This window comes from Vigna angularis, chromosome 1, assembly GCF_016808095.1.
Source record: "Vigna angularis cultivar LongXiaoDou No.4 chromosome 1, ASM1680809v1, whole genome shotgun sequence".
In the NCBI taxonomy this organism is placed as follows: domain Eukaryota; kingdom Viridiplantae; phylum Streptophyta; class Magnoliopsida; order Fabales; family Fabaceae; genus Vigna; species Vigna angularis.
The window spans coordinates 11,092,841-11,215,312 of NC_068970.1; the positions used below are offsets into that span (position 1 = coordinate 11,092,841).

General features: G+C 30.7%; 9 protein-coding genes, 1 long non-coding RNA gene and 1 pseudogene across 16 annotated transcripts; 5 read left to right on the forward strand and 6 right to left on the reverse strand.

Annotated features, from left to right (window-relative positions):
• Positions 1–22,971: 22,971 nt before the first annotated feature.
• LOC108329561 (WRKY transcription factor WRKY51-like) lies at positions 22,972–23,771 on the forward strand (annotated as a pseudogene).
• A 5,814-nt stretch (positions 23,772–29,585) lies between these two features.
• Positions 29,586–31,931, reverse strand: LOC108341709 (uncharacterized). Of its 2 annotated transcripts, none has more exons than XR_001833312.2 (3): positions 31,877–31,931; positions 31,546–31,634; positions 29,586–29,948 (listed from the first exon to the last, which is right to left on the reverse strand). It is a non-coding gene; the product is annotated as an uncharacterized LOC108341709 (long non-coding RNA). The 2 variants fall into 2 exon arrangements; XR_008246448.1 differs by having other exon boundaries at positions 31,546–31,689.
• Positions 31,932–51,527: 19,596 nt separating this feature from the next.
• LOC108345536 (pyrophosphate-energized vacuolar membrane proton pump) lies at positions 51,528–56,182 on the forward strand. Its single transcript, XM_017584126.2, has 8 exons — positions 51,528–51,982; positions 53,075–53,649; positions 53,740–54,119; positions 54,246–54,332; positions 54,425–54,755; positions 54,860–55,270; positions 55,383–55,442; positions 55,700–56,182. Exons 1-8 carry the CDS (start codon positions 51,733–51,735, stop codon positions 55,904–55,906), a joined length of 2,301 nt encoding a protein of 766 aa, XP_017439615.1. The 5' UTR covers positions 51,528–51,732; the 3' UTR covers positions 55,907–56,182.
• Positions 56,183–59,358: 3,176 nt separating this feature from the next.
• On the reverse strand, positions 59,359–61,471 carry LOC108329552 (codeine O-demethylase). Its single transcript, XM_017563814.2, has 4 exons — positions 61,062–61,471; positions 60,428–60,675; positions 59,926–60,253; positions 59,359–59,754 (listed from the first exon to the last, which is right to left on the reverse strand). The coding sequence occupies exons 1-4, from the start codon at positions 61,254–61,256 to the stop codon at positions 59,503–59,505; spliced, it is 1,023 nt and encodes a 340-aa protein (XP_017419303.2). The 5' UTR covers positions 61,257–61,471; the 3' UTR covers positions 59,359–59,502.
• A 431-nt stretch (positions 61,472–61,902) lies between these two features.
• LOC108321165 (probable anion transporter 6, chloroplastic) lies at positions 61,903–73,789 on the forward strand. Of its 3 annotated transcripts, none has more exons than XR_008246449.1 (15): positions 61,904–62,483; positions 62,681–62,826; positions 65,241–65,340; positions 65,594–65,646; positions 66,054–66,128; positions 66,215–66,295; positions 66,430–66,491; positions 68,069–68,130; positions 68,828–68,943; positions 70,060–70,096; positions 70,861–70,956; positions 71,784–71,852; positions 71,937–71,989; positions 73,028–73,114; positions 73,203–73,256. XR_008246449.1 is itself a non-coding variant. In XM_017552836.2 (15 exons), exons 1-15 carry the CDS (start codon positions 62,142–62,144, stop codon positions 73,302–73,304), a joined length of 1,554 nt encoding a protein of 517 aa, XP_017408325.1. In that variant the 5' UTR covers positions 61,918–62,141; the 3' UTR covers positions 73,305–73,789. The 3 variants fall into 3 exon arrangements, 2 of the variants coding, with proteins under 2 accessions (XP_052727556.1, XP_017408325.1); XM_017552836.2 differs by having other exon boundaries at positions 61,918–62,483; positions 71,711–71,852; positions 73,203–73,789; XM_052871596.1 differs by lacking the exon at positions 73,203–73,256 and having other exon boundaries at positions 61,903–62,483; positions 73,028–73,116.
• A 1,811-nt stretch (positions 73,790–75,600) lies between these two features.
• Positions 75,601–78,881, reverse strand: LOC108324912 (heparanase-like protein 3). The gene is made up of 9 exons (XM_017557899.2): positions 78,384–78,881; positions 77,981–78,017; positions 77,680–77,863; positions 77,411–77,556; positions 76,913–77,143; positions 76,652–76,841; positions 76,444–76,569; positions 76,122–76,221; positions 75,601–76,039 (listed from the first exon to the last, which is right to left on the reverse strand). Exons 1-9 carry the CDS (start codon positions 78,627–78,629, stop codon positions 75,725–75,727), a joined length of 1,575 nt encoding a protein of 524 aa, XP_017413388.1. The 5' UTR covers positions 78,630–78,881; the 3' UTR covers positions 75,601–75,724.
• A 7,872-nt stretch (positions 78,882–86,753) lies between these two features.
• Positions 86,754–90,115, reverse strand: LOC108340889 (uncharacterized). Of its 2 annotated transcripts, none has more exons than XM_017578489.2 (4): positions 89,959–90,115; positions 89,669–89,874; positions 89,344–89,573; positions 86,754–87,244 (listed from the first exon to the last, which is right to left on the reverse strand). In XM_017578489.2, the coding sequence occupies exons 1-4, from the start codon at positions 90,048–90,050 to the stop codon at positions 86,966–86,968; spliced, it is 807 nt and encodes a 268-aa protein (XP_017433978.1). In that variant the 5' UTR covers positions 90,051–90,115; the 3' UTR covers positions 86,754–86,965. The 2 variants fall into 2 exon arrangements, with proteins under 2 accessions (XP_017433978.1, XP_052727557.1); XM_052871597.1 differs by lacking the exon at positions 86,754–87,244 and adding an exon at positions 88,378–88,831.
• A 3,962-nt stretch (positions 90,116–94,077) lies between these two features.
• LOC108319603 (phosphopantothenoylcysteine decarboxylase subunit VHS3-like) lies at positions 94,078–96,328 on the reverse strand. Its single transcript, XM_017550792.2, has 3 exons — positions 96,134–96,328; positions 94,910–94,962; positions 94,078–94,820 (listed from the first exon to the last, which is right to left on the reverse strand). Exons 1-3 carry the CDS (start codon positions 96,263–96,265, stop codon positions 94,472–94,474), a joined length of 534 nt encoding a protein of 177 aa, XP_017406281.1. The 5' UTR covers positions 96,266–96,328; the 3' UTR covers positions 94,078–94,471.
• Positions 96,329–101,803: 5,475 nt separating this feature from the next.
• On the forward strand, positions 101,804–102,936 carry LOC108319596 (triphosphate tunnel metalloenzyme 3). Its single transcript, XM_017550780.2, has one exon. The coding sequence runs from the start codon at positions 102,188–102,190 to the stop codon at positions 102,785–102,787; it is 600 nt and encodes a 199-aa protein (XP_017406269.1). The 5' UTR covers positions 101,804–102,187; the 3' UTR covers positions 102,788–102,936.
• A 6,446-nt stretch (positions 102,937–109,382) lies between these two features.
• LOC108319613 (uncharacterized) lies at positions 109,383–111,569 on the reverse strand. Of its 2 annotated transcripts, XM_052871598.1 has the most exons (4): positions 111,239–111,569; positions 110,761–110,983; positions 109,950–110,005; positions 109,383–109,860 (listed from the first exon to the last, which is right to left on the reverse strand). In XM_052871598.1, the coding sequence occupies exons 2-4, from the start codon at positions 110,839–110,841 to the stop codon at positions 109,515–109,517; spliced, it is 483 nt and encodes a 160-aa protein (XP_052727558.1). In that variant the 5' UTR covers positions 110,842–110,983; positions 111,239–111,569; the 3' UTR covers positions 109,383–109,514. The 2 variants fall into 2 exon arrangements, with proteins under 2 accessions (XP_052727558.1, XP_017406293.1); XM_017550804.2 differs by lacking the exon at positions 110,761–110,983 and having other exon boundaries at positions 111,239–111,566.
• A 388-nt stretch (positions 111,570–111,957) lies between these two features.
• Positions 111,958–120,050, forward strand: LOC108346604 (protein S-acyltransferase 24). Of its 2 annotated transcripts, none has more exons than XM_017585672.2 (13): positions 111,958–112,619; positions 113,036–113,176; positions 113,380–113,492; positions 114,335–114,414; positions 114,538–114,701; positions 114,906–115,044; positions 115,167–115,266; positions 117,281–117,338; positions 117,456–117,533; positions 117,661–117,759; positions 118,926–119,004; positions 119,097–119,245; positions 119,335–120,050. In XM_017585672.2, exons 1-13 carry the CDS (start codon positions 112,359–112,361, stop codon positions 119,785–119,787), a joined length of 1,914 nt encoding a protein of 637 aa, XP_017441161.2. In that variant the 5' UTR covers positions 111,958–112,358; the 3' UTR covers positions 119,788–120,050. The 2 variants fall into 2 exon arrangements, with proteins under 2 accessions (XP_017441161.2, XP_052727559.1); XM_052871599.1 differs by having other exon boundaries at positions 112,490–112,631.
• The last annotated feature ends 2,422 nt before the right edge of the window (positions 120,051–122,472 follow it).

The window sequence follows — 122,472 nt, forward strand, 5'->3', positions numbered from 1 at the left end:
AGTAGCTTTCATGCATTAAAAAAAAACACAAGAATTTAGATGCTGAAATCTCAAAGTTGATACTGATGTTTATCAAATTTATTTGAAATCTATCATAAAATTCTTAATTATAAGGTTTTAGTGGTAAGTATTTTAAGTTTTAACTAGTTGTAATTTTTATTTTAACAAATTTGAATGTTGTAATACCAATTTAACTCACAAATAAATAAGATGAAAGAGTATTTACTCAAACAACATTATGATAATATATAATTCATTTTGTACATTTGTTTATCAGAGTGTTCAACCTTCAACGAATTAATTAATTATTTGAAGAGAGTGATATCATGATATTATTTATCTTACTTGTAAAATCTTCTTATTGATTAAAAATTTTGAAATTGACATTACCAAGTTCAAATCTAATTTGTGGCTTGTCATATTAGATACAAAAATCTACAAACAAAAATATCTTTACTTCAAGAATTATTTAAATCATGTATACTAAAATATTATCGGGTGAAAAGTTAAAGAAAAGTTTCACAAACACATTTGTTAGTACAACTATTTATGCAATCAATTTATCCTAATTTATGGAGCTTGTTTTCTCATTTAGATAAAAAGTTAGGAATCATCATAAGATGAGATATGTGTCGTACAAATATTCCGAAAAACATATATATTATCTTATATCTATGTTGAGCTTGGTTACATGTTTTTTAAATAGATAAGATAAAGATAATTAGATTGTGATGTACACTAAGCTGTGATTATTTTGTATGTAATTACATAATCTAATGTTTGATAGCTTTTATTTTATTTTATTTATTGTATAGTTTTTTTATTGTGATTGTATTTATTACATAAATGGTGTTGCAAATATAAAAGATAATTCTCAATAAGATTGATTTTAATGTAAATATGAGGTTAATAATAGATAATTAAAAAAAAAAACTGGTTACGTAAAAAGTTGGTGTATATATTTAAATAGGAAAATTTCCAGTGCAAAATTATGGTTAGATTGTTTTAGGTGTTTACAAATTAATGAGTACAAACCAAATAGTTCAACTTTTAATGCTTTAAAAGGTTAAAAATTATTTTAAGAACGGTAAACAAACCATCCATGACATATGTAAGTTAAACCTTTTTTAGCATTTTAATTATGAAATGAAAAATATTTAAAACTATAAATTAGTATATATTTGATTTTAATTATATATATGAAGATTATATTTTCCGTTTGACAAAATTGCTTCTCCTAATTCTTTTTACAGTAAAGAGTGATTTGATCATTAGTGCAGATCAACTACTAAAAACACAAATACACATATATCAGTAAATATTTATAAAAAAAATGTTTAACAAAATATGTTAAACATAAAAATTTATAAAATAAATTGTATTAAAATATATAAAGGATAATATAAAGTTATAAAAATGTATATAGTTAAGAAAATCCAAAAGAATCTATATATAAATTTAAATAAAATACAATACTTTACTATTATAAATTTCAAGCAAAATTCAAATAAACGTAAATTCAATTTTAACACTTGCTTAGACGTGAAAAGTAAGTTGATCACCGTTTGTCTCATTATTAATGTTATCTAAACCGGTATTATTCCAATCAAATTATAATTAATTACCTTCACCATAAGGAGGGTAAAACGTATTTAGTTAATTATTATAATTGCATTATAAACATGTTTTTTTAACGTATTAGAATAATTACCCATACTACACATATTAAATTAAGAAATAACAACTAAATCATCATAATGCATAATGATTTTGTGCTGTCAAAGTGACCCTGTTGGCTTCCAGCCTGTGATTGCTTTGTGAAGCAAGAAAGTTGACGTGACACACTCATTCATGTTTAGAAGCCATTCTCATGGCCAACCAAACGTTCTACTATTTATTATCTATTCTATTTTCCCTTCTCAAATTTAATTTTGTAAAACCAGTTTAAAATTGATATAACTTAATATTAATAGATGACCAATGAGTAATTATTTTTGTTAAAATAAATTTTAGATGATTTAAAAAAATAAATTCTTAGTCTAACTTTATCTTAAAAATTAATTTATAAAACTAATTTCAATCCACGTAAATTCATCTAAAATCTTTAACAAAACTTTCATTTTTATTTTAAAGTTGATTGAAATAAAAAAGAAAACAAAGAATAATAATAATAAATAATGTGATAAAAACTAAAATATTAAATAAATAAATATTAAATATTTTCTTATAGATAAAATTATTTTAGATATAATTATAAACTTTAATATTTATTAATACCTCAAAACTCATCAAATAGTTATAATATATAAGTATTAAAAAATAAAAGAATATTTGAATACCCTTACAAAAACTTTGGCAGGTGACATGGATAAGGGAAATCCAAATGTTTCATCCACTGTATCTTTGAATTTCTATAATGTTTACAATTTCTACATTGTCACTAAAATAGTCAACGTATTAAATTCTTGTATATATATATATTGTGCATTATGTGAAAGAAAAGAATTTTAAAAGAAATGACAGAGACTACTCTTAATTGACAAATTCTATGAATTAATTATTTTACAAGGTAGTAACGAAACGAGAGATGTTGAATTTGTTAGATATGTTCCATAAAAGAGTGTGATGAGATGAGTTGTAAGAAGATTCATATGATGATGTTTGAAGTATGATTGTGATGGTGTTGTAAGAGTAAAGCTGCACAGAGTGGGCATGGTGGATCACGTAGATCATCAAATCTTGTTCTTTGCTCCAAACAATTTGCATGGTAAACATGACCACATACTAAAACTGCCACAACCGAAAGCTCACTGGAAGAGATTGAATTCCCCAAAAAGTTTATTTTTTGACTCAGAAGTTTCTCACATATCCCACAAACCATCTCTGCTTTATTATTTGATGACATTTCATCCATCCCTAAGGAGCTTGAAGGAATTCTCTCTGGCCTTGAAAACACTTTCTCTCTATATTCTGAACAAAAAAAAAAGTAATTTACAAAAAAGCTTAAGTAATTTGCATGGTGTTTAGATTGTGAAGAAATACCCTTGGCACGTGAAGACGAAGCATTGGCATGATTGGTAGAGTTACGTCGAAAATATTGGTGGCCATAATAATGTCGTGTTTGTTTCAAAAATATTGAACGACCGAGACCATGATGATGATTTGTCATAGTTGGATGAGTATTAAGTAGCTTCACAGATCTATCTGCTATATCCAATGCAGGTGCCAAATGGAGTAAGCCATGATCATCTGAATGTGAAAGCTTTTCAAAAAACACAAATAAGATCAATGCCATACTTTTCCTCAAACACTTTCTCTACCAATAATCATTCAATTCTATTCAAATTACAATATCATAAACCAAACTTATACAATAAAACGTAAAACCCACAAAAAAATTTGATTTTTAAAGAAATTTAACCAAACAATTATTTCAAAAATGTGCTGGAGAAATATATATTATCGATTATGCAAAATGAGATAAAAAAAAGTTACAGTTTTCAAGCATAAATAAAAGGAAAATATTTTGTGCTATTCATGTATTATCAACCATTAGTGTAAGAGAGATGAATTAGATTGATGAAAGCAAATTGGTAATTACATTGAAGATAACTTTTTATTTTAATTTATAATTAAAGGAATGAGAAAACAAATTACCTCATTTGATAATAGCTCCATGTTGGAAAATGCATCAAACTATTTTTATAATATTGGCTTAAAAAAAGCGACAACAACAATCGTTAGTACTATTACATGATCATTACAAACTAACATACACAAATTCATGAAGGAAAAACAAATATAAAGGAGTCGTTTCCTTATTTCTTATATATTCCCAATACAATCAGCAGTTCTTTATCATGTTTAAAAACTTTTTTACTTTTTAAGTCAAGAACAATTACCAAATAACGTCCTTTAAATTAGATGCATCAAAAGCAAAACGAGAAATTTAAAATAGCTAAACAATTGTTAAACATATTGCCCTCTAAAATCCCTTTGAATTGAGGTGAAAAGATTATGCAAGTTAATTAGTTTTCCTTAATTGTTTATTGTTCAAAGACATCAAATAATAAAAATGGAAGTTCCATGAATAAGTTTGACAGATGCCTCACGTTTTCTTAGGTGTTCATCAATGGAACCTTTTCAACTTAAAAAACAAAACAAAGAAAACAAAAGAATTTTGACTTGTCCACTTCGTTTTCACAATACATCACATTACAATATTGTGCTAACAACAATTTGAAACATAAGAAAAAGAAAATGGAAGGAAAGAAGAAAAAACATACCCATAGAAGAAGAACCCAAATAAGGATGTTAATCCCTTTGAGCCTGGTTAGATTCAGAAAACTGTTTTTTTTTTTCACAATAATTAATCTTGTAAAAATAGTAAGAGCAAATTAAATAAATGGAGTTTATGGTTTAAAAGACCTCACCAATTATAGAGGAGAGTTTAGTTTATGAAGTGCGATGTTAAAGCAAAATAAAAGATTTTGTGTGGAATAAAAAAAAGTGAACAATTAAAAATGACTTTTATAGAAACTGTATGTGTGTTGAATAGTTTCTAACTTTATGTCCATTAAAAGGAATCAATGAAAAGAGAGATAAACAGGGATGAAGCTACGTTATATGTAACGCCCCATTTTTTTTTCACTTGGTGCAAATTTTGTTTGAAACACAATATTTCCTTAAACATTTAAGAAAAATAATAAACTTTATTCAATTAAAATTGCGGAAGCAAAACTTATCCATAAATGTTCTCCCAAAATCCAAATTAAAATTCCTTTAAATAATAAAAAATAAATAATAAATTGTAGGTGGAAATCACAAACACAAACATACAAGGATGAACAACTAGAAATAACATCATAGCATATAATATAGTAAAATAACATGAAACACAAACCATAATTAGTCATGACAATATATCTCTACTCATAAATAATATCACAACTAATCTATTCATAAACTAATGTAATTTTCTTGCACTTTCTCTCCCTCTTTCTTATGCACTGTTACCCTGCCACAGCTTCATTCATCCCATTATTCTTTCTTTACCTGAAACCCTATTCCAACACTCAAACATTCCTTCCCTACTTCTTCTTTCACAATCTAATTCCAAACCCACTCACTTATATATATATATATATATATATATATATATATATATATATATATATATATATATATATATATATATATATATATATATATATATATATATATATATATATATATAATCTTCTTCCTATACTACTACTACTTCAACTTTATTTCATACTTTTCGTCACAAAGGGACCCACTTAATTCAATTCCCCAAATCAAAAGCCTAACTATTAAACAAAGCACTCAACTCTTTATTTCACAAATTTCAACCTCTGGAACGTAGATATTACCCTATGCAGGTACACACTCTTATCCTTTATTTCCTCCTTCAACTCAACAGCTCTCACCTTCCAATCAACTACATTATTTCACTTTACTTACTATCCAACCCAACCAACACACATATTCTAACTCATTTATGCATCAACCTTGGGTTCCTAGCCACCTCCAAATGCTTTCCTTTTCAATGGTTGGTCTCCAAGCCCTTCATTCTCACTTGTTTCACTCTGGGACTTGCACTAGAGAAGATTTGGTCTTCCACTCTCTCAAAACTCTCACTGTTTCTATATATATATATATATATATATATGGTTAGGGTTTTTCTTCTTTTTCTCCCACGGCTGCTCTCACGGTACCCCTCTCTTGTTTAACCCTAAACTCACTTAAATATCTTCATCTAAAATCTCTTTCTATTTTCTATTATTATTTATTTATTTCAATCCAAGACTCATATTCTCCACTTATACCTCAGATTCCAAAAAAAAAATGCTACCCCACGTAATTCCTTGCTAATAAACTAAATCCCTATTGTCTCAACCTTACCCCTGGCTCCACTTCTACCTCTCTCTCCATTCCTAAAATACATGCCATGCAAAAAAGGAAATTAAAGAACCTTACTCAAAATAAATAAAAATAGAATCCTCACGTGCAACGCATGCCAGATTTGTGGGTCCCATTATTTAGCCAAATAAGAAAACATCACAAGGAAAATAAGATAAATATCATATGCAGACAACAGGAATCGAAGGTTCTGAAAAGATTCAAACACATCTACTACTCTAACAAAACTGATTTCATTGAATTATTAACACAAAAATTACCAAATAAACCTTAATTCCAGCAGATTTTGAATCCTTAAAATATAAATAATTATTAATCAATTTCCATACAACTTTTAAATATTTTATCCCCCAAAACCATACCTCAATTAAATATTTAATATTAGAAATTATTAAAAATAAAAATAAAAGTTATTTTTATTTTATCCAGATCTTACATTATAGGGACTATGGAAAAAAATATTTCTTTTCGTTATTTTGTTTGTTTTCTTTTAAATGTAAGCTAAAACTTTATCTAAATGATAGTTTTGTAATTTATATAATTTAATTTTTTAAACTTTTAGATAGGGTTATAATTTATTGAGTTTAATTTTTTTAAAATAAATCTGTTTGATTTTTATTAAAATTTATTTATTTTTAATTAGTTTTTTTAGTAGTTTTTGCATAGGTTTGTAATTTACATCATTTAATTATTTGATTAATATCTTTTAGTTTTTGGATGGGTTTATAAAAGTTCTTAAAAGTTCAATAGTTTCTATTTCAGAATAGTTTCTAAAAAAATATGTCCTCCCATTTTCTGTTTCTCCCAAATGCTCAGCTGTTTTCTGTTGAGATTAAGGATTCTCACTTGAACCCCAAGAAGAAAACTTTGGTGCTAAAGTCACATGTCCCTTTCTGCCATCACAATTTTGAAAGGATGCAATTTTGAAAGGGATGCAGCCTTCGTCGGATTTCATTGTAAGAGAGGCTATTCTTAATGAAGAATATCGGGTAAGTTTTTTTTCTTTCTTTTCTTTAATCTTTTCTATTTTTGCTTACCAAAAAACTGTACTATGCAGATAGCAGCTGGGCTAGAGTGGGAAAATAAAAAATCAGGTACTCAAAGTGCATTAGTGAAAATTACAACATGAAGTTGAAGATAAATTTCATACATGTTCAATTGGTGGATTCTGACAAAGTCAAAATTACTTAAACTGGGCTGATAGAACAATAAAGCTCAATACTGTGATAAAAAAACATTGGGTGTTTCACCCACACCTCCAACCTTTTCTCCAACCTTAAGGTTAAAATTGAAACTTTTAGAGGTGCAGGATGAAAAATTGGAGGTATAAGGTGAAACACATAACTCAACAAAAAAGTTGTTCACCCTCTACTTTTTTTTTTTTTTGTGAAATTTTAACGTAATACTAAAATTATATTTCCTTAAAACACAAAATTCATATTCTAAATTGCATAAGAATTTATGAAGGTAAATATGAGTTTAACTCAAATTGCATATGTTTCATATCGTAAGATTAATATATAACTTTGTTAATGTTAAATTGATGATTAGTTCATAATGTAAATATGAAAATGATTGATAGATATATGATCAAATATGCATGTGAATAGTGATGTATGATATTGTAATGATGATGGATATTGTATATATGTTTGGTGTAATTCCATGGATTCTATGGAGAGATTTTGAGATAGTGTTTCATTCGTTTAATATTGATGTGAGAGTCCAAACGTTAAAGGTTATCCTATCACTCTAAAACCAGTTGGTTTAAACCCTTTAGTTGTCCCTATTTATGTGAGTTTTTCCCAGTTTGATCCCCGTTCTTTTAAAATTCTCAATTGAGTCCTAAAAAGTGTTAATTTGAATCGATTGAGTCCTTACAGTTAAATTTACTTGACGGAGTTAAATTTTTGCTGAGATCGGAGGTTGACGTGTCCAATTTTTTTAAACTGGCATTATTTATGCTGCATACGTGGAATATATAATTAAAAAGATATTCTGAAAATTAAAACCCAAATTAGTGTTCCAAGCCACACTCTCGACCAGCGCTTGTTCGAGTTGGATCTCAGCGGCGAACTTTCCCGAGGCCACTAGCAGACTCCTCTGTAGTGTTTCTTTTCCGGCTGGTTCTCCGATCTCCCAAATTGGATCTACTCGGCCTTTTTACAGAGAATGTTTCCGATTTAATTGAAGCCTCTCCCTCCCAACATCGTACCATCTCTGTTGCGCTGCATAAACATTTGATAACAACACAAAATCCCCACAATGGATTTGCTCACTTTCTTTCAAAACGCTCTTCACAATCCTACTCTTCTTCAACAGATCACTCGCAAAATCCAGTCCATGGATTTGCTGGTTTATAACAAGAAAAGGCGATTACCTCCTCGGCTTGATGACCGTGACCACGTTGCTGGAAACACCTTTGTTGAATGTTTTGGAACAGAATATGGAAATGTTTCTCATCATGAATTCTTTGAAACCGCTAAAACCTTCTACGCATTATTCGAATCTTTCCAGACACAATCTTCGAAGTTCAAACTACGGTAACAGAAACGTTTCGGGTGGGATCGAAACATACGCAAAGCAATACCTGGAAATTGTCTCTTCGTTCTTCTTCTGACCATCCTTTTGAGCCTTGTCTCTGATCAGGTGCAACGAGGACACGATTCCTTTGATGTCACTGCAGATTTGCACAATAGGTTAAACTTTTAGATTCCGAAAATTAAATAAATGAAAAGACAAAAGCAGAGAAGACAAACTCTGAGAGATCGAAATCCAAATCGAGATCGAAATTATCATTTGTTGATCGGTTGCTCTTATCGGTTTTTGTGAGTTCGGATTCGGATGCCCGTTTCCTTGACCCGGATTTAGTTGCAGACATTGCAAACGCACGTAAGGCTTAATGTCCACCCACAAAGTAAATGCTTATGTTATTGATCAAGATGAAGGGCGCGGTACCATGACAGGGCCTGCATCAGTTCTGGGCTTTGGGCTAGGACTCGGAGAACGTCGTTCCAGTCGTTGGTGGAAGTGGTCTGGATTCGTCAAAAAATTTGGCCTGCGAAGGAGAGGTCGCCGGGGGAGATGGAGCAAAGCTCGAGGAGCTTTTTGACCGGGAAGGGTGGAATTGGAATTTTCCGGTTGTTATGAGATGCACTTGGAGATGCTTCATGCATGCCACGTTTCAACTCTTAGTATGACACGTGTTCAATGGATTCAAATTAACACTTTTTAGGACTCAATTGGAAATTTTAAAAGAACGAGGATCAAACTGGGAAAAACCCACATAAATAGGGACAACTAAAGGGTTTAAACCTAACCAGTTCAAGTAGAGTAAAATAAGGTATATGGTAATTATCTTGTTGTTATAATAATCATTCAAACTTAGAGAGAGTAAAATGAGGTATGTGGTACTTATCATGTCACTCTAATAACCATTCAAGCTCAAGTATAGTAGAATGAGATATGTGGTGAGAGGTGTAGGAGGTCCAAGTCTAGGGACTTTATCTTAGACAAAGATGTTAACAAACTAACCAAGTAGATGAAAGAAGAAGAGTTTATCTATCTCTCAAAAGACATGTGTTACTGTCATTTTTAGTTTGTAATTATTTTTAGTTTGTAAGTTTTCTATTCTAAATATTTTATGAAATATTTTATTTTATTAATTTTATCCTAATAAAATGAAATGTTACAATTATTATTATTAACAAATAATTTCTATATCATTAATTTACATATACCATCAGCAAAATATAAGTCAAAGTATTTTATTTATATAATATTTAAGTAAAAAGTCTAATTCGAAAGTTTAATCATACAACTACACATAATTAATAAATTATTATGTCAATTTTATAATTTATTATAAACAACTTCATATCAAATGTTATCTTTTAATCTTAACATTTATCATTCAGAAACAAAATAATAATATCTTTCATTCCATCTATATGCCAATATCTTTTAATATATCTCTTTCTGTCTATATCTACATATGTTTCTAATTATAAATTTTTAACATAAATTTTGTCTTGCTTTTATTTAACATAGTATATAACTTAAATTTTAATTATATAACCATATTGTTTAGTTACACATAGCTAATAAATTATTAGGCCAAATTTTCAATTAAACACAAACAAATTTATATCAAAATATTATTTTTAAAATTTTAATATTTATCATTAAAAAAATAAAATCGTGTACATACATTAATAGATAAACTCGTGTACATACATTAATAAATAAACTCAACGTATAATATAGCATATATTTCTATTTACAAATTTTGACCTTATCTTTTTACTTTTGTTTAAAATATTTTAAGTTAATTAATTTTTTTTCAATATGTCAATAGGTCTCAAAGTATATAAATAAATGTATTTTTCTTAATTTAAATGCTACTTTTTGAATAATTTTTTTTTAATACGTATATCTTTATTGGCTTCATTCTATACCACATCTTGGTAAACTATGCTATGATTGAAATTTTATAATATATGATGATATTTCTAGACGAAGAAGACTAGTATTTTTATGGTATTCTTTTGAAAAACACATAATAAAATTTATATATAAATGTTATGAATTATCAACTCATGGAGGAGAAACTTATTCATGATGTATGAGATTACGAGATATATTTAAATATTATTTTATTTTATAGTTTGAAAACATTATTTTTGTAATTTTTATGTAATAATAAACTTTTATGTTTTTGTATGTCTACTCATTTTTCAATTCATTCTTTTTGTGAAATTTCAAATGTCGTGAAACTAAAGTTATGGATAAAATTATTATCTATAATTTGATTAACAGGCAAGCAAATGATTTGGAAATCTCCATCTCATTGTCGTTGTTACTACAACTATGGCAGTGGACGATGTCAGTGACACTGAGACTGCATTTCAACAAGACCCAAAAATAGCCAATGTGGTTCTCTTCGTTTTTTGGTTTCTTTTATTTTTTTTAATTGTGCATAAAATGTTGAACAATCGAGGAAAAGAATGGTCACTTATATGTAAGCACAAATTTGGAAAACCTCAAATTTTTCGTTTTTAATTTTTTTTTTAGATTGGGGATAGAGGATTTGAAATGGTGATGTTGATTTGCATGAGTGATGAGTGATGAGTGATGAGTGAAGAAGATGATGTTAAGTGATAAATTTATGACTTTAATATTTGGAAGAAAAACTCAAACTTTAGAAAGAAGATGAGATAGAAAATAAAAAATATTTTTTGAATTAAATAATAACAAAATACTGACGTAAGTTACCATATGTCACGTTAAAGAAACAATTAAAGTTGTTAGTTATTAAAGACATTCCATAAAAATTTGAAAAATGAGAATTTAATTAAACTAAAATTAAAATTAAAATCATTTAATAATTTAACATAAAAACATATTTAATCCAAAATTTAATAATAGTCATACAAAATTTAATCAGACAAAATTTAATAATATGAAATTTATTAATACAAAATTTATTCGTACAAATTTAATTCCGAAGCAAGAGTTAAAGTGTGTAAATTTAATATTAATATTAATATTATTTCTTTTATGTAACGAATAAATTTAAATTATTATTATTATTTATTTGTCGATTTATTTATCTTTCTATTTATATATATATATATATATATATATATATATATATATATATATATATATATATATATATATATATATATATATATATATATATATATATATATATATATAAAGGAAAGGAAAGACAAATACATCTAATTTAATTTTAACTCGTGAAAAGTAAGTTGATCACCTTTTGTCTCATTATTAATGTTATCTGAACCAGTATTATTCCAATCAAATTATAATTAATTACCAGGGTAAAACATATTTAGTTAATTATTATAAGTGTATTATAAACATGTTTTTTAACATATTAAAATAATTACAAATACTACTGATATTAAATTAAGAAAGAACAATTAAATCATTATAATGCATAATGATTTTTTGCTGTCAAAGTGACCATGTTGACTTACAGCCTGTGATTGCTTTGTGAAGCAAGAAAGTTGACGTGACACACTCATTCGTGATTAGAAGCCATTCTCATGGCCAACCAAACATTTTACTATTTATTATCTATCCTATTTTCCCTTCTCAAATTTAATTTTGTAAAATCAATTTAAAATTCACATAACTAAATATTAATGGATGATTAATGATAATTAATTTTATTAAAATAATTTTTAAAAACAGATTTTAAGTCAAACTTTATCTTAAAAAATTAATTTATAAAACTAATTTTTATCCAGAAAATTTATCTAAAATCTTTAACAAAACTTTCATTTTTATTTTAAAGTTGATTGAAATGAAAATAAAAAAAATGATAATAAAAATAAAAATTTAAAATAAATAAATAAATATTGATTATTTTCTTATAAATGAAATTATTTTAGATATCATTATAAACTTTAATATCTATTTAGATCTCGAAACTCATCGATTATCTATCCTATAAAAAAAATATTAAAAAATAAAATAAAAGAATATAACATGAGATTTTTTATCATATTTTTCTATACAAGTTGCTTTCCTTTCACCTCTTCCTCCCGTCCGTGAAACTAGTATCAAAACAATAAGTCGCATTACCATACAAAATTTGGATTTTTTTTTTTTTTCTTATCCTCTCTTCACGTTTTCTTTAATATTTTTATAGTGTGGAATGAAGTTGAAATATTGAATTTGTTTTAGATTTTTGAAAAAATATAAATAGTTGTGAATTTGTTTATTTTTTAAATATAACTGCTTTTAATTAATTTTAATTGCAATATTAGTATGCCCTTATATGAAGAAGAAATATAGGAATATGGTATTGAAAATTAATTTGAAGTTGTTGAAGGTGAAAAGAATGGGATGAGACTAACAGAATTAATAAGAGAAAATATTTTATGAAGATTGGAGATGAGTAATGATGGAAAAGAAAGCGTTGGCTGTGTGACATATGTCTGTAAGGAGTAAAATGAAAAAAAAAAAAAAAAAGACGCTTTGATTGGCAGAGGCAGAGAGAAAACAGTTGAGAAAAAAAAAAGGTACAGGAACAAAAAGAACGAAAAAGAGGATTGAAAAGAAAATCAAAAGAGGAGAAAAGGGAGGATGATGATTGATTGCTCGGGGAGATATATTCACGGGAAAAGAAGAAGGAATATCCGAAGACTCTAAGTACGGCTAAAATAATAAATAATAAATAGTAATTTATTGTGAATTATTGGTAAATTTAATTATTATCATATTTTGTAATTAAAATAAATAGAGGGGATATAACTATCCGTGAACAATTAAAAATGATTTTTATACAAAAGTAAAATTTTGAATGATTTTTTTAACATTAATAAATATTTTTATAGAAACGTCATAACAAAACGTAATAAATATTTTTGTAGAAACATCATAACAAAACGTAATAAATATTTTTGTCATAACAAAATGTTGTTTGGATGGGTTTATATAAATATTTTTGTCAATAGTTTCTAATTCAAAATAGTTTCTAAACAATGATACTCTCTTCCACCTTCACCTCCCATTTTCTATTCTCTCAAATACTCCTTTTATGTGGGGAATAGGGATTCTCACTTGAATCCCAAGAAGAAAAGTTTGGTGTCATATGTCCATTTCTGCAATCTCAACTCTGAAATGATGGAGCCTACGCCGGATTTCATATTAGGATAGGCTCTTTTTGACGAAGAATACCTTGTAAGTTTTTTTTTCTTTTATGCAGATGGCATCTGCTCTTCAGTGGGAAAATAAAAAAACCGGATTTTATCACTTAAAGCATGATAGACACCATTCATGTAATGGCTCTTAAGATTTATGAAAGCCGATACACAAAATAACATGTAAGATTATTTTAGGGTTTAGGGTTTAGGGTTTAGGGTTTAGGGTTTAGGGTTTAGGGTTTAGGGTTTAGGGTTTAGGGTGATTATCATCTTAACATTATTCAATTTTACAATGGAAAAATAGAAAAATAACATTAAATTTTTTTTGGATAAATAAATCACGTTAAATATGTTTACTATAGACTTTTTTTTTTCGAACCATAAACCAATAAAAAGTGTTAGAAGTCTCACATCGACTAGAGATATCACCTTACAAGCCGGTTTTGTGGGGTTGAGTTAGGCTTAAACTCACTTTCTAATTAAAAACGGTTTAGAGGCGAGTTTATAAATATAAATATAGATAAAATATTAAATAGTAATTTATTGTGAATCATTGGTAAATTTAATTATTAGATACAATTTTATCTACAAATTTGATAAAATATAAAAATATAGACATTAGTGTGATAACAACATTGATGGACGTTGGATGTGACCATGTTCGTCATCAATGCACGTTTGTTGGGCTGAGGATTATCGTCTTTCAACATTTGTTTTCAGTTTAATGTTTCGGTAAGTTCATGTTTTTGTCCGGAATCTCAAATATGTTCATTTTTTGGGCCTTGTTCCCTTCACCACCACAACATGCTTCCTATACCTCTCCCATTTTCTTTAATTCCAATCCTATCCTTAGTTTAAAATTTGTTACTTTTACCATATTTTAATTTATTTGAAACCTGGTTCTCCTACTTTACTCTCTGCTGTTGCACCCAAACGGATCTCTCTTCCCATTTCAGTTTCACTTTCCCTACACCCCCAATTTCACGGATCTCTCTTCTCCGTTTCAGTTTCCCTCCTCCATTTCTTTTTCCTTCATTTGTTTCTTCCTCATTTTCCTTTTGGGTTTCAAAACTTCCATTGACGTTTGATCTCTGATCCAGTTTCTTTGCTACGATCTCAAGATTGTCGTTTTGGTTCTCCGCTCACCATTTTTGTAGCTTTATTTTATGTTAGGTAGTTTAATTTAAGGTTTATTATTGTTTATGTACTTTGAATATGTGGAGACTCTAAGTGGGGCCAAAATAATAAATAGTAATTTATTGTGAATCATTGGTAAATTTAATTATTATCATATTTTTTAATTAAAATAAACAGAGGAGATAAAACTATCCCTAAACAATTAAAAATGATTTTTATATAAAAGCAAAATTCTGAATGATTTTTTTTTCACCTCAACGTCTCATCTGCACTTTTAACATTTTCAAAAATTCTCTTTTTAACGTTAATAAATATTTTTGTAGAAACGTCATAACAAAACGTAATAAATATTTTTGTCATAACAAAATGTCGTAACCATAAACCGTTGGATGGGTTTATATAAGTTGTTAAAACGTCAATAGTTTCTAATTCAGAATGGTTTCAATGATGCTCTCTTCCACCCTTGACCTTTCATTTTCTATTTCTCCCAAATATTCCTTGTTTTATGTGGGAATATCCCATTTTTTATTTCTCTCAAATACTCCTTTTCTGTGGGGAATAGGGATTCTCACTTTAATCTCACGAAGAAAAGTTTGGTGTCACATGTCCATTTCTGCAATCTCAACTCTGAAATGATGGTTCGTCGGATTTCATAGTAGGAGAGGCTCTTCTTGACGAAGAATACCTGGTAAGTTTTTTTTTTTTTTTCTTTTATGCAGATGGCAGCTGCTCTACAGTGGGAAAATAAAAAAAAACAGGCTTTTATCACTCAAAGCATGATAGACACAATTCATGTAATGGCTCTTAAGATTCATGAAAGCCGATACACAAAATAACATGTAAGATTATCATCTTAACATTATTCAATTTTACAATGGAAAAATAGAAAAATAACATTAATTTTTTTTAGATAAATAAATCACGTTAAATATGTTTACTATAGATTCTTTTTTTTCGAATCATAAACCAATAAAAACTGTTAGAAGTCCCACATCGACTAGAGATATCACCTTACAAGCCAGTTTTGTGGGGTTGAGTTAGGCTTAAACTCACTTTATAATTAAAAACTGTTTAGAGGCGAGTTTATAAATATAAATATAGATAAAATAATAAATAGTAATTTATTGTGAATCATTGATAAATTTAATTATTAGATACAATTTTATCTACAAATTTGATAAAATATAAAAATATAAACATTAGTGTGATAACAACATTGATGGAAGTTGGATGTGACCATGTTCGTCATCAATGCACGTTTGTTGGGTTGAGGATCATCGTCTTTCAACATTTGTTTTCAGTTTTATGTTTCGGTAGGTTCCTGTTTTTGTCCGGAATCTCAAATATGTTCATGTTTTTGTCCGGAATCTCAAATATGTTCATTTTTTGGGTGTTGCTCCCTTCACCACCACAACATGCTTTCTACACCTCTCCCATTTTCTTTAATTCCAATCCTATCCTTAGTTTAAAATTTGTTACTTTTACCATATTTTAATTTATTTGAAACCTGGTTCTCCTACTTTACTCTCTGCTGTTGCACCCAAACGGATCTCTCTTCCCATTTCAGTTTCACTTTCCCTACACCCCCAATTTCACGGATCTCTCTTCTCCGTTTCACTTTCCCTCTTCCATTTCTTTTTCCTTCATTTGTTTCTTCCTCATTTTCCTTTTGGGTTTCAAAACTTCCATTGACGTTGATCTCTGATCCAGTTTCTTTGCTACGGTCTCCTGATTGTCCAGGTTTTGGTTCTCCACTCACCATTTTTGTAGCTTTATTTTATGTTAGGTAGTTTAATTTAAGGTTTATTATTGTTTATGTACTTTGAATTTGTGCTGGATTGTTGTACCGCTATCACCATGTCGTTTGTTCGATTGTTTCTCACCTGAACAGAACGCGTGAAAGAAGCTCGCGTACCTGACCAAGATTTTAATTTTTTAGGGTTTATTACGTACTTGGAAAAGAAGCTCTTTAAACTTCACGACTTTCCCCACTGCACCTTCAAGCACCACCACCACACTGCTGGATGATTCCTTACACCACCGACCTTTGTAAGTACACCACGAAACGCACTCACACCACCCCCACACACTCACAGCACAAACCACAACACTCTCACATTACAACGAAGCAATGAAACAGGCAGAGATAAAAGAGTTAGAAGACCTTGTGTGGTTGTCGCTGCATGTTTTCATATGGGAAGACCATTATTAGGTTATTGATGGAATAGGTAAAAGTTTAAAAATATTAACTCTAAAAAGTTAAATTTTACTGAAGGGTAAAATAGGATTGGGGAGGTGCTGTGAGCATTCGGTGGTAGTGCAACGCCCTTCTTTTTTTCGACGTCTCAATTAGATCCTTGTATTTATAAAATTGAAGCAATTAGAGATCTGCTGTCAAATTAGACAAAGGACTGTTTAAGTTTAAGTTACATGGCATGATCTTTGTATTCATTAATTACACAAGGTATTAAAAATGAGTTTTATATTAAGAATTTGGATTGCATTGAGGTGAAATCGGATTTAAGGAAGGACAAAGTGGGCAAAATTAAAAAATGGTTTAATTGCCTTTTTTGTCCCCGGTTTGGCTGGAGTGTGTCAACTTCATTCATGGGTAAAATTTGCCTCAATCAAGTCTCTTTCCTTAAATAGGCAGAAACGACGTTAACTTTTTTTCTTTCTCTTTTGCTTTTCTGTGTAATGTAATGCAGTCTCTTTGTCAGTGTTTGCAACATAAAATGATTACTTTCCAAATAAAGCAATTAAACCTTTTTTATTTCAATGTAACAATTAAATCTTTGTAAAAAAAAGATAATACTATATTCCACTTTACTTTTTATCAACCTAACTATTACGTGTACATATATATCATTCTTTAAATATAAAAACAATGTTTTAATAATATAAAATGGTATATATATATATATATATATATATATATATATATATATATATATATATATATATATATAATTGTGTAAATATATCTAATCAAAGTATATATTATTTTTGTTTGACATCAGTTTCAAAAGAATATTAAATTAATAATTTTTTTTTTGACATCCTTTTTAAAGCGATGATGTTAGGAAGTATGTCAAACGGATTTGGAAGAAGTGGGGTGGGGTATGGCGGCATCAGAGAGTGAAAGTGAAATGGGTTTTTTTGTAATTAAAATTTTTTTGAGGAGGTGCAAGGAGTAAACGGGAGGTGGAGGGAACAACACCCAATACAACATGGAGTTGGAAGATAAATTTCATGCATGTTCAATTGGTGGATTCTGAGGAAGTGAAAATTACTTGGGTGTTACTCCCTCCACCACCACAACTTGCTTCCTCCACCACCCCATTCCCCTTTTACCCTTTTTTTTTTATTTTTTTCATTCCTATTTTACCCTTATTAAAATTTTAGGATTAATATTATTTAAAATCTCACTGTGAACATTCATTCTCTTTATCATTATTTTCTCTTTCTTGGATTGTCTCTCATGTTCCACTTCTTCTTCTCTTTTATAGAATTGTGACGTGAGAGTGTGGTGGACTTTGTGTTTAGTAAGATTGAAAGTGGGGAAAGCAATTCATCTTCAGCCGTGAGTGGGGTGGTGCTTCAAGGTGCTGGTTCAGAGGAGGCGTGAGAGGTTAAGAGGAGTGAAGGTACGTAATAAAAACCTAAAATATAAACCGTAATCGTAACGATTACGGTTTATATTTTGCAGTTTTTTTTATATTGATTTTGAAGATATTTAAATAATATAATTTATATTTTTTGATATATTATTTTTGAATATATGTTGATGTATTTTAATAATGTATTTTTGAGGATCTTTATTCTTATTAGTATATATTTAGATTTTTTTTATTTTGCACGTTATATATAGTTAATATTGATTTTGAAGATATTTAAATAATATAATTTATATTTTTTGATACTCTATAAATTAATTTAAAATATAATAAATTAAAAAAGTAAAAAAAATAAAAATATAATAATCACATAACAAATTAATTGAAAAAAAAAGTTAAAATAAAAAATAATAATACAGTCAAAAAATGGAGGTCAGACATCCGTTTGGATCTGAAACGGATGTCGAGATCCGTCGACGGATGTCGACATCCGTTTCAGATCCAAACGGATGCCCGACCTCCGTTTTTTCTGGTTATCTTCTTCTTTTCTCTGGACACACGCACACGGCAGAAAAAAAACACAGGAGCAACACAGACAGACACACACACGGCAGAAAAAAACAGAGGAGCAGCAACCAAAAATATATGCATTACGTTTAAATTTTTTTTTAAAATATCATCACTAACCTGGGAGAAAGCACCACCACACTTCACCGTCGCACCACCGCCGCACCGCCGCGTCGCATCGCCGCATCGCACCGCCGCACCGTCGCACACCGCCCACTGCTGAAGGAGGAAGAAGAAAACTTCTATGGAAGAAAAATGGAAGATGAGAATGATGGTGTTTGAGTGAGATTCTGAGAAGGTTGGGAGGTGGGTGAGAAAGGGTAAAAATATAGATTTTAGGGTTAAAGTAAATAATTAAAATTAAAAAATATAAAAGTTATTTTTGTAATTATTAAAGGTTAGTTTTGTAATTCAAAAAATATATAATAGAATTGGGGAGGTGGAGGGAGAAAATGTGGTGGTGGAGGGAGTAACACCCAAATTACTTAAACTGGGATAATAGAACAATAAAGGTTGGGCATCTTGTGATCAAAAAAGGTTTATAACTCAACAAAAGCATAAACTAGTACTTTTAAAATATCTTATCAAATAACTTTTTTTTCAGAAGAACTTTTAAAATATCTTATCAAATAACTTTTTTTTCAGAAGAACTTGTTAGGAAAGAATATAAAAAATAACTAAAATTAGCTTTAAAAAAAATATTGCGTACAAACTTCTTCAGGAAGCCAATCTTTATATTAGGATTTACATGAATAAGTTTTTCCAAAAGTATTTTAAAAAAATTAAATGAATTTCTTTGAAGCTAAAATTAACTTAGAACAAATTAATTAGGATTTTTTTTGGATGAGCTTCTATAAAAAAATTCTTTAAGAAAACAAGCTTAAAATTAGTATTTTTCATAAACTACAATTAATATTTTAGATTTTAGCATTACTTATCACTCTTAACTAACAATTTCAGATTAATTTTTGTACATGACATTTACGTATAACGATGGATATATTATATTCTTAATCGCAATCTTCTTGAAAAAAAATCATTTTTTATTTTCTCAACATCTCTTTTATTAGTTTTAATATCTCATTTTCACCAAATGAAGTTTTACTTTATTTTTTGGTTTAATAGCCAATTTAGTCCTCACTTTGGTTGAAAAATCTCAATTTAGTCCCTCGTTATAAAAGTGTTTTGAATTAGTCCTAACTTTTAAAATAGTGGGTCAGATTGGTCCTTTCTGTTAAATATAAGTTAACGAAATTAATGGATGATGATGTGACACAACTTAAAGCTAACGAGGGACCAATCTAACACACCAGCTTTAAGCTGTGTCACATCATCATCCATTAATTTCGTTAACTTATATTTAACGAAAGGGACCAATCTGACCCACTATTTTAAAAGTTAGGACTAATGCAAAACACTTTTATAACGAGAGACTAAATTGAGATTTTTCAACCAAAGTGGGGACTAAATTGGCTATTAAACCTTATTTTTTTTTTTACAAATTTAGCTTTTCAAATACATCTATCACTGTTTTTAAGTCTCCAATTATAAAAAAATTTACAAAGCACTTATTTTATATCTAAAATAAATAAATAAAATACAATACAAACGTGCACACACACAACTTTTAAAATATAAAAATCTTTCAATGTGAATACTTTTCTTATATTTACATTGACTATTATTTTGACGAATGATCTCTTAATATATTTTGACACTCATCTCTTAAGCAAATGGAAAATAGAGTGATAAATGTATATTAAACATGTAACCCAAAGTTACTTTTATGATATTGTGAAGAAAATCAGTCTTCATCACAATAAGATTTCACAATATTGCATAATTAAGTATCTAACATTTTTATGTTCTATTGCTCACAAATTTTAATCATAAAACAAAAATATAATTTCTAACTACAAAATACAATATATTTTCCTCCTTTCCCACTTCTAAATTATCTATATCCAATAAATATTATATTAAACAAAAGTAGTGCTATCAAAATGGGTTTGAGCCAATCCGTCTCGTAGATTTGAGTCGGGTTGGGTTTGAAAAAAATGTAACTTTTTTACGCGGACTGGTTTTCAACCCGACTCACTTAGAACCTGGCTCATTCAGGTTGAACCCGTAGTGAGTCGAGTTGGCTCACCAACCCACCTAATTTAATTTAATTATTTATTATTTTGTGTTTTAATATTATTAGTTAGCATTTTTTTTAATATATTGTAGATGGAGTAAAAAAAAGACGTTTCAAAAGAGAAAAATATTATAGATTTATCTCTTCATCAATATTAAAAACTTATTTGTTCGTCTTTTGTGCTTGTTTTTGGATTACGCTTGGATGGTATGACATTTTTTTTTTATTTTGAATTGTCTTTGAAGTTTAACATCATTTTAGAATGAAATTTATTTAGATTTGAATTAAAAAATTATGATTTTTAATTCTAAAAAAATTATAATTAAGTTAAGTTAGTGAGTCAATCCATTTAACCCACCAACCCGTGGTGGGTTGAGCTGAGTTAAAAAAATTTTACCTCGCTAATAAGTGAGTCGGGTTGTGTTAACTCACTAAGTGACCAATCCGTAGAAGGTCGGGCCGGATCGAGCCAGATTACCAGGAGAATTACTCTCTCCACCACCACACACTACTCCATGTACCTCCTCATTCCTCTTTTGTCCTTTAATAATATTTAAACGGATGTGAATATACGATTCTTAAACGGATGTCAACATTCATGGACAAATATGGACATCCGTTGAAGGACAAACGGATGTCGATATCCGTCCACGGATGTCGATATCCGTCCACGGATGTCGATATCCGTCCACGGATGTCGATATCCGTCCACGGATGTTGACATTCATTTAAGGGGTTGACATTCGTTTAAGGGGTTGACATCCGTTTAAGGGGTTGACATCTGTTTAAGGGGTCCATGGATGTTGACAACTTAGCTAGTGTATGCAATTGTTCTAGTGCAATGGATTGTCTCATAGGCCTTCCCGAGCAGTGCTTTAAACCCTGTAGAATTTATGAAACTTAAGATCCACAGTATGATAAATTTGGGAATGCAACGTTTTGCTTTCTGAGACAAAAAAAGGTAAATGGATTTTCTATAGGGAGATAAATGGATTTCTACAGCAAATGTCCCATTTAAGTTTGATCTATGACAACAACCATAATATGCAATTTTCAAAGGTTCATTTGTCAAAATTGTTTCCACGTTTGGATCATTTTCTCTTTCCCTTGATCTTCTTTATTTGTATTATTAATTTGAAAGTGAATAACGATTCTTTTCATTTGACTATTCTTTTTAGGATTAATACCCAATTTTGTCCCCAGTTTGGTTAGGAAATCTCAATTTAGTCCCTTGTTAGAAAAGTAATTGTAATGGATCCTTACTTTTACATTTGTGAGTCAAGTTAGTCCCTTCCGTTAAATATAGGCAAACGGAGTTAATGGAATGATGAAGTGGCAGTAGTTAGTGGTTAGGTGTCAAAATGCAACTGTCTACGTGGCAACTCCCTCTCAGATCAGAAACCAGGTTTCTTCCTTCTTCTAGATTCACAACAGCGTCTCTACTTCAAACAAAAGAAGCCAAGAAAGCTGCCCTTACCCCTAATTCATCTCCTCTTCTTCAACACAAAACAGAAACCCCCACTTTCTCATGGACAAACAAACCCCAGGCCATGGTTTCGCCTACGCTCCCCTCCCACCGGTCGGAGCCACCGTCGATACCGCGTCGTTTCGACCTCAAGCCCCACCGGAACCACTGCCGACCGCGGCGCCGCTGCCTTCTCTTCTTCGCGCGCGAGGCCGATACACTCTCCTTCTGTCTACCGCAAAAAACCCTCCGTTTGGATAGAGTGTTTGATTGTTATTGGTAATTGGTAATTGGCATGGGATGGCAACAACATTTGACGGAAACAGGGTAACGTGACAGTCCAGTCACCTAGTGGACCAAAGCAGCCGAATCTATAGCACCTATTTTGACCATAACAATAACCTTAACCATTCCCCACCCTCCTCCTCCTATTATTTTCTTTCACTTTGTCAACCACTACCTTCTCTCTTAATTCCTCTTCTCCCATGGTTTAGTGGCCTCAACTATGGCCGTGGAGCTCATGACAGGCTACAGAACCACCACTTTCACCACCAAAGCAGAGGAAAATGTCGTCCAGGAAGCAACCTCCGGTTTGGAGAGCGTGGAGAAGCTCATCAGAATCCTCTCTCAGACTCCCCAACAATACAACTCCTCCAATCAAATAGCTATTGACTGCAAGGCCGTCGCCGACCTCGTAGTTTCCAAGTTCAAAAACGTCATTTCGCTCCTCGGCCCAGGCCCAACCCCAACCCCAGCCCCAACCGGCCACGCCCGCTTCCGAAGAGCTCCTCTTCCTCCTCCTCCGTCTCCTCCTTCCACACAACCCTCCCAGCCTCCCCTCTTCCACGCCACCCCTCTGCACCAAATCCCTAAAACAGACGGCACCCTCAATGACTCCTCTTCAAAAACCATTTATTTCTCCTACCCCTCCCCCGCCACTTCCTTCATCTCCTCCCTCACCGCCGACGCCCACACAAAACAACCCTCTTCCTCCTCGCCGCCCCCACCTGCGCCGGGTTCTTTCCACATCAGCACTCCCCTCCCACGTCTCATCCGCTGGGAAGCCTCCCCTCTCCTCCTCCTCCTCTTTCAAGAGGAAGTGCAGCTCTAAGAACTTGCCTTCTGGAAAGTGTGGTAGCTCCTCTAGCTGTTGTCATTGCTCCAAAAAGACGTATCTCAACAACCATGCTTCTTTCTTCCAAATTACTGTTTTTTTTTTGTGACTCAATCCACCGTGCCACTGCTTCTCCGATCCCGTTTGCTCTCTCCGACACCGGCAACCCAGGGAGGGGTTCGTCTTCATCTCACGTCCAAACCTCCCCAATTTCTAATTAAAACCCAATTTTAAAATCAGGTGCCCTAACACCACGTAAGCACAATCTCAATTACGTGTTGACACCTAATGAGTGACTACTGCCAAATCATCACCTCATGAACTCCGTTTGCCTATATTTAACGGAAGGGACTAATTTGACTCACATAATTACAAGTAAGGATCCATTACAATTACTTTTATATAGAGGGACTAAATTGAGATTTCCGAACCAAACTGGGGACAAAATTGGGTATTAAACCTTCTTTTTATTCATAATTTGCACCAATCTCACTGGCGGACAAGAGCTTAGGCAGAACTCCCTTTTATAGTATGTGGAGGTGTAGGGGTGTAAAAAAATTTAAGATTTTAAAAAAAGTAAATAAAATTAAATGATAAAAGTTAAATTAATATAGGATAATTTTAAAATAAAATATTGAAGAGTAGTAGAAAACACTTGGATGATGGAGGGACAACTCTCCGTTACCCGTTTTCACAAGTAACCTTAATTAGAAGAAATATAACTTTTTTTTATTCATACAAAACGGTACTATCTTTGCCATAACAGTTATTTTATTCATTAAAATTTGCATAATCGGTTTTTATATATATATATATATATATATATATATATATATATATATATATATATATATATATATATATATATATATATATATATATATATATATATATATGAATGGTTTATATAGTAGACCATCTAAATGCCCATAATCCTAGTGGATGAAGATTTCAAGGATTAAAATTGTTTTTTTTTTCAGAAATTAAAACTACAAATCAAAAAAGTTCAAGAAGGAAATACATATTAAACCTAAAATAAGAATTTGCTCGGTGACTAGATATTTAACGACAATTCTTCCTTGAGAGTTGCTCCCTCCACCACCATCAACCGCTCTCTGCGCCTCTCCATACCTAATTTGCCCTTCTATAAAACGGATGTCAACATCCGTTTCACCTTCAACGGATGTTGACATCCGTTTACATACTTTATATTTTAGTTTATTATTTTTATTTAAAAAAAAAAACTTCAACGAAACCACATCTGTTTAATAAATTTTTAAAAAGTATTTTATTTATTATTTAAATAATAATATATATAAATTAAATTAATAATAATTATTTTATTAAATAAAATAAAATTAATTTATAAATAATTAAATAATAATTTTAAAAAATAAATAATATTTATATATTAATTTAAAATATAAAAAATTAAAAAACTATAAACTAAAAAAAAAATAATTCAACGGATGTCGCCACATCCGTTAACGGATGTGGCACGTTTAGTAGATTTATAACAAATTTTTTAATTATTATTTAAATAATAATACATAAATTAAAATTAATAATAATTATTTTATTAAATAAAAAAAATTAATTTATAAAAAATTAAGTAATAATTTTAAAATAATTAAATAATATTTATATATTAATTTAAAATAAAAAAAATAAAAAAAGTTATCCGGATGTGACACATCCATTTTAATATATTTATAACAAATTTTTTAATTATTATTTAAATAATAATACATAAATTAAAATTAATAATAATTATTTTATTAAATAAAATAAAATTAATTTATAAATAGTTTTAAAATAAATAAATAATATTTATATATTAATTTAAAATAAAAAAAAATAAAAAAAATATAAACTAAAAAAAAATGCAACCGGATGTCGCCACATTCGTTAACGGAACGGATGTGGCACATCCATTTTAATATATTTATAAAAAATATTTTAATTATTATTTAAATAATAATACATAAATTAAATTAATAATAATTATTTTATTAAATAAAATTATTTTAAAAATAATTAAGTAATAATTTTTAAAAAATTAAATAATATTTATATATTAATTTAAAATACAATAAATTAAAAAAAAAAAAACACTCAACGGATGTGTTACATTTGTTGAAGAAAAGAGGTGGGGGTGTAAGATATTTTATAATGTAAAGGATAGTTTTAGAATTTAAAAAGAATGTGGTGATGCAGGGAGCAAAGTGGGGTGGTGTAGGGAGTAACCCTCTTCTCCCTTCTCATAAGCCCAAATCTCAATTTTCTTTTGTACAATACAGGCCCATAAAAAAATACAACGCTCTTATTTCTGTATCCATGAAAAACAGTTCAGTGTGGAATTTCACTGTACACAAAGCTTCAATCATTCAAAGAACTCCGTAACCAAAAAAGAAAATAAAAAATGGTGGAAAATTTTCAATGATTTTTTCATATCCTGATAGACAAAGAAAAGGGATCAAAATAGTGATATCAGGTCATACCTAATGATGATTATAATAATGAAACCAAATGAAAATTCAAATCATAGAATGACTAACATGTGGTAATTAAATGTAAGAAGTGGCAAATCCATGTCCAAGGAAGGAAGAAAAAAAAAAAAGTAAACCCTAGAAACTGAAGAGCCTCTTTACACAGCATGAGCCGAGATCCAAAACATGCTTTGAAGAAGTGGGGTCAAAGGAAGTATCCAAAAGGTACAAAAGAGAATATCCAATTTTCTACAATCATGATCACAGATTGAAAGAAATTTCCCTGTGCCAGGCGTTTTGTGATTGTGAACTCGTACAACAAAACAGTTTTCATTACCTTACAGTTTTATTAGCACATCACACCATTCTACAATAATTTTCACAGGAATCTTCTAGAACTAGCCACCCATCACAATCTACAACCATACCATATAATAATTCAATGGGTTCATCTTAAAAACATGGAGACTTGAAAAAAGTTAAATTCTTTCCATACGAGAACTCCGACACGTTTAAGATTACAACTACCACTACAAGTTTATACAATATACATTGTTGCCTTTTCTTACACGAACCATATACCATAAGAAAGATGAGTAAAACAAGATATTTCTTTGTTTTTTCACTTGTCAAATGATGACTGCATGCAATCACATAAATTGAATTTGATAAGCCTAATCCAATCTCATATTCAATGCAAATGTTATCATATTGATTCTGGTCGCTTTCACATATAAAATTATTTAGTTCTTCAATTTTAACGAGACTTACTTATTTGAATATTTTTATATTATTGAAGAAGGTTCATCAGAGAAATACAAACATCAATAACATTTGAATCCAATAATATAAAAGATTAATATCAATCTCTATCCAAAATCTTAAACTAATAAATTAATGAATCTTTTATCTTTATATAATATTTTATTTTCTTATTTTTATTAAAGATTTAAATTTAAATTCTGAATGGAAATTACACTCCAAAGTTAATCCATTCTAAATGGGAATTTGATAAGAATTATCTCAGACTCATCCAGAATTATACGAATATATAGTCACATATTTCGATGTGGATGTGATAAATAGAAACGAATAACTACCATGAATGGAATAATTCTGAATAGATAAGGGTGACATACCCAAAAAAACTCAATGTCCCTCTCGCAACTTTCAAGGGGGAATGCACCATGTCCACACATACTCTTCAAAACGGTGACTACCCACTCAATTTGCAGCATACAGACAACCAATAACCCTTTCACAACTTCAAAAAAAAACTAAGTACTATTCATCTCATATTTGAAAAATAAATTCATCATCTACAGAATTTAGAAGAAGCAGTTTTTCTGACGCAAAGTGTTTGGTTGGTTCTCTGAAAACCAAACCTTATCCCAAAGTTTCGTGCCATGTCCTAAGCGACGCAAAAGTGCCATCATCTATTTATTATTTTATCGTAACATTATCAAAAATTCCTCAACTCCAACTATAAGATATGATTTCACATAAAGTAGACTTATGTGAAATGAATTATCTCACAACAATACCATGTGGTTTTTATCTCTTCGATTATAATAAGATATAGCAAACTTGCGTGAAAGATGTTTCTTTGTTAATTAATTAATTAATTAATTACCATTTAATTAATAATACACTAAGCATTGGGAGATATTTTAATTTGATTTCGAACGTCAAGTTGGTGCTGTCAATTCAAATTCACATCTAAGTAAGTTTGGGAGGAGTATAACGTGTGGAATATCTATTGTTCCTAAGAAAAGTGTTTGAATATATTAGCATTATCATTAACGAAGGGTTAAAAAATAATTGTGATAAAGTGGTGAAGCAAATTCTTAACTACTATTATTATGTGGTGGAATTAATCTGATTAACTTTGTCGTGTAAATCACAACCCTGTGGGTACCCTTTCTAGATCAATCTGGTTCTTTCCTTTTTAAAAAATTGGGAAAGATGTTCTTTGAAAATGACAATCATATCACAATTATAGGAATTCAAATGGAAGAGAGGGAGAGAGATAGAGAGAGAGGTTATATATATATATAGAGAGAGAGAGAGAGAGAGAGAGAGAGAGAGAGAGAGAGAGATAGTTATTGCAGGTACAAAAGGTAAACGTGCGACTGAATAAATAATGAGAAAATAAAATTAAAATAAATTAATAGATTGTTTATAGAAATAGAAGCATAATATTAGGTTTGGAAGAAAGTGGAAACTAAATGTGAATATCCTTTTCATTGCTACAAATAACATCATGTTTCTTTAATATTTTTTTAGGTAAGTAATTTTACCGTTTCAAATTAGATAACACGTGGATTTAACACAAACCGTCCAAATATGAGTTCTGTAGTTATTCTCTGTTAAACTAAGTCCACTAATGTATAAAATATGATATCTAACAAATATTAGGGAATTGAAGATTTTTATTTTTAGTATTAATAAAAAATATTAAATTATCTACCTGGATAAAAAAAATTATTATTACTTATAAGTAATGTTTTATTAGCAATTAAATGATATGGTAAATGGATTAAAAAAACCTAACTTTAAAAAAAATATGTATAATTAAAACTTTAAAAATATAAAAGTTACGTATTTATGAAAGTAGGAATAAAAAGTATATTTAAGGGCATATAAACATTTAACTGAAGAATTTATTTATGAAAAAAGTAGTTCATGTATGAACCGAAAGTGTAATGTTACCGGATACGAAAATATCAGTGTAATTAAATTTATAAACTGTATTAGATTGTGTAAAGATGGCTTTATGATATTTATTAAATTTAACTAATGTGATAAATTTAAAAGTACTAAAACTATTTTTTTTCCTAAACAGTTTTCGTCCTTAGATTATTATGAAAAGAAAGATAGTGGTTTTTTACCAACTGATTAAACAAATTTACGGAAAAATTTGTTCCTTGTTTTCTGCAAGATATGAACGGTTGTACTGTATATTGTTATAGAAATGTGTTTTTATTTGTAAAAACATGTCGAAATTTAAATCTTCTAAAATGAAAATCAAGTTGTTCACATAAAAATCAGTGAATATGTGAATTAAATACATCAATACTGTGAGTTTCATGGACCAAATTTAGAACCGTTTATTATCCATCTACCCTCCCTGTTAGTCACTATTGTGATTATGAATCATTATGTTTGCTTTGAATGAAAAAACGATGCCATAATGTTTGAAACTAATATTTTATACTCATAATTCTAAATTTTCAATCTAAGATAAAGTTACTGCTCAAATTAATTAAGATTAGGTGATAAATGCATTAATATATTAATTATCATAAAAAAATCTTAAGAAGAGGTTAATGCTAATCAATGTAATATTTCAATTTTTATAACATTCAATTATTATAACATTTTTAATAATATATAAGATAGTTAACTCGAACAAACGGTCTTACTATAAGGAAATATACTATACAAAATAAAAACTGTAATATTTAGTCTTTACAGAAAAAAAAACAACAAAGCTTCATACTCTAAGCCTCAGCTCCATCACTAACTAGCACTTATTTATCATAAACATTTTTTTCTACTCCCACCAAAGACAGTCAAAAAGAAAATAATACACACACAAAGACAAAATGACAAACTAAAATACCAAAGAACATTCATAAAATTAAAATTCATTGATATCTCAATAATTGATCAAATGAAACAATACAACAATAAGCATACCAACTCTAGATTTCTGATCATACGTATACATGTGTTGATGTTGGACTCATGAGAGACATGTCTCGTATGTGGTGAAATAACCTGCCCACATTAAACTATCACACCAAGGTCAATCCGTCAAAATCATGACCTTATTAGACATGACCATAAGACTAAGAACCTTATGCTACTCTTCACGATATAACTATCATTCTCTACTTATGATTGGAAGTTATTAGAAGTGTCAAAATCATCCATTAATCTGAGTTTCTAATTCCATACATCACACTACCAAACAACAATAAGAATTTTTCCATAGAATCCCTCTCACAAAATACTTAATTCACACTTTCCACTTCATTTGACCATCATGGTACATATGTCACATACATGAATACTATTATCTATTCTATCTACAAAATAAACATACATTGAATCAATATACATCAGTCTAAGCCAAATCAAAAATCATAAAAACATAAAAAACAAACACTACTACAAAATAGGATGAACACAAAAAATATTAATAATAAAAGACATGGTAACATTTAAATGTAATCAAACTTCATTTTATTTTTATTCAATATGTATTCTAGTTCTTAAATAATATAATTATATTTAAATATTTATTTGAAGTTTAATTTTAATAATAAAGAAAAAAGATTTGTTTTTACTTCTTTATAATATTTAATTTTTTATTTATTCTAGTTGAAAATATAAAATATTATTTTTTTATTTGTAGTTTTTGTAAATGACTATTGTACCCATAAAATAGTAAAAAAATTGTAAAATTATATATTTTTTATTTATTAAACTATGTGTATACAAGTTTTCCCCTATTGATATTAGTTGAATTGAATTAAATATATTAACTATTAGTTGATATTACTCACACGTTTAAACTAAGCGAAATAAACATGAATCAAGTGTATAAAAAAAATTTAAATTCATTTTTTTTAAATAAAATTTAAAACCATATACTTTTAATTATCTATCACAAAATTTAGAAAAGGACAATCACTTTGCTACTTGATCAGGTCTCACGTTATGAAATTTAGGAATAATATCTTTACAAATTTGTTTTCGTATATCTTAAGTAATATTTGTTTTGGGATCTAAAATTTTGTACAATATTTTATTTTTAAAAGAGGAAGAAAGAAAAATTAAAAAATATTTAAACTTTTTTTTAGCTGATACCTAAGTGATGTAGAACCTAAACATTTTTTAAGGTCAACATTTAAATCAGTACAAAATCAAGTATACAATTATACTAAAACTTTTATAAAATTAAATGTGAAGTTTTATTTTTAATCTCAAATTCACTTAAACCAACTTAATATTAATATATATTTTCAAAAGTATCCTTAAAAGTGTAACATATTAACAAATCTTTATTTTCAAATAGTAATTTTAGACACTTTCACTCCTTGAAAATGAATTTGCGTTGGCAAAATTTTGAAAAGAGCAGAACAACATAAATTTCTACTTCAAGGACTTCTTAAGCACGACCTCTGAAGTGTGATGTAATTTAGTTTTGGAAAAAGAAATAAAATAGTAAAAAAGCACTGAAGGTTGATTCTATATATGCAAAAGAGTTAAAGTAATAAAACAGAATAGAACAATCTAAAGAAAAAGAAACTTTAAAAAGCATTATATTTTAGTTATACATATTGAAAGTGTGAAAGCATTGAAAACAAGATAAGAAAGAAGAACCTGTTTTCTTGTGTTGGATTCACATGATAAGCGTTGCGAATGTCTCTGGGTCAACTTGACCACCTTTGCCGCTCCAGCTTGACCGCAAACTAGGCGCCCAGTAACAAATCACAGATTTCATTGACCATGATCAAGAAAGTGACGCTAAAAGGTTAATATAAGCCATCATCTCCATACTCATGTATTTACATTATATCATAATTAAAAATACAATTTTCTAAATTAATATAATATAAATGAGTGTATTAAATCAATAAACATGTCTACACGTGTGGAATTACTAACTAACTTACTAAGCAAGAAAACCAAAAAAATAATTACTCACACGTACCAAATTTGATTGCGAAGAGATGCCACGTGGGATGAACACACTGCAACATAAAAATATGACACGGATATGAGTCATTCGCACGAAACTGTAGCTTATGTACAATTGTCGGTGAGATCCGCATAACTCTTCTCTTCAATGCGGGACCTTCCCAACCTAACATTAGTTTAGAAATGCAAATATATAAACAGTAACGTTATTTTTACGTTACATTCTGACAATTTTCCTTCCTAATTTAATCATTTTGATTTCTCTTTTTAAAATTTACAGTTTGTTTGTTATAAAATTAACATAAATTTTTCATTTTGGTGACCCAAATCCCATGGAAACTTCTTTGAAAAAGGCGACAATAACATAGTCTCCACAAATGAAGAATTTGGATCTACCTTAGCAAATTACAAATGGTGGGAACGACAGGTAACAGTAACACACATTGATGTGTGAGCTTACAAATCGATAGCAACTGTGTCTGGTCCCATTCGGACCCTCCACCACCCATGACAGCGCATTCTTAGCTTCACTAACTCGACCCTTTCTCCCTCTGTGAGTGGTGGTAGGTATAAATAATAATATATTAAGGTGCTGATATTGCTGAGACTTTAAGCATTTTATTTCATTTGAATAATTAAACGATGTAAATCAGTTTCGTATCGCACACTGCAAAGTACAAAGTGACAGCAAAGAAAGGGGCTAAATTAGGGTTTGATGAAGATATATAATTTACGTTTGGGTAAGCTGTCTTGCAAGGTTGTGATTTGTGAACAAATTGAAACCGGTGAATGCCTCTCGGTGGTCATTTGGAGAATCGATTCACGGTCACTGTCGTATAACCGTTCCATTCCACCTGTATGTATGTCTACTCGTAGAAAAGTAAATGTCAAAAGTCTGCTATTTAAATGATATTTTTTTTTTAATTAATGGATAGGAACATTTAGATTTTGTTGATACGTAACCATTTTTAATTATGTCCAACTGTAATAAAAAATATTCATTTACAAAAAGTTAAACCTTAATAACTTTATTAAGGATACGGTCCACTGCCGTTTGCATTAATGACTCTGATTAAATCATATGTGCTATGTAATGTATGTTAACTTTTTTGTGATAAAAAAAATTATAATTATAAAGAAATTTTAATAATTTAATTATAATTAGTTTTTATTTATTTTATATATAATGTTTAAAAGAATAGTTAAATTTTAAAAATTAATTAAATTTAAATAGGTAACTTTGAAGAATAAAAATGGATATTAGAAATGGAATCTCTTGATAAATATATATATGTTTATAACTCTTTGAACATGTTTAATTTTTTGTACAATTTTTTTTAAATATCATAATTTAGTAATTCACGTTCTCTTTGTTTGATTGTACTAGTAGTTTTGTACTTTTAATAAAATCTTACTAACAATAATTAAAAATGCCTGAAGAGGTGTAACTAGCTAATACCCTTGATAAATAGAGAAACCTTTTAATTGGATGACTAAATTCATTAATATGACTCATTTAATTTGTTAATACATTATTTGACCTTAATTTTAAAATTTTAATTGGATGACTAAAATTTTTAAGCTATTTATAAGATGACTTTAATCGCCCATTTTTTTACAATTTCAAGAAAGTTTTGATTTGATCAAATTATCGGTTGACTTTTTATCTTTATTTTTTTTAGTTTTCATGTATCCGTGGTGGTAACCTATCAATACTTATTTGTTGGCTTGTGAACCTATTGATGTTAACCAATTAAAGTATTAATATTTATAATTTAGTTTTTAGTAAGAAAATAATTTCATTTATATGTTGGAATTCGGATTGGATATCCAACCTAATTTATTCGTTATAATAAGTAGATTATATAAGGTTTAAATTAACATATTTTAATTATCCTGGTTGCTTATTTTCATTGTAAAACATAAAATTCATTGTTTTTTACTGGCAGTGTATTCCTCGTCATTAAATTAAGTGTTTTTTCTAATGATTAACAAAAACTAAAGAAAGAGATAATTTTTAGTCAAAACACAATTACTTAATTTCATCAAAATTTAGTTTAAATTAATGTTAACTTATACATTCTAAAATGTGAGTGGTTTTGATTTTTAATGTGATAGACTTTATTTATAATATTTTATTTGATCTGACACCAAACAATAAGCATGTCACATTTAGAAAATTTTAATTATTTTTATTCATAATCGTTTCAAATTTGTAAAGGTTAAAAACTGAATAAAAACTATTACGAGATTGTCCAGCAAAACATTTATTGGTATTTTAGATTTAACCAACATTTAAATTGTATTTCACAATTGAATGTGACTAAGATTTTAATTATTTGACGTTATAGTTCTTTTCGGTGATAATTTTATTGTAGTATTAATAGAGGATATAAAAATAATAATTATAAGGATTGTGTGTTGGGAACAATCTAATCGTGAAACGTGGAAAAGGTAGGTATAAGTTGTTTTTTGCTGTTGTTGTGCATAAAATATCTCATCTGATTGTTCAAATCAAATAAATGATTTGTTCTAACATTAATTTCATTGTATTTAAAAAAAAAAAAAAAAACATTTGATGAGAATCTATTGAAAGGTGAGAATCGAGCACAAGGTGTTAACTACTATTCGAGAGAGCATAAAAATAAGAATGGTGGGTCATGTCGTAATTGCATGATTTGGTTCATTTGAACTGAATGAGAGTGAAGTATCATCAACAAGGAAATATGATAATAATCCTCAAAATATAAAAAAAAAATATACTTTTGACAAATATAATATTTTTTACATTTATTTAACATTATTTTTTTTACTTTTTTTTTAAATAAATTTATAAAAATTCACTCTTTTAAAACAATTTTATTTTTATTAAATGTGTCAAATAAATATCAACGTGTCGATATGTTATTTAATTTGAATTATTTTGTAAAAATTAAAGAAAAGAAAAGTGGAGATGGGAAAAAGTTTATTCGGGCACCCAATGCTTTTGAAATAAGGTACTAACGATAGCTACTACCTCATCATCAAAATGTGCCTACACATATAACAAAAATAAACTTAAAAAAAAAACAAAGAAAAAGGAATCTTTGTTTATATTCATATATATCTTCTTTCAAAAGCAACAGTGTTCCTAAGCCGAAACATGAAAAAAGGAAAAAAAAAAGTAAAAGGTGCTTTTGCCTTATGTGGAATATATATGTTTGGCTGCCTTTTGCCAGTGAAAGCATATATACATGAAGGCTATTTTGACTTTCTTAAAAAATGGTTTTATTATTTAAATTTAAAGATTTCTATCTTGATTTATTTTTACATTCAAGTGTCAAGTTAGATTAATCCTATTAATATCCACTTTGATTAGGTCATGATTATTATTTACATGGAAAGAGAGAAGAATGTTTCAACACTCTTTGACGTGGATCTGAATCATGTTGCCAACTGTGTGCCAAGGTGCTAATCCAATCTTGATTATGGTAAGTATTAATTAGTGTTAATCTTGCACGTCATGTTGGCCTTCAATATCACAGTGAGATTAAAAGAAAAATAAATAAATACAGTTTTAATAAACAAAAAGGTAAAAATAAATACGTATTAATGGTAAAAGTAAGTGCTGTACAGTAAAAACAAAAAAAAAACTGATTTTTTTCACATATGTTAATTTTAAGTAATTATTTTTTACTCAGAAGTTTAAAAACATACTTTATTTGTATATTTTTTTAATAAAATGTTATATTTTATATAGTAAGATTCAATACTATTTTATTAATAGATTGTGAACGAATTAGGTGTAATGTATATAAATAGAAAAATGTTTCTTCATTGATTCTAAAATCTTTAAGTTATTCTAAACAATTTTATGACCTTAAAATTCTTGCTAAAATAGGACCTTAAACAGCTGGTAAACCAGAAATTGTTCAAAACTTGGTTTTAGTATGTAGTTTTATTTATGGTCGTGCTTTGTTTTATTTTTGTTAAGAAATGGATGGCTAAAGAGGGGATGCTATTGAGGTAGGGTTGAGGGTAGGAAGACTTTCAATTAATCGAAATATTTTTTTCTAAAAAAATTGAGTTAAGAGACAATATTAAGGGAAATTAATAATGTATATATCAATATTTGTTTTTCACTTGTAGCTATTTAAATAATTTGTTTAATAAAATACTTATTTTATTATTTTTATCTTTTGAGTGGTATTTTTTAAATTTAACCATTTTTTTCTATTTGCTCTTTTTTAAAACGTAATTTTTTTTAATAAAAATAATCTATAAAATAAATAAAAATTATTTATAATAAAACTATACAAAATTATTTATACTTAATTTTATAATGGTACTACTAACAATATTAATAATTTTATTAACATTAAAACGTTATAAAATTCAACCATTACAACAATTAGATTCAACTTATAATAGTTTAATTACAGTTTCTAATCCTTTAATATACAAGGAAATTCGATTTTATTTAGGAATTGAAAATTACTTATAAAATAATTAATATTCTTGATGAGATAGAAGATTTTAATAGTGAATATGATGATAAATCAATTTAACTATAAGAAAATCTAACAGAGATAGAAAAAAAAAACTAATATTAAATCCTTTAAAATAAATATTTCCAACGAGAATTTGGAAGAATTGACTATGATAAAAATTTTAATGTGATGAGAAATTATATGAAATGATTTTTCGTTGAGAAAATCATGTTTTTGTTTTATAATTTCTTTTTTATTAGTACAGTGTAATTTTATCATAAGTTTCATATCGTCTCTCAACTTTTTTGTTTTCAATTTCATATAATGATATTAATATAATATATGAAATTATTTTAAAAAAATATCACATTTTTATATAAGTTTACCAAAACTATTAATAACACCTGTGAATTGCATTTTATTTTATTTTTTAACATATTTAATATGTATCAGAAATTTGAATTATTATATAAAATGTATTCACACTAAAGAAAATAATACAAAAAAAATATAATACATACCATGCAATTTAATAACAGCCATCAATAGTTCTACGGTTCCCAACATTTAAAGTTTTAACCAAACAATTTAAATTTTCAATTTCATACAAATAATTTGAATTTCCCTGGCTTGCTTCTTTAGTATTACTATATATGCATTATCTCATTATCATTTAAAGAGTTTAAATGTAGAATTTATATTTTCTCCTGAATTTTTTATTTTATTTTATTTATATATTATACATCTCGAAAATATAATGCTTTTTTATATTTTAAAATATATTAAAAAAATAATTAATATGTTAAAATTAGTATATTTTGAAAATACAAAGAACACAGAAGTAGTAAACTCTTAAATATATCTCTCCAAACATGTTTTTCCTTTCTGGATCAAAAAGAGAGGCTAAAATTATTATTTTACTGATATAAGAATTATAATGTGGGTGAGATAAATAAGTACTCTTTCAGGATATTATGTAACAAATTTATTAATAGAAAAATAGGAATGACATATTTTCAAAGTAGGGTTAAAGTTTGATTCTCTATTTATGTTAAGGTTGGCAAGTTGGACTTCTTTTATCATTATTATTAATACAACATGCATGGCGTAACCTAACTCCAATCACAATTTTTTTCTTTATTTTCATTTTTTATATTGTCAACTGACAATCATTGACTGTCAAATTAATTACAGTGACTCTCTCATTCAAGGTTTCAATTTCAATCTATTGTATTTTTATATCACAACAGCTACATAGATATCTTCGGTACTGTGCCCAAAGAATTTAGTGCTTGAAAAAAAATTAAAAAAATAAATTGTATGATATCGCCAAAATGCCCATTACAATAATTTTGTATCTAATATTTAATTTAACACTATATAATTATTTAAGTTATTCAAATTATAATTATAATATCAAAATATATGTTAAAGTATTCTATATTTTTTAGCAAATATTATAATATTTTTTTCAAAAAAAATTTATATCAAACAAAGTCACTTTAGAATTATATTGTTACATTATTATTATAGTTCTGAAATATATCAAGATTGCTTCACACTTTTAAGGTAATTATTATCGATAAAAAATATAATTAATATAAATAAAATAGCATAAAAAAATGGTGAGCTAATTTACATAAACAAATATGACTTTTTACCTTTTTTGTTACATATCTCACATTTATTTACTCAATATTAGATTAGATGATTATTAAAGTAACATGATAATTCTAAATACTCAATCTATACATCAATACATATATTAAATAAAACATAAATAATATTCATTGGATTAGTATCAAACATTATCATATAAATATCATAAACCAACTATCATTTTAACATCAATAATCCTACATTAAACATATCATAAAAGTATATATAAAATAGAGTCACATTTTGTTAATTTCCCTCAACAGGATCATGATACACCATTAGAACTATTGATAAGTAGACACTCTTATGGAAGACTCAAACATTACATGCGAACTAAGATGATTTACATGCATAAGAAAAAACTTATAAACCAAGAAAATGAACATAAAATCAACTTAATTTGTTGGAGAAATTAATCAAATTAAAATGAAAGTTCATCTTAAGGATTACTCGAACGGTCTTTGATTTTAAAACAGATAAACGAGAAGTGAAAAAACCTAAATAAAAGGAAGAAAACTTTAGAAGAAGAGTTTTTATATAAAATGTAAATTTTTAAATAATAAAACTCGTTTATAAAATCCATATTTATACTTTAAACTTTTAATATTAAAATAATTAAATTTTATTATTTTAAATATATTATTAATTCAAAAATACAATTACAATTAATTTAAACTTTACACCTATATATCCTAATGATAAATGTAAGGAAACTTAACTTGGAAACAAATTATAGCATTTTATGTGCTAAAATGGTACAACAATTTAAATATTATTAACTTCGTTAATATAACAGTTCAAAATGTGCACATTTAAATGCATTAAAACATACAAATTACATCTTATTGATTAAATTGGATATATAATATATACTTTTACTGCATATTTTAAACCTAAATAACTCAAGCAAAAGCTAAACATATACAATAATTAAAATATTTATTTATCATTCTGCATACTTTTCTTACATTTGATGTGCCAATACATCATTATAAAATAATCACAAATGCATATGATAAAATAATATATTAACTATTTAATTAAATATATGATAATTATATTAACGTATAACTAGTTTCACATAGATTATATATTTAATTGATTAAATATATATAATGATTGATTTCGTTTAAAATATTAATATTATAGTTAACTATAATATATATATAATATTGTAGTTAGTTGATATATAATGACTGATTACTTTTAAGTACAACGTTGTATTTAAAATTTGATATTTATAATAATATTTTGTTTGTCATACAAATTGTTCCGTTTGGCATAGATCTCACATAGTAACTTATAATAAAAAAATAAAATTTACAAGTATCGGTGATTCTTTATCGGTTTAATCATTTACAGAGTCCCTATTTTCGCGTCAAATCTCAATTTAGTCTATTTCTTTCTGAAAATCTCAATTGGGTCCCAAATTTATAAAAATTGCAACAATTGGGTCCTTTCCGTTAAATTATCTCTAACGGTGTTAGTGTGTGTTTGACATGGCACTCTGTAGTCAGTTTCTTAACTGACGTGGCTGATCGAGCAAGTGGAACCCCATCACAGTTGTCTGGCTCGGCGGTACTGGGTTTCGCCCGGTTCATGGCCGCGACATGGTTGGCGGTCCAAACGGTGCGAATGGCGGCTCGCGCAATTTCACCAGATTCGCTTTCGGGGTCTCCGTGTAACTGAACCTGAAGTCGAACAGTGCGCCTTCGACGACGTAAGAGACTCCATCCTCACCAATTTTCACGTTTTCCGGCCCCGGTCGAAACTCAAGTCTCTCGACTCGTGAAACCACGGGATGCCAATCAAGCAAGGATTTCGGTTTTGGAGGTGGTTTAGCGTATTTCGATTTTTTCCCCAGAATCGAAGGTTGCGACGTGCAGAGGGGGTTCCGAGAGATTTAAAAGTTTCGGAAGTGGCTGAAACAGCGGCAGTGGTGACAATGTTAATGATGTTATCTGCGGCGATGTTGCGGCGAGTGCGGCAAATTTCGTCTTCGATTTCATGGAGCGTCCGGCGGTGCTGGTTGAACTTCTCTGCGTTGGCGTTGTTCCAATGCGAAAAACGTAACTCCGTGGAACAACATTCGCGGGTCGGGTTGTGGTTGACTAGTGGGCAAAATATGGGTAATTCGATTGCCACCTTCAGTAACACATCCATCTCTTCTCACGATTCTGCAGTGTCGTAGATGTAACACCCAAATATTTTAAAGGGTATTACTGATAGTAGAGACTAAATTAATTTGATATCTCATATAAACAATCAAACTTTATTTCAATTACTCCAAAGTACAATACCAAACTTACAAAATTTAAACAATATAGTCTTCACCGTTGACATTTCAACTTTTAAATTTTACACAACATAATCTTCCCAATACAAATTTATTCTTTTTACAAAAATCCCTGAAAGGTTTTCCCCGCATCTCTCTCATCTCTAAGCTTTTTCAACCACATCTGCAACATTATCTAATCACATATAACATGAGTTATATGATCATAGCACAAAGAAATAAGGGTAAGCCAACCATATCAAATCAATCATTAAACTTGTAATAAGAATAGTTTAATCATTTATTTCTACAATTACTCAAATATCATTACTCCGATGTCATTAATTCATCATTATCAAAATCATCTTCCTCAATTTCATAAACCTTACAATTTATACTATGCTTACTCACGAAGCCTTATGGTCAGACCGCTCTCTGCCTGCTTCCTTAAGCCTCACTTGTATACTATGTCTTACTCTCTGAAGCCTTATGGTCAGACCGCTCTCTGCCTGCTTCTATAAAACTTATGAACCACATATTTATGTCAAAGCCTTATGGTCAGACCACTTGCTGCCTGCTTTCATTAACCTCAGGTGTTACTTTGCTCATACCAAGCTCTCATGGTATAACCGAACATACTACTTCCCGTAGGAAACATCATTTCATAAGCAATAATTTCTTATATCCACTCCAACATTTCATCACATCAACATTTCATACTCTCTTATTCACTCCAACATTTCATCAAATCAACAATTCACAACCTCTTCTCCACATAACTCAATCATGTTCATTCTCTAATCATAATTTGACAATAACCTATTTTGGTGTCAATAAATTAAACATATCGCCAGATATCATACTTCATATTATAAACTCATTTTTGACCATAACGAGTATAACTCAACATATTTTCACCAATCAAAGATTCATAGATCAGCCAAAACATTTCATCATATCTTAGCCACTACGTATTAAAGTCTGAGCTCAATGTAACGATAAATAAAATATATATGAAGTTTTTACCATGATAACTTTATGCATCTCCAATTAACTTATTTTATTTTAATTTCATCCTATTAGAGATCTTTCTTTACCCCAATTGGTCACCGGAGAGGACCCAGATGTCTGAACGCATCAAACTCACCTTCGACGCCAACACATATGACTAGTCACAACTGACTGGACCAGGCCAGGGCTGCTCTATGATCAGGGATGTGCCAACTCAGGTTTTTAAGGTTCCTCTATCCTACCAACAAAGGGAAGCCTTCAATAATTAACAATTTATTTATTTAAATTATCTACCTTGTTCTCTTATGCTCTAAATCTAAAATGCCTAATTTTAATATTTTTACTTCCTCTTACAACAACCTCAAATAGTATCACTACATCTATTTAATACTCATATACAAGTTATTACAGAATCCTTACTCCAGACCTTCCAACAAGATCAATTTCAGCCAAGAAACTCATTCATAATAGAATTCATACAAGATAATTATAAACAATTAACCATAATAAGATATTACTATAAATGGTCATAGAAGAATACAATATTTGACAATCATAAGAATAATCTTAATATAAAAATTCATGGGAAACAAGAAGTTGAATCTGGCAGAGCCGGTTAGACAACTTCTAATCCATCCAAAAATACAATATAATTAAATAACAAGAACAATACATGTCTGGGGAAATAAGAAGTTGAATCTGGCAGAGCCGGTTAGACAACTTCTAATCCTTCCAAAAATGCAATAAAATAAATAAGTAAAGCAATAAATAGTTTGGGGAAACAAGAAGTTGAATCTGGCAGAGCCGGTTAGACAACTTCTAATCCTTCCAAAAGTGCATTAAAATAAATAACTGAAGCAATAGAAAGTTTGGGGAAACAAGAAATTGAATCTGGCAGAGCAGGTTAGACAGTTTCTAATCCTTCCAAAATACAATAAAAATAAATAAGGAAAACAATAGAATGTTTGGGGAAACAAGAAATTGAATCTGGCAGAGCCGGTTAGACAATTTCTAATCCTTCCAAAATACAAAAATAAACAACTAATAACATACAAGTGGCATAACATAATCAACATTACATTTTACAACTATCACACTTGGATATCAACACAAAAGCATACTCTCATTTAAAATTTAAGATCATACAGAAACAAAATACTCCATATTCAAGATATAAGATCAGAAAAAGCAAAATATAGCATATTCAAGACTCAAGATAATACAAAAGGAAATACTCAAAGTTAGCTCCCCTTACCTCTATTACAGACTTAATCCCCTCGCCCTCTGAAAACTTCCAGAATATCCCCTTTGCAAAATTTGAAATTCTTCCAACTCTCTTCTCTCAAAAATTTTCTAAGTTCTTTGGTGTAAATTTTCAGCCTCCCCCCCTTGGCTATTTATAGCAAAAAAATTTACTATTCATTTTACTATTCATTTTAACTATTCATTTTTTTATTCATTTTACTATTACAAAAATAATTTTTTATTTGCAATTTGATAAATTCTGATCTCAAAGCTACGTGGAACACTTATCCTTTCCAAAAATTTTTTTTTTTTTTACTATTCACTTTTTACTATTCACAATTTACTATTCACTTTTTTTTTTCTAGTAATTAACTTACAAATATTTTCAAGGATCTTACAGTAGACCCTTTATAAAACTCAACCACCAAGAAATAAATCTCACTTAGACGGCGATACCTCCACCCTCTCATCCAGACCCCATTCTTCCGCCAAACCCAAGAAGCCTCAAGTCCCCAAACTCCTTAGCTTCGCCGACGACGAAGATAACGAAACCCTCGTTCACGATCCGCAAAACCTCAACGTTCCACGAAACCCTCTTCCGCTCACAAAATCACCACTCATAAAGACCGAATAACGTCTTCTTCCCCTTCGGTTCCTTCCAATGTTCAACCCCAAGCTGGAACCTACACAAAAAAAAACCCTTCGCGAGCTTCAGAAGAACACCCAAACCTTGGTCACCAGCAGCAGCTCCTCTCGGCCCGAGCCCAAACCCCCCGCCGAACCTGTCATCGTCATCAAGGGCCTCATCAAACCAGTAGCTTTGGAGCCCCAGGATCGGGAATCGGACTCCTTGGGGATCACAAAGAGGTTTCTCAATTCTGTAATTACTTCCACTTTTAATTCTTTTGCTCCATATTTTCGTTTCATTTAGCTCAAATTTACTTTCTTTTTTCATTCAAATCATGTCTTCCACTTTGTAGTGTGGTGATTTGTTTAGCCTTTGTTTGAATTTGTTTCAAGGTTGTATTTGGTTTGAAGATAGAAAATGAAGTGCAAGCGTGGGCATAAGAAAGGAAAGTCAAGAGGTACCACTAACCATGGAATGAGTGCTAATGATAACCTAAGTAATGGTGGGGTTCAAAACAAGGAAGAAACCTCTGGTTTGGATGAGTATGGTTATGATAAAGATAACTCTGGAATGGAAGTTGACATGCCTTCCCTGGGACGGATCGACATTTCAATCTTGCTAACATAAATCCTGATGGTTCCATTGCTAACATAAATCCTGATGCTTCCACGTCAGTTAAGAAACTGACTACAGAGTGCCATGTCAAACACACACTAACACTGTTAGAGATAATTTAACGGAAAGGACCAAATTGTTACAATTTTTATAAATTTGGGACCTAATTGAGATTTCCAAAAAAAAAGGGACTAAATTGAGATTTGACGCGAAAATAGGGACTCCGTGAATGATTAAACCTTTTTTATCCATATAACCTAGTATTAAAAATACTCAGTGTGCCGTTTGCATGATGCATATTATTATTGTTATTACTTACAAAATCACTCATTGAATAATAACTTTAGTCACATTTTTGTGATTTCATAGTCATATTCTCACTAATCACAATTATATTTATAAAAATGATAATTATTAAACTTGAAACAACCAAGCATAGATAATTAAATCGTCAATTTCCGAAATTTGCAGAAACAATAGAAAGTTGCCCGAGTTATAAGTTCACCACTAGAGCAACAACATTTTTATCATATTTTAATGGAGTCTCATTTCAACTTTTGAACAATATTTCAAAAGAGAAGGGATAATTGTTGCATCTTTTTAGTGACAATTTTATATTTGAGTTTTCAACCACTAGTAATAAATGTTAAACATTGTTCAAATGATGACATGATATTCAAATAATATGTAAAAGCAACAATCATATCGAATTGCACAACATTCAGTTTTAGCCATATAAAAAATTTATTCATTTTAACATGTATAAAACATTTAATTTCCACTTATTTTTGTAATCTAAAATAATTTATCATTACATTGTTCACCAAAACTCAAATTGAAACAAAATATCAGAATTTAATATGTATAATCCAGACTCAATATCAATAATTATGCATCCCATATATATATATATATATATATATATATATATATATATATATATATATATATATATATATATATATATATATATATATATATATATATATATATATATATATATATATATATATATATATATATATATATATATATATATATATATAAATTTTTAAAGCATCTTAAACGAAAGCAAATCATGAGTTACTTTAAAAAAAGGTAATTTGTGTTATGTATTATGACATATCATCATTTAATAACTTGCATTCAATTAAAAATTTTTTAAAAGAATTTCAAACAACTTATATATATATATATATATATATATATATATATATATATATATATTAATAAAACTTATTGTTCAAATTGGTAAAATAGATTTTTTTTTATTCTTCAAGGTAAGTTGACAAGGAGCAGTTGACAATTTTTTTAATCATTTTTTTGTGAAAAATGTTAATGGAAGAGTTGTTTGAATCAAAAGTTACCCTTAAACATTTCCTAATAGAAATTATACTTTGTAGATATAAAATCAAACTATTCCAAGATAACATTTAAGTTTGAAAGAGATTGATGGGTGATAATCAGAATCACCTAATAATTTAGTTAATCTAAACAAGTTAGTAATCAAGTTTAACAAATTAGATTATGATTATGTTAATTCTAATCATAAATTCATAAAAAAAACTTATAAATACGAGTAAAAATATGATTATTAAAACTTTTACAATATATTTATTATAGTATTAATTGTTTAACTGATTAAACCTAAAGTAATTTAAACATTATAGTATCTTTAGTATATGACCGGTTAGATTTTAGGAGAAAAAATGAAGAGTAAATGACAAAAAAAAATATTTTAAGTAAACACTCAATCCCATATATCCAAAACAAAAATGTTCTCAATACTACTAATTTCTCCTTAATTAATATTTGTTTCTCTCTCAAATAACATAAACATTAAATTAAGAAAATAAATTATGAATGTCCAAAAATCTCCATAACCCGTAAATTGTACAATCAAACTGAGTAATAATCAATAATAAAACAAAGTAAGAGTAAGTGAAAGAATAACATTCATAATTAATTGAAAATGAAAAAAAAACGTTATATACTATAAGATAAGTTGTAAAACAAGTACAAGAACATATAAAGTAAATGAGAAATTGCACTAAACAAAATTTTTATAGAATATAATTAGTGTAAACTAAATAATTCCTAATTGGTAATATATTCAGAAAAAAAAAACTTTCAAAAGTTTGAAATATAAATATAATATAAAAGACCTTAGAACTATAATACATTTTCTTAAAGAAAAAATATATAATTAAAATTTTAATTAATGGGTTTGTTAACGCATACGTCTGTTTTTCTGGTACATTTTAGCAATGTGTATCGGGTTTTAGTAGACAAAAATACCTATATATAATGGATTCTAAGTTTTAAGGTTAATGGTATTTTAATAATTTTCATTATCAAAACTAAAAAAAAAAAACCACAAACTCTTACTCACCTCTCTCACTCCAACCTTCTCTCTCAATCCAACCTTTTCTCTCTCATTCTTATTGTAGTCCCAATTGAAAAAAAAATCAGAAACACTTGTCGTTAAACAATTTGTCTTTGTAAAGAGTTGAGTCATTGACATATTCACCTTTAGGCAAAGGTTCATTCAAGATCTCTTTAATTTTACCATGTTCACTGACCTCTCTAATTTCACCATCTTCACTAACTTCTCTAATTTCATCATCTGCATACGTTGAATCATCATCTTTAAAAAAACCCTCTTGGCCAATTACCAATTCCTTCGGATGTCATTATGCTTGTGAAAAATAGATAAAATTAGATACGACAAAAATTATAAAATGAAAACTTAATCACTTTTTGTAAGAAATTGTTTAACAGCGAGTATTTCTGATTTTTTCCAGGTCAATTACCAATTCCTTTACGATTGTGAAAATTGGATAAAATTAGATAAGACAAACATTATAAAATGAAAATTCATTATAAAATATTTTTTTAAAGATTGTTTAACGACAAGTGTTTTTGATTTTTTTTAATTGAAGCTATGATATAGAAAAGGTTGGAGTGAGAGAGATGAAAGAGAAACGGTTAAGAGAAATGAGAGAGGAGACTAAGGGTTTGAGGTTTTTTTTAGTTTTGAGAATGAAAATTATTAAAATACTCTTAACCTTAATACTTAAAATATATGATATATAAGGGTATTTTTGTCTACTAAAACCCGGTACACATTACTAAAATAAAATATACCGCATTAACAAACCCCTTAATTAATATTCTTAAATATGTATAATCTAAAATTTTAACATTTAATTTTTAAAACTATAATTTCTAATATGCAAAACAATCATTACATTAATTAATGATTCTTCCTAACCAGCACATATAATCCAACATTATATTTATATATAATTATTTTTCTCAACAACAATCTTTATACCATATATAATCTTTATATTAAATTGTTCACTGTATTACATTTATTAACTATATAATGTGCTTTCATACTTTCTTAATGGCTTAATGATTAGTATGTACTTATAATCAGAGTAATTATGAAAACCATGCAAGTTTAAGTAATGAAGGAGAAAAGTCCACTAATTAGGGGTTTCTGTGTACTTTCTTCATGTATATATGAATTGGGAAATTTTCATCTTAAATAATGTTTCAAAATAGCTCGGTTCTCTATGGTTCACACATGTCGTGTGTCGGTGTATGTATTAGTTATGCGTAGTTTCCATGCACCATTCCTTTTTGGTTTTTCTAATAATGAACCAATAGATTAACAAAAAAATAATTAAGGGACTTCCCAGCATTTTATGTGGTCATAATAAAGAGATTAAACTCATGACCCCGACAAACTAATTAATATTATATCTCTAATTACTTTAAATGTCCTCAGTTTAAACACACACAAAAATCACCTTAAATCTTTCCTCTTTTCTATGTATAATGTTTCACAATGTTTATTTCGATATATATAAAAATGTGTGCGCATTATTAATAGTCTATGATAAATCAAGGTGTTTAGCCATGTTGATGGTTAATATTGATTTCAAATATTCATCAACTTCATTTATCAAAATTGTATACTCTTTAATTTTTGCCAAAGTAATCACAGTTTATTTTTTTTACGTAAACTAAAAACAAGAATAAATATACAGATTATTCATTTTTATAATGATCTCATATTCTTAATATTTACATTATTTTTATTTGTTATACTGTGGTTTATTTAGAGTTAAATTATTATTAAAATTGAATTCAAAACTTGAAACGTGATTATTATTTTTCAAACTAAACAGCAGTCAGTGGAGACAGATAAATTAGTCAAACAATATTAACCTATTGTTCTTAATGAATAAATAATTAATGGGTTGGAAATTGGAATTGAATTCATAGTTAATGATGAGAGAAAGAAATGTTATATCTGTCAAATATTAATTTTAAACTGATAAAATATGGGAGACAGCAAACAACATAGATAAGATAGACGACAAACTAACCGTACAATAAACATAATTTTTAATATATTTACATTATGACAAGTTAAAATTCAAATATGTCTTCGGTACAATTTATATTAGACAACATCTAAAAAATTTGAATTTGACTTATAAATAAAAGGAACCACCAAAATGTCTCTCAATAGATATTTGAATAACTTATAGAAGTTTGTGATATTTATTTAAAATACAAATTTATATTTTCTTATAAAAGACAACACTTTTTTTTTTTGTTCTTTCGATTTCGTTGGTTATCCAAATAATAATAACAATAATAATAATTTTGATTAGATTTTAAGTTTTTGATCAATTTAAAATTTTGAATTGAGTATTTATTGTTTAATTTATTTTTAGGAAGAGTATATCATCTTGTCTAGTTATTTTGATTAGTTATCACACGTTAAGAAATATGAAATTATGTATTTAATATAAAAATAACATTATAATTAATATAAAATGACAAATGGTGATTATTATCATTGAATAATAATAATGAATATAATTTATAAGTAATGACGTGAAGTCAGCCAGAATATGACAATCTTATTAACATACGTTTCTCTCTCCTTTGTCTCTTTATTTATTTACTTTTTTTAATATTTTTTTTTCTTTACTTTTTCACATGTTATTGTTCCATTACTATGGAAGAAAGGTAAATCTTTATTATTTTACGAAACACTAAAATATTAGTTCTGCATTTGACAAGTTTTTATATAGTATTTTTTTATTAACATAAAACAAAGTTAACTATTATATGTTTTTTTAATAATTTTATTATATGTTATTTTATAATCTGATTTTAGTTGTGATTTGATTATTATATATTTTTTTAATAATTCCGTTTTTTAATATTTAATTATATTTTGATAATTTATATTTAATATATGATATAGACGATAAAAAAAGATGAAATAAAAATGTGTTAGTTATACAATGTGACATTTTGTGTTTTAATTAGAATAACTTACTTTTTTCTTATTGTGTGTAAGTAAACAATTATATAAGTTCATACATATTATGTGTATAGTGTAAGTTTAATCACGGAGTTTTTATGAGTGAGGCTACCGAAAAATAAATATTTCTCATTCCGGTGTATGTTCGATTCATTCATGTGTCCCTTCCACCGGAGAATTATTCCAGGCTAAGCACGCTTAACCACGGAGTTCTTATGAGTCAGACTACCGAAAACCAAATGCATTTGGTGATATGAGTAGTCAAATCAATTCCTTTAAGCTATCCTTCAACTGTATAGTCCCATACCTACACAGTCTCCAGATCCCTCTCATTCCGGTGTATGTTCGATTCATTTATGTGTCCCTTCCACCGGAAGCCTTGTCAGGAGCCCCTCCTTGTCTGTGCCCCCTGTACCATGCTCCCTGCACCGGCATCACTCTCCGCCCTCTTATCAATGTCCGGGTGTCACATATAGAGAGGTGAGTCTTATCAAAGATTGGAAGATATAAAATTTTTGTATATGTATACTTAAAATTTATGAAAATTAAATTAGGTAAATTTTAACTTTTTTATAAAACACATAATTAAATGTTAATAAATGGTAAAACATGAAAATAAATGTAATAATATATATATATATATATATATATATATATATATAATTATTTTATCCTCTTGTCTCTTATTTATTTATCTTTTTTTTTTTTTTTTACTTTTTCATGTGTTATTGTTCCGTTACTATGAAAGAAAGATAAATTTCTATTATTTTATTAAATACTAAAATATTACTTTTGTATTTCTTTTACGAAATTTTTTACGAAATAAAATAAAGTTAACTATTATATATATTTTTATAACCTGATTTTAATTGTGCTTCATTGTCATAATTTTTTCTTTTAATAATTATGATTTCTTAATATTTAATTAGATTTTAATAATTAATATTTTAGTCTTTAACTTTTTTCTAAATAGATATACTTATGAAAAATAAAAAAATATATAAATTTTTAAAAATGATAGAAAGAAAATTACATGTAAAGATGTATAAACACTAATTTAATTACTTATTATGAGTTAATCATCTAATTATTTATTTTTGTTTTATTAATGATAATGATTAAATGTATAAATTTTAAATACTCCCAAAAATTAATGATCAATATATATATATATATATATATATATATATATATATATATATATATATATATATATATATATATATATATATATATATATATATATATATATATATATATATATATATAATTTTAGGAGAAGGATGCGCGATTTATCTTCTGCAAATTTTAATATTTCTAAAAAAAGCTTTGAATTAAAATTAAATAAATTATGTAAACACCTTTTACGCGTAATTTTTTGTTACAATAAAAGAATAGTTTCTTCAATTATATATATTTACTAGTCTATTTTTAGGGCTAAAAATAAAATAAAATAAATAATAAAATGAATTTTGTTAAAATTATATGTGAGAGTCAGATTAGGTAAAAACGAACCTAAAATGAAAGGTACATAAAAAAAAAGACATACACACCACACATTTATTGTTCATTTAATAAATTATTAGGACAACATTTATAATATTTCACCGTTTCTTCTCGATCTATCCTAGTTGGAGTGGTTTATAAATGTTGATTAATGCTAATCAATTAAATCTTATCTCTTAAACAAATGACGTGGTATCGTTGGTGAAAAAGATATGCCTTAAACGCGGTAAACTAAAGAGCAAATATTATACCAATACCGAGTCAACTAATAAAATTAAGTTATATACTAACTATGAGAACTTAAATACTGAAGTATTTTTTTTTAAATTACTAAAATCCACATAAATTTTTAAAATCTAATAAATTAAAAAAAAGTAATTAACGGAACGTCTTTGTTTGTAAAGCTTGTTCTATACATAATAAAAACGTAAAATGTGTTAAACGATTATTATCTTTAAAAGAAAAGTCTGTATAATTGACTCATTTTTTTCTTAAAATTATTTATAGTAGCAGGGCTTTAGGATAAAATTGGAAATATATGTAAGAGAGAAATTTATCTGCTTTACAGTTCATATAATAATTTATTAAATAATAAATTCCTTGTACATGTCATATAATAATAATAATATATTTTTTCTGTGTGTAAAAGAAAATTAAAGTCCTCCAGTGGGATTGGAACGAGATTAGTCTGTTATTACGATTTCCGTATAATTTGGAGAGGATTTTTGAAAAGTGAATAGAAAGAAGAAAGAACGTTAAAATGAGGGTAATTATTAAATAATTATAAGGAAAAAAAAAATGGAAAGGAAAGTGAGTGTGTTTGGGAGTGAGTGACCTAAAATTGAGATCTGGCATTTAGGTATAGACAAATTACAGATATTGGTAAAATTTTCATATTGTGAGCCACACAGCTTCTTCTGTGTCGCCAGTCACCATACCATACCATACCATTCCGACCCCTATCCTTTCTCTCTCTCTCTCTCTCTATTTCTCTCTCTGTCACATATAAAACCCTCTCCACCCCTTCCCATTTCCCTCATTCACTCGTATCTTCATTCCTTCCCATTTTTATTTTCTCCCTAAGCACTCTCTCAATCTTCCAGCCATGGGAGCAGCGATTCTCCCAGATCTCGGAACTGAGATTCTCATTCCCGTCTGCGCGGTCATTGGAATCGCCTTCGCCCTCTTCCAGTGGCTCCTCGTCTCCAAGGTCAAACTCTCTGCCGTCAGAGACGCTTCTCCCAACGCCGCCGCCAAGAATGGCTACAACGACTACCTCATCGAAGAAGAGGAGGGCATCAACGACCATAACGTCGTTGTCAAATGCGCCGAAATACAGAACGCCATTTCCGAAGGTCTTTTTTTTTCTCTTACTCGCACTCTCACTCTCTCTTTATCTCTGTTCCGTTTCTGAGATCTACCCTCGATCCCGGGCCTTTCTCTTTCTCTCTCTCTCCCTCTTCGAAAAATGTTTTAAAGGTTGGAGCTTGTTGTGTCGGCGCGGGTTTCTAATTTCTGGGTAGATCTGGATCTTCTCGTGCTTCGTCCCACGTACTTTGTTTGGGTTTTTATTGCGAAAAATTTGTTTTGAATTTTTTGTTTTCTATGTTGTTCCTTGTGTGAGTCTTGTTGTTTGTGAACTCTGTTCTCCGACTTCGACATCTTCCAGTGTGTGTATTTTTTAACCCTGTTATGTCTATTTTTGGGGCTTTAGTTTATGAACTCTAAAACGTTTTTGTTCTGTATGGTTATCCAGAACATGATTTGAGCCTCGTTTTATTATTTAAGTATTAAAAAAACCGATGTTGGTTATGTGATTTGGACCACACGTCGAAGTCCTGTGGTAAATTAGTAATTAGCTATGTCTAGTGCCGTTTAGTTTTTTTTATGCGGGTTTTTTGTTCGTAAGGTCGAAAGTTGTGTATTTTTTTAACATTCTTTAGTAATCACTTTGATCTTTCTTTTTTAGTAGTATGTGTTACTTAATTTTTTGTCTGCGGCTTTAAACTTGATGCTCTATGAACCCTTGTCATCTCATTTATCCGTATTTGGATCTTTTGAATACTCGCATATGAAAGTTTTACTTTAATTAATTTGTAACCCCCAGGTCTTTCTAGTAGAGTGCGTTTACAACGGTTCTCCTCATTCCATACATAGTTGCAATGTTTTAAACTTTAACAAGCTATCGCTTCTTAAATTTAGGCCGTGTTATTGTAGTAGATAATTTTTCTCCCAAAACCCTGTGATCTGTTTTTTGACCTGTTATACTTAATATACGAGCAGAGTTGGTTTTTGCTGAAACCATTGCATGGCAGGACTTTTTGCATTTTATTTGTTCTTTAAATTTTTGGATATGCTCTCGATTGCTGATCGTTATTCCAAATTAGTGCTTATCGGTGGATGCTAAAGAATGCTTTACTTATTTACCTGTGTTTGAACTTGAACAGGAGCAACCTCTTTCCTTTTTACTGAATACAAGTATGTAGGAATCTTCATGGTGGCTTTTGCCATTTTGATATTCCTCTTCCTTGGTTCAGTGGAGGGATTCAGCACAAGCCCCCAGGCTTGCACATACGATAAAACTAAAACGTGTAAGCCAGCACTGGCAACGGCTATTTTCAGCACCATATCTTTCCTGCTTGGTGGCGTCACATCACTTGTTTCTGGATTCCTTGGAATGAAAATTGCAACTTACGCCAATGCAAGAACCACCTTGGAGGCAAGAAAGGGTGTTGGGAAGGCCTTCATTACGGCTTTTAGATCTGGTGCTGTTATGGGTTTTCTCCTAGCCGCAAATGGTCTTCTAGTTCTTTACATTGCCATCAACTTGTTTAAGATCTATTATGGTGATGACTGGGGTGGTCTTTTTGAGGCCATAACTGGTTATGGTCTCGGTGGGTCTTCTATGGCTTTGTTTGGAAGAGTTGGTGGAGGTATTTATACCAAGGCTGCTGATGTTGGTGCTGATCTCGTTGGCAAGGTTGAGAGAAACATTCCCGAAGATGATCCAAGAAATCCCGCTGTAAGAAATAATCACTTCATTATTTTTGGTTTTCAAATATTGTCGTGTTAATACTTTTTTATTTGTCTGAATGAATTGTTGTGCACTCAGGTGATTGCTGACAATGTTGGTGACAATGTCGGAGATATAGCTGGTATGGGATCTGATCTGTTTGGTTCATATGCGGAGTCATCTTGTGCTGCACTTGTTGTTGCTTCCATCTCCTCATTTGGGTTGAATCATGAGTTGACTGCAATGCTCTACCCTCTCATTGTCAGTTCTGTGGGTATCCTTGTTTGTTTGCTCACCACCTTATTTGCAACTGACTTCTTTGAGATCAAGGCTGTGAAGGAGATTGAGCCTGCATTGAAAAAACAGCTTGTTATTTCCACTGTGCTGATGACTATTGGGGTTGCAGTTGTTAGTTTTGTTGCACTTCCAACTTCCTTCACTATCTTCAATTTTGGAGTGCAGAAAGACGTCAAGAGCTGGTCAGTATAAGTAACCAAGTTTCTGGTGAAAATTATTTAATGATGGGTTATTGTATATTTATACATTAATACATTGTTGCTTTTTATATCTATGAACTCGAATGATATTTGTATTTTGTATTGCAGGCAGCTATTTTTGTGTGTTGCTGTTGGTCTTTGGGCAGGACTTATTATCGGATTTGTAACTGAGTACTATACTAGTAACGCATATAGGTAAGTAATTTTAGCGTAATGTTTTACCATTTTTTGACCTTTGTGTAATCATATCATCAGGCTTTAGCTTGACTATGTGTCTGGTTTTGCAGTCCTGTTCAAGACGTTGCTGACTCCTGCAGAACTGGTGCTGCAACTAATGTTATATTTGGCCTTGCCTTAGGATACAAGTCTGTTATCATTCCAATTTTTGCTATAGCAATTAGTATTTTTGTTAGTTTCACCTTTGCTGCCATGTATGGTATTGCCGTTGCTGCACTTGGGATGCTGAGTACCATTGCAACTGGGTTGGCCATAGACGCATATGGTCCAATCAGTGACAATGCTGGAGGTATTGCTGAGATGGCTGGCATGAGTCACAGAATTCGTGAGAGAACTGATGCTCTTGATGCTGCTGGTAACACTACAGCTGCAATTGGGAAGGTGTGGATTTTGATTTATTTTGCCTTCTTCAAACCCATTCTGCAAGTTAACGCAAACATCTGTTTTCTTGCTACTTATCTGATATCTATATTATTCTGTTTTAGGGCTTTGCCATTGGTTCTGCCGCCCTTGTATCTCTGGCCCTTTTTGGTGCCTTTGTGAGCCGAGCATCTATTACGACTGTTGATGTGTTGACTCCAAAGGTTTTCATTGGTTTAATTGTGGGGGCAATGCTTCCTTACTGGTTTTCTGCCATGACCATGAAGAGTGTGGGAAGTGCTGCTCTGAAGATGGTTGAGGAAGTGCGCAGGCAATTCAATACCATCCCAGGGTTGATGGAGGGAACTGCCAAGCCTGACTATGCTACGTGTGTTAAGATCTCTACTGATGCTTCCATTAAAGAAATGATTCCACCTGGTGCTCTTGTCATGCTTACACCTCTTGTTGTTGGGATCCTTTTTGGTGTCGAAACACTTTCTGGTGTCCTCGCTGGATCTTTGGTATCTGGTGTACAGGTAATGTTTCATCCACCTCTCCTTATTCTGTAGTTTACTCAAAAACCTTGTTGTCTGTCATCCTCCCACATAGTCTTTGCATCTAAGACGTATTTCCATGCCATGCTTACAGATTGCCATCTCTGCATCCAACACCGGCGGTGCATGGGATAATGCAAAGAAGTACATTGAGGTAATGATTTGTTGACTACTTTGAGCCGTGTAATTAATTGATTCACCCCGGTATTATAATGGAGTCCTAACTGGTTATCGGAGTTTTTGAAACTAATCATCCTAATAGGAATCCTAATAGGAATCACTTGGTATGACTATTAAGGGTAATTATTATGAAATTCAATAAATTTGACCGTATAACAGCTATAGCTTGGAATTGTGTGATAAATCTTTAATATGCATTTGATGATGTATATAATTGGTGTAATTTTACAGGCTGGTGCTTCTGAGCATGCCAGAACCCTTGGTCCAAAAGGGTCAGATTGCCACAAGGCAGCAGTTATTGGTGACACCATTGGAGACCCTCTCAAGGATACATCTGGTCCCTCACTTAACATCCTTATCAAGCTGATGGCAGTTGAGTCTCTTGTTTTTGCCCCTTTCTTTGCTACCCATGGTGGTTTACTCTTCAAGATCTTCTAAAGAGTAGAGAGAAAAGAGCATCGTTCATCAATTTTCTACTATGATGGCAGAACAAGGAAAATCCGTCCTTTTACCACCATGCCTTTACTTTTTTGTTAGTCTTTTTTTAACTCATCTGTCATGTCGACTTCATTGTTTTTGAAACAGTATATTTTGTCACTCATTTGTAGTTTTAAGAAACTTCATTAGGGAGTCTGCAGCAAAATTTTTCCTTGTTACGTGGAGTTTCATGATGATGACGATGATTATACTATTTTCCGCGCGAACCATTTCTCAGATGTCGTTGGTCGATTCTGGTAGATACTTCATTTTTTGTGTTCTGGTTTTAAGAGATTTCTTGAAATTGAACTAATTCAATTAAAACGGAATAATGGATTAATAAAAAAACGTGAATTAAATATATGTTTTTTAATCTTTCAATTTCAGCTCGTCTTTAAATTTTGATATTTTAGATTAAATTTTAAAAATAAGAGAAAATGATTTTTTTTAGGGTTAAATATGTTTTTAGTCCCTAAACTATTGGCCATTTCTGGTTTTCGTCCCTTTTCCAAAGTAAGGCACACTTTAGTCTTCATACTTTTCGAAATTTTGGTTTTAGTCCTCCAAAACTAACACCGTGAAAAATATGATGACGTGGCTAACGGTAGACTGACACAGTTCTTTCTTTTTTCAGAGTTTATCAGCTTTTCTTCCTTTCTCTCTCCCTCGTCTCTTCCTTCAATTTCTTCCTTTGATTTTTCATTTGCCAGTTTTCTATTTTTATCAGCATTTGCCATGTTGGTACATGAGTTTGTCTACAAATCCTTTTAAGATCAGTCCTACGAGCAATTGAATGAAAACTTTACTTGGAATCTAGAACCTGAAATTGAAGTAATATGTAACTTTACTGGAAATTATGTTGTAAATGTATAATTTTGTGGACCAACAAATATAGTTCCATACTCCGTTATTCCAGGTGCGTGAAAGGAATATGGGAGAACTTAAACATATATATCTTTATAAAAAAAAATTTAAGTTCCTTGTGGAAGTTTTATGCAGTAGAATATCTTTTGTTTCTGTGCGACATTTGCATTAACTCGTGCCATATGTTGACAGACTAGTGAAACTCCTTCAAAAATCTTTCTCATTAACTGCTTGTGTGCTATTCAACAACCTTTATCTGGATACGAGGCTGTCGCTGATTACGTGAATAGACTTGGAGCAATGATTGATAATCACTTACGCGTTTTTGTGGAAAAAGAAGCTGAAGCAATCTTAAGAAGATGTAATTTGTCAGAAAAGATGCGTCTCTTGCAGAATTCAATACACAAGGAAGGGGAGAATGAAGTCGGTACCCCATTGGCTGAGAGGGAGGACACTAGTCCAGCCATTCTTTCGGAGTGTTTGAAAGCTCTGTTTGGTCTTATTTTGGGAAGTGAAAGTTCCCTGCCGGAATTTGAGCAGATGCAGGTTCCAAGATTGCGTTCTGAGGCTTTTATAGGCGTGGCTAGGTCATTGGCCGAAGCTTACGAGCTTATTTATAAGGCTATTATGGATCCCAAAAATGTTTTGTGTTTTGAAACTGAAGGAAGAGACGAGGGAGAGAGAAAGGAAGAAAAGCTGATAAACTCTGAAAAAAGAAAGAACTCTGTGAGTCTACCGTTAGCCACGTTAGCATATTTTTCACGGTGTTAGTTTTGGAAGACTAAAACCAAAGTTTCGAAAAGTATGAGGACTAAAGTGTACCTTACTTTGGAAGAGGGACGAAAACCAGAAATGACCAATAGTTTAGGGACTAAAAACATATTTAACCCTTTTTTTTAATTTAATCATGTTAAAATTTGTAAATAATTCAAGTAGTAATATAAATGTATGTCAAATTTTGTTTAACGTAATTAAATTTTATTTAACGTAATTTTATTAATTTATTTTTAAGATTTGAGAAAATATATTGTATTTTTATGGTAAAGTTTAGGAATAAAAATATATTTAATTTTAAAATAATTATATCCATAAAAATTGAGGGTTGAATTGTAGTGCATTGGCTTGAACTTCAAAGTCCAAAAACTCATGAAACTTAAAATTTTATTTAAGGTTGTACTTATTTTGTAATTATTTTATTGTGGAAAATATTTTTTTAATAATTTTTTTGATAATTTATAATAATTTATGTAATAATTTATGATTGATCTATTTTAAATATATAAACCAATAAAATAGTAAAACATATCTCTTCGTCAAACAGTTATTAAAATATAATGATTGTTTTAAATATATAAATCAATAAAATAATAACATAATCTTTTCGTCAAAATGTTATTAAAATATAATGGTATTTTATTATGGTATCAAAATGAAAAATATTAAGAAAAATGGATATTTAAAAAAAATATAACTTAAAATTTTACTCAAGGTTGTACTTAATTTATTATGGTATCAAAATGGAAAATGGATATTCTACAAAATATACACGTGAAAACACTGTGAATGTAAAATTGTAATATAGGAACTTTTGAAAGAAGTTAATTTTAAATTTAAGAATATTAACAAACTTATTCCTACCTTAATAGTTTACGTTGATTTTCATTTCAAATTTTAGAAACAATATTACTACGTTTTTTTTACTTTCTGAAATTTAAACTACTTGAAAATGATCATTTATAGAAATTTAACAAAAAAAATAAGGGAAAATTAATTAGTTATCTTTATGACGTTGGTGCTTCATTTCCTACTCAATTATTTTCCAATTTTAGCACATTTATGATGTTATTTATTACCAAATATTTTCATTATCAGTATTTATTATAATTAGAACAGTGTGAATCACTAATTGGTTGATTGCAAGCAAGAGAAGTCGGGTTCTTTGAAAGCTTTACATGTAATTATGAAAAAACACGTGATATTGAGTCCTTATTTCAGGTATGACCTTTTTCTGTTATTTGGTTAAAAAGAACCTCATTACTCGTTGGGATAAAAGAGTGTAAGTTTGGAATGGCTGTTACATTAATGTTGAAGTACAAACGTGTTTAGATCAATTTTTTTGGTCGAACCTCTCCTATCAATCTTGTTGCCTTCACCGACGCTATACAGTTTCTTTCTTGCCAATTCATTAAATTCTTGAAACTCCAAGAAACAGGACACGATTTTCTGCTCATTTGTCCAAGTTGAATGCTGCATGCTTTCATATAACACTTGTGAGCTACATTGAATTATTTACTTGATTAAAGATCTGCTACTCTCTTGCTGCAAACCGGTTTGTGATAGCCTAGTGCCATTCATATTGCAACCAATTTAGGATTCTATGTGCGAATTATGCATTTGAAAATTGTTTTTATATGTTGTGTGATTAGGGTTCATCCATCTTTCCATTTTTCTGATAATTAAGTTTCCACTTTGTAGATGTTTCCATATTGTGATCTTGTCTTAGACACGAATTGTTTCTTATGGATATAACCTAGCTGTTTCTGCTACCATTTTCAAGAATTGCTATAAAACGAGGCAATGTTACTAGTTAAGGTTTCAAAGCAACTGAACCATACATATTTTTCTTTTTTAGTTTGATTTAAATTACAAAAACATCAAAGACTTTTCCAAGCTGTTGGAAAATCTCAACACCTCTAGTCAGAGTTATCTTCAATTTTGACAGTCTCAAGTGCAATCTTTCCCTCTTGATAGCACTGGTAGTTGATGTCACCATAGCATTTAACGTTTCTGTATAACCTAGGCCGCGACTCATCTATAAGACCCTCTACAGGTCGAATCTCCTTCTCAGGATCTGGCTCATTGAACATTGCCAAAGACATCCTCATATTTTCTGTGTTTGTCACAACCCTGTGCATTATGCTCTTGAATATTCCATTACTCATGATCTGCAACAGTGCCAAACTTCATTAACCATTCATTAACTAACACTGATTCCACCTCAAAAACTAGTTAATGACGCACCACTACAAAAATAGAATCATTAAGCTTGGAGAATTTTTATTACTCATCAACAAGTAGAACAACGATTTCTTGAGATAGAATAGAACCCAGTTTACCTGCATTTGATCGCCCAGATTGACAACAAAGGCATCGGGCATTGTGGGAACACTGACCCAATTGTCATCTATCAGAACTTGAAGACCTTCCACTTCTTTGTCTTGCAATAGAACTGTGATTCCTGATCGATCTGTGTGAGGTTTGACGCCAAGGACCAGATCAGGCCTAGAACATCGTGGATAGAAGTTGAACCTCGCCAGCATCAATGATTCTTCACCAAACTGGTCCAGGAAGCTACCCTCTTCCAAATTCAGTGACCTTGCCATGGATCTCAAGAGATAATCCATCATTGATTTCACTTTCGCCGAAAACTCCTCTAATTTCTCACTGCATTATGTTAAGAAAATTGAGCCCAGTAATTACTCTACTTCAGTATGTGACAGAAATTTCTCAGGTAGATAATGTATCCTCAAGAAATCTTCTTTCTAACAGATAAGTTTAGAATAATATAATACGAGTTGCTATGTTTTAGGACAAACTGAACTGGTTGAAGGGCAGTACCTAAAATCAGAAGGAATTTTGGGCCAAAGAGAAAGTCTTCGATTTTTTTCTGGAAAAATTCGAAGTGATAGGCGATAGGACCAGTCAAGAACCTGCTTGTCCGAAACTACTCTATCATTCCCATACCCTTCAGATTCATTAACAGCTCGAGCATACTTCTGCTTTTCCTCTTCTGGGAGTGCAAAAAATTGTTTTGCAAGTTCACGAATTTTGTCAAGGTATGAACTTGACATTCCATGACCAATTGCCTGCATGTCAGATATGCCCACTATTATTACAAAGATGAAAGCATTTATATCCTTGACACATTGAAATTAACTTGCATATATGGCACGTAATATGACCTTAGATATGCTAAATATCCACACAGAGGCCCTTTGGTTTAAAGAAGAATCAATCAGCAGTGTTGATATTTAGCAATGCACTGACATGACCGTAAAACACAAAATTAATCTGAGACATTGGAAGGGTCCCTTTTTAGCCGCCAGTTAATAAAATTTATCGCTTTTTTCATCTTAATAACTCTTCAAAGGGAATCAGAGAGTACAAAATGCAATATATGACTGATGGTGCTTTGAAACGCATGCAAGTAGCAGTGAAGATGAAGTTTTTGGAAGCTTTTGTAGATCCACACCTGGAAGCATCCAGCTGAAGTTAGAGCAGATCTGAGCTTCTGTAGCTCACCTTCTGATGAGAGGAGACTTAGATCAATGATGGGTATTGGAATGAGTGCGGAAGAATCTTTAGATACAAAGCTATTTCCTTTAACAATATATTGCGATGGTGGTTCATCACCTCCCATGGACATTTGTTGAACGCTCTTGGCCATCGATTTCTCCGAAACTAGTAGATTGTCAGCGATGTCTTTCTCAGTTGGTGATCCACCAATGGATGGCTTTCTTTGGGAGACCGACTTTCGATTATTTGTTTATGTCTGAAAGCTACAAACTGATTTGTTTAGTGTAATACGCAACAAAATCTGCAGTTAAGTCCAATGGCTCTGACAAGAACATGAGCTGTAACTTTGTTTTTCGTAGTTAAACTGTTTTAATAATGAACACGGGTCGTCTATATAGCCGAAAAATTTGCATCCGATAATTTTTAACAAAATATTTAGAATGTTTTATATAAAAATATGCGTTCATGTCGTTTTAAAAATAGAAATTGTTGATTTTTTTAGTACTTAAATCATTTGAAATTAAAAAGTTTAAATTCCAATTTTATTTGTGTTATTTATTTACTTGATTTTTGCGGTAACTCGGTTCACTTCACTGAGATAAACACATTTCGGATGTGAAAGCAGCGTTCGACTTGATGACATGGTACGAGAAGATTGCTCTTTGCACTCTCTTGATATGTAACTACGCAACATGATGGCCCGGCCCATGTTTTCCCACAAGATAACATATCCTGACCAAAAACATTACATACATTACAACGTTTTGAACCAAAAAACATAAACATGTCATAGACTATGACTAAGACTATGACCACGACTGTGCCTTGTGCATTCCAAAATCTTCATTTTGATGTGAGCCACAAGCACCACCACTTCGTGGCCACCTCTTATAGCATCAACGTTAATATTACCCATACGCCTCATGTTTTGTTATGTAATGACACTCCCTAACACACCCAAATATTCTTTCTTTATCTTTTTTTCCCCTTTCGTTTCGTTTGTTTTCTGCAACTTCAATAGGCTATTTTAACCAGCATGGCCAAGCTCACGCTGAGGCCAGACAATTCCTGCTTCATTTCACATACTCGCAGAGCATGCTCACATACCCCTTTTATCAGAACGACATCGTTTCCACGTTTTCACTTCCACCTCTCACCACCTTCCAACTACTCCTTAAGGCTCCGAATAGTTTCTAACGCTCAACAAAATGCCAAAGAAGTGGCCAAGGCCAAAGCTCTCACGGAGCTTCAAGAGGAAGAGGTGGAGAAGCAGCATGAGAACTTGTCCGGGACCTGGCCACCTTGGAAGAATCTTCCCCAAAGATACAAGCTCATTGGCACCACATCTCTCGCCTTCGTTATTTGTAACATGGATAAGGTTCTTACATGCTTTTGCAACCCCACAAAGTAAAATTGCTTCTTGATCACAATTGGATATAAGCAAGCTAGCTAATCAAAGCACCTTTTTTTTTTTTGCCTTTTGTTTTTAATGGAAATAAAGCATTTTTAGAGTATAATTAATGAATTGCATCATTAATTATGCGTGGGATTTGATTTGATTTAATGGGGGTGCAGGTGAACTTGAGTGTTGCCATAATTCCAATGTCTCATCAATTTGGGTGGAACTCGACAACGGCTGGATTGGTTCAGTCCTCCTTCTTCTGGGGCTATGCATTGAGTCAATTGCCTGGGGGTTGGCTAGCCAAAAATTTTGGTGGCGGGTTAGTTACCGGTTGCAACACATGTTCTTTCTTTGCTATATTGCTACTTGCTTCCCGGAAGATTTATCTTGTGTTAGACTTTTAAAATTTTTTGACTTTGTGTTATTTTAAAAGTTATATACAAAACATCGTTCTAAATTGCGGCGTTTCCCAAAACTGCAACGACATACAACTGTGAACTGTGGTACTTTCCAAAACCGCAATGTCCCTCATTGTCAGTGTGGTTTTCATTCACACAAATTATCACAATGCACCCACAACTTATCTTCAGCATTGGTCTAACTTCTGAAGTGTCAATGGTCGAATGAATGTGACCATGTGAGATGTTAGGTGGGTACAAATGACACCACATAGTGATGCATTAGGAAGACATGAGATGTGCTAATGCATAATTAGAAAAAATACTCCAACAATTAGAATACTCTATAAAATTCTTATTGCAAACATATAATAATTTCATGCTGCAGTGGTCACAGTCTGTATTGCAGCAGCTGCAATGGTTGCACCTGCAATTATAACCATGATCCAAATTGTAAAGATCTTTACACTAACAATGTATTAAAGTTAAAGTCTGAAAGAAAACTGGAGAAGTACAATACTCTGGGGTGATAAGGAGTGGACTTTAGGTTTTTGAAGTTTGAGTGACCTTTTAAGATGTTATTGGTTTTCTACTTTTCTTTGCCAAAAGAAAATGAAAACATTTGGCAAATAAGTTTTAGTGAATAAAGAAGAAATCAAGGCCACTTCCCTTCTCTGTTTTCTGTATTTAATTTATTATTTTTAACTAAGAAAAAAACTTGTATCTTGTCTGCATCTGGAAGGAACATGCAAAGCAATTGAAATGCCAAGAGTGGAGTGAAGCTTCACAGAGTTCCGCTACTAATATGTCGGTTCTTAGTGGCGTGTAATTTCACGTTAACTAGAGACATGAATCAAATAAAGATTCTAAAGTTTGGATAACCCTCGTCTTACAAATAAATTTGTGGGTTTGAGTTAGACCAAAGTCTAAATTCTAAGAAAGTTTCAAAGTCCATTGTAGATCCATTGTTAGTTAGGCCAACTGCATTGCCACACTTTGGGATCCTTGGGTGAGGTGGTGTGGTGTTGAATTGGGCCCTAACACCGAATGCGAAGATGGTTTATTTTTCCATAGTTAGGCCAAGGGCAGCAATGCTATGAGGATCAAATTAAGTTGAACCAAATGTATACTCTTTTGCATATTGTACTGAAGTTTTAGCACTTTGAACTCAAGTTTTAATGAATAGAAGTAATAAAATAGTAAAATTGGGACTTGCACCAATTTCTGATTATTCTATTAGGAAGGAAATGGTGGTAAATCATATGAGTATTTTCCACTATAACGTTGAATTGATAATGAAACAATGAATAGTTGGTTTGTCCGACTTTGAAAAAAATCAAAGCTTTAAAATGCCTGGCAGCAAATATCTTGACATGTAATTTCTTTGTAATCAAGGCTCGGAATGGATATGTAACATATATTAGAATCTACTTGCAAGGAATTGAACTTTAATCTCACATTTGGAAATATGAGATTCTAGTATGGAGTTTAGAAGGCTTTGAACTCTCCAAGTATCTTTTGTGGTGTAGTTATCCCTTGGTTCTTACCTATTTTTATTATAGCCTTTTATCATGTCTCTCAATTGCTAACGAGGTGCAGGTGGTGATACCAAACATTGCAATGTTTCCTAGATTATTCAAAGGGCTAGTGCATAGCCAGCCCACATTGGCTATAGGGTTGTGGAGGGTGGTGGGATATTAGAATCCAACCGTAAGGTGTGAGACTTGAGTCTAACATGGGAAGTGTGAGATATTAGTGTGAGGTTTATAAGACCTTGGGCTTCAATTACAATAGCTAGCTTTTGTGGTGTGCCGCTCCCGAGATAATTATTAGGATGTGTCTCTTTCTGCAGGTAGGAATTCTCATTCCCATGATATGGAGGCAGAGCTGGAATTATCATTTTTGCATACCAAACCAAGCATTCTCCTAATGATATTTTTCCCAATAAATTTATAATTTAATATCTTTATTTTCTAAATCTTTCTTCTTTGTCCTTTAAGCCATCTTAAGCAATACCTTTGTTATTGTGCAATGCATATTTCTCATGTTTATCTACCTGGTGAAATTATAATTACATTCCAAATAGAGGTTCAAGATTAGACTGAGGTATTTACAAGATGGCATTTACATACTATATGTTAATTACATTCTTTTATCTATTATTGACAAAGGTATCCATCTATTTTCTTTCATTAAATGGGAGTCAATTCAAAAACTCGTGTTCAAGTCCTAAAGAAAGAGATAGTATTGGACAATCACCTCATTCAGAGTTGGCACTGATATTTCTATTTAGCTGCCGAGTTTATGATGTTACATCATTATCTTTCTTTTTCAGAACTGTTCTTGAGGTTGGAGTACTGATATGGTCAGTCGCTACCGCTCTTGTTCCTTTTCTTGCTGGATATATGCCTGGCTTACTTTTGTCAAGGGTTTTGGTCAGTAATTTTTTTTAACCACCCAATGCATACTTTCTTTATTTGCTGATTTAAGGCCTACTTACACCCATGATTCCTTGGGTCTTGCAAAAAGTTATTATTTTGATGTAGTTATCTTTCCATGGGATTTTCTATCTTCTGCAGTTACTATGCCTATTTTGGGTTTCTTTTATGCTATTTAACCTCTTCCCTGGTGAACATTTGTTAGTCTTTTTCAACACTACTAAGCTCTTCTCTTCCATTGCAAATCTAGGTTGGGATAGGGGAAGGTGTTTCCCCGTCTGCTGCTACGGATCTTATTGCCAGGCATGTAAACATCAAAAAATATGTTGGGATTGAGTTGATTTTCTGCTGATTTGTATTTCTTTTATGATTTGATATTTACTTGTCGTCTGATTACTTTTATCATCAGTATGTGAAATTTTAGACTGTTTTCATGTGAACTAAAATTATTTTTTGTCTTTAGTTTCGTCCCAAACAAAATTTGGTTGAACTAAATTTTGTGTTACCTTATAAGAATCCAAAGAAACATAAACATGTTGAACACTAACAGCAATTCTTTGGAGCTCAACAAAAATACTTTTAAGTTAATAATTCATTCACCTAACTCAGCCACAGATTTTTGACATGTACTATACATGTCAGCCAGTTATAATATTCTTTTTTTTTTATCTTTTCACCTTTTTAATCAGTAAGGTTCATGCCACATGCAGGTCAATACCATTGGAAGAACGTTCACGGGCAGTAGGATTTGTTTTCGGAGGTTTGAGTGTTGGAAGTGTTATGGGGTAGGCATTTTCTAGCTTGTAGTTACACAGGATTGTAATTTATTTTTATTGTTTACTCTCAATTTTAACACTGTAATATTTGTCAGGCTTCTTTTGGCTCCTCCTCTTATCCAAAATCTTGGTTGGGAATCAGTATTTTATTTATTTGGTTTTTTCGGGATTGCTTGGTAAGTAGAAATGACTATCTATTTTCCACTTGCCTCTCTATTAGTTAAAAATAGTAAATTTCCTATGTCTTGAGTTTCAAATATGGTTGTTAGATTCAAACTTATGACTTGGTTTATTGGCATGATTTTTGAAGGTTTTTGGGGTTTCAAGTTCTTGAAGGAGGTGAAAAACAATTAAATCCAAAATCTCTTTCATGTGAGATCTTTATCTATTTCAATTTTTTGTGGCTTCTTGATGTTTGAGCTAAAAAGTATTTTGTTATTAAATCAATGATGATAAATGACGCCTTTCTATTAAAATAAGTTTTACAACCTATTAGAATTTATGAGCTACTGGAATTGATATATATCGAGTAATGTTTACTTGATCATCTTCTCTGTTGGAAACATTTTTTTTTCTTTTGCAAAATACTTTGGAGGTGATCCTTACTATGGTACTACCTGCCTGCTTAATCTGCTTTGGTTTGAGTGGAGTTGTCACTTTTTGTTTGCTTTTCATCTTCATCAACACTGCTGTAAAATGATAGATTTTGTATCAGCCCATAGCTTGGTTTGCTGTTGTTTTTGTCAACGCTAATCATTCTGTGAATTTGCTCTTCTAAATTGAAAAAATCACTTTAGAGAGGAAGGTGAGGCAGGGTCTCAACTATTAATGAGAAAATCAAGGAATAGTTTCTAACAAACCCATGATTTGTTATACATGTGCATGATATTCTTACCATTTATGTTGGCACGAATATTGAGATTTCTTACTTTCCCTTCCAAAGTGAGAGCTGACTTTAGTGGAGTCAAATTCAATAATAACCATTTAATAGATCTCCAATGTTACCTGACATAAGATATGAGTTACCTACATATTTACCTGGTTATTCCTTGTGTCTTTGGATAACCACCGGATAAGTTCTGAACTTGCAAGCATTAATCATCTTAGTCCCTGACATTTCTAAACCTTCATAGTAAGTCATTCAGTTTAGACCTTTTCTAAGTTTTTATTCATTTTCATTAAGGACTAAAGTGAATGAGTTTTTGCAAAGTCAAGAACTAAAGTCTATAAGGCTTACAATCTCATGAACTGAGGTTCTCACAAAAACAATGAGAATTTGGAACTATGAAATGTCAGCAAGGATTTTAAGTATATGTTAGGCTCTCTAGATAAAAAAAAGGGCAAAGAGGGAGAGAGAGAGAGAATCAAAGAACACCCTTAGTCTTTCTCTGGCAATGGAAGAATCCCCTTTTCAAATGTGTGAAACGGTTTTATTTCTGTCCCCTTAAAGAAGGCCTATTTGTTCGTAAATTGTGTGCATATCCCTTCGACCTCCAAACTCTTCTAATAACTATCTGTTATACCTAATCTATTACACGTTTCTTATAACCAGTAACTACTTAGGCTGTGTTTGAATAACCATGTCGAAAGCCAATAAAATGTGAGTGGACAATTGAGTTCAATCTTCCACCCTCTGCTGTATAACCAGGACCACGTTGCTCTATTTACCCAGTGTCTCTCTTCCTTCTAGAATCTATCTCAAGTTTTGGAACCTCTTGGTTCCTAACATCATGGTACTCATAAATCTGTACTTTTATTTAAGAATTAATAAATTATAAATGAAGATGATATCTTCTACTTTTTCATTTTTCTTATGTGTAAAAGGAAGATCGTATATAAGTTGTCTTTGTTGTACAGTTCAAGGCTTTCATTCTTTTGTTTACGTATTTGAAGCCTTACGTGGTTAAAGTGGTTGTTTTTAACTTTTGACCTTCACTGCCTCGTTGCAGCCCCAGACACCGTGACAAACTCATGGAAAACATCTCTGACCGAATTGAATGGCTCTTTGAAGGTACAAGTAACGAAATTTATGGCAGTTTTGAAGCTCATTCTTTTTGTCAAAATTTGAATGACCATAGGAATGACTTGGCAGCTCTGCTTAATGGCTCTAGATATTCTTATATTTTTTTTATTGATTGTGTTAGTTATTATAGCTATTGGGTTTGCTTGGACAACGTCTCTGTAAACACCTTTAGGAAGAAAACATAAGAGGAAAGAAATCAGTTTCTCCGTAAGCTAAAATTAACTTATGGAAAAGATAATTTGTAAATGCTCTCTCATATAGTTTCTCTAAGTTTTTATTTTTAACTCATGCATAAACTAATTTTAGCTTATAGAGGAGTCAGTTTTATTATCTTCTATATTTTTTCCCCTGTAAGTGCTTATGGAGAGATATATCCAAACATGCCCATTATCCTTTATCTCATTTATCTACAATTTATAATTCATTAAGGATTTTCATTGTAATAAAAATTATTTATACGTATATATGTATGTATGTATATATGTTTGTATTTATGGATGGATGGATGCTCATTATGGAGGTGTTTTCTCAAGCAATTCCAATTTCCAAGTATTCTTAAGAGTTAAAATTCCAGATATAATTTTTTTTTGCCAGTATGCGTGTAAGACTTACACTTGGTTAGATTAAGTGAATGCTTACAATATCTGATAATTAACATTGATTTGTGTCTGTTCTTATAATACAGGATGTACCTTGGAAGGCTTTTTTCCAAAATCGTGCTGTGTGGGCTATGATATATGCTCATTTCTGTGGTAGTTGGGGTCACTATAACTGTCTATCATGGCTTCCCACATTTTTTAGGTACCATGTCAGCATTTAATGCTTCACCTGCTTCCACTTTTTATCTTCCACTGCTACCAAGCCACCAGGGAGTCAGTGTTGACCTTTAGAATGAATAATTGTTTCTTTAATTTTTTTCCATTTTAACATTTACTCATTCATGACATAGTTTTGCTTACAGAAAGTTAATTATATTATCATATCATAATATGCTAGAAAGAAGCTGGATTCACCTTTTATTTACCTAGTTACACACACACACACACAGGTACCAAACTTATTTTATTCATTTTAGAAACAGTCTGGAAATTTCAATTTGAAATTTATGACTTTACTGCTATGAGATGATGCCATAGTGCTGATCATACACTTCGACTGCTTTTTCTTAACAAAAAAATCCTCATGTTTAAAGATTGATGAATTCGGGAAAGAAAGTAATTTTATAAATAATTTATTCATAGGGTTTAACTATTGGATCTTCTGCATAAAGAATAGTAAATTCTATAGTTCTCTCACTTGAGGTTCCCCAGTTATGCTCTGGAAATTTTCAAGCTATAATATCTTAAGTTTGTCTTTTTCTCTTTCATTGTTTAGAGAGAAACAATTTGAGCTTTAGAATATTCTCAGGCCAAAGAAATTGAGTAAAGAATTTTAAGGATCTTTGCTAATGGTTTTAACATATGTATGCATCGAATTCAAACTTCTCTACAGTTGCAAACCATGGAAAAGCTCTGTAGTACCTTGGGAAAAACCATAGTTTATTCTAGAAAGTGAGTTTAGCTCTTACTCAACCCTACAAAATTAATTTATAAGATGAAGTTTGCACCCAATTGCTTTATTTTTGTTCATATCTCAAGACGATTTGAGATCTCCAATGTTTTACTTTGTGACTGCTTAGCATTATTTTGTAGATTCCATACTGATGTATAGGGATGATCACTGACTGCCATTTGCCAATATGTTGCAGCTAAGATTAGTTATGCAATTTGAAGAATTCGTGAGAAATTAGATAATTGTGTTACACATGATTGTCAGATCTTCAAAATTTTGTTTTAAAATTGTACAGAATTTAGTGATAGTATTGCGTACAGTTTTGACCACTGGAGAATCTAATTCTTCCATCTGTATGCTATGTAGTGAGGAGCTGAATCTAAATTTGACTGAAGCTGCATGGGTAAGACAGTTATTTTCATTCTTTGTCTCACATTGACAATGAAGGAAATGTAGCAATTTCCTCTTTCAAAACATCACAAATAATAAAATGACATAATAACTGCATCTTGCAGGGATATCATACCACATATTTAACAGTACTACCAAATTATGCAATGTCTTTTATTTTTTCTAACACAAATCTTCAACGGCATCGCACCATTTCCTTTAGCTAGACCAAAACTTGGCCAAAAATAATAAAAGTAATAAAATACCAAATTTTATGTGAATCATATTAAACTATTTAAATTTAATAAATAATAGTTTTGAAGAGTAAACAATCGTTACTATGTAGATGTTAAAATACACAGTGATGCTTAACATGAGTTTTATTTAAAAAAAGAAAAATCATTACTATGTGCAATGTTCCAACAGGTGGAGAGACTGTTTTAAATATTTTAACCCATGATCTCCATGTCAGAAGGCAACAACCTTACTGTTGTACCATGGCTCTCCCTCAAAGAAAACATCTTTTTTCCAATTCAATATGGACTTTCCTTTTACCAATTTAACCTAGTTTTCAATGTCTTTGCAAGTTCTTAACAATATTTTATTTTAGAGGGGTGACTGGACTAACTAAACACCAGGCTAGTTGAACCTACCAGTTTAGTTCTTTTTTCTTTTTAAAAAAAAGTCTATTAGAAGTTCTATTTTTGGACTGGGATCATGCCTAATATTCACATACATACAGACATACTAACCATTGGGGATTGTTAATCATTTCAGGTGTCTATACTTCCTCCATTGGCTTCAATTTTTGTGACTGGTCTTGCAGCTCAATTAGCTGACAACTTGATTTCAAGAGGAATTGAAACCACTGTGGTATGAGAGGCACAAAAATGTTATTTGTTATTGTTGTTTATTATAGGCTCAATGACATTTTTGGTTCCTATATTTTATAGCAATGGTTCAATATTTTTTCTCTATTTTTATTTTAATGTGATCTCTATACTTTTTAAAAGGGCTCAATGTTGTCTCTTCAGTCAGATCAGCATTAATGTTGTTTAGAGGATGATGAGCTAGCATATACTAATACAATCACCCGCTCTTTTTACACGTCTATTGTGCAATCCCAGGGTGCAAAACGGAAGAAAAGAAGTTAATGTTGATCTAATAGAAGCACCACATTGAGTTTTTTATTTGAAAAATATAGAGACCATATTGAGTCAAAAATAAAGAGGAAAACATTCAATTATTACTACAAATGTAGGGACCAAAAATACTATTAAACCTTTATTATATGAATAATTGCTACTTATGATATGTCAACAAATGTACTGCTTCTTCATGATAAAGTTGACATCATATTTTGTTAAGAAATGGAATTTCATATTTGTAGCCATAAGTCCTTCTCTAATGATAAATTTTGCATCCAAACTGACTGTTTACACAATGCATGTTACGGTAAAGACACGACTACTGACTACACCTCACTGGATGTAGGAACAGTAGATATTGTGACTGTTGACCCAATGCAGACATCTCAATGACAACTGACAAATTATTTAAACATATCTATCTGGACTTTTATTCTTAATTTCTCAGCTGCCTGAATTTCTTTAAAAATTATGTATAGGTTCGAAAGATCTGCCAATCTATTGCATTTTTGTCCCCTGCAATCTGCATGACTCTTTCCTCACTGGATCTAGGGTTACCGCCTTGGGAGATTGTGGGAATTCTCACAGGTGGTTTGGCCCTCTCAAGCTTTGCCTTATCAGGTACTGGTTAATCCTGGAAATATACCTTGTTTGATTCATATACTTTCCTTAGCCTTCACTGTCTGTATTTATCTGCTTATCCAGGACTATATTGTACTCACCAAGACATGTCACCCGAATATGCAAGTATACTTCTGGTATGTGTGCTTGCACTTCTTTTCTTTTATATGAAATTGAAGATTGTGAAATGTTTTTACAAATTCCCAAAAGAACAAATGGTTTATTTGAATAAATTTTTGCTGAAGTACTTTTAAGAGAAGAAAATACGGAGAACCATAAATTAAAATTAAGTTATGCATAAACTAATTTGTAGAAACTTTCTCATATTAATTATCTATAAGATGACTTTTAACTTTATAAATTATGTCATTTCAAAGCTTTTCTGCAGTACTTTCATTTTGTAGTTTCTGCATATCTTTTATTGTTTTTAAGTCCTCTGCTATCCACCCTAGAAGAATCTTGAAGCAGGTAGCATCATTCATCCATCAAATTTTGGGGGAAAAAAGGGACACAATTATTCTTTGCATCTTTAGAATTATATATTAATTTTACTTTTTTGAATAAAGGATTTCAATCTTTAGGTTATTCTGTTCATGTAAAGGCCTAACTAGTTGTGAATTTTAGTTTATAATTATTAACTTTTGATGGACTTATGCTCCATCCTAAGTTTGAAGACTATCCAATTTTCCCAACACAAAAGAAACTCCTCTTCACCTAAGATGTTGTAGAGGAATAACTTGAAAATGCATAGTGATAGGGGATTAAAAGTATATGTAAAAAGGAATAAAAAAGGCGGGAAGTAAAGAAGTCAGTTAGCAGTTTGTTAGAAGTATATGAGAGTATAAATAAAGAGTTTGTTGAGAAGGGCGGGGGGAGAAGAGTTTTGTATTCTTTAGTGTGAGAGGGGGGAAGATTAGGCTTCCTTGATAGCTGTGGGAACAATTGTATTCTTTGATCACTAAATACAATCAGAGGTTATTCACTGTGTTGAGTTTGTCTGGTGTGTGTTTCTACTCATTTTCTTGACTTCTTGATTAAAGAAGTGTATCACATAGACTAAACCGTACTCACTTGATGTTAGAGGTTGGATTGGAGCAACATCCATAACTTTTTGTAAATAAAAAAGAAATTTCTGAGTTGCATCTGACTTTCTTTCTTGTTCTGTTTTCTCTCAGGGTATAACCAATACTGTTGGGGCTGTTCCTGGAATTGTGGGTGTAGCCCTCACTGGTTATCTTCTTGACTTAACTCATTCATGGAGCGTAAGTTGCTGCTAATGTTAGTTGTTTTCTCAATGTATGCTGTATATCATTATGTGAATTTGATTTATATTTCATTTCTGGCATGTAGATTTCACTATTTGCACCATCAATCTTCTTCTATATGACTGGTACCATGGTATGGTTGGTGTTCGCCAGCAGTAAGCCTCAAAGTTTTTCTGAGCATAACTGATTCATGTTCCAATCATTCACTATGTATGAGAAGTGGATTTTTGACACGGGGGTATATCCTTTTGATATTTACAAATCAGATAATCTAAGTACAAAGAAATGATTGTATAGGTATTACTGTATGTATCTACGTATGTATTCTTATTTTTCAATTGTAGAATATTATAGCATTTTGTATATTTTTCACAGATGATGTTATGGTGGTTGGTCACCAAAAAATGTACTGACAACTTAAATCCTTGAAAGTCAAGAATCAGTTTCCTCTACCAACTTTTGGTGCTATGGTCTTCTCTTGCAAGTTTCAACCAGAAAGTGACCTTTGAATGATGAATCATTTTAACATTTTAAGCTATTAAAGCTCTCTCCTAACTCTCCATGTCATTGTTTTTTCTTTTTTTTTAATTATGTTTTAGGACATATTTCTTAAGTTTGGTTGTGAAGTCAACTGATCATTATTGATGACCACCACCTGCTCTGCTTAGATTTCTCTCACTCTCATTTGTTATTGAGATTTTGTTATGTGGTATTTAAGATATAGTTTGAATTGATGATGAAAAATGGATACAACTATAGTTGAATAAAATGTATTGGAATAGAATGAAATAAAAAATTGTCATTTCATTGTTGGATGCTGTATAATGAAACAAAACAAATTTTATTTCATTGCTCGGAAGAAAAAGATGGAACGTTATATATATATATTTTTTTAATTTTTATATTATGTTTGTTTTAATAACTCACTAGTTTTATTTATCATGTGCTTTTCAAATTGGAAAGAAAATTGGGATTGAATAATGAAACATTATGAATTATGATTAATATTCTTTTGCGTTCTATTTTAACAAATCAAACAAAATATTAACTTTTTCTTTCACTCCATCCTCTAGATAATAGTTGAAAAAAGAGAGAAAAATTAGTTATACAGTTGTTATTTGGAAATTATTAATAATAAGAAATTTTGTAGGTCTTATTTTAGCTTTTTTAATATATTATAATTAAGTTAAGAATTGTGTCAAAGGTTTTAATATAATTTAATTAAAATTTGCAATGAAAATTAATTAATTACGTTAATTGTTGTACCTTTTAGAAGAATATTTCATAATTGACGTCACATTACAAAAATGACTATTTAGATTCATCTATTAAAAAGTGATTCATAACACCGTTGTTAATAAAGGATCATAGAATTATATCTTTGCAATAAATATTAATAAAACATGAAAAACGAGATGATTTTTCATGTTAGACTTTCTCTTCATCTATAAGAAGATTTATAACTAAAGATAATATAAGAGTTTAAAAAATTGTTTTAGAATGAATGATATTTTTAAAATGTTTAGAAGGTGAGAATAGATTATTTTAATAATAAAAATTTTAAATATAAATAGAACTTTAGTAAACAATTTTATTATTTTAAAAGCACACCATTTTCTTAAAAAAAAATTCTTCTAGATTTTTTCCTTCTTTTTTAATTTTCTCACAATTTGTGTCTCTATTTGAAAATTGGAGATCTCCAGGGTAATTCTTGAGACGAGTTCTCTACTTTTGTTCCATCAATTTCTTAGATAAGGTTAGTTGATTTTTATGTGGTAGGATGAAATCCAATGACAATGACTTTACAGAGTAATAAAGGTTACCACAAGTATATAATTTGTGAGAGTCTGATATCAATAAACATATTCGAATGATCGAGTCTAGTATGGTTACTTGTATGAGTTAAAACCATGATGAGTGTTTGTATGTGTTAATATTTCTATATATATTGTATGACTGTCTTTTTTGTACATTAGCTTACCTTTTCTTCTATATTTGTATGTTCTTGTGTTTTTTTGTTTGCAATGATCATTTTAATAATGTCAACAAAGGAAGAAGATGTACCAGTTGATTCAGTACAAGGCGAGAGTGATGCAACAACTTAGTTTGTGATAGAATTTTGTTTTGTATAATTTCTTTTTTTTTTGACAAACTCTCCTATTAATGTATATATATGACTCTTAGTGTAAGGTGAGGGAGATGCAACAACTTAGTTTAGGATAGAATTTTGTTTTGTATAATTTCTTTATATTTTACTTGTTAACTATCACATCTATAATGTTTTACTTAGTATTATATTTTAACGTTATCCTTTAATTATATTAAAAATTATATATTAATTATATTTTAAATTTATCCTTTAATCCAATGTGGCAAGAGATTAAATGTCCCTTTCAATTTACCTGAGACATTTAAAATTTGTCACAAGAACTGAATGGTAGGCATTAGAAAACAAACAAGTAGTCAAATTTGTGTAGGCCCCATTAGGAGAACAGAAGATAAAACTATCACCAATAATAAGCTTAAACACAATTTTCATGTATTCTATCTCTTATTTTACGAATCACCAAGTGAAACCAATTTTCGGATTCACCTAGTGCCACTAAGCTAGCTGCATGCTGCAAGAATAACATTTGGTATATGAGCAAATACAATAGATAGAGGGCCAACTGTTATTGGCTTTGTTGAGTCTACATATATAGGCTCCAAAGGAGGAATTTCACCAGCTGAGTTTACACTTAAAATTTTTCCATTTAGCAACATGATTTGGCTATGTAAATTCCTCTCTGGTGCTGTTAAATGGTACTCTCTTCTCGCTGGTTCATGCACTCCACTGCGAGGTAACTTGTTAAATTTTAAGTCCACGTTCACTTCAACTGTGGTGCTGCTATCCAAGTTGAGCACTAATATTGTCACCCCTTTCTGTAAGAGAGAGTATCACATCAGATTTCAAGTATATTACACCTACCATGTACAAATACATACACAGAACTTCTTCACTTACGGATTCCTTTGCACAGTGTGCATAAGTTCTTATCTTCTTTGTACCATAGAAGGTGGTTAAAAGGACACGCTGTCCCATGAGTCGGTGCCAAAGAAGTGCACTGTAAGAAAGAAAGCACAAATCCACAAAAATGTACTTCAAATGGGACCCCACTTTAATAAAACCTCATGTTGTTTAGAAGAAATGTGTTCCTTAATAAAGTGGCAAGCAATTAATGAAGCAAATATCACACACATGGGATGACTGAATCTGATAAATCAGACAGTATTTAATTAGTGATGATGATGCTCATTGTTCAACTATGAAATTCATTTTTTAGTACCTGTAATAGTCTGGATTTGGCATGAAAGTACTAGTATTCAGTAAACCATAGTTTCCTCCTATCAAACTTTGTCTGCAGTATGTTCTGGTGTCATAAACAGCTGACATGCCAAGCTGGTCTAAATACCTGTGCTTAATATGATGGCTTTAGAAAATAAACCTGTAGGAATCTCTTTGTGTATTGACAAAGCAAGGGAAGATACACTAACCAGAAACTGTAGACAAATGCATCAGACACAAGATGATGTCCACTATTATAGGCCCCTCCTGCCTCACCAACCCATGATTTTGCCTTGTTTGTTGAATTTTGAAGTATACCTTTGAGACTTCTGAAAGTGTCAGCCTCTCCATCCAGACGGGAAGGGTTAAGAATGCTTTCAATTAAGTGGTCATCAACTCCTGTAAGTAGCTTTGAGTTAGAAATGGAGACTAGGAAAACATGATAAATTTATATCCAGTGGGGAAGATACCTGGCCCAAGATTATAAATGTGGTGGGTGACCACATCTGCAGATTTACCAGACTTGCTTATAAATTCCTTAAACCAATCTGCGTCAAAGAAGCCTCCAGGAGCAATAACTAGTGGCTTTGGTTCAATCCCTCTATATTCATTTTGAACTATCTTTCTTAGAGAAGCAACATCAGAAGCATATTGATCTGCTGCAACACTTACCCCAATTCCATGTCCACACAATTCATTCCCTGCACGTAACAAAAGACTCCCTAGTGGTTAGTCCACACACAAGATATCACATTGCTTATACAACACCACAGTTAATTCTAAAGAAGGAAAGTTGGCATTTTCTTTCTTGTAGCAAAATAGTTTGATGATTACAACTATTTATATAAAAATTTAAATTTTTCAGGTGAACTCGTGCCGTGTGATAAAAGATAATGATAGCATTAACCCTTAAAATTTTAATGCCCAGTCTTATTGTTCCATTTGTTATGAGCGCAGCATAGTCTTACCAAGTTCCCAACCATGAATGTGGTACTTCTTTCTGACAGTGTATCGTATTAAAGATTCAGCATTGGTGTAGTTCCAAGGTCCAACAGCAAAACCAGACTTTATAGATTTTCCAGCAAGCTCATTTAATCCAAAGATAACCTTAGCCCTGAAATATACCTACCATTGATGTTAAACTTGTCAAAAACACAGTTGCCAAATCAACAAGATAAGTCTATTCAGTCCCAACCACACTCATGGTTGATGACTCAAAAGGGAAAACTGATTTTACCCTGCTTTCTGGAAAAAGCTGTTTAGCTCATCCCACCTCTTCATCGGTAAGCACCCTCGAGTGAAACCAAACATTTCATTAGCATTCAAAACAAAAGGAGTACAGGGTTCTCGATTATCTTCAGTTCCGTATATGACCTTGTCTTGCAAAGTGCCACCTACTCTAATTTTCATAGATGAAAAGGCTGCAAAACGTTCAAAGGCAATGATACCTTAATAAACTCCCAAAACTACAACGAATCATCCAACAAAATATCTGAAAAATGAAGTAATAAACAACCCAGCTGTGAATCCTTTCATACCTTTTACTGCATTTAACAAAATTTTGTTGTTGAGATCCTGCAACAGATAAAAGTTATAGATGTAAATTCCCTCTGACATTTAACAACTATATCAGATTCGGAAAGTTTGTGACATGACTAGAACCTTTACTGCTGGTAGAGGGGATAATCTCATCATTAAATGATCAGAGAATTATTATTTGAAAAAATAAATAGATCTTTTTGCAAAAATTATTGTTCAGAAAACAACCTAGACATGCATTCTAGATAGATTCGAGCATCATTCCGAAGAGGGAAAAAAGCCACCGTACAGCAAATGTTATTTATAAATAAAAGGAAGGAGACGCAAAAGCCATCTTACTATTCCGAAGAAAAAAAATGGCAGATTAAGAAACCTTGAGAAAAAAAAAATAATGGAACTAACCAGATTAAGCAGAGAAGCATGCCCCCAACTACATTTTCCATAGTCACATTTCTGAGGAGGCCACCAATCCAGAGTTGCACACACAAAATCATCATCAATCCTTCCAATAGCACATTTCCCATGAACTAAAACAATCCCTTTCTCAACTTCTCCCACTCTTGCACACATAGCACCCACTGAAATGAAGCTTAAGCTTGCCAAGTACATCCATAGACACAGACCCAGAAGCCTTATCAGACAACCCATTTCCAGATTCAGCTAAATTTAAGATCTTTGTGACTTTTCTCAAATGGGCTGCTGAGAATTCATAGAACTGAGGCTTTGCTACAGCAGCAGATTTTACTTGCTTGCCATAGAGACAAAAGAGTGCTGATAATATAATGACATAAAACTTCCTTCACAGGAAAGTTATGTTATGCCTGGCTGTTGCAAATGCTGGTGGAAAGAATGCAGCACTTATAAACTTGAGAATGCCTCCTCTGTCTCATCTGTTTACAGGTATCAGTTTCGAAAGAATCTTTAATAAATCACTGAGAATTTTTAATAATGCATATAAGTATAGAATAAATATATATTTCACTAACCATTTTCTTATAAATGTTAGATTGATTCAAAATTATTTTATAATTAATAATAATAATTATAAATATATGGACCAATCATATAATAATACCTAAATGATATTAAAATATTATCAAAATAATGTTATTAAAGTATTATTATCCTTTCTCAAGTTGTGTACAAGTGTCACTTTTATTCAACACTTACTTTTTTTTAATGATTAATGATGAGAAAAACAAAACTCTACTTGTGAGTTAATTTACTTTAATTAATTCAACTTATTTGATTTAATTACATCTTTATTTTCTAGACGCTGTAATTTAATGTAGTAATTAATCATTTCTCAATTATCATAAATGAAACAATTGTAGAATAGCTGTCTGATTAATCTCTGAAAAACCAATTAAACTCTATTGTTCAATAAAATAAGAAATTTACTATCTTCCATTTTTGCTTCGACTTTACTTTCTTGCTTAAGCTGTGTGAATATCAGTATAGATAACAATCATTCTTCCATGTTAGTAGTAAATAACAAAAAAGATTATAATGATAGCTATTTCTTAAAGTATATAGTAGTAGTGCTTTGATAAAATCAAGAAAATAATGGTAGGTTTTTATAATTTAAAGAAAATCTCTTATTGTTTTTCAAGTGAGCTTTTTTGCAATGTGAGAAATTTATAATGGAAGAAGAAATTAACGCGATTTTTGTTGCTAGTGGGGTCAGGACGAGGAAGAAAGTACAGAGAGGGTGAAACAGTGAACAGAGCAAGTTTCTGTGTTTTCAACTTGCATGGAAGAATTATTTGTATTTTGGAGTCGGCAAATCGAATATTGCATTTATATTTTGTTTTCTTTTATCATTTTGGCCGTATACAACACCATGATTTTTCTACGCTGTAAATGGTTGAGCGCAACGAAAAGATATGGATATGATGGTTACGCTTGAACCATCTTCATGTGACATATTGCTTCATTTCTATTTATGTTAAAGTGATTGAAAAAGTTTTATGCTTTGAAATGTTCGTTTGGTGCATCGTTCAATGTCAATAATTGTTGAACGTAAAATAAAATAAAAAATGAATATATGTTTATATACATATAACATATTTTTATTAGTAAATTTTTTTTAAAATAATACTAAAAACAAATCCGTAAAATCTTAATTCAAAGCAGACAAATCTTATTAATATAGACATGTATAAGTAGGTGTTTATTGAACCTTCTTACAGTAATGACTTGGACTAGGGATGAACTAAGTGAGGAAGGCTTGATTTGGTGGTCACGGAATTATTATTTTTCCTTTCATTCGGACATTGCTTTCATGGTCACAACTTGTGTTCTCTTAGATTGGTTTGGATTGGATAACGTTTTTGTGCCAAACAATTTTTAGGAAGGTTTTTATTACAGTTTAAATCATTTTGTGTTTTTGTTTTCTGCTGACACCATCCTGCAACACTCTTTATTCTATTCCCCTTTAGTTTTCTAACCATTTTTGTTTTCTTAATACTAAAGGTAAAATGATTTGATTGAGTTATAACAACTTCCTTAGTATAGTTTTGTGTTTTTGTTTACTGTCATTAAAATGATTAAAAATATAAGATGTTATTTTTAGAAAAATGACATTCTTATGTTTATGGTGTTTTTTAAACTTTATGTCAATTAAACACTTATCATTTATAGACTCATAAAAGTCATAAATGTTACCATTAAATCATCATTTATTTTCTATTATTATCTAATAACTACAATATTAAACTAATGACGTTATTCTCTAAAACTGACAAAACTCTTAAACAAAATTAAATTTAACATATTTAAGTTTATCTTTTAAAAGTTACATTCTTTATATGTTTCTAACAACAAATGGATCCGTTTCATACAAATTCAAGAAAAAATTCTTTCTGGTTCTGTGAAAGTAAAATGGTTAGCTGGCACAAGAAAAAATAGACCATTAGGTGATGCATAAACGAAAGAAAAAGTTCTGAAATTGGTGCCGAGCCCACCAACTGTTTGTTGTTTTGCAAGATGAGTGCGTAGATGGTATTCAAATGTAACTAATGTGATGAAAATTGAAAGCCAAAAAGTGTTCCAATTTTATGAAGTGGAAAGTGTCTCTCTCAAATTTACATGCCCCCATTGAAGTACTACAATCATCTCTACTCCATTATCACTAGCTGTGGTCCAGAGCATTGATTTGTTGAGCTACTACTATACCTTCTCATATGCACCTATGGTTGATGGATATAATTGGTTGATTGGGTCCATCTTTGCCCATATTGTTTATAATTTTAAAGTATTTCAGACACTTTGGATTAGGATGAATGGGAGCATACACACAATTATTCTTTGTTGTTTTGTTTTCCCTTGTATTAGAGGGAAAGGTATCATTGTTTGGTGAAATATTTGTTCAGTCCAAATTGACCTTAAAAGACACAATTACAATTGAAAAAGGAAATGTATTACTTTCCCTACTTCAGTTGTCATCCACTGCGCCACATTAATCTTCATAAATTATAATTAACAATTGGTATCTTAAAATGACAACTTTATAAAAGAGTTTTCTTTTAATAAAAATAGTATTGTGATGAGTTTTTCAGAATTGGATTTTTTTATAGAATGAATTTCTTCTGTATAAAACTAATTTTGAATGTAGTTGTGGATCTGAATCTAATGTTAGGTGACTTTTTGCGAAATCCCAAATACATGAAAGAGTGAAAAAGTTGTGATTGTTTCCCTCTTTCTAGGGTTAGCTTTTCAAACCTTTGACCCAAAAAGGTGGGACCTTTACGGAACCAGCAGGAATTAACTACCTTAGTTACACTAATATTTTCATGTTCAGAAACATAAAAAAATATTCTGTTCTTTTACAAATAGATTGCAAAAAAAATGAAAGAGTATAAGGTCGTACGTTATGATGTAAAAGAGATTAAAATAAAAACTTCACTGGGCCAGTATGGTTTTCACGACCGGGTGTTTCTTCCTGCATTCTACTTTTTTTTTCTTTTCACACCTCTATAAAACTTAAACTATCCTTCATTAAAATTATATAAAAAAATTTACATTTATTTTTTTTATCCTTCATTAAAATTATAATAAAAATATTTAAATTAATACTTTTTATACTTTTTGAATTGAATATGTCAAAATATATTTTCAAATTTAAAAATATCTTTCAGAATATTCAATTTAAAATAATAATCAAGTATGTATAAGATATTTTGAAATCTGAATAATATATTTTAGAACGTTTAATTTAAAATATAAAAATATTTTTTAGATTAAATATTTTAAAAAATATTTTCAAATTTTGAAACTGTATTGTATAACTAGTCAGTTAGCCAAAGACCGTGCAACTAACCATTCATTAAAAAATGACTGAAAATTAATTTGGACAATAATAACAATTAATGAACAGTTAAGTAGAATAATAGTTATTTATTGGTGATTAATGAGTCAAATTTAATAGTAAGCTCATTATAATATTTATAAATATATATATGATGAAAAAAGTGGGGAATTGACTTTAATTATTAATTTTTATTACAAGATTATTACGTAAAGTCATTGACTTGAACGCAAAGTCATTGACTTGAACGCAAAGTCATTGACTTGAGTGTCGGAGTGTCCTCTATAGACACTCTTCTCATGGCTAAGACAAAGAGAAGAAAGAGAACATCATAACCTAGATGATGAAACAAACAACTTTAAATGCTTTGAATAAAAGATCTCAACCCTACCCGAACAGAAACCAAAAAATATTTTTATTTTCTGAACTAAATGAATGTAATATATTTATAGATTCAAAAATAAAAAAATGTAAAAAAAACAAAATTATAGAATGATGGATGCGGAATGCATGCCATTTTATTGAATCTTCGATGTAGAGGTTCCAAACAAGAGGTCGAGCGGAGATGATTCAGGACAAAATGGAAGACAACATGTCTGTCGAGCTGGACAGCATATTGAAAATTATGAAGGTACAGGAAAAAAAAATGGGGGTACAGAGAGTTAACTATAGAACTTTTAGTTTATCAAACTAATTTTGGAGTCCAATTTTTATTTTTTTTTCATATTACACTTAATTTAATATATTAAAAGAGTAGCATACTTTGTAATACTAAAATTGGTATAACTATGAAATAAATAAATAAATAAATAAAAATGTCACCTAAACACAACCCGACTTTCAAATTTCAAGTAGGATGTGCATTAAGTTTTATTTTGTCTACCTAATTTTCAATTTGATTTTCATAGCTTAAGTGGTAAATAATTGTTTCGCCTAAGTGAGTTGGGTCTCATACTCAAAACACTCTAAGTTGTCCTAAAGATTGATAATGATTCTTCATTATCCAAGTTGTGATTTTTTTTCTTTTTTTCCTTGTCCTGATGGGGCGAGTACTTGTCAAAAGATATTATGTGATTTACTTAATAATTCTTGTAATAAAGATGAGTAATCATAGTTAAATGACTTACCTTTTTTTTCATACATATATTTATAAACATAATGAGTTTACCATTAGGTCTGACTCATTAATCACCAATAAATGACTTTCATTATTCCTATTAATCTATAATCAATGACTATTATTTTCCTTAATTGTCCATTAATAATTATTATTGTCTATATTAGTTATCAATTAATGACTATTTTAGACCGACCGGTCATTTTCTTGCTTAATAGTCGACTGCCCAGTCCTTGACTGACCGGGTGGTCATACAGTACACTGATAAATTTGATATTTTTTAGAATGAGTTTAAATTATGTTTTCAATTACAGAATAAGTTTTATATTATTTTTAAAATAAATTTTTAAAAATTATTTACTAAAAATTATGAATATTGTGTATATGTAGCATAGTATTATATATTATTCATTTTAATATATACTATTAAATGTTTTCTTAAATTAACATTTATTTTGCAATATTAAGAGTGATACAATGTACATGTAAATTAAATTGACTTAATCTTGTATATTATCAACAAAACACACACACACACACACATATATATATATATATATATATATATATATATATATATATATATATATATATATATATATATATATATATATATATATATATATATATAAACTTATTTTGTTTAATTTTTGTGAATAAATAGAAAATTTTAATAATTTTTCATAGTAAGATAAAATAATTAAAATTAAGTAAATAAATAAGATTTAACTAAGCAGCATAAAAAAATTAAATGTGAATTTTCTTACTTGAGTAAGCATAATCTTAAAATAAGATAAGAAGAACAACCTGTGGCTTAAACGAAGGGTTCCGGGAAAAAAAAAACATATATTGTTTGTGAAATTATGAAGAGGTTTTACGTAATTTTCAATAGACAAAATAGATTTGAACTTTTCAAAGTTACGAGTGGATCAAATATTCATCTCAAATTGATTCTCACCTATTTGGATTAGTTTACTACTTTTTACTTCATTAAATGAATTTGATTGACATGAGAAAAAATATTTTAAACATAAGACATTATAGAAAACACCTAATTCAAAGTAACGCTTAAAACAAATTATTTTTAATTAGATATATTTAAAACAATTATTTTTGTAACGATGGTTATAGGTTATGATTTGCAATTGAAATGAAAACCAATCAGCTTATTATCATTTATTTAAAGAATTTAAATTTGAATAATTAATGAATTGATTATATGATTGAAATATATTAAGGTAACTTGTTATGCATTTACAGAAGTGATAGTTGTTTGAAATTCAATGCTAACACTACATGTCATGATTTATTACATCTCATTCTTTCAATATGTAGGTCAATTTTTTTTTTACCAAAGCTTTAACATGCTTAAATTTTATGTCAATTATATGTTAGAAAGTGGGTTGAAGCCTAACTCAACCTCACGTCGAGGTATAAACAACTCGTGCATGATAGTAGAAATTGGATGGTCCGATAACGGGTGGAATAGAAGAATAAAATGTCCACTTAGAATTTGCTGGGATAGGTTCTAACCAGGACTCTGATATCATATTAGAAGGTGAATTTAAGTCTATCTCAACCCCACAAAATCCACTTTTAAGATGAGATTTGCACCCACTTATAAACTATGAATTGACTTTATCTCTAGTCGATGTGAAACTTCCAACATTGTGCAGTAATATATATTTTCATGTTTATATGTATTTCTTACATTCTATCTTCTACCTTTATTTTTATTTTTTTGTTGTCTCTTTATGTTTTGTTATTTATTTTTATTTTATTTAAAACAAAAGATTTAATTTTACGAAAAGAATTTATTTAGTAAAGCAAAAAAAATGTATTATAGTATTTGTTAAGACAAGAATCATGGGTAAGCAATGTTTCTTCTTATACGATGAATCCATTTTTCAAACCAATGAGCACATTGATTGGACTCACAAAAAGACATGTTGGAATGACTCAAAAGATGATTATGAAATGACCTTATATGAGATGAAACGTAGATCTTCAAACACTAACTTTAATCATATATAATTCATATACGACAATTTTGAAAACCCGCATTCCAAATCAATTAATTATTTTATCAAAATTTTGAGTTAGATAAACATAAAAGAGAACTCAGTCAAACACGTTAAAAAAGCAAAATTAACCACACTCAAATAACATAAGGATGCCTTAAAATGATTCTGAATGAAGGTTTAATACCAAACTACTTTTTATTAAAAAAAATAGGAGAATATTAATTATTAATCGGTAGAATGTTTATAATAATTTTAAGATAAATACCTAAATAGTCTCCACAATCTCGTATTCCAGTATTAAAATTAATATTTTATAATAATAATATTATTATTATTATAATTATATTTATTTTTGTAGTAGTAATAATATGAGTAACACTTAGCTGTCCAGAGGAGAGACGCGCCCAGGAAGATAAAATAAAATTATTCAGAAAAAAATTATTTAATATTTGTAATGATCAGTGCAAAAAGTTAATTTTAATGATTATGTTTTAAGAAAATGAATAATGAGAGAAGTAACAGTTATAATATCTTTAAAATGTTTTAAACCACGATATTCAAAAATCAAACAATTGTTTAAGTTGATAACCTCATACCTTTAGTTTTTTAACCGGTTTTTCAGCAGTCTAATTTTAAAACACTTAGATTAGCAACCTACGTTAAACGTTTCCTCTGTCAATCGCACGTAGCATTCTCGGAAACTGCTCTGTTCCTTTTATATTATTCGTCGTTCTCCTTCCATTTTTAATGATTGGATTTTGTAAAACTAGCATTCCGTCTGCAACTTCAAATTAAGAACCCTTTTCTACCTTCTGTAGTAATCTCCCAACAGCTTGCACGGGAAGAGAAAGGCATATCTTAAAATTACTATATATGTATTTAACCATTAATGCAGTGACGGTATATTAGAAGCAGATTCAAAGAGAGACTACTCGCATAACATGAATTTGAGAATGCTTCATCAATGATTTAGTCTGAGAATGCTTCATCAAGCCGAATGCTTGTGGCCAGAAATATTTTTACTACTTTTAAATGAGTACTATGTTACAGAAGTATTCCTGTCCCAAATTAGCCGAAGTAAAACAACTGAAAGAGTTGTTCTGAATTTTAGTGTAGTCTTTTTAGGCATTTTAACTATAAAAAAATGTAAATCAGATAGCAAATCCCAAATTTTATATATAGACACACAATAATATTAATGGAATACTTTATATTTTTTTTTATGATTTACTTTTTTGACATACCACCGCCTGCTATAAGACTGATAGATCCATTGCACACAGTCATACAGTCTCCACAAACTTGGTCAACAAAAGTGCAGCTGCTTAACATTCACTATATAATTATGGATTGAGCAGTTTCAACTTCTCATAACTTATTTGAATATATATTTCATGCCCCCCGGACATGTTTTTCGGGGTTTAAGGTTTAAGACTTGGATTAGAAATGTAGTCATTTCCTAAGGGCAACAATGATGCAAGAAATGTGTATGTTGGATCATTCCTTGAAAAAATCCTTTCAGCGCCAGCATGATTCACATAAAGGAGCGCATGCGAGGCCTGGTTATAGACTGTGCCCCATCGACGTATATGGTTGTTCCAGTCATGTAGCATGATCCATCACTGATTAGATAAATGACAGTAGACGCCAGATCATTCTTAACATCAAGCCATCTCTCAAGCGGTGCAGCCTCCTTCACCAATTTCTCTGCTCTTTCCCTTCCCACGGATAATGGAAATTCATCTTGCAGGTGCAGGCCTCGGGCAATGGCATTAACTCTGATCTGGTACTTCCCTATCTCCAAAGCCGAAGCCTGAAGATAAACAAGTAGTATTAGATAGGAATAACATCAAAGTGTACCAACCAACCTGTCTAATATTTCCAAATTTGACACGGAACTATTGGATTGTGTGGTTGCCTACTTAGTTAATTATTCAGCAGTAGTAGATATCAGAGGCTTAAATATCAGAAGTTCAGTGCAGAAGAACAGGAACTTCTAGTTTGGTGTACTACTAGTATGGGCTTTAGCTTTAGCCAAAGTGCAACAGGGAAAGTTCATGGTCAATCAAGAACACATAAGATGAATTTTATCATGCCTTATAGCACCTCTATTGTAGCTACATAAATTTGTTAACCGGCCAAAAGCATTCCAATTTGGCAGATCAATATCACCTCTTTCTTTTGCTTTCGGAAACTAATCAAAATAACTCTAAAACAAGCACCGCATTGGGGCATATCACCTTCGCCAAATCAAATCTTGCCACCATGTTGCCCACTCTTCCACTTCATTCGAATCAATTTTATATTGATCACAGCCTTATCATCCAATTCAATTACCAAATCAGATCCTTTATATTCATGAATTTTCTACAGAAGTTTAGAATAGAAGCGGTCTTCCACGTAGAAAGATTACAAGAATAAATTACATATTTGGTGTATATGATAGAAAAAATAAAGGTAACAGAATTACAAAATAGATGGGGATAACTATTAAGGTAGATGAAACAGAAAGGGGATCAGAAGTTTTAATAGTGGTCATGATGAGAACTTAAGGAAGTTGATTGACTATCTCAAGCTTCAAGGTTAGAATCCATGGTTTGGTTAAAGGGTGTTTATTGGTTCATTGTTATTGAATCTTGGAAGGTTTCTTGAGGTGTTCTTTGTGGATCTGTGTAAAGGTTTATGCAGGAGTAGAAGATGATTTCAGGAACTCATAAGGGTGGGAGTTTAAGGTAGGATTAGTGAAGGGTTTTTGTCGCTAGCCAAATTCAAGTTGGTGGCTAGTGTTTTTGGGTGGTCAAGCATGTCTGTATTATGCACGGACTCGAAGAAAAATAAAGAAGCTAGAAAAAAGGAGATTACCTTCCGAGAGACTTAGAAGCTGATAAAAAAAAAGGAGAGAATTATAAGAAAACGAAAGAAAAGAATAAAGAAGGAAAGATTACCTTCCGAAAGTTAACGAGATTATAATTCAAAAAGAGGCTAGAAGTCCAAGAATCTTGCACCACTCCAACTCAAGAGATAAACAAGGATGTGATAATTGTTCTTGAGACCTAACTATCAAGATAAGAATCTTAAGGGGAGAAACTCTCTACTTTTCACAAGTTCTCAAGCTTAACTGCAAATGTTCTCAAATTACTTTTTATTTCTAATCAAAGTAAAAGTGTTTACAAAGTGACCAAACACAAGGCTATTAACTAAGAAGTCTCTTCTAACATCTTTCCTAGCTAACCTTATACCTAAACAAAAAGTTTATTACACGTAAGTTCTATCTATTTTCTTCAAGAGTTCTTTCGCCATATAGAGCTCTTCCTTTACCTCCTTTCATTTATCTTCATCCATAGTTTGAAGTGGTCCCTCCATATCCATGATCACGTAATATTCCTATATTTTTACCCTTCTGCAGGGTGAGATAGTGAACAAGGGATTGCAATTGAATCATCCTTCTGAAAATTCTTATTTTTTTAACAACCAACAAAGGTAAAAAGAATGATTCGGGTGTAATTAGTTTCAAACTGCATAGAGAACCACGTTCTCTGAACAAAATGTCAACAAAATTTTTTGTAAGAAACTCCGTTACACACTAGGACACGTCTTATCTCTAAGTCGTGAAAATCTCAATTTCTATAAGAGAAGAATACGAAAAGCTAAAATAAATCTAACTTCTTCTGCAGAGTAAAATGCACCTCAAAAGTTAAGCTATATAAGTTTATTTTAGAAAAAAAGTCTAACTTTTTTTTCTCTTATAAATAATTATCGAAAAACCCTATGCAAACAAAACCTAGGTATAAAATGCACGAAATTTGATACACCGATTTAAAAATAAAAATTAAACAATATCAATCGCAATTACGAGGTGATTTGTAGAAGCAAAAACTAAAACTAAAAAAAGAAAGTTATAATTAGTCTTACCCTCACTAATTGCTGCACTCCTGCCAAGACAGAGGCATATGCAGCAGCTCCCGGATACAAACCCCTTTCAGCGCCAAGTATGGAGGTTAAAAAGACGATGGAGCCCCCGGCGTTGATATCCCGCATCCTTCGGCCAACAGCTTTTAACAAGAACCAAGCAGCCATAAAATTTATCTTCACTATTTTCTTAAACTCACTCTCAGCTAACTCAATATGCTCTTGCATTTTTCCTGTCAAGAATTGTCGGAAGCCCAATTCAATTAAGCTCAAATGTTCACGTTCGTTCCTCAAGCAACAATACCTCATTCATGTCATAACAATTTACCTTCGTAACTGTAACAGTTGACAAAAGCATCCAATTTCCCCAAAATCTGGCATGCCTGATCAACAGAGTGTTGGAAAACCGATTCGCTCTGGTCTTCCATGTTCAATTCAACGACCTGCACAGTGCCTTTGTCAGATAGGGAGAGGGAATCCATGATTCTGTGCGCGATGCTCCGCAGGCAACTCTCATCTCCCAGCAAAACCAACCTGAAGGGATCGATCATGCATTACCAAATAAGAAACTAATAAAGGAAGAAATAGCAAAAAGTGTTCGGAAGCGAGAGAGTTCACCTGCACCCTTGCTTAGCTAAATGGAAAACGATACCCTGCGAAACTTCGTCGCCATTTGAGGTCAGCAGCACTTTCTTCCCTGACTTCTCCATTCTTCCTCAACAACTTTCTGGCTTGAACTCCAACCAACTTTCTCAGTCAAATCCTAATTAGCATATCAAGTAAAAGAATAAATGCATTACAATAGAAGAAAAATAAATATTTAAAAATTAAAAAATGTAAGAATGGTATTTTATTAAAATAGTTTGTTTTATATATATATATATATATATATATATATATATGTATGTAAATGTAAGTTAAGGTAACCTTACAAGGTAAATGTAATCTATAACTCCATACATGAAATATATGATGGTGGTAAAAATCATATCCATCTAAAAGACTTTCAACTTAGATGGATATCATTTTGTATCTTTACATAGTCGTTTTCCTTCTACAATTTTTGTGATAAAAGAATGTTAAGGGCTAAATATATTTAAGGGTTAAATATGTTTTTAGTTCCTAAATTATTGGCCGTTTGTGGTTTTCGTCCCTCCTTTGGTTTTCGTCTCTCTTTCAAAGTAAGATACAATTTGGTCCTCATTCTTTTCGAAACGTTCGTTCTAGTCCTCAAAAACTAATGCTGTTTAAAAATTTGGTCCTCATTTAGCAACAAATGAAGACTAAAACCAAAATTCCGAGGACTGAAAGAGGGACGAAAACCAGAAACGACGAATAGTTTAGGAACTAAAAACATATTTAACCTTATATTTAATTAGGACTTTCGTATGCAAAACTCATTTTTGATAAATAAAATTTAATTTAATTAAAATGTTTATCTATTATTTTTAAAGTCATACATGAAAATATATATTTTTATTGTTTTTTTCAATGATTCATTTTGGAAGAAGAGTAAAATTTTGCGTTCCTCTACAAAAATTTAGAAGAACTTGCAATGATTTTTTATTATTTTTCACTGTGAAAAAAAAAATGTTTTCCATCACACATCATTCAATAAAAATTTATAAATTAAAATTTACATTTATTTATAATTATAAATTAATTTTATTTTTAACTAATTATAATTAATGTAGAATTAAATATTAATAAATAGTCTAATAATATATGAATCAATATACTTAATAAATAATAATTTTTACTAAAATATATTCTAACCAAGTTATAATGTTAAAAAACAAACTTTAAAATCAACTAAACTTTATAAAATTAATTTATAAAGTAAGATTTGTATTTATTTTTATATACTGTGAATGTTAACTTTTTATATAAATTTTTTATTTAATTCTTTTAATTTTTTGTTCAATATTTTTTGTCTCTAATTAGGAAAAATTTGTTTAGGTTTGTATGGTAATAGCGTGACAGGTTTTTACTACACCTTATATATAATTTTAACCACTTCCTATAGATAAAAAGATCGACAAATCATGACAAATGCAAATAACATAATGCAATAAGATAAGAGGTAAAATAAATTCAAAGAAATTAATGACATTTTCCAAACATTTAGAATTCTTTAAAATCAGGCGTGGTTAGGTTGGCAAATCTATCTGTTATGAACTACAAAAATTTATTATTGAAAAAACCACGTTCAGATGAGCAAATTTGATAAAATGGTTAAATATGTTTTTTTAATTTTAATTTTTGATATAAAATTTATTTTATTTTATTTTAAATTTTGATATAATTTAATTATAAAAATTTTAAAATAAATAAATATAATTTTTTTAATTTAGTATCTTTATATTTTTTGTTTTATAATTGTATTTGATGTATCAAATAGTATAAAATAATTTAAATATTAGTTTGAAATACTTTTCAGCATATTAAATAAATTTAATTTATTAAATTCAAATTTTAAAAATAAATTAATATAATTTTTTTAACTCATAGTTAAACATGTTAAATAGTATAAAAAATTCAAACGTAAATATGAAATATTTTTAACATATCAAAAGAATCTACTCCATTAAATTAAAATAATTGTATCATTAACTTTATATTAAAATTTGACTTGATCAAAATTTGAAATAAAAATAAATTCTAATTTTATATTAAAATTTAATAATTAAAAACGAATTTAACCTTTGAAATATACTTTAAAATATAAAAAAGTATAAAAATTTTACTTTTACTTCACATTAATAATAATGAACTAACACAAATTTATGAGATTGAAAATTCCCACTCCATTAATACATTCCATTAATAAATTTACTAGATTAAGAATTACTACTCCATTAACTTTTACTAATCAATATTTTCTTTTATATTATTTTAGGACAATACAGTTAACATTATTATAAATTTAAATTATTTTAAAACTATAATTTTAAATTATATTTTATAAATATTTACGGAATTAATAGTTTAACTAGTTATTGTATTTAACACATAATAGAAATATTTTTAAACAAACAAGTAACTTGCATTGTTAAAAGGTCAATGAAAAACATAATTGACCGCGTGAAAAATACATTTAGAATAATATATACAATTTTAAAAATAAGAGTGAAATTTTTTATAATGATACTTCTGCAGAAAACCAAAGGAATTAATTTCATCACTACATATTATAGTTATGAATCATAATTTTTCTGAGGACATCACAAAAAAGCATCTAATTGCCACATAAATATACTCTTATTAACCATATTTGAAGTGATAAAAATAACAATAAAATATTCTTATTATCTCAAAAGAATATTAACTTTATTTAGAAAGAAAACATAGAACTAAATACATAAAATAATTAATATTATAGAAAATTATACTAGTGCTTTTAAAAGTTCTTTTACTATTTTAAAATCATTACTTTTACCTGCATTTAATGCACATTAATAATAACAAAAGATATATTTTATTATTTCTATACGTTAGGATTTTATAATTGATTATTGTTATTTTAAATAGTTGTTATTAATATTATCTTAAATAGAATGGGAGAGAAGTAGATATAAACTAATTCATATAAAGAAAAAAATATAATATATAAAGTGGCAACAAAATATAAATTTATATAAGTTGTGACATATAATTGTAAGATCATATTTACATGAGAAACTAGACGATCATGATATGTTGAATGGTTGAACTTCTACGAAATTATTACTAATAATTAATTTAAAGCAATGTATAATTATTTATAATTAAATCGTAATTAGATCATCATAAATCTGAAACTTATTTTAAAAGTTATAAATATAAATTTGAAGTAAAGAGTTAAAAATTGCATTAATACATGTTAATTGTTGTAACTGTAGAATACTTGTTGATTTTAGTATCAAAATATCTTTTACATATAACATTTATCTTGACGGAATGAAAACCCAAAACGAACGATGACGATGATATGAATATTTGGACATTAAAACATACATCATGCAAAAAGAAATAAGAGAAATGAAGATAAATAATTATGTTAATTAATTATTTGAAACTTAAAAGTTACAATTATTTGAATTGTTTTATTGTCATTTTAGATTGGATTAAGACACGTGTGATTGTCATTATGAATATTACTGCAAAACTTATCTTTTGTAAGAAGATATTAGGGTAAACAAGATTTTCTTGAAAAGTTTTATAATGAAAAACATGTTTTAAGATTGAGTATATTTAGTTGAGTATATTAAGAAAAGCTTATTTGAATTGTCTTATTTTCATTGTAGATTGGATTAAGACATGTGTCATTGTCATTATTGCAAAAACTTATCTTTTGTAAGAAGATATTGGGGTAAACAAGATTTTCTTGAAAAGTTTTATAATGAAAAACATGTTTTAAGATTGAGTATACTTAGTTAACTATATTAAGAAAATATTTGTTAGCAAGTTGTAGCTTTCATGTTGTTATTATTATATTGTTTGGGAAAGTATAAACTTTTATATTTATAACTTAAAGCAATGTGGGGTGCAGAAAGTAAAAACCTTACATTGATAACTAATCCATTGATGATGCCTCCCAAGGTAAGCTTTTAAGAGTTTATTCAGTTTCTTAACTATTTGTTCAGTTTCTTAACTATTTGTTCAAGATGACTACGGTATTAAATCAGAATTACAAAACAAACATTTTTTGTTAACAATAGTATTAAAATAGTTTCTAAAACACTAGATAGATCTAGAATCTCTCACAACAATCTAAAATTCCTCTTAAATCACGCGATAAAATACTCTCCAAATGCGTCGTCGACTCGTATTTGTATAGAACACAATGCATTTGACTCACGGACTAACATGAATATGCTTGTGCCATGAGCAGTTTAGACAAAGTGCTATGCCATGGCAAGCTATGACAACCTTCCTTATCATGATTCTGTCATAGACTGCAATGACATCCACTGTTAATGATAGTGTAACATGAGAATACACTAATGATAATCCATAAATTATAATATTAAACGACAAAAACATGGAGTGACAGGTCCAAGACAGTAAATCTTTGTCCTAATACCTAAATTTGACTAAAATCTAGACAGCACTAACAACGACAGATGAGAATTTGTCTGCAACAATATTCTCATTTCCTCTTCTTACTGGGTGGCTGAGGAGACTCCTCCTCCTCCTCTTCTTTCTCATCTTCATCATCTTCATCTTCATCTTCTTCGTCATTATCTTCTTCATCATTATCGTCTTCGTCGTCGTCGTCATCATCTTTGTCATCTTTTTCACCTCCAAAATTGGCCTCGGGATCATCATCAGAATCATCTTCCTCCCCGCCTTCATCACCAGAGAAATCCTCGTCGTTGTCATCATCTTCTCCATCATTAATGTCATCCTCGTCTTCCTCATCATCATCATCAGTATCGCTACCATCCTTATTTTCTTCACAAGTATGTTTTCTCTTGCATAGTTGGTCAAAGGGAAACCTAACCAAGAATTTTAAAAAATAAGTATAAATGGACATTTCAAATTAAAACAACCACAACATCATCCAGGAATATATGTTCACTATTACCTTCCATCAATTGGTGACACTAAGTTATCCACAGCTGTAAGAAGAGATCCAGTCTGAGGAAAAAAACAAAGAAATTAACAATCTTTACATCAACACCAATGTAACAGTTTGTATACCGAACAAATTACAATCTCACCCAAAGAAAAATGGACCTGTAACAAAGCTTATGACATTCAAAAAACAAGCTTGCAATTATACTACTTGTTCTCAGCATTACGGTTTGATAATCAGTGCACAGCTTAAAGAAGATGTGCAGTGATGCAGAATCAGTGTTCATAACTTGAAACAATTCCAATAAAATTTATCGCAGAGCTCTCTACCTTAAAAAAGAAAAGAGGGACAGCAAGCAGGACACCGGTACATTGAATTACAGAGGTTATAAAGAAGCTAAAATTTCAGTTTGACAAGTTGAAACAGCAAAAGCATCAGGCATATAGCAGACATAATCAACGCAATACACAGTTTAAGAAAATTAAAAATCCTTCTTATTAAAAAAATCCTTCTTGACATATTACTCCACAAATTATGGGTGATAAAGGTGACATTATAGATGAAAAAACATCATATTAACTATAGCTGATACAAAGACACGTCATAAACCACATACAACATGTTGAGCAGCACTATATAATTCTATGCAAAACATCACTGAAAGCTAACAAAAAATCAGCAGCACGAGTGTTGTCAAAAACAAAAGGATATAGCTTCATTCATTAATGATTGCCCTTATTCAATACTGGAACGAAAAATGTGTTCTAGCTACTCTTCGATTCCAACTTACGAAGAATACACAACGAAAGCCTCACTCATGAAATTAAACATAACGGACCGTCATTCTCTGGCACCCACTACCGAAAATAATGAAGAATCAGTATACTAAGAGCAGGTTTCCTCCACTGTTCCAATATACTAGCTCTTTTAACCTACTCTTTCTAACAAAAACAAAGTCCTACATTTAACAAAAAAGTAAACAAAAAGGTTCCCAGAAGAAATACACAACCGTATTATTTTAACAAAGAGGCTCTAACACTGAAAGTATAAGAAACATTTCAGTGAACGACTTAAACTAAAAACTGAAACACATGGAAAATTATGTAATCCCACATGAGCAAATAAAAAAGTTGTAGCAAACATAGATAAGTTGATGGGAATGTGAACGTCCAATGAAATTTAAAAAATAAAAAAATAAAAAAAAATAAAAACTTCTTTGAAGAAATGTAGTACCATGAAGAGAAACGTGAACAAGGATTTGACAGTGGTAAGAAGGGTATGAACCACCAAAGCCTCCCCCAACGCGTGCTCAAAGGTAACAGACTGAACCTCCATTGTTTCTGCTACACCTAAAATTTGCTTCATGAAACCCAAAATATATAGAGACAGGATATGAAAACAATCTGCGGGAAATGGGGTTCGTCCCGTTAGGGTTTGGGATTCAAACTGATGACACAATTTCCAATTATTAGTTGCCACGTCATCTCTAGGAACACCAGATAATTTTAAAGTGATATACAAAAACATTTTGTTATAAAAAAAGTAGTATTAATTATTTATAATATTATATTTATATATAAAAAAATATTTCAAATTTTAACTAGATGATAAAATTATTTCTTAGTTTTAACAAATTCAATTACCCATAAATTAATTAAAAACAATTTATTAAATAAATGGCGTCCAAAATTGAAATAAAATTATAATTTTGTTGTTGATGAATAAGGATATTGTATAATTTCGATAAAAAATAATGTACCGTATGGACCGGACGGTCCATAAGTCAACGGCAGGATCGGCCTAAAACTGACCGGCCTAACACTGGACCGGCAAGACCAACTACCAAGGAAACCACTCACTACCAAGGAAACCACTCACGACCTCGAAATCGGTCGGATGTAGTGTCCAAATTCATGGACGGCCGACCCCCTAGGAGACCGGCCGGTCGGTACAGTAACTTAGCCAGATTAAAACTAATCGCGATTAAAAGCTATTGGGTTGTATTTGGGTCGTGATTAACTATTCACTAATCCCTAGTTCATAGCAAAAACCATAAATACAGGTCAAAGGTGAGTGGGAGAGAGATAGCATTTACTGCCCATTTATGACTGCTCTGTTAAAACCGCCATTGTTCACACAGTGACTTTGACATCGGAGAATCTTTGACAGGTTTTCCCGGACAGTTGAAGAGAAGGACGAAAGAAGAGCGCGAACGGACGGTGGACAGAAAGAATCTGTGGAGACAGCAAGTAACTTAGTCCCAAAATAATTGAAATAAATAATAATATGCAATTTGGGATATTGCACAAATAAATAAATTCTTAAATTAATGAATACCTGAAATAAAATCACGTAAGAACAAACAAATTGTTCTTTAAGATTGTTCTACTTTTATTAATCTTATTAATTCAGGAATGGACCAAAACAAATTAGGATTAAAGATTTGTTCAAACTCAAGATTGATTAGCTTAAATTTTAAAATTATTTGATTAATCTCACATAAAGAAACTTGTGAATACATATTCCTATTGCTAATAAAATTATGGCATGACGATTAAAAAGGTCACTGATTTGGTAATATATATCGAAAAAATGTGTGAGCTCTTGTTATATATATAACTCGAATTTAATTATATTTATTTTAATTTAACTTTTAATTATAATATTATTTGGGTAAAAATTTAGAAAATTGGTTATGGAGAATTTATATGATGTTTAAATAATGAGACTATATTATTTTGATATTAAAATAATTGTAATTATAAATAGAAATTTCATTAAAGAGTTTACTTATTTAAAACACATATCTTTTTAAAACTTGTTCTTTAAGTTTATCTGCATTATTTCTTTGAGTTCTAATAGTTGAGTAATCTTTTTGAAGATCAAGAAGTGCACACGTGATCACGGTAACAAGATTTTTATTTACCTAAGCAATTTTCTCAAAAGAGTAAGTTTTTACTCTTTTTTTTATTGTAAGTTTCTTCCATCCATGTGAATGATTTATTGTCGCAAATATCTTCTTAGCTTTACAATATGTTCCATGTTGATAAGTAGTTTTAACCATGTACCTTGATCATAATTTCATAGTGGGTAGGTACATATAGAGCTCTTTAAGCTGAGTGAGTGATTTTAGGTCATTTAGAGTTGTTTTATTTTCTATGAGGTAAGGGGCATTAAATGTTTGTTTATAAAGTCTTGTTAAGTTTGATAATTTGATTTTTGGTGTGCTCTAATTGGAATAAAATTGACTTGGTTATGGGATTGAGTAGATAGCTTGCTGAAATACTATTATATGATATTACTAGTGCTTGAAATTGATTTAAATGAGTATTGTTTGAATTTGTTAAAGTATGGTTGCGAACGTTTATTGATTGTTACATCTTTTTTTATCACTTAAGCTGATGTGATTGAGGTATAACTAGGATGACAACGGGTCGAGTCGGGCACGGATAATGCCTACCCGTAACTCGACCCGACAAAAAAAATTTCACCCGCTGTCCGCACGGATACTCGCTTAAAAAATACCTGCGGATATTTTAAAACCCGCAGATACCCGCAAATATTTTAAAAAATATATTTTTATAAAATGTTATAATAAAACTTAAATAAAATTTCAAAAAATATATAAAATATAATATATATTAAATTAAAATTTAATTTTAATTACATTTAACCTTATAAAATATAAATTAATGTTAATTTTAATTAAATTTAACTTAATAAAATATAAATTAAATTTTTATTTTTATTTTTTGCGGATAGCGTATATCTGCGGGTACAGATAGTATAATACTTGTATCCGACCCGTTTATAAGCGGGTATTAAAAAACCCGCTATCCGCAACCCACGGGTAGTAAATATCCGCGGGTACCAACTATCCGTCGCGGATTTTATTCTTGGATATCCGCGGGTGCAAATTTTTTTGTCATCCCTAAGTATAACTGATTGGAAACTGTTGTTGGATCTTGATGTAGTGAAAGATGGGAGTTTTGATTGGTTTTGGGTCTAATTATGTGTATCTGTTGCGGGGTTACAGGTAAAATTATAAAGGAGTTGATTTAAGAATAAACTTGATGTTTGAGGTTTATTCTTAAGTTATTTAAGAATTGTTTATCCACTTAATTTACTAAAACATGCTTGTAACATGTAGAATGTGATATATGAGCTTTTGAGTTTTTAGTTTGATATGATGTACCTTATTCTTGGCCAAATAAACAAATTGGTACTTAATTTTAGTTCATAAACATGATTTTGAATCAGTTCTATTGTCAAGTATACAATTTGGTCATTTAGATAGATCTTGGGTGCAACCAAAACATAAAATCAAGTTACTGTCAGTTGGTATAATGTTAAGCGGCCTTGTGTGGCACTGATCACTCTCAAACCCGAGAGTCAATGGGCTATGGGACGCTAAGTGCCACCCCGAGTGTTGAGCGCAACAAAGTCAATGAGGTCTCTGACTTGGCATTGAGTGGTGAAATTTTAGCGTTGAGCATCACTTTTCTACTATAGGTTTGAATCTCTTTTTCCCTTAATTTCCTAGACGAGAAGTCCTCTCGCCAGACAAGATTTATGGTTTGCTAAGCGTCCTGTCTTGGTGTTGGGTGCCTTGTGGCTGGTCTTTTAAATGTGTTTCTTTGCTTTCAATTGCTTGTTTAAGTGAATTGATTATTATGATATGATGTATATTTGTTTATGCTTATGAGTATTTTTATGACATATAATAATGAATGTGTGTTTGGTTTAAGTTTGCGGTGAAAGGAAGTCCATGAAAAATATCCTTGTATTGTGCTACAGTGTAATGTATTATTGTAGGAGCTTTGAAATGGGGGATGATCCTGACATTTCAATGACCATTCAACCTCGAGTAGATAAGGGTGATTATGACACAAGGAGTAGCAAAATGTCCTTAGTCTATGGTCAATTTTTGGCCATAGACGTTTGACGGATTTACCCTGTGTAGTAGCTTGGGTGAGCAAGTTGTTCCATCACACAAGTGCAAGTCCCCTAAGAGTTCGACACCAATACATGTATCCCAATGGTTGAGTCTAGAGTTTATTTATATGTCAAGGTATTGTTTGATGTGAAAGTTAAATTGTCATATTCTTATTTGTTTAATTTAGATGTATGATTCTTGATAAATTAGCTTATCCTATTGTTTGTGTTTGTATGTTTTATTGTTTTCTTTTTTGTAATGATCACAGGATTGGTGTGAGCAAAAAAGTAAATTTCAGTAAAGCACACACTAAATAGTGAGGGTGCAGATACGTAGTTGATTAGATTAGTAGCAACGCATTTTGATATTTTGAGAACCTTTAGTCTATATATAGATAATCTTAATATAAGATATATTGTATATAAAGTTTTGAATTATAGTTATATTTTGGATAACTGTAATCCTATTTTATATATTTTCTTTTAGTTAAGTATTATTGTTTATCGAAGATGTGATGATTTCGTATTAAAATTATAAAATTTTGAATGTTACAATTTGGTATAAAAACAAATCTTTTTTAGAAAATTTCTACGTTTTGGGTGGGTGTTGTAAGTTTTTTTTGTGCGCTCTTAATTAAATTTAGTTATATTAATGGCTTTTGTCAATGCAAACAGAAATCATAACACGGATGTCACCTCCATTTCCACCAAAACCTCATATATGTCTGACTCGACAAGAGGTATAAATACCCTGTTAGCGTCTCTCCAGCAATAGAGAGTGTTGCAATGATGCAACAACATCAGCTGGCCTTACGACAAATGAAGACTACAAAACTATCTTCTGAACCAATCTAGCAGCAGTATGTGAAAACTTTGAGACAGATAGAAGAAAAAGAAATATTGATAGTCCTTCCACCTCCTAAAAAAAGAATGTAATATAGAATTTCTATAATAACATTTATTTTATATATTGTCATTCACTTAATAGTGTCTTTACTCATTGTTTCAGTATAATCGTTGGGACCGAGATATGAACCTGATGGAAGGCGTATGAACCTTCTCACGCTATTGTTGTCCTTGCTCCTACTTCTTGCACAATGTTCTTCAAGGAGAATGAAAGGGGTGCTTGTGAAGGCACTCCGACGCTCAAGCTAGAAGTGAATGATGAAATCCTTTTGTTCCGTAATAAAATCAATGTTTACTCGTCTCTGGGAATCATAAAAACGTACCTTTTTCCTTTTAGGTTTTTCGTATTTAACCTGGAAATAAGATAAATCGTTTACCTAAAATCCGGTTAGTTGGAAAATCCAGTCGTTTGGTCATGGTCTTCGTCTTTAATACTTGATTATTTAGTTTCGTAACTTGCGCTATCATGATTAGATATTTTTGGCTGCTTCTTCTTTGGTTTATTCGGATTAACTGATCCAGCCTGAATAAACATAACCGAGCGTTTGTTGACTCTAGTTTGACTAGGTTGATTTGGCTTTGTATTGTATTTGACCCTTGTTGGTCGTTCTGTTTAGTTGGTGGATGATCGTTGTTAAAGGCGACATTGACGAGCGTATAATGTAATCGATTGTCTCGTTAGTATTATCTTCAGTGATATGGCGATCGTTTGGTCTAGGTGGTTGACGATCATTCGCAAGTTGAGTTGGTTTTACCCGATTGTTCACTTGCGAGTGGTTGTTATAATTACCAAACCGATCGTTCGACAAAACGATCGTTTGACTACTTGTTAATGTCTGATCAATTCGCTATTGGAAACCGTTCAGGTAAAAGCAAACGTTTAGTCGCTCGTTCGGTTCATTGTTGATAACCGCTCGATTCAGATATCCTACTATACACTTATAGTCTCACAAACATTTCTTTTAAATATAAATTTTTTATAATAACGTTTATTTTATATGTCGTGATAGTTGACTTAATACCGTCTAACTAACATTTTCTTCTAACAACAAAAATGGTTTTAAAAATATAAAACATATTGTTAGAACCTTTTATTTAAAATTATTGTTATTATTATTACCATTACAGACCCGACCCGAGTGTCGACGATTAAGAATAGGGTTAGCTGAACGGCGCAGGAAAAGTAAGCGGAAGAGCGGTTTGCAAGCTAGAAAATGCTGAGAAGAAAGCCAACAAAAATCGAAGTCAAGATCGAAGACAAAGAAGAGCTCGAGGAAGCTCGCCGACGTAACGCTTCCGTCACCACTGCCACCACTACCGCCCCCGCTGGCACCACTTCTCTCCTCCGTCAGCTGGATCGCGGCGGCGAAGATCCCGCTTCCAAGGCGCATCGTATTGGCCTCTCCTCGTAAAACCCTAGCCTCAGTCTCCCACCTTTCTTCCCCAATGGAAGTCGAAGTGAAGCTGCGCCTCGCAGACGCCAACGCCCACCGCCGTGTCACCAGCTTGCTCTCCCCCTTCCACGTCGTCACCCACCGCCAGAAAAACCTCTTCTTTGACGGCGCTGCGTCCGAGCTCTCCGAGCGCCGCGCTGTGCTGCGCTTGCGCTTCTACGGTGACGACGAGCGGTGCGTCGTTTCGCTGAAGGCGCGAGCGGTGCTGGTGGACGGCGTCAGTCGCGTGGAGGAGAACGAGGAAGATCTGGACCCGCGGGTCGGGCGCGAATGCGTTGCAGAGCCTGGGAAGTTGGGATCGGTGGAATCTAGGGTTTTGCGGAGGGTGAAGGAGGAGTTTGGAACTGAAAAGGGGTTTATAGGATTGGGAGGGTTTGGGAACGTGAGGAATGTGTATGATTGGAAGGGATTGAAATTGGAGGTGGATGAAACTAAGTTTGACTCTGGGATTCTCTATGAGATCGAATGTGAGAGTGCTGATCCCGAAGGAGCTAAACGGCTCCTTGAGGAGTTCTTGAAGGAGAATGAAATTGATTATTCTTACTCTACAGCCTCCAAATTTGCCATCTTTCGATCTGGAAAACTGCCTTAGTCAGTGAAATTTGCCTGAGCGAGTGAAATTTGTGTACTTTTGAGTTATTTTATGCTCCTGCTGTTAAGTGTCTAAGAATAAAACAAACTCATGTCATATGAGCTGCTACTATTATTAATTTGAATCTGCCTAGTTTTTTCGTTTATGAATCTATATTGCAAATAGATTGTTCTTTCATTGGTTCTAAAATGATGCTAACTCTTACATAACTAGTAGTTGTGACACGCATCATTGCCGCGGTTTATATTAAGACAAATTTTCTCATTTTTACTGTGTTGATGCCTGTACTGCTTTGTTCTAAGAAGAGGATAGGGAAGGGTACATGAAAAATAAGCTAATTTGCTATTATGTTATGTGTTTAGGATTTAGGATGGTTGAATGAAAGTGAATACAATTATTTTGCTTAAGGGTTAAAGGCAAACTTAATGCTCAGTCCTAGGATATATGTAACAATATAGTAACGTAAAGGAAGGGAGGACAAGTAATTACAGAAATTCTGCTTGTATAACCACCAAAACTTTTGATGAAACAAAGAATTTCAAACGTAATGAAAAAAAAATACAGACAGAATTTGCGGAAAGACAATACAGAGAATGTCAGAGCCACATATGCTAACTTTTTTCCCCACTCTGTCGTGCTAGTGCTACATATATAACTTTTGAACCACAGGATATCAACCAACTAATTGGATATTTTGGGCTGAGTGCCACCTTATTCCCTCCTCGTTTGCCATGTGTATTACTGCCTTTGTCCCACAATTTCCCTCTGCCCTCATATCTTCAGCTATACTCTGTTACAATACTTTATTATTCATCCGAGCAAAGATCACGATCCTGATACTGACAAAAATATATGTTCAGTAAGGAGAAGAGCTACTGGTATTGTGCTCCTGTGATGTGATTTGTCTTACGGGATCAAATTAATACAAGCAAGCTATTGCTAACAACATGCATGCCACTGGCGTCAAGTTTACCTTAGTCATAGTAAGGAGTTGTAGAAGAGATTCACTAAATAGGAGGAGAACTAGTATAACTTGTATGATAATACATAAAATCATGTTATTGTTACGGTGACTAATGAGGGATGTGAGAAACAAATTAAATTGTTAAGTGTTTATTATGAAAATAAGCTAATTAACGGTTATGTATTTAGGATTGAAAATGGTCAAATAGGACTTAATACAACTTTGCTTAATGTTTGAAGGCAAAAACAAACTGAGAAGATTCATTGTCCTGTTGTTTTTGTCTTGTGAAACAATGCTTAATCCTTGGGTTTATCATTGCCGCAACTAAGGAAAAAGGCCCTTGATTATGCTATACAAGCAATGGATGCTTCTATACAGAGCTGTAAAGCAGGACAATTTGTTACGTCTGTCTTTTCTTTCTCTGTTTCAGCGCTTTGCCTCAGTGTCCGGGTGAGAATAGGTAAGAGGAAGAGGGAGGCAACTGAGGAGTTACTTTTGCTGATTAATGTCGGAAGGCTGAATTAGAGGTTGTTCTGAACCTACGAGAAACTGTTTTGCTCAAGCTATGCTTATCTACTAATCTGGTTTATAATATCAGTACGAATAATATGTTTGACAATGTGTGGCAGAGAGGTATTTGTAAAGGAAAGCATGCATATTTAGTCTGTGGTGAGCAACTATGAGGCCATTGTTGTTTTTCTGGTTTATATGGTCCAGTACGCAGAAGAAGTTGGGAAGAATTGCAATTTGGTAGGGGTTGTGTAGCCGGCTACTGAAGACTGTTTTTCCATTTGAGGTTGAGGACACAGCATATCATATCATATGCAGTATATTATGTGAAGCCTATAAGCTTTGCAGTGTTTGTAGTATCCAAACCTATGGTTATGCAATATCAGCGGTTACTAATGTTATAAAGTTAGGATGCATGCAACTTAATAGATAGTCTGCGTAAGCTTGTAAGTAGAAAGATACTGAGGGGTTGAAAAGGGAATGTCAAGACAAGCTAGATCTATAGCTAGAGGTTTGTTTGGTAATCCTTTCTTGGCTTTATGTATAATGTGTTTATGGTTCTTATTTTACCATTTTATGATATATCAGTTGCTTGCTGATATAAAAAAAAGAGCTCGTTACAGAATATCTTCAGTGAATTATCCATCACAAATTTAAGGAGAGGAACTACTGTGCTCCTTCCGAATGTATGTTCTGCTAGATTTTTTTTTGGAAGTGATTTTTCATGAATAAAATGACTGGATTGGGATTCATATCAACAAATGGAAGTGATTTAAGATAATTTAAGCATATATATTTTTTTTATGGTTTTTACCTAAACATTTTCTCAAGTACTTCTTTACAGGTTATAATCAAATTATTTTTATTTGATGTATTTTCCTACTTGGTTACATAGTTTTCTTTCCAACCAAACTATTGTGGACAAGTTTCCTCAATTTTCTAACCAATAGTGGTTCTAAAAATTTAAGTTTCATAGTGCTGAGTTAAGAGTTCAATTTTCCAGTAAACTATTTACCTTTAATTTTATCATTTAGCTTTTGTTATGCAAAAGTAATTTATATTTATGAGATTTTTAAGTGTGAAAATATTCTCAACGTGATACTTTAAACGGAGGTGGATTTAGTTTTATGATTCTAGCATTCATATTACTTTGGTCACTCTTTTATTTTATTTTTTTTAAACTATGCTAGCTTTTTTCATTAATAATTAATTAGTATAAATTTTGTAAGAAAGAAATGATGTCCATATTATTATGTTTGTTCCTTTGTATTATTAAATATTTGATTATTTGTGTCTAATAATTATTTTCGTTTTTCCCTTAGCCTAACATAAAAGGATGATGCTAAAATATGAAATATCAATTTGCTGGGATATGTTACTAAGATCACAACATGCTTTGAAAGAAATAACATCAAATATTTCATGTTTTCTTAACTATCAATAAATTTCTTATGATTTCTCAGTATGTGTTGTATTGTTCTGTAAAATAATGTGTGTTGTTTTATTGTATACAAATTTAACTTCGTGTATGTATTATATTTTATTTTAATTTTCAATTTTTTTATTGTTTAATTTTTTATCCCATCTAAACAAGGTTGTTTATCATATTTATTAACGGAAGTGTTAATTTGAATATAATATTTTTTAAAAATATAGAAAATTTATTTATTCCTACTAATTTTATCTTTATTATTATTTCAGAAAATCAACTTATTAAAAAATAATTATATTTATATAAAATAAAGATTTCCTTTATTTTTCTGAGTAAACTATATGTTATATATTTTTAATTCTAAATTTTATTCAGTTTTTTTAATAATGTTTCTGAGTTTATCCATAGATTCATTTATTATAAAATTAAAAATTTATTAAGCTATGTTACTTAAAAAATATATAAACTTAAAAATACATATTTTCTTAAAAACTCTATGTATATTAAAAAAGAGAATAAATAAACCTGAATTGATTTAAAAAAATTCATTTTTGTTTTCAAAATATGTTTTAATAATTTAAATATTTTACTTTTAGAAAAATAAAAAAATTTAATGAAAGAAAAAATTATATAAAAGCCAATTGAATGTTGAACCAATTTGCTTATCTGTATAAAAAATTTAGTGTAATTTGACACTCTTTTTATTGAAATGGATAAATATTTAAATATGATATTATGTTTATCAGTTTGAAAAACTCGTGAGAAAGAAAATATAATTTTAAAGTAGAGTGATTATGACTTTTGTATAAATAATAAAATAATTGAATAATAGAGGTAGAGGTGAGGTGAAATATTTTGGTGCGGATGAATAATAGTATGTAAATTCTTAATGTCCATGTTCACATGTCCTAAATATGAGAAAGGGAAAATATGACGTTCAGGTCTGAGTAAATTTAAAGTAAAAGACAAATTGATTCAATTAATTTAAAGTAAAATACAAATTGATTCAATTCAAAATAAAGTTGTCCCAAGACATCACAACTTTTGGTTAAACTTAAATTTAATCTTTAGCAACTTAACATTTATATTGAAAATTTTCGGACATTTTATTTAGTTTAAAGTTCTAACATTTACATTCAAATTTTCGGACAATTTCATTTTATTTAATTTGAAGTTGTATTTGAAACAAAATTGTACAATTTAACCGTATTTATAATTTTTAAAATTTATTTTCATTTTTGTGCGTGCATGTGAATAAACCAAATATGTCTCAATAATTTATCATAATTTTTGTCATTTTTTTAGGATTTGCAATGTTTTATTCTAAGAAATTTAAACTATTTTCAAATTTAATAATGATAATTATAATTTTTCTAATCAACTTTAGACAAAACTGATTTACACAATTTCATGGTCTGTGTTGAATAATTTATATGTTTTGTATTTATTTAATTAGATAAAACTTATCCATATGTCAAACTTGAATAACTTTAGAAATAATGGCTAGAATACTACAACCACAATCTTGAGTGAAATAAGTACTATGACCTTGATTTTCTTCAATAAAATTAGATGTATTAATTTAACTTATGTCCATGGGTCAATCTTAACCATTCTTGAATAAGTTTCCTTTTATAGGACCAATAAATAAAGGGACCAAAACATAACTCAAACTTCCAAAGCTTCCTCAGAGTGGGTCAGAGTCAGGGTAATTTGGTCCTAATATGCTTGAAGCGAGACCAAAGTTCCCCTGAACCATAATTGAAGATGGAATTGCGTTGGTAGGCAAAATTTATAACTCAAAGGTCAAAACAAGCTGAAAAGGGAAAGAAGTCGACATTGGACGACTTAAACCAAAGGTCAAGATAAGTGAACATGAGTTAAAAGTTGAAACATACCGATTTAAGTTGAAGTCGATACGACTCAATTCAGGCTAATAGTCAAGACAAACTAACATAGGCTAAAGGATAAGACAGACTAGACCATACTGAAGGTCGAAAAAACCTATCTCAAGCTAAGGTCGAGATAAACTTGTGGGGTTGAAAATTAAGATTGACGAAATCAAACCCAAGGTTGAAACGAGCTAACAAAGTCACACCAGACCAAAGGTTGAGATTGGTATATCTATACCGTATGTCAATACGGTTCGACTTGAGTCGAAGATTGTGATAAACAAACCTAAGCCGAAAGTCAAGATAAATCATGTCAAAGATTAAGATTGATTGGTCTAGACTAAAGGTCGAGACAAGTCGATCCATACAAAAAATCGAGTAAACCGATCTGAACCAAATATTTAATAATATATTTAAAAGAAAATCAATATTTTTCTACATTTAAAGAAAAACACATCAACTAATCTAACTAACAAAATTTTTTGAAAATAAAAGAGAAAAAATTATTGGTTCAACTTATTTCTTAATAAATAGTAACCATTAACATTATCAATTTTAAAAATACCCTTTTTAACGAGGGAGTTTTTTAAATCTATGGATTTTTTTTATTATGGTGAGTCATAAAGAGCCTCTGCAGTGAGTCAAATTGACATGTATATATAAAATCATGCACTATCACAATAATTATTTTTTCTCTCAATAACTGCATGCAATAAATTATCTGTTAAATAATCATGCATGATTGTAATGCGAAAATACGTCTGTTTTTATCATTTATTTATATGTGCCCCGCAAGCAGTTGTATTCAAGTAATGTTATTTGGTGTTACCTGTTTCACTCTATTTTTTATAAACCACTCCAGCACAAAATAAGAAACACTCTCCAAGGTATAAATTTTCACCAGGATACCGAGCAAATTTTTTTTTTACCAGCCTTTAGAATAACAAAAATATGAATATAAAATACAAAATTTTATAAGCGAAATATTATAGTTAAAAGAAATACGTGAAAGGAATCCAATACATATACAACCAAAAAAAATACCAAATCTAATTTTTTACACAATAATTTAGTGCCATAAAATATTAAAAAAATAATTATTCTATTTGGCTTATTCTTTATACTTTAAGCTAGATAAAAACTTTATACTGGGCCAAGACATCAGATAACTGAAACTGTATTAAACACTATGATAAATCTATCATTAAACCAAAGAAGCAGCATTCAATTTATTTATAAAAATAGTATTAATAATGACATTAAAAATATTAATTCATAATAGTATTAAAAATGGAAAAGAAAATGGTTTTTCCTTTTCAAGTTATCACATTACTTCAAAACATTCATAAATTACTACCACATAAATTTAAAAACACAACAATAATAAAATTGTAAAATCTTTAATTTAATCACTCGAATCCCATACCATTGATTTTCTTTCTTGTAATTCATTTTATTAAGTTTCGTTCAAATTTTTATTGTACTTGTTTTTGTTAAATAATTTATTTCTTCTGTAGCTCTTTTGACAAAGAAGTATTTAAATTAACAAAATTTTAAGCATATGTACTTTAACATTAATTAACCCTCTTAGAAAGCTAAGTTGGATAGTACAATACAACCACTGTACATGTACATTACTGACATTTCTATTATATTAAAGTTAAGTAAAACCACAACATGCCCCACTGACTCAGTACTCATCTAGTTTTTGCTTTTTATACAATTGGGTTTCAATAACTCAAATAACTATGACAAGACTAAATAAAGTAGGCAAAAATTAACTCAAATAACAGACAATACACATAAATTGAACTTTTATATGTGGAGAAGGCTCCACTGGAAAGTTGAAAGAAACTTTAGTTCGGAGAACTAAGATTAGCTAGGGCTTATATGGCAGAAAAAGAAAACACTGTACCATCTACTACACTTTTACTTCCTCTTCTTAGCAGGTGGCTGTGGAACCTCTTCTTCCTCTTCTTCATCTTCATCTTCGTCTTCATCTTCATCCTCTTCCTCATCCTCTTCTTCATCTTCATCTTCTTCATTATATTCATCACCATCTTCGCCATCTTTTCCACCTGCACCATTGGCCTCGGGATCATCCTCGGGCTCAGCCTCTTCATCACTTTCACCTGAGAAATCTTCATCTCCTTCCTCATCATCTTGATCATTTGCGTCGTCATCATCTTCTTCCTCCTCCTCGTCATCTGACTCGCTGGCATCCTTGTTCACAAGGTAAGTATGTCTTCCCTTGTAGAGATCAGCAAAAGGAAACCTGAGAAGAATCGGCATACATCACTGCAAATGTTTCCAGACATAAAGCATTGTTATATTTTCCAAAGTGTTGCTTAAACTTATTCTCACCTTCCATCTATTGGGGTCAATTCTGGGGTGATGTCAGTCAGCAGAGATCCGGCGGTCTGGGAAACAGACATAATCATTTATACCCACCCACTTCTATATGAAAGCGTGAACTACACTAATGTGTCCCATAAAAATTAACCAAAAGGTAGAACACAAACCAAACTCATGACATAAACAAATCATAACCCGTGGCCTAATTATTGTATGGACTTATATTGTTACAATAAGAAGCTTCATCAGTAGCTTCCCAAGCAAGCAATCATGATGCGAACTGAACTCCGGAGATCACAGTTCCCTACTGAACACCAATCATGGTCGCACAAAACAGAAAAGAAAATATCCATGTCTATTTTCACGAACAGAATGCAGAATATAAATTTAGCACAATTCAAGGAGAAGAAATTTCAAAACAAGAAACCAATGCAGGCACCACTCACATGAAACTCCACATTAGAAAACTGTCCTACTGTTAAAGCATTGTCAATGTTTTGCTAGAACCATTGGTTAATTTCTTGAAGGAAATATCTAGTCAATGTGATGGTTCTATGAAAATCAGGTTCTAAGGTTTCGTTGACCATGTTACACAGACAAAAAGACAAACACAGCACTTAAAGCCAATCAAGCAAAAGAATGACCAATGCAGAAGAAATCAGGTTTAACGTAAAAAAGAATCTTAATCAAATTACAATAATTCGATTGCTTTTAATTTGATCTGAAGAAATAAATAAAAAAGATGATATTTTAAGCACTCTATTAACAAAAAACAGCATTGGTTTACACGAACAACAAACAAACTATCATTCTTTCGCACCTGACTAATTTTTTTTTTATTCGGAGCACAAATAAACGGACCAACTTCTGTAATCGAACACAACCAGCAGTCTAGCAGCATCAAAGAACAACAATTATGAATAGGGCTCAGCTGCAACCAAATCCACCCCCAATCCGCACAAAAAAGGAAGCAGAGTATTTTACACGCTTTCCCCCCACACGAATGAAAAAAAGAATTCACTATCAGCTCCCGTTGACTTTGACTACAACACAGAACGGTAAGATTTCAGGAAAAGAAATCCCTAAATTCCTCCCAAGATAAGAAGTAAAAAGCGAAAAAGGCGTTAAAATTCATGCGAGTAGAAAAAGTTTTGATGAACCGAAAAGAAATTTGAAAGAGCGTGTGAATTATTGAAAGTCTGGAAACACCAATTGTTCACGCCGTTAACGATAATTCCACAACATGGATTGGGCATTTTAAGAGTTAAAATTAAAAGGAGAGGGTACGAAGGGAATACCAGAATGAGAAGGCAAAGGAGAGATTTGGCGGCGACAAGAATTGTGTCCACCACCATGTCCTCCACAACAGAGGCGGTGCGCATGGTCTTCTCCACCGTAATGAGAGAAGATAACTCCTCCATAGTTGTAAGCTAAATATTCAGAAATAAAAAGGAATGAAAACGCAAAGAGAGAAGAGAGGAGGAATCTGAAAGAGAGTGAAGAGAATGGAAGAGAGAGATTCGAAGTGGGAAAGAAGGGGTTCGGTCCGGTTAGGATAAACCCTTTTGTCGGTCCAGTTAGGGTTTTTGACAACAACAAATTGCTTATGTCACCCCCAATGTTAATGAATACTTTGGCCAGGGTTTTATCATACAAGAAAAAAATCTTTTTATGTATTTAATATAATATATTTGTTAAAATTCCAAACCATTCCCAGGCTGTGAGAAACTGAAATATTAAGAAATCATATAAGAAAACATTAATGGTTAAACAACACGATCTTTGGTAAAAAAATAAAAAATAATTATTTTGGGGGCAGTTGATGTATGCCATCCATAATAAAAAATTATTGTTCATTTGTCTTCTAGGTATTTAAAAATGATTTTAATATATGGATGGATGGTTAATTACATAAAAGAACCGTAGAGAAACTAATTTTAGATAGTAGTAAAAGTCATTTCATTTATTTAACTTTTGTTGTTAAAAGTATTTATAGATATAAAGATACTAAAAATATATTGTGATGAATTAATTAAGATATAAAGAAAAAAAAATGGTATAGTTTGGTTCGATGCAGAGGAAATGGAGTGACAAACAGAAAGACACCAAGTGGCGTGGCCTGCTATAATGATATCTATGAATAGACTCCTCTCTCTCATCAAATCTCAATTGCTATTGTCTCTTTGATTCCTTTGTATCGTTCAGAGAGGGTCAACAGGGACGGCCATGACCCAAACCCTCTCTTTCTCTCTCCTTCGTTCTTTATCGCCTTCGCAGAAAAACCCTAGAAATTAACCAACCAACCAATCCTCTTTTCTCCATTCCCCGAATTTCTTTTCTTAATTTTCGTTCAATCGCCAACCCCTCCCTCCAAGTCAACGCGGGAACCCCTAAATCAGGTTTCGAAAAGCTCGATCTATGTCATCCGAGATCGAGGTCGTCGAGGAGGTGCAGTCGCGCGATGAGCAATCGCTGACGTCGGGAGGCGCCGATAGCGTGCCGGAGGAGAGCCTTCGGAACGACGTGTACACGGCGGCGGCGTACGGGGATTTGGAGAAGCTGCAGAGATTGGTGGAGCAAGAGGGTTGCCCCGTGACCGAGCCTGATGGGTTGGGTTACTACGCGCTGCAGTGGGCTGCACTCAACAATCGCACTGCCGCTGCTCAGTACATCATTGAGGTTCTTTGATCGGTTTGTTGAATTGCGTTTGCTTACTTTTGCTTCTCGAGCTTGTCCCTTGGTTTTGCCCTTTGTCTGCTCTTGCCTCCCTTGTTTTGACATTTACTTAATTAGTGTTTTTTTACTGCAACAAAAGAAAATAAAATGTAGGATTTAGTTTCTCGTTGTTGTTGTTTAAGGAGGGGTGTAGATGTAGGAAAGAAGATAATTTGATGATGAGGATGAGTGTCATGCTCTTGGTTTGAATTTGTTAAAGTGGCCTAGCATAGCTCGGTTTGGGTTGTTGATCATGTTTATGCTATGAAATGACTTGGCTTGTTTGTGGTGGAATTGAATGTATGCATTGAAATTTGACTTGTTTTCTCTGTTGATGTGGCGCACGAAATTGAGTTGAGTGGTTGGTTTGTGGTTGGCAGCATGGGGGAGATGTAAATGCAACGGATCATACTGGCCAGACGGCCCTACATTGGAGTGCAGTTCGGGGTGCTATCCAGGCTGCGGAGCTTTTACTTCAGGAGGGTGCTCGAGTGAGTGCTGCCGACATGAATGGTTATCAGGTTAGATTGATCTGAATGTTTTAATCTATATTACAGTGATTGCTGGTGGGGTAAAGCATTTAAAGTATTTTTTTAGCTCTTATACCTGGTTTTCTGCATCTGGTTACATCTGGGAAATTGGTAGTTTAGGGTTCTTGTTTTACTTGAAGCACATGTGTGCAGCTGTAAATGTTGTTTGCTAATTATGATGTACTTGGACTCAGACAACCCATGTTGCTGCACAATATGGTCAGACATCTTTCCTTTACCACGTTGTTTCAAAATGGAATGCTGATCCCGATGTCCCTGATAATGATGGAAGAAGCCCCTTGCATTGGTAATAAAAGATCTGCCGTTCAACCTTTCTTTCTATTGAAATGGATGTTCTCGCTTTTCTATTTTTCCTCATTTCTCTGTAGTCAGGCGGCCAACCCGATAACTGATGCTCTGACAAATTATTTGTTGAGTATGTGTCCTTTGACACTATTATTACTGATTTATGATGCCTTCTTTTCTTCAAGCAAACTGCAAATGTTGTGGTTTGGTTATTTTCAAAGTAGATCATAAACCTAAAAGGGTATTTGGCATATTTGACTCAGAATACTATGTAGGGAGCATTAGCCCAAGTTGAAAACCCTTTTTAGCCTAGAGGGTCTTAATTAATTGTCTAATACGTGAATGGTTGTTATGAACATCGTGAAATTTCTCTCGGCACATTTTCCATGTAATATTACCCAGCATGAAGGATTATTTTGGAATTAAAAGGCCAGGAGACATGTGGAATACTTCATTTATATTACATATGTAGCCATGTTCTTTATATTAATACTTGGAATTCTCTCAATAATACATTGGTCATATCTTCACCCAATTTGACTCATTTCTTTTGTATCTCCGGATAGAAAGTTGCGCCATGTTTTCCTCAGAAGTTTATTGTACAGTGTTACCAAATTAGTTTCCTATGTGCTATTTACTGGGTTGCCTATTTGTATTTTCCCTTCTAAATAAATTTTGAATGGTTCTGCTTCAGTGAAATTTTTATATAATTCTTCAGTATTTGCATATTTGTATTTTTCCTTCTAAATAAATTTTGAATGGTTCTGCTTCTGTGAATTTTTTATATAATTCTTCAGTATTTTTGTGCTATACTTTATGCTTCCTTTCTCACTTGAATTTTAGGGCTGCTTACAAAGGGTTTGCCGATTGTATACGTCTCTTGTTATTTCTTGATGCACATAGGGGACGTCAAGATAAAGAGGGTATGTTTCAATGCACTATCCTGAATTCCTTTATTTCTCCTCAAACTAATCCTTCATTAAATGATGAATTCATCTTTTTATTTTCAAAGCATAATTATATTTTTTATATTTTTATATTATAAGGTTGCACTCCTCTTCATTGGGCTGCTATTAGGGGGAACTTGGAGGCCTGTACTGTGTTAGTGCAGGCTGGCAAGAAGGAAGATCTGATGGTGGCTGATAATACAGGCCTCACACCAGCACAACTTGCTTCTGATAAGAATCACAGACAAGTTGCTTTTTTCCTTGTAGGTGTTTTATAATCAACAGAGTTTGATTTGATCACTAGTTTGCTTTCCATCTCTTTACTATATTCCCATCTATTGTAATTTGAGAATTGGACTGGTTGTGGCTTATTTTCCTGAAAAGCATCTGTGTTTATTGAATTTATAGGATGGGCGCTTGAGTGGACTGTGTATGTTCATATATTAACCATTATGGATATCCTGTAGGGAAATGCCCGAAGGTTGCTTGACAAACGTTGTGATGGGAACAGCCGCCTTGGAAGAATTTCCAAATTAGGACTTGCGCCCATCCTTTGGTGCATAATTTTTGTGCTCTTGGTTACTTATATTCATTCGGTCATCTTGGGTATCTATCTTGGCTTCCACATATGGAATCAATTTTGTCTGCATATGAGCACTTGCATGCATAATTATTCCTTTATTTTGATGGATGTCTCACTATCATTTGTATCTTACTTTTTCCTGTAGCGACAAAAATGCCAAAGCTTACAGCTGCAGCTGGTCTTCTTGCATGGTTTGGAGTTTTGCTTGCAACTGTTGGTTTGGTTATGTTTTACAAATGTAGCAGGTAAGTGATGTGCTCTTAAATTTTACAACTTCACGAGAATACCTTCGATGTGATTAAATACAAGAAAAAGATCTTTCTTCAAGAGACTTCTAGGATTTTCTTCCTGCTGTTATATCAAATCTCTATTTAATTGGATAAGGATTATTGGTGGTTTGATCGTGCAACTCATATTCTTTAGCAATATATAAATTTTTGCAATGTGTTGTTCAATTGCTCTGATGGTTCCAATCCTCTTTTCTACACAAATTGTTTAGAGGAAAAGTAAAGGGTAATTTAAGTGAAAAACCATTGGAGTTGAGTGGGATGTATGACAAGAGGAGTGTTTCAGGTGTTGTGATATTTGGTTCAAGTTCAATTATAAGACCCTCAATGTCATATAATATTGGGTGGGTGGTAACAGGACAACAGCAGAAAAAAAAAATCATTGTGGTAGAGATCATAATGTTGCATTGAGTGAGTGACATACTTGATAATATATGATTGGGAATGAATAAAATCTTGCCTTTGGGTGGTTTTGATATATGCGGAGTAGACTAGTAGCTCCCTATTAAGGAAAATAGAGCATGGGTTGGATGTATGGTAGTCCTGATGCTAGAGCAGAATGAGATCAAGAATTATATGTCAGTAGTTTGTCTATACACTGTAGACTTGATTTACATAATAACATTTTGGCATTGTTTGAACCATGTTGCAGACCCTGGCTTCTGAGAAAAGGCTAGGGTTCTGTTACCAGAATCCAGATTAATAAAGACTATTTCGTGTGTTATTTTATGGTACAATCAAGTCTAGTCTAAGAATCTCTTTCCTTGCTACCGTAGGATAGCTAGGTAATACAGTCATGGGTTCTCACAAGTATGACTGTAACCTGTATGTTTACCATAATTCCATTCAGTGATGCCAACTTCTGGGTGTATATCCTGAGTAGCTTCTCTTTGAATGCAAATTTAGTTTTACTCAATCCTATAAAATCAACTAGTAAGATGAGATTTATTCCCACATATATATTATAATTTGACCATTTAGTCGATATAAGATTCTCAACAACACACACTTCACACCGATAACTGAACATGTTAAGCTTGAAATTAGATATTGTGGGTGGTGTTAGACTTTCTATACCATCTTGGAAAGTGAGGTCTGTCCTTGCTTATATATTGTAATTTGACTATATCTCTAATAAGTGTGGGATCTTTAATGTACACCCTCACTTAAGAATTGGACATCTCAAGCATGGGACTAGATCTTTGTAAGTGGTCTGGTAGTGGTGCTTTAGTGAGGGCAAAATTAGTCCAATAAACCTTTCTAGGTTATGATCTAATACCATCTTAGTTAATGGATTTAGGTCCAACACAGTTTTGTAGAATTGACTTCTAAAAAGAGGTTTGCACTCACTTATACACTATAGTTTGACTATATTTTTGTCAGTGTGACATCTCCAACACACTCATGTTGAGCATTGAACATCTCGACCATGAGACTAGATATTTGTGGGTGGTTCAATAGTGGTTAGGTAGCTAAGTCAAAAGGTAGGCCTAACAAGCCTTACTAGGATAGATTGTAATACCATCTTAGAAAGTATTTAGGCGTAACTTAAGCCTATAAAGTTGGTTTGTAAGTTGAGGTTTTGTCTCCCCTTTTATATTACAATTTAGTCATACATCTAGTCTATGTGCTATTCATTGTTAAAATGTTTGATAAATATATGATTAGTGTCCGGTGGAGCTTCTGAAAACTCTTTTGTAAACCTTTTTGTTTGACCTCTCACGATAACAAATCAATGACATTCAATCTAGGGTGGTATTGGTTAATGTATGGTGATCAATACATGATAAAAGTACAACCCAGAAGTAGACATGCTCTATATCATATTTCATTTTCATTTGCTGTTTCAGTGAATATCCAGTTTCAAATTGTTTCTAGATGCCTGCTGCGTTCTATATTTAAGCTCTCTTTAAGTTGTTTTATTTTTATTTATTTTTTCTGTTTTCTTAATCTCGCATCCCCTCTCTTGCAGTAAGGATCCTGGTTATATTAGAATGAACATGCGTGACACTCAGGATACAAAAGATGATGTGAGTTTTTTTTTTTCTTTTTTCACCTAATATCTACTTCAATTTTTTCAACCTCTCCGAGATTTTAATACTGTATAGCATGTGCCATTGTCTTAAAAAGATTGAATGATGTTGTAGGAGCCTCTTTTGAAGATTGAGATAAATAATCCTGCTTTACTTGCTGGAAACTGGTCCCAGCTTTGTGCAACATGCAAGGTTCTCTTTGCCTTCTTTTGATTGTCTTACTCTGAAGCCTATAAATGTCTTGCAAACACAGATTACAAATGCCCATACTTCTTTGCTTTGAACGGTTTCTAACAATTTTATGTTGGCTTTTCTTTAGATTGTCAGGCCTCTTCGAGCAAAACACTGTTCTACCTGTGATCGTTGTGTGGAGCAATTTGATCATCATTGTCCCTGGGTGTCTAATTGCATTGGCAAGGTACTTCTGGCTGTGTTTTACATGCTTTGCAATTCGTTAATTGAACATTTTAAAATTTTCAATGTATCATTTACTTTAACGGAAAAATGAAGGGGTATTATTAATCTCGGACAATTTGTTATATTCTGTCATCTACCTTATGGATGGAGCATAACACCTATGCTTTGTTTGGATTCAAATGGGGGTGGAAAGAGTGACAAAGAAGGACAAAGAGAGGAGAAAATTAGATGGTTTGTTGGATTAAGTGAAAGTGAATAGATTTGAGTACAAAGTTTGTAATAGATGTGATTGATGTGACTAAAAATATTTGTTATGCATTGAATTACTTATATGCCCTTGGTGGTATATTTTTGGTGATGATGAGTATCCACATGTCTTCAGCATTTAACTAATAATTTAATATAACATACACAAGAAATACCAATGTCAAAAATCTCATGCATGGTAATGAATTACTTGGACCATAATCTATTATTGGCTTTATGCATAATCGATAACATAATGGATTATGCATAAAGCCATAATAGATTATATTCCACGTTATTACTGCCCTCACGTTTTAAAATTTTCATCAGATTAACTTTTATCAATTTAAAATAAAGTCTAAAATATTTTTGTCCCATCAGTACACTGTCCCAGTAATATATGGAGGGCAAGATGGTTATTCTACTCCATAGCCTCAACTTTCCGCTCATGGCAGGGGGGCAAAAATCAGCACCCACCCTGCCTTCCAATCCCCACTCTGTTTTCTAATACGTAAGTAAATACTGAAATGCAAACCGAGCCCTGGTGAACCTCGACCATGTGGCACGCCATTTATTAGTAAATGCACCTTTCGACACCAAAGAGGACCTTATTTGGTGATCTAACATTGCATGTGGAGATTTTTATAGTGCAAACAGTTAATCTTCTAGTGATTGTTTAGCTTAAATCTTGCGATATAGCTACAAATAAAATGTATCTACTTCATTTGAGTTTGTCATAAAAATCAAAGTATGCCATTTATATTCTGTAAATAATAAGTGTTGGATAGGTTAGAGTATTTATATTGTCTAACTTTGTTGCTAGAGTATGATGATTACTAATCCTACCCACTGAGTTTCTTTTTGGTCTTCTAATTATCACTTTTTTTATTGACCTGATTTTGTTACAATTTATTTCTTCAGAAGAACAAGTGGGATTTCTTTGCTTTTCTTATTCTTGAAGTTTCAGCTATGTTGGTTACTGGTGGAGTTTGTCTTACAAGTATGTGTCTGCCCTGACATTGAGTTACTGTGTTATGTTGTTCATTCTACTGCTCTCTAAACTGCTGATGAAAACTAAATCTGTGTGGGCAGGAGTGTTAACTGATCCACTTGCACCTCATTCATTTGGGTCTTGGATTCAGCATGTTGGTAAGAATCACACTGGTGCAATATCATTTCTAATAGCCGATTTTTTCCTCTTCTTCGGTGTGTTTGCTTTGACTGTTGTGCAGGCTAGTCAGGTATGTCTTTTTTACTTTTATTTTTTTGTGTACAATTCTCTCCTGATCCTATGCACGTCTTTATTCATATGTTTTCATTCGTGATCTAGATATCTCGCAATATTACAACAAATGAGATGGCAAATGCAATGCGTTATAGTTACCTCAGAGGTCCAGGCGGTAGATTTAGAAACCCATATGATCATGGGATCAAGAAAAACTGTTCTGATTTTTTGATCAATGGTTACAATGAAGATGTGGAGTGCATTGAAGAAATAGGCCAGTCAGAGGAAGGTACAGGAATGATGAACATTGCAAGAAACTCGAACTTGACAAATGGAGACTCGCATACCCGTGGTGAATATGCTAGGGGCCATGGAAATGGACAGTATGTCATTAATGTGAATTCCAACAGTACAAATTCCAAAACACATAATGGTCATGTTCATTCTTCACATTGTAGCCATAATAACCATGGCAAAACCAGGAACGACAATGCTCCCTTGGGCTTAGGTCTTGGACTTGGACGAAACAGCAGATCTGTTACAACACCCTCATCGTGATATTCATTTCTTGGTGAAATTAACCTGTAATGTATTATAGGCACGTGTCTGGGTTGGTTGGTTGGTTGATTTACTTTAATTCAATCTATTTGTGGCTCTTGTCTACCGCCCCATGTGCAATTTTGTGCTATTACGTTTAGTCATCTCTTATTTTTTTTTTCTTTTCTACTTCTGTATCTAATTTAAAAGCTGATAAATATCGCCTTGAAAGATATATATGAATGAAATTTGAATGTATTTGCTTCAGGCATTTACCACTCAAATTGCTATTGTTATGATAACAATTATTCTCTTTGATAACCTTACATATGTTCTTTATTACTTCAACTGATTAATAAGTTGATTACATAAGATTTAATTTTGAGCCAATTTTATATAAAATGTACAACTATTAAACATTTAATATATTTTAAATCTGGTTTATATAGTTAAGTTCTTGTAAATTATTTAATTGTTGAACTAAAATTATGTTTAAATTGTTAGTAATTTGATTTAAATATTTAAATGAGATGAAAAATGAGTATTTTATTAGTTAAGTTAAAAGTTTATAAATATGATATTTAACTATTTTGAACTTAATATCTAAGAATTATTTGTTTTTCTTAAACGTTTTTGATACTATCTCTCTTAAGATTTCAAATTAATTGTTCACAATTTTGACTACTAATTTGTCTTAAGGATGTCACTAGAGAGGAAAAGGTAATCCATCAAATATATTTTTCTTTAGATAAGGTTTTTACCCTTTTTTATTTTTTATTTTTGGATTGGTTGTTAGTTGGATTTGTTTGCATGTTTATGTATAAGTATTTGTGTTTAACAACAATATATAAATATATGATAGTTTATGGTTGTAGTAAAATATTCAGTTTGATTAGAGAGTTTTGTTCGAGAAGTTAAATTTTTTAGGTAAAAGATGTTATTTTGGATACTTAGTTAATAAATATAAAATAAGGTATATTTTTGTAAAAGGTTTTAATAAACTAATGCCATGTTATATTTTTAGATGTACGTTTACAATAAAATTTGAAATATTGTTATAATGTGTAAGTTTAGTATTTTTTTTAGATGCATATTGGATTTGAAGTTATTGCTTTATAGGTTGAATAATGATTTTTATTTATTTGTCTAATATTTTTTTCACTTTATTTTTTAGTCTTAAAAGTAAAGTAAAATTGATTTTGTGTCTAAAAGAAATAACTTTACCAAGTGGAGTTGTAATGTGTTCTAGGTAAGGAAAATGTATAAAAGTGTTAATGTGATGGTGTAAGAGAGATTTTGTCGAAGTTATTAACTAAAAATACTGTTTTAGTCACTACAGTGAATGTGTTTTGTTTGATATTCTTGCAAAAAAAAAACATAGGTGTTTAAGCAGATATACAATTTAATCCAAGTCTCTTCAACTAATGTTTCATCATATATCTTCACTCAATGAAAATAGACACACCTAAACTCTAGTGAAACTATTTTTATCAAATAGAAGTATCTTTTATGTTTATGTTCAAGTATTTCTTTGTGTAGTTTATTCAAACATACATGTTATGTGTATGTATACTTATTGGAAGAAATTATTGAATCATATATTTAAAGAATTTATTGCTTTAATTAAGGGAATTGCAAAGTATGCATACACTTGTAAATGTAATTGACATGTTTATGTTACAAATATGTGATACATGGATAAATTTATGTCTGAAGAATAGATTTATATTGAAATAAAGATTCTTTATTTTCATTGATGATTTAAGTTACCTGAAATATGATATTAAATATTAAGAAGCAGAAGAAAAATTTATTATATTATCAAAATATATGTTGAGGTTCGAAAAGTAGAACAGATGTTGACTTATATACCTTAAACTTATCTTGAACTATATGTAGTTGAGATTTTCAGGTTAAAATAAGTCAAGTGTTGAATCTCTAATGAAGAATGTTTAATAAATATTCTAAAAGCATCAGTGGATATTTTTTCTTAAATATCCTTGGTATGAGGATCTACATGTGATTTATAGTTATGTGTGTATGAATGTGACGAAAAGAGATGTTATAAATATTTCATTGTTAGAACAACTAAACTTAAAATTCATAGGTTTTTCATAATTATTTTTTATTATTCATCTTCACGTTTGTGGTGTATGTAACGATTTAATTTTAAATATACTATATATGGTTATACTTAAGTGCATATCCTTATTTGAAAAGGATTAGAAACCTAAGTTAAATCAATTAGTAATATTACATATAAATATGTGTATGCTAAATTATTTTTTCTATGATTAAATTTTGTTTTGTACTTTCACTAATAAAATCTAGATTTTTTATAGTCGTGTGATGTTACATATTTAAATATTGATGGATTGAGAAGAAATAAAATCATTTTATACTAATTTTAATAGATTTTCTTCTTCTTTTAATTTAGAAATTAAATAGTTTTTTATTTATTTGCTTTGTTTTTATACAAATGATAAATGTTACATTTTAAATGATTATGTAACTATCGGTAGACCTGTCAATTTGACCCTCCTTACATGGTTTGGCCCTAACCCACGTGGGTTGGGGCTAGAAAAATCTACAGGGCCAAAAAACTCCTCGTAGAAAAAGTCCACGGGGCCAAAATGTCTTCAAAAGCCCTGTGGGTCAGGGCCAGCCCATGGGTCTTTTTTTAGAAAAAATGTTCATTTTGAATAC

What these genes read in the sequence shown, in the direction of transcription:
- LOC108346604 (XM_017585672.2), top strand. Translation starts at nt 112,359, where the DNA reads ATGTCATCCGAGATCGAGGTCGTCGAGGAGGTGCAGTCGCGCGATGAG. An exon ending in TGTCTAATTGCATTGGCAAG is followed by an intron (nt 117,760 to 118,925) that starts GTACTTCTGGCT and finishes TTATTTCTTCAG; the next exon opens with AAGAACAAGTGGGATTTCTT. An exon ending in CTGTTGTGCAGGCTAGTCAG is followed by an intron (nt 119,246 to 119,334) that starts GTATGTCTTTTT and finishes TTCGTGATCTAG; the next exon opens with ATATCTCGCAATATTACAAC.
- LOC108321165 (XM_017552836.2), top strand. Translation starts at nt 62,142, where the DNA reads ATGGCCAAGCTCACGCTGAGGCCAGACAATTCCTGCTTCATTTCACAT. An exon ending in GCTACGGATCTTATTGCCAG is followed by an intron (nt 65,647 to 66,053) that starts GCATGTAAACAT and finishes TGCCACATGCAG; the next exon opens with GTCAATACCATTGGAAGAAC. An exon ending in GGTTTTTTCGGGATTGCTTG is followed by an intron (nt 66,296 to 66,429) that starts GTAAGTAGAAAT and finishes TGATTTTTGAAG; the next exon opens with GTTTTTGGGGTTTCAAGTTC.
- LOC108324912 (XM_017557899.2), bottom strand. Translation starts at nt 78,629, where the DNA reads ATGGGTTGTCTGATAAGGCTTCTGGGTCTGTGTCTATGGATGTACTTG. An exon ending in AGCTTTTTCCAGAAAGCAGG is followed by an intron (nt 77,557 to 77,679) that starts GTAAAATCAGTT and finishes GGTATATTTCAG; the next exon opens with GGCTAAGGTTATCTTTGGAT. An exon ending in GCATTTGTCTACAGTTTCTG is followed by an intron (nt 76,570 to 76,651) that starts GTTAGTGTATCT and finishes TATTAAGCACAG; the next exon opens with GTATTTAGACCAGCTTGGCA.
- LOC108345536 (XM_017584126.2), top strand. Translation starts at nt 51,733, where the DNA reads ATGGGAGCAGCGATTCTCCCAGATCTCGGAACTGAGATTCTCATTCCC. An exon ending in CTACAGCTGCAATTGGGAAG is followed by an intron (nt 54,756 to 54,859) that starts GTGTGGATTTTG and finishes ATTCTGTTTTAG; the next exon opens with GGCTTTGCCATTGGTTCTGC. An exon ending in ATGCAAAGAAGTACATTGAG is followed by an intron (nt 55,443 to 55,699) that starts GTAATGATTTGT and finishes GTAATTTTACAG; the next exon opens with GCTGGTGCTTCTGAGCATGC.
- LOC108329552 (XM_017563814.2), bottom strand. Translation starts at nt 61,256, where the DNA reads ATGGCCAAGAGCGTTCAACAAATGTCCATGGGAGGTGATGAACCACCA. An exon ending in CTTCAGCTGGATGCTTCCAG is followed by an intron (nt 60,676 to 61,061) that starts GTGTGGATCTAC and finishes TCTGACATGCAG; the next exon opens with GCAATTGGTCATGGAATGTC. An exon ending in ATCTGGGCGATCAAATGCAG is followed by an intron (nt 59,755 to 59,925) that starts GTAAACTGGGTT and finishes GCACTGTTGCAG; the next exon opens with ATCATGAGTAATGGAATATT.
- LOC108319603 (XM_017550792.2), bottom strand. Translation starts at nt 96,265, where the DNA reads ATGAAGCAAATTTTAGGTGTAGCAGAAACAATGGAGGTTCAGTCTGTT. An exon ending in TGTTCACGTTTCTCTTCATG is followed by an intron (nt 94,963 to 96,133) that starts GTACTACATTTC and finishes TTTTTTCCTCAG; the next exon opens with ACTGGATCTCTTCTTACAGC. An exon ending in GTGTCACCAATTGATGGAAG is followed by an intron (nt 94,821 to 94,909) that starts GTAATAGTGAAC and finishes ATTCTTGGTTAG; the next exon opens with GTTTCCCTTTGACCAACTAT.
- LOC108319596 (XM_017550780.2), top strand. Translation starts at nt 102,188, where the DNA reads ATGGAAGTCGAAGTGAAGCTGCGCCTCGCAGACGCCAACGCCCACCGC.
- LOC108340889 (XM_017578489.2), bottom strand. Translation starts at nt 90,050, where the DNA reads ATGGAGAAGTCAGGGAAGAAAGTGCTGCTGACCTCAAATGGCGACGAA. An exon ending in CAACTGTTACAGTTACGAAG is followed by an intron (nt 89,574 to 89,668) that starts GTAAATTGTTAT and finishes AATTCTTGACAG; the next exon opens with GAAAAATGCAAGAGCATATT. An exon ending in GAGTGCAGCAATTAGTGAGG is followed by an intron (nt 87,245 to 89,343) that starts GTAAGACTAATT and finishes GTTTATCTTCAG; the next exon opens with GCTTCGGCTTTGGAGATAGG.
- LOC108319613 (XM_017550804.2), bottom strand. Translation starts at nt 111,361, where the DNA reads ATGGAGGAGTTATCTTCTCTCATTACGGTGGAGAAGACCATGCGCACC. An exon ending in TCCTTTGCCTTCTCATTCTG is followed by an intron (nt 110,006 to 111,238) that starts GTATTCCCTTCG and finishes TCTGTTTCCCAG; the next exon opens with ACCGCCGGATCTCTGCTGAC. An exon ending in TTGACCCCAATAGATGGAAG is followed by an intron (nt 109,861 to 109,949) that starts GTGAGAATAAGT and finishes GATTCTTCTCAG; the next exon opens with GTTTCCTTTTGCTGATCTCT.